Source organism: Callospermophilus lateralis, chromosome 7 (assembly GCF_048772815.1).
Source record: "Callospermophilus lateralis isolate mCalLat2 chromosome 7, mCalLat2.hap1, whole genome shotgun sequence".
Classification (NCBI taxonomy): domain Eukaryota; kingdom Metazoa; phylum Chordata; class Mammalia; order Rodentia; family Sciuridae; genus Callospermophilus; species Callospermophilus lateralis.
Window position 1 is genome coordinate 124,474,480 of NC_135311.1, and position 144,179 is coordinate 124,618,658.

At 39.8% G+C, this 144,179-nt stretch overlaps 3 protein-coding genes, 2 non-coding genes and 1 pseudogene across 8 annotated transcripts in view; 2 read left to right on the forward strand and 4 right to left on the reverse strand.

Moving 5' to 3' along the window:
• The window catches only part of Ppp1r8 (protein phosphatase 1 regulatory subunit 8), a 21,145-nt gene extending 71 nt beyond the window's left edge, over positions 1-21,074 (reverse strand). Inside the window, exons 1-7 of the mRNA XM_076863135.1 lie at positions 20,996-21,074; positions 19,085-19,145; positions 12,202-12,355; positions 9,989-10,209; positions 7,850-7,994; positions 2,730-2,794; positions 1-293 (exon numbers count right to left, since the gene is read on the reverse strand). The exon at positions 1-293 is cut by the window's left edge and continues 71 nt beyond it. Of these exons, the coding sequence (XP_076719250.1) occupies positions 1-293; positions 2,730-2,794; positions 7,850-7,994; positions 9,989-10,209; positions 12,202-12,355; positions 19,085-19,145; positions 20,996-21,051 (995 nt within the window). The 5' untranslated portion in view covers positions 21,052-21,074. The remainder of the gene's footprint in view (positions 294-2,729; positions 2,795-7,849; positions 7,995-9,988; positions 10,210-12,201; positions 12,356-19,084; positions 19,146-20,995) is intronic.
• On the forward strand, positions 2,349-2,421 carry Trnav-uac (transfer RNA valine (anticodon UAC)). Its single transcript has one exon. It is a non-coding gene; the product is annotated as a tRNA-Val (tRNA).
• Positions 17,074-17,238, reverse strand: LOC143405361 (small Cajal body-specific RNA 1). Its single transcript, XR_013092065.1, has one exon.
• A 5,146-nt stretch (positions 21,075-26,220) lies between the features above and the next one.
• Positions 26,221-65,889, reverse strand: Stx12 (syntaxin 12). The gene is made up of 9 exons (XM_076860948.2): positions 65,653-65,889; positions 52,684-52,753; positions 50,060-50,159; positions 42,216-42,353; positions 36,996-37,039; positions 33,830-33,935; positions 30,240-30,312; positions 29,336-29,418; positions 26,221-28,167 (listed from the first exon to the last, which is right to left on the reverse strand). Exons 1-9 carry the CDS (start codon positions 65,768-65,770, stop codon positions 28,075-28,077), a joined length of 825 nt encoding a protein of 274 aa, XP_076717063.1. The 5' UTR covers positions 65,771-65,889; the 3' UTR covers positions 26,221-28,074.
• On the forward strand, positions 44,209-44,526 carry LOC143405188 (mitotic-spindle organizing protein 1 pseudogene; annotated as a pseudogene).
• An 8,335-nt stretch (positions 65,890-74,224) lies between the features above and the next one.
• Positions 74,225-101,190, reverse strand: Fam76a (family with sequence similarity 76 member A). Of its 4 annotated transcripts, XM_076863145.2 has the most exons (10): positions 101,020-101,190; positions 99,757-99,821; positions 96,331-96,385; positions 94,980-95,132; positions 88,683-88,840; positions 85,624-85,710; positions 84,956-85,087; positions 80,507-80,642; positions 77,046-77,147; positions 74,225-76,503 (listed from the first exon to the last, which is right to left on the reverse strand). In XM_076863145.2, the coding sequence occupies exons 1-10, from the start codon at positions 101,098-101,100 to the stop codon at positions 76,417-76,419; spliced, it is 1,056 nt and encodes a 351-aa protein (XP_076719260.1). In that variant the 5' UTR covers positions 101,101-101,190; the 3' UTR covers positions 74,225-76,416. The 4 variants fall into 4 exon arrangements, with proteins under 4 accessions (XP_076719260.1, XP_076719263.1, XP_076719262.1 ...); XM_076863148.2 differs by lacking the exon at positions 94,980-95,132; XM_076863147.2 differs by lacking the exon at positions 84,956-85,087.
• Between the last annotated feature and the right edge of the window lie 42,989 nt (positions 101,191-144,179).

Consider the following 144,179-nt stretch of genomic DNA (forward strand, 5'->3'; position numbering starts at 1 on the left):
TTCTTGGGTTCATTAACAGCTTCAGGGTTATAGACTGCAGGATTTGGTGTGGGGTTCATGTTCACTGCTGATGGTACGACGGGAGTCAAGTCCACATCAGGGGCGAGGTTCGGGTATGGCATGGGCAAGCCACCGATGAGTGCTGTCCCATGAATGCCATGCGGCTGGGAGCCTGCTTCACTGTGTGTGGGGGGCAGGCCCCCGTAGAGTCCTCCACTGAAGGCAAAGTTCTGCATGCGCCTGCTCCCTGATTCCTCCAGGCCCAGGGAGCCAGGGCCCTCCACCCGCTTCTTCTGTGGTTTGCCATGAAGAGAGGGAAAGAACAGAGAGGAGACAACAGGTGAAACAGATTGTAACTTTTTCTCCCATTCCAGCCTTTGGGAAAAGTTCCTAACTTCCAGCCTATTTTATTTCCCAGACAACCTATTCCATGGTCCTGAAATCTTACAGTTTTAAGAGACCTCACAGCTGTCATGTAATACAATGGCTCCCAATGTTGCCCTACAGTAAAGTTTTCACTATTCTATGTAATCAGAAAAATGAGAATAGTGTTATGAGTTTTACAGGAAGTAAAACTTATTCAATTTAAATGACTACTCTCTATTTTAGAGTCAACCCTTTCTCTCTTATTAATGTAAAAACACCCCATTAGGATATGGAGGTGATAATTCAACTATTTTCTTTGGAAGGGGGTAATATAAAGGTAGCATTTCCATACTGGGTGCCTAATTCTTTATTCAGTTTATTTTTTAATAAGAGACAAGGTCTTACTATGTTCACAGGCAGGATTGCAGTGACTATTTATAGGCATGATTCTATTACTAATCAGCACAGGAGTTCTGACCTCTGACCAAGCCAATCTATTCCCTCTCAGGCAACCAAGCCATATCTCTATCTATCTATCTATCTATCTATCCATCCATCTATCCATCCATCTATGGTATTTATTTATTTATTTATTTAGAGTCAGGGTCTCAATAAGTTTGCTGAGGCTGGCTTTAAATTGGCAATTCTCCTGCCTCAGCCTCCCGAGCCACTAAGATCACGGGTGTGCACCAGACTGATTGCCACTTTTTAAACATTAATCTGAAAGCAAAACAAATCTGCAGTGGAGAAAGTAGTCTACTGGTGGCCTGGGGTTGAGTAGGAGGGGAATGGTTACAAAGGGACAAGAAGATGCTGGGCACAATGGTGTACACCTATAATCCCAGCTACCTCAGGAAGCTGAGGCAGGAGGATTGGGAAGTTCAAGGCCAGCCTAGGAAACTTACTGAGATCCTGTATCAAAAATAAGATAAAAGCTGGGTGTAGTGGCTCATTTTACAATCCCAGCAACTCGGGAGGCTGAGGCAGGAGGACATGAGGACAGCCTCAGCAACCTAGTGAGAAACTGTATCAAAATAAAAAATAAAAAGTGCTGGGAATGTGGCTCAGTGGTTAAGCGCCCTTGGGTTCAATCCCCAGTATTAATCTCTGCCCCCAAACAAACAAAAAAGTAAGATTACAAAGGGCTGAGGATATAGCTCAGGGGTTAAGCACCCCTGGATTCAATGCCCATACAGTAGAGATAAAAGAAGTACATGAAGGATTTTTTTTTGGTACTGGGAACCCAGAGGTTCCCTACCACAGAACCACATCCTCAGGGTTTTTTTTTTGTTGTTGTTGTTGTTATTGTTGTTTGTTTGTTTTGGTGCTGGGGATTGAACTCAGGGCCTTGTGCGTGTGAGCTTAGCTTTTTTTTTTTTTAATATTTATTTTTTAGTTGTAGTTGGACACAATACCTTTATTTTATTTGTTTATTTTTAGGTGGTGATGAGGGTCGAACCCAGGGCCTCACACATGCTAGGTGAGCGCTCCACCACTAAGCCCCAGCCCAAGCCCAGTTCTTTTTTTATTTATTCTGAGACAGGGTCTAAGTTGCTAAGGTTGGCCTTAAACTTGTAATCCTCCTGATTCAGCCTCCTGAGTGGCTGGAATTATAGGTATGTGCCATCATAACTTTCACTTCTTAGTTTTTCAAAATATCTAATCTTTAAACCTATTCCAGACTGAACTAACCTTCCTATCTGTGCCATTCCTGTGCACACAATAATGGCATGGCAAAAAACACAGGTGCCATGCAGTACTGCAATAATGTTTTTCCCTCACATAAAAGCTTACTTTGAGTCAGAAGGGAATGGCCACAGGAAGATGGGTCTCTCTGCACCCTTCTAAAAGTTTGATTTATAGATTCATATTAGCACATAATTTATATGTTTCACATCAAACTGGCTGGTCACCTGTATCCCTTCTGTGGTGTTCCAGGATTCCCTACACATAAACAGGGGTAAAAGTACTTCCACAGGGTTGGAGATATAGCTCAGTTGGTAGAGTGCTTGCCTTACATGCACGAGGCCCTGGGTTCAATCCCCAGCACCCCCACCCCCACACAAAGTACTTCCACAGAATGAAAAATATGAGAGGAACACAGAATGTGTTTTAAAGTTACTCACTAGGGTTAGGGATAGAGGCTCTCAATGGTACAACACTTGTATGTATAAGGCCCTGGGTTCAATCCCCAGTATAGAGGAGGAAAAAACAAACAAAAAATAATGCATATAGTATTGGGGTTCAAACCCAGGGCCTCATACCTGCAAAACACACATGCTAGCTACACTTCCACCCTCTAGAATGGGTTTTTGACTCCAGATCACATGTGATTTCAAACACTGTTAAAATGTGCTTCCTACCTTTACTGGGACTACTGCAGTTTGCACCATGTTCCGGAAGCGACCAACTGAGGGATCCACATCCTCTGCAAAAAGAGATGAGGGCAGGGTTGGGTTGGTACTCTGCTGGAAGGAATAAAGGTACAGGGCTGACTGCACACTAAACCATAATTCAAACAAACGGTCAAATTCAGCCAACACTGGAAGTGTTCACTGTGCACTGAACACTGTGATAAATCCTCCCACAACCCATGAGGTAGGCACTCCTGCAATCAGCATTAGGTAGATGAGAAAACAGACTGAGGCTGAGAGGAGTAAAGGGACTGGCCCAGTTTCTCCACTGGAGGAGAGAAGCTGGAACTTCAGTCCAGGCAACCAGAAACACATCTATGCTCTACACCACAATGCTGCATTGCCTTCCCCAAGATCTTTCCCATTCCATGCATTTCCCTCTTTTAAGGGGAGAAAAAGAATAGATATTATCAATCTCACATTAGTGTTAAAACAATGACAAGAGGTCACATCCGACAGATCTTGCCAATACCTGCTCATTAGTGAAGAACAGATTTAGGACCCAGACTCAGAGCTTCAAAAATTTACCCTGGATTTTTGACTTGAATAACTTGAACTTTATAAAATCAGTACACATGTATGCATATCAATATACATGTATGTATCTGAAGCCTCCTGTCCAGATAAGATGGGAAAATGGCTCCCTTTGAATTGCTTATACATATTTCACTGTGCCCTACAAACCTTCTGGATTTATTCACTCTGCAGGGAGAAGGCACTAGACTCAGGTTGTTGCTCTTCAGTCACTTACTCTCTCAAGTCTCATGTACTGATCACCAGGTATGGAAATAAAGAGCAAGACTGAGGAGTGCACAATAACAGAACCAGAGAGGTTACAACACAACAGAGATGCTTCCAAAGAAGTGCAAAACAGGGCTGGGATTGTGGCTCAGTGGCAGAGCGCTCGCCTAGCACGTGCGAGGCCCTGGGTTTGATCCTCAGCACCACATAAAAAAAGACTGAGCATGTGGAAAAGAGCAGGCACGGACCCATCACTACTACTGAAAACTATTCCAAACCCCTTTTAGCCTATTATTGTGGCAGAGAAGGAATTCTTTCCCTAACAGATGTTGCACATCTTATTTTTCTTTTCTTTTCAGTACTGGCGATTAAAATCAGGGTGCTTTATACATTCCCAGCCCCATTTTGTATTTCTAATTTAGAGACAGGGTCTCACTGAGTTGCTTGATGCCTCACTGTTGCTGAGGCTGGTTTAAATTCACAATTCTCCTGTCTCAGCCTACCAAGCTGCTTGGATTATAGGTATACACTACCGGGACCAGCCCTTTTTGTATTTTATTTTGAGACAGGGTTTCACTAAGTTGGTTAGGGCCTTGATAAGTTGCTGAGGCTTGATTTGAGCTCATGATTTTCCTGTCTCAGCCTCACAGGCATGAGCTACCACGTCCAGCTGTACATTTTTTTTTAATTTATTTTTAGGGCTGGGGAAGTGGCTCAAGTGGTAGCGCGCTCGCCCAGGTTCGATCCTCAGCACCACATACAAAGAAAGATGTTGTGCCCGCCGAAAACTAAAAAATAAATTTTAAAATTCTCTCTTAAAAAAAAAAAAAGTCCTCTTTAGGTGTGAGATGGGAAGCCGCCCAAAATCACTTAGAAAGGTTATGTTTGATTCATTCTACTATCTTTCCTATTCCTATATATGTCTATTTTAAATGCACCGAAGTTGTCTGCTATTGAAAAAACATTCCTATGAATCCTGATGGAAAAAAACAGAATTCTGAATTTAATTTGAATAATTTGCTTCTGATTTATTTAAGTGTAGTTTTTCACATATTAGAATGCTCTAAGAATAGAACCTAGTATCACATTCACAACCAATCTTTGTTCAATGAATGGCTCCTACTTCGAAGAAAAGAAAGGAAAAGATCTAGGGTCATTAGGAAAGAGACAAAGTCCTTCCAAAGGTGCTCTAACTTTTCTCTTTTTGCTATAGGAGTGCTATTCCAATCATCTTTTAAGCAAGGAGGGCTAAATGAAGCACAAGAGCAACAGGAAGCCAGATGCAGTGGTACACAACTGGAATCCCAGCTACCCTGGAGGCTGAGGAAGGGATATTTTAAGTGCAAGGCCAGCCTTGGCAACTCAGAGAGCTCCTACCTCAAGGATTAAAAAATAAATAAAAAAGCAATTAGTGGAGTTCTGCCCTCCACACATCCCCGTTTTGTGCTGGCCAAAGGTGCTCAGGGTTTTACCCTCTGCTCCTTTTTTTCCAGCCATTCTAGTTCTAGAAAGGATACACTGTTCCAGTATATCTGTGCTTCTGAAGACCTACACACAAAACTCCTTGCTAACTTTACCTCTGGCATAGGAAAGGTGGCATGGGTGAAAGACAGATGATGATGGTGATACCAGTTAGCATTTTTGAGAATTTTATACCAAGTATCCTTAAGTATTTTTTAATGTATATATTTTTAGTTGTACGTGGACACAATACCTTGATTTTATTTTTATGTGTTACTGAGGATCGAACTCAATGCTTCCTGCATGCTAGGCAAGTGCTCTACCACTGAGCCACAACCCCAGCCCCAAATATTTTTCAATATACTAATTTAATCTTCCTGATAATCCTGTGAGGTCATTAGCCTGTTAAATCACTCGGCCAGGTTACACGTTACTAAGTGGAAAGGTGGATTTCAGACTCAGGTCCCCTGATTTCAAAGCTCTGCTCTTAACCACATTATATTAATAAAGCTCCAGGGTGCTAATTTTCAAGGAGAAAACAGCAGCACATGCCATGACTACCAAGAGACTTGAGATGATCTAAATATTTTTCAAACTGCTGGCTGTTTATTAGTATAAACACAAAGTGTTTTTTGTTTGTTTGTTTGTTTTGTTGTTGGGGAAAGAACCCAAGGTGCTCTACCACTGAGCTACATCCCCATCCCTTTTTTGAGACAGGATTTTGCTAAGTTTCGAAAGCTGGCCTTGAACTCAGGATCCTCCTGCCTCAGCCTCCCAAAATTCTGGGATTAAAGGGATAAGCCACAGTGCCTAGCCAGAGGTTAGCTTAAAAACAAAATTCTAGGGGGTTAGAAGCATAGCTCAGTGGTAGAGTACTTGCCTAGCATATGCAAGGTCTTGGGTTCAATCCTTAGCATAGAAAAAAAGAATCTAGGTCTAGCCCATGGAAACTCTTATTCAATAGGTCTGGGGCCCAGAAATTGGCTTTTCAGATTGGTCTAGTCCCTGTCTGAAACTTCTCTTGCACACTTACTCCTTTGAGAAGGAATCTACTCCACTTCATACACCATCAGAAAGTGAATTTGTAGTCACTAGAAAGAGTGCCCTCACCTTTTTTTCCCTAATGAACCCATATTTTTTTTTTTTAAAGAAAGAGTGAGAGAGAGTAAGAGGGAGAGAGAATTTTAATATTTATTTTTTAGTATTTGGCGGACACAACATCTTTGTCTGTATGTGGTGCTGAGGATCGAACCCAGGTCACATGCATGCCAGGCGAGCGCGCTACCGCTTGAGCCACATCCCAAGCCCTGAACCCATATTTTTTAAATATTAGAGCATTATAATTATATACAGTAGTTGGGTTCCTTCTGACAAAATTATACAAACAAGGAATTTGATTTCAATCCCCACTCCCCCCTCTCTTTTTATTCCCTCCTCTACTTAACAGATATTCCTTTCACTTCTTTATTTTAAAAAACTTTTTTCTTAAGTTGTAGACAGATACAATACCTTTATTTTATTTATTTATTTTTATGTGGTGCTGAGGATCAAAGCTAGTGCCTCAAATGACTAGGTAAACACTCTATCATGAGTTACAACTCCAGCCCTTTATTTATTTTTGATTGATTGGTACTTTCTATATATAATAAAGGAGAAATTCCCTTTGGTACATTTATATATGCCCTGATCTCTTTCATGTGAATCTTTAATTCTTCTAAATATAAGTCGGGAATTTGCTGTTTTCCCCTTTTCCTTATGCTGCACCAAATACTTGGTATCCACTAGTTCTGAATTTGTCCCATTCCTTTCTGATCATTCCATGCTCCCATCTGAATAACTTAAAACTTAATTGCAGAACCTGAAAGTTATTCTCATAGCATTTCAATCTGGGAAGTAAAAGCAACTTGTTAGGCTGTATTTTTCATTTGTATCCATTAATTTTATTCCAAATAAGGTTTAAAAAAGAAAACAAAAAACCCAGGCCTATCACCATTATATTAACTCTATATACTCCTACCCCTATGTCAGCCACCTGCCAGAGCACCTGAATGATATAATAAATTGGAAATTTTATTGTGGCCATCCCTACAAACTGAAGCTTGAACCCTGTTCAATTACCTGTAAGTGACTTCCTTAGAGACAAGCAAGACTTCAATGTGATTAATGATGGCAGAAGGTATTCCAACCTTGGAGCTACCAATCCTACTCAGAACGTCATAAAGACAATAACATTTTATTGTAAGGTAAAGATAAATACCCATATTTTAGTTAAACTTCCACTATGATAGGGAAATGCTGGGTCAGCAAAGAATAATTATAGCCTTATTATTTAATATCCAAGACCCTTTTTTTTTAAATGGTCAATGGAAGACTTTTTTTTTTTTTTGAGAGAGAATTTTAATATTTATTTATTTAAGTTTTCGGCGGACACAATATCTTTGTTTGTATGTGGTGCTAAGGATCGAACCCAGGCCACACGCATGCCTGGCGAGCACACTACCGCTTGAGCCATATCCCCAGCCCCCAAGACCCTTTTAATCTTTTCTTTTTTTAAAAAAATTTTTTAGTTATACATGGGCACAGTATCTTTATTTATTTATTTTTTTAATTTTTATGTGGTGCTGAGGACCAAACCCGGGTCTCACACATGCTAGGCCAGCGCTCTACCACTGAGCCACAACTCCAGCCCCCTTTTAATTCTTTCTTTGTCACTGTACCTGGATAATTCTTGGATGTTTAGGGTATTCCACCTATGTTGTCTCTAATCCTAATCTTTGTTGAGAAACTTTCCAATTGACCTGTCGGTTGTACACACTACTCTCTGAGATCATAACATTTCAACAGAAGAAACCAGGAAAAGATCTCACCTGGGTTGATGATCTCATCATCTTCGCTGAAAGTCACCCGTGAGTTCTTCCTCTTCCTCTTTGGTCTCTGAATGTCCAGATTTCCTTCCTCAATGGTGAGGGTAGAAATCCGTTTGTTGTGGGCAGTGTTGAATTCTGTCAGATTCTAGGCCAGGATTCACACAGAAAAGACAAGAGTCAGTACAGGGACTTTGATGGAAAAACAATAATAAAGGGCAGAAAGGCAGTAGGGGCTTAATCAGACCTCCAAGACTCTCTTCAGCATTTATGGAAGATTCATACTATCCTTAGACTGCTAATACTAACAAGTCTCATTTGAAAGAAAGTGAACATCCACATTGACTAGTGTGGGAATACTATTCAAAAAAGGACATAAAGAACACTGAGAATAGGTCATCATTTGTATGAATACGAATACCCTTCAGTTGAGGGTTTTTTTTTTTTTCTTTAAAAGGAAGGCTATCATATTTTCATGCTGAGAATTAAAATGCGTCTGGGAGGACTCCAAGAACTGTTTTAAAGTAACTAAACAGATGAAAAAGGACAACTGACTGTTCTTTTCAATCTCTCGCCTTCAAAATTCTTAAGGACATTATCAGTGCACTTAATTTTTGGCATTAATATTTTGTCACCCTCCTTCTTACGTCTGGCCCCACTTATATTCGTAAGCATCCATCCACTAATCTTGATGATTAACCTGGCCTTAGCACTATTGCCTGCCTCCTTCTCAGTCCACTGGACTTATTCCAATCTGCAATGCAGTTTGATATATTAGAATGAAGACCTAGAGAAGACCTAAAATACTGAACTAAAATATAGGCACACAAGCTGGGGATGTAGGTAAGTGGTAGACGATCTTTCTAGATTATGTGAGGCTCTGGGTTCAATCCCCTGGTATTATAAGGCACAAAACAAGAACAAGAACAAGAACAAAAAAACCAGAGGAAAGCAGCCTGTAGGGAAAAAGAGCAAGCATAACCATTGCAATAGCCTTACAATGACTTCTAAATTATAAGATTTCTATTGTATTTTTCTTCCTAAAGACTAGGAAACTGCCTTGGTGTATAGGAAGAGTAAATGCTTGTGGGTAGTTAAGGACATGCTTTCATTTGGTCTAACTGAACAGACAAGTTACATCAGTGCAGTGACACACGTGAAGGCTACTAGTGTCAGCCTCTAGAAAAGGAAAACTTGGGCTGGGAATATAGCTCAGTAGTATAGTGCATGCTTAGCATGTACAAGGCTCTGGGTTCAATCCCAGTGCCAAAACAATGACAAAAAACTTCCAGCATTTTAAATTTTGTAAAAATTCCTGGCCTTCAGGGCATCCAGGCCCATAAGAACAAAAGCAGTCTAATTCTAGTCAGAAGACTCCTGGGCTGTTCAGATACTATCAAAAAAAGCTACGTAAATGAATGAAAGTGTCAGTCCTGCTAAGTTAATGCTGTCAACCTTTTTGCAGTGATGGAAAGAATTACCTTTAGGTATCTGAAGAAGACTGGTTCCAGGACTCCCTTCCCCATGGATATCAAAATCTACAGACACTCTGGTCCCTCAAAAAAACAAATTCATATAACCTATGCACATCTTCCTATGTATTTCAAATCATTCTGGATCACGAATAATACCTAATACAACATAAATGCTCTCTAAAGTTATTATTCTGTATTTTTTAGGAAATAATGAAAAGAAAAGTCTGTACATGTTCTATATAGAAGCAATTTCCCTCAGTGAACAACTTATCTGCTGTTGGTTGAATCAAAAAATGCAGAACCTGCTGATATGAAGGGTTGACTCTATTTGCACTATCCAATTATGGTATACACTAGTTATATGTGATTTCTGATTATTTGAAATGTGGTTAAGTAACTACTGCTTTGAACAACATAGCTCTAAGCAGTCCAAGAGATAGAAAAATATAATTCACAGTCTTGGCTTCTAATAGCCAGTGAAGGAGCACAAGACCCCTAAGAGGAGGTCTAGTGGCAGGAGATGCATACAACACTGCCAAAACTCATTATTTGGCTCAAGAAAACCTCCTGCTGCTAAGCCACTGGCATTAAAAGCGACAGAGAACAGCTATATACTCCAAAAACCAGTGTCCCAAAAGACAAAACAATGACATAAATATGGAATTACATCAAGCTCAGTTTCTTCCTCTGGAAGCCCCAATAGGCCCTTGAGTTCATCATCCTCTCCACTCATCTTTTCATCTCCTTTCACAGCTGATGGCAACGTCTGAGGCTTCTCGCGCAGAGTGTATGCCCTTGTGGAAGCGCCAAATGAGACTGTGGAATCGATGGGAATTTGTTGTGGCTTGTGAGGTTCCAACCGAATGTGACCTAAGAAAGTGCCATGTGCTGGGAATAACCAAATCAGAAATGTAAGAGGAGAAACCAAAAAAAGCCTGAGTTTAGAAGGGAGAGCATCATCTTTGACTCGTATCAAATCAGCTTCTCCCAGAACATCAGTTTTGCTTTCTTCGTTTATTAAAAAGAAAAAAAAAAAATAATGCCCACATTCAAGATTATGGTCAGAGAACAAGTCTTTTAAAGTGAAAATGGTACTGGATCTACTGCATCCTCTGATATGTCTTATATTGAGAAGGAAAACTTCTTCACTAAGCCTTCAATCTCTTCAATAGATTTATTTTTCTGAGATGGGGTGTCACTAAGTTGTTGAGGCTGGCCTCAAACTTATTATTTTCCTGCTTTACCATCCAAGTGACTGGGACTACAGGCATGCACCAGTATGTCCAGTTTCTTCAGTGGATTTCTTACACATCTTCAGTTCTATTGTTCACCCACATAATAAATACTATTGCCTGTTCTCTGCTTTCAGACAGGCTTGGCTCCTTTGGGTCCAGTAGGAATGGCTCCAACCCAACAGAAGCCACCAAGGCATGAGATAGGCATTGCTGTGATCTATATCCTCTCCAGCTTCAAGCATAAGGAACACAAAAATTGCTGGCCTTGCAATTCCCCATAAGACCAGAAAGGGGCCTGGCCAAAATAGGTGCACTGTCAATGCCAAGGCAAGCCAAAATCCTACTAGAGATTCTAAATAATTTTCCATGTCACCATTCTGCATGTGATGAAATGCAGAGAAATGTTCTTGTGAGACAAGGTGACCAAGTACCTTGCATAAGATATGTGTCTATGTGGTTTAGGAGTCAGGGAAGAGGAGTCAAACACAATGATGAGCCTTACAGGAAGCAGCAGGACCATTACACTTCATATCATATTCATATACAGGCAAAATGAACAAACTTCAGGGTCCCACACAGTGAAGCCTTATTTGTACTTCTATGGCTTATCTTAGTAAAGTTTTAAAGTCTTACTAGTTGAAATTAAAACTGATGTAATCACAGTCAAAGCAAAAAGTAGCTGGTTGTGGTGGTACATGCCCAGGTACTCAAGAGGTAGAAATAGAAGGATCAAAGTTTTGAGTTCAGCCTGAGCAACTTAGTAGACCCTGTCTCAATATTGTAAGAATGAATGAATAAATGAATGCATGAATAAATAAATAAATCTGGAGATGTATATCAGTGGTAGAGTACCCCTGGGTTCGATCCCCAGAACGGGGAGAAAAAAAACAAACTAACAAACCCAAAATGTACTTGGGATAAAGAACCTAATATAAATAACTAAATTTGCTCAAGTTTTTTTATTTGTTTGTTGGTGGTACTGAAGATTGAACCCAGGGGTGCTCTACTACTGAGTAACATCTGCAGCCCTTTTAAAAGTTTCTGAGACAGGGTCTCACTAAGTTCTTGATGCTGGCCTCAAACTTGTGATCCTCCTGAGCCACTGCATTTTTTTTTAAAAGCCTTCTTTCTTTTTTCTTTTTTTAAAGCCTTCTTTCTTTTAAAAATACCTTTGTTTTATTTATTTATTTTTATGTGGTGCCAAGGATCGAACCCAGGGCCTCGCACATGCTAGGTGAGCGCTCTACCACTGAGCCATTACCCCAGCCCCTGAGTCACTGTATTTTTTAAATGTCTTATATATTGTTGCTTTCCTACATTAATGCAGTTAATCATGGTTTCTGCTTAAACTGAACTTCAATTTATCATGGACTTATAATACTCAAATATCAATACTCCCTAATTCCTTGGTGCCATTTTTGTTTGCTATGTATACATTGTAACTTCCTTAGGACAATTCTATAAAAGTCCTCTTCTCTCCCTAGTCATTGCTTCAGGAAAACAGAACCACTGAAATAGAGAAGGATTTAAAAATCAAATAAACTTTTTCCTCGATGAACAATAAAACATGTTTTCCTAACTAAAAACCCCCAAAAGCATTTTTACACTGCCCACAGAGAATATGTAAAGTGGGAGAGATACTCACTACTGTTGAGATCTATCAGGAAAACTCTCTTCAGATGCTTGTGGTAGACCAATGCAGCATGGACCCGAGAGCAAGATTGATGGTCAATGGTAAAGTCACACAAATCAGGGTTTCTCCCAAATAAGTAATACTTCTTCTCATCAATAATGAGTTTCTAAATAAATATTAAATTAAATATTACTTAAATGTTGTTACAACAAGGTTTACTAAAAACTTCAAATCAAGTAAATAAGGATTTTTGAGTTGATACAATTTCTTGCTAAGGAGAAAAAAAAAATTCCCATTGCTTGTTTATTTTTTTGGTACTGGGGATTTAACTAGGGCGCAATTACCACTGAGCCACATTTCTAGCCCTTTTTATTTTTTACTTTGAGACAGGGTCTCACTAAGTTGCTTAGGGCCTTGCTAAATTGATGGTTGGCCTTGAACCTGCAATCCTGACTCAGCATCCCAAGCTAACAGACTTATGCCACAGTGCCCTGCTTTTTTTTTTTTTTAAAACTCTAGAGCACAATAAAATCAGTTCACTCCACACCCCCACCCAATGAGATCCCCCACAGTCTTTCCCACAGTGTTCTCCTAAGCAATCATCAAGGTCTAATCTGTCACATAAGGTACTGAATGGGGATGATCCTTCACATTCATTACATTAGTTCCTAAATGATCAATATCCAGTATCTTCGCCTCTGGGCAAGAGAAAAAGTATTTTGATACATTATTTCACCTACTGGCTCCTGGAAGACTTACTACTATTATAAAAATGTGTCATCAATATCTTAAATGATTTTTTCCTAGGGCACTGGATTTATCCAAATTCAGCAGAAACTCTTTTGTGGCGAAATTGTTGGGAGAACTGAGGTCAGGGGGTTACTGAATGGGAAAATATGTCTTTGTCCATTCCATAAGCATGTCATTGACCATTTTTTCCAAGCCAGAGGGTGTAGATGACCAAGAATGCTTCACCCATAGACTGCTGCACCTTGGTATGCCCATTATTCCTTAACATAAAGAATAATTTACTAAGACATTATGGAATGGAGGAATGTTAATTAACCTACCCAAATGCAGTGTTTAATTGTCCTGTGTTGGGATGAAAATAGCTTTTCCTAATTCTCCTAGAGGCAATAAGTCTGTCTCCAAGAGATAAAAAATTCTTCTGCCTATTGGAAATTTTCTTGGTTATTAACTTTAGTTCAAATAGGAAATAAGAAGTACAAAATACGTCCATGAAGTAATAAGACTGCTCTTCAACTGGATGCAATGGCACACGCCTATAATCCCAGAGGCTTGGGAGGCTGAGGTAGGAGGATCACATCACGAGTTCAGAGGCGCTGAGCAACTCAAGTGAGATTCTGTCTCTAATAAAATACAAAATTGGGCTGGGGAATGTGGCTCAGTGGTGAGTGTCCCTGAGTTCAATCCCTGGTACATCCCCCCCAAAAAATAGATTGCTCTTCAGAAAGTATACATTCAAATGAAGATCATCACTTGATTGGAAAAGGAATGGGGTATATTTTAATCATGCAGCCATATCCCCAAAGAATTTCTGGAACTTTCTTTAGATACTGGAATTACATTAGACATCACTGTATGAATGCCCAAATCCAACTTACCTTCTCATTTTACTCTGACCACAAAAAAGTATTATATAGAGTCAATTCTAATGAGTATTTACTATGTCTAAATGTGAACTTCCTTAAGTAGCAAAGATTTTCCAACTTTGGGGGAAGACAGTATGAGAATTAATATTTACTGAAGGACTATTACTGCTAGGCATTTTAAACACTATCTCATCTAATCCTTAACTCTGTGAAGCAACTATCACTTTTTTTTTTTTTTTTTTTGTGGTGCGGGGAATTGAATCCAGGGCCTTGTACATGCAAGGAAAGAACCCTACCAACTGAGCTATATCCCCAGCCTGCAACTATCACCTTTATTATTAATGATGAGAGAACAGAGTCAGAGATGAAGTCATCCAATGCGGTTGGGTAAGTATGCAGCAAAGGTGGGACTTAAACCCAGGTATGACTGATTTGTAATACTAATATCCTAAACAATGTGCCATGGGTCTGGAGCAATTCTGAGAAGAACCCTATAATGTTTCAGCTGCTATAATATAACAGCAGAAAGCAGAATTTCATGGACTAGCAAGCTATTATTAAAAAACTGGGGCAATGGGTTTGATTCCCAGTACAAAAAGAAAGAAAAACTGGGGAAAATGCTGACATGTTTATTTTTTATTTTGTCAAATAAGGGTGCGTGTGTGTGTGTGGGGGGGTGGGTGGAAGGAGGTGCTGGGGACTGAAACCAGGGGCTTGGGAATGCTAGGCAAGTACTCTACCACTAAGCTACACCTCCATAGCATTTAACTGTCATGGCCCAGTATCATTATCATTTTATATAAGAAGGGTCACTTTATCAGAAGATAAGAAGGAAGGGCAAGGATGAAGGATCATTCTTTGAGCTGAATTTAACTTCATAAAAAACTCACCCCACTTCCATTTTTATATTTCTTTTAATCCTGATCAATAAATCCTTTGCCACAGATTGGTGTAAACCAAATTATAACAGAGGAAGGGTTCCAGGGTGAATTTTTACTAGCACTTTTTCCAATTCTAGCAGTCCAGAACATTGCTAGTGGTCCAGTAATCTAGTCTGACCACTGAAGAACATCCCTCATTCATATATGCTGTATTTTATTTATTTTTGGTACTGGGGAATAAACCCAGGGATACTCTACCACTGAGCTACATTTCCAGCCTTTTTTTTTTTTTTTGAATTTTTAAAAAAATATTTATTTTTTAGTTTTTCGGCGGACACAACACCTTTGTTTGTATGTGGTGCTGACGATCGAACCTGGGCCGCATGCATGCCAGGTGAGCGCACTACCGCTTGAGCCGCATCCCCAGCCCCTCCAGCCTTTTTTTTATTGAGACACTGTCTTGCTAAATTGCTGAGAATGACCTCAAACTTGAGATCCTCCTGCCTCAGTATCCCAAGTCTCTGGGCTTACAGACATATGCCTGGCACCTTTTTCCTCTAAATACAAAGTAAAGCTCTAGTTTACATTTCACATTAACTCTTTCTATAATCTCTTGAGAAAAGACAGCACAAAGCTGAGTTAGTACTAGACTAGGAATCAAGAAGTTATATTTATTCCTAGCTAATTTCTTGAAGTCAGTGAGTTACTGTTCTCCCCTATGCCTTTAGTGTCACTGTACCTCATGCAAAGAGACTCTCAGCACTGATAACAGTAATAACTGCTGAACATTTATGTGTCACATGCTGCTTTATAAAAGTTTTACGTTGTCATTTTAGGTGAGGACAGCATCTTACAAGGTGAGCTTCCTATTTTTATAGATAAAAAAACTGAAACATAAATTAACATACTCAACTTCATGCAGCTAAATATTTGTGGGGTGGGTTAAAACTTGAGACCTTAGTGTCTAGGTTCTTTTTTTTCTTTCAATTTTTTATTTGTAGTTATACATGAACAGCATGTCTTTATTTATTTTTATGTGATGCTAAGGTTTGAACCCAGTATCTCACACGTGCTAGGCAAGTGCTTTGCCACTTACTTACAGCTACAGCCCCAGCCCCGGTGTCTAGACTCTTTTAACCATATTAATATTTTCCTCATTCCTAACATCAAAAGATGTACCATATATCAAGGAATATTTTCAGGAGTTAATAAGTACTGTGGGTCACATTATTTTTCTTTAAATAACCACTTACCCAGTTTATTTCAAGCTTTAGCTTGAAGTTTCAATGAGTTCAAGCTAGCTTGGATATGTGAGTCACCTCTAGGAAATCCATTTCCAACAGTGTCCATCTACTGCTGGTAGCACTCATTCCAGGGCCATACTACTACAGAGCACCAGGACTTAACAATTCAATTAGATAGTCACCCTTGTGTCTGCTTTGGCCTAAGTTTTAAGATTTGGTTAAAAATAAAATATTGCAGGGCTGGAGTTGTAGCTCAGTGGTAGAGTGCTTACCTAGCATGTGTGAGGCACTGGGTTTGACCCAATAAAAATTGTGAAAAAAATTCTTAATAAGATATTGCTTTAGGGCTGGGGATGTGGCTCAAGCTGTAGTGTGCTCGCCTGGCATGCATGCGGCCCGGGTTCGATCCTCAGCACCACATACAAACAAAGATGTTGTGTCCGCTGAAAACTAAAAAAATAAATAAATAAATATTAAAAATTGTTTTTTAAAAAGGATATTGCTTTAGAATTAAGAAAGCCCTGAGCTGGGGTTATGGCTCAGCGGTAGAGCGCTTGCCTCGCGTGTGCAAGGCCCTGGGCTCGATTCTCAGCACCACATAAAAATAAATAAAATAAAGTTATTAAAGAGAGAGAGAGAGAGAAATAAAGGCTAATAAATTCTTAAAAAAAAAAAAAAAAGAATTAAGAAAGCCCTGAAATTTCAACATCTTTTTTCTAGGTAATATTTATTCAGTCTGAACCTTAATACATTTTTCATTCATTTCAATATGCACACAGATTTTGTTCTCATAAGTTTAAAAATGCCCACAATGTTCTCAGTGGGTCATAAGGAATATATAAGACCACCAACTCTTGGATTCTGGAATAACAATGTCCAAATTTTGTATTTGTAGGGTGCCATAGGCATACCAGAGATTAAGAGATCTGTTTGAAGCAAAAAGAAGAGGCCCTTAAATTAAATGTATATATTCACTACCAGAGGCATCCCAATTGCAGAAATGTTCAAATGTATGGAACTTTAGAGGAAAACAGTATTTCTTACAATCAAGAAAATATGTTAAAAGGTGAATGAAATAATAAATTAGTTTTTCCATACTCATTAAGTCCATAACTCCTTGACCAGCTATGACCAACGTCACTATTCAGTTGTGCCTTTGAGTTATAACTCAGAGTGTATCTTTACACACTGGGCTTAAAAGACTCATGGCTTTATTTTAATATTGCACTTCTTCAACCCAGCTACCACAGCATATCACAAGCCTTTGATACAAGGCTAGGATATAGACAGCTCGGTTAGTATCAAGTGCTGATGAAAATCTAAATCCTTAAACACCTCTGGGCTAGGGATGTAGCTCAGTGGTAGAGAACTTGCCTAGCATGAATGAGGCCCTGGGTTTGTTTCCCAGCACTGCAAAACACATTTCTTAGGTCTATTTCTACCAAGAACAATACAGAGATGTCTAAGGATTGCAACTTGATAATTGTGTGGCAACTCAGTATACCTAAGAGCACTGAAAGAGAACATTATCAGCAAATGGAAACCAGTAATCATAGGGGTAGTGGATAAATTACAGTGCTTTGAAAATATAAATTATTTCACAAAAGAATATGATGTTATCATTAAGGCTAGGCCTCTTTGTTCCTATTGCAAACAGGCAGAAAAAAAGATTTACTAAATTCTTGTAACAAAATAGATTTTTATATACCTTCAAGCTTCAAGTTATCCTACTTAGCAACAGATATATTTTCTATCTGTGGAACCACCTATAGTAAAAGAGATTTTACAGCTATTTTAGTTAAATTATTTTCTTGAGTAATCTTGACATTTAATCAAAGGGATCTATGTGTCTGGCTGAGAGCTAGAAGAATTAATAATAGGAGAATTCACTGTAACCCATAGATGCTTTCATATTTTGCAAAGTATCTAGTTATTGCCACAACATCTTGAAAGTGACAATACATTTGCAGAGCATCCTTCAGAAGACCATTAGCTTTTCAAGCTATCAACCATGGAATTACAATGTTTTTATTCTATACATTGAAGAAAAACTTCATGGGGCTGGCTTATGGCTCAGCAGTGGAGTGCTCGCCTTCACACGTGAACCTCACACGTGGGTTCAATCCTCAGCACCACATAAAAATAAATAAATAAAATAAAGGTATTGTGTCCAACTACAACTAAAAAATAGATATTTTTTAAAAAGGAAGAAAGAAAAACGGCTGGGGATTTAGCTCAGTTGGTAGAGTACTTGCCTTGCATGCACAAGGCCCTGGGTTCAATTCCCAGCACCACCAAAAAAAAAAAAAAAAAAAAAAGAAAAAAAGAAAAACAACCGCATTCAGCATTAGGGCCTTGAACCTAAATTATAGCTGAATAACCAGTATGCTTAATCTCCACTTCTTAGTAAATAACACAATACGGATTTTAAAAAAATTTACACAGTCTAACAGCTAACTTGTGTTTTCTTGAAAATCTATGTGGTATTCACTCTAGAGACTTGTATAAAGCTGAAATTCAGCTCAACTTTTTCTTTATTGTACTTATTTCAATTATAATTATGCAATTTTTACGTGATTCTCTCTAAAGGGTACTTAGAGGACAAAAACTTTTGTTCTGTCCTCTTTTGTAGTCTCTTCTGCTAACTCAGTGACACACACATAGTAAACACCCAATAAATGTTTTGAATGAATGAATTTTACTGTCATCCTATGTTGAGAAAGTGGCTTAGTTTACTATACTTCTTTGAACGTGTTGGGCCTGAATCTCATAGAAGCAACTCAAAAGTTAAACTCAGTCTATACGATTCATTTTCTTCTTCGGTTATTGCATACCTTGTGCCTTCCACACAATTCCATGTACTCAGAGAGAAGGAATTCACCAAGAAGGCTTCCAGTTTGATTGGGGCCTACAGGCCCATGACCTATTAAAACTCTTCATTTGGAAGGTGAGAGAAGTCACAAAAAACTGAGTGTCTGTGGGAGATATGAGCTTTGAATGTGTAATATCGTCATAAGCTTTTAATAGAAAAAAATTTCAGGATGAACGAAAGTAGCATTGCTGGAAAACAAAGCACAGGAGAGGGGGTGGAATAGTGAGTCACTGGCAAAAATCTTTAGAATGGGGGGGGGGGGCAGGGAGACATACATTTTCATACCTCAATTAGTTTGTCTCCTTTGACTACATCCAGATGTAAACCAGGTGGGGGTTTACCTGCCCTGAAAAAAAGATGTAAAAATAATTTTCAGGATGAGTTCATAAATGTTATTTACAATTATTGTTCCATTCAATATTGCAGCTTCCTTACCAGCCTATAATTAGTTCATGTTCGGCAAAATGTCATCTACTTAACTGTTACAGCTCCTTTCTACATTTAACACTTATTTCCCAAGAGATTCAATTGCTCTAAAACAGATTTTAGTGGCTCTGTATTTAGAGCAGCACTAAAGAAACCTATATTTTAACATTGGATAGTCACTTCAAAGAGAAAGCACCAAAGAGGCCGGAAGTACTACACCTGGGATAGTCTGGTCACCCAGAGTTTGAATCTTAAGACTTGTTACTACACTAATATACAAAAGTAGAATAATTAGTTGTTGCTTGGTGCTGGTCAAGATTAGTCTCATCATAGAATAAGCAGAAGATATTGTTCTGAGCTCTAAGAACAAATCAGAGATGCATCATTAGGGAACTAGGGCAATTCAGAATCATGCCCACAAAACCAGGTACCAAAACAGGAGGTGTGTTACTCTTGAACAAGTCTTTCTACAACGACATGACAATGCAAAGTTCTACACTTCACCATACCATTCAAGGGGGACATACATGTCAAAGTACTTAATACAATGCCTGGTACGTAACAGATCCTGATAAAATGGTAGGTGATCTAAAAGAATCTCTTCTAACTATGTTTGCATTTGAAATCAATGCAGCCATAGATCAAAATGGACACATAATTTGTAGACTGAAAGCAACTGGATGTTACGAAAGTGTAAAGGAATCCATAAAATATCCACACATTCATTTGCTTCTTGGATTTAATCATTTGATGTTTAAAGAACAATCTTACCAGAGGCCCTACATTTGAACATGAAAAATGTAACCTATCTAAAACTGAAGATGCAACATAATCATCTCATAGTCCTATCCCAACTTCTCTATGGCAATAATTAAAAGAACAATGCACTGAACAAAAGCCCATTTTGACCAGAAAACAGGGAAAGGAATGTTAAATCCAAAACATACTTTCTTAAGTCCTACTATGTGTCTGACTCATGTTTAGGAGCTGAGAATACAAAGACCCATCAGTCTCTGCCCTTGAAGATCTCACTATAACAGGAGACAGAGGGATAAGACGTTAATAATACACTGTGATGAGCTACAGGAGAGAAAGCTCTAACTGGGAAGCGTCTCCTGGCAAAGCAATTATTCATTCATCTTGTACCCTACCCAAAGGCTTAATTATCCCATTATTCTCCAAAACTTTCCATGGGATGAAAAGCATTCATTTCCACAATTACTGATGCTTTTTGTACCAGGCTTCATGAGGACCACTGAGAACAAGGGGATTGGTCAGCGCCATCCCTGCCCTCAGGAAGCTCCCAGTCTATGGAAGACATTAGAGTTTTGCACACAGGATGCAGCAAGGACAGAAGAATATAGGGCTCTGAGGCTGGGTTGGGGTCGGGAAGCTGGCTCGTGCGCGCTCCGGACGTACAGGAGGGGGATCAGGTACAGCGCTCCACAAGAGCACCAGGCACTCAGTCAGGAGTTAGGGGTAAGTTCGGGGCCAAGGCCCCAAACCTCACAGGCGAGCGGCTCAACACCCAAAGGACTGCCTAAGTGAGCTCCTTTGAGTCCCCAATCCTAGGTTTCCTCAGTTCTTGGGCCCGAGCTTCAGGTTCCCGATTCCTCCACACGTCGCCCGGCCCCTCACAGCGGACAGTTTTCTCTTAACCATTCCAGGGGTTTTGAGCCTTTCGGTTCGCAGCCAAAGAAAACCGACCTCCCTTCCTGCCCAGTATTGCTGGGGCCAGGACACTCCGGCCCCGGCAGTCCCGCCACTCACCAGGTCGGACAGTCGAACAGCGGGAGGCTGGAGCCGGAGTTCGCGGCTGCCGCCATCTTGCGTCTCCCCCTCCCATTTGGCGGGCCCGAAGCACGCCGGGAAACTGGAAGACCGGGAGGGAAGAGGCGGCTTCCCAGCAGCCTGCGCGCACGCACGCGCGCGCACACACGCACGCACGCACGCGAGGCGGCGCCTCTAGTGGGTACTAAGCTGATTTTGAGATCTTTTCAGAGTTGACCTCTGGGCTTCTATACGGGTAGGCTGGGTTGTCAGTGGAAAACGGGCTTAAGGGTGGAGAGTCAGTCTCTGTCTACATCCTCCTGCAGATGCTCACGAGCTCTATAAATCTGGCGACTGCGTGGTCCCCTAGGGCTTGCCCTCAATTTAGAGAAATAGGGGGCAATATTCAGAGAGCAGAGTGCTAATTCATTCTGTTTCTCCTCTTCCGGAAAGCTGCATCCTACCCACTTGCCCTACGTGTGGGCCTTGAGGGCTTCTGTAGATTATCTGGGAATTTGTATTAGTATGTTTATGAAAACTGGACAAGCTGGAGCAGATCCAATCAGAAGGCAGGCGTCTGTATCTTGACTGTACATGACTCAAATGGTTAATCAAGTTGTAACCCATTGGAATTTTTTTCTTTTGGTCATAATGCTCATACTGTGCAAGAAAGAATTAGAATTGCAGTCTTGCCGTAGGCCACCAGCTGACTGAAGGAGATCAACTACAGGGCCTTTGTAATAGCTATGTGTATTGAGTAACTAAGTACTTACCTGGGCCAAGGGCCAAGTACGTATTTTATATGAATCTTTCATTTAAGCTTCATAACACTCTTTTTTTTGGTACTGGGGTTGAACCCAGAGGTGGTGCTTTACCCCTGAGCTACATCCCCATCCCTATTTTTTGAAATTTTTAAGACAGGGTCTCCCTAAGTTGCTTAGGGCTTTGCTAAATTGCTGAGGCTGGCCTTGCAACCACCTCCTGCCTCAGCCTCCTGAGTTGCTGGGATTATAAGCATTTCTAACTGGCCCTGGCAACACAACACTCTTTGAGATAAGGATTATTATGATCCCTGAGTCTACTTAATGCCAAATGCTCATTAATAACTACCATCTCTCATACTTTTATTTTGTTATATATTTATTGGTATGCAACAGATGGCCCATTTTTTACTTTTGCGGGAAGTCAGAGAATTATCAAACCTGCAGTTTTTATTTTAAAGAAATGAATTGCATCATTATCATTACCCAGAAACAGGTGTTGCTCAACAAAATGTGGAATCATCTTTGTATGATGGAAGTTTCCTTTATTGATTCCCTTCTGCTGGTACTGTATAGATCATATGTAGAAAATCAGCCTATTCAGAAGATTTTGCCTGTAGTGAAGTCTCTGGTACTCAAGATTTAACTGCAATATTGACTTGAAATTTAAAATGATAAACTCTTGGTAGGTTAAAGAATCACTTTTAACTCTGGTCTTCAAAGCACAATAAACTCATCCAGATAATCAGATCACTTATCAAATGGCCTGTAAACCTATTTTGTCCCATTGTTCCAGATGTAGAACACCTATAAAAACTTGGGCAACAAATATGCCACTTATGGTAACTTTGAAATAATTATGTTATTGGAGATATTTTCTTTTGAGAAAAGTAATAGGTGAATGGTTAGTGTTTGAAAAAATATATATGAAAAAATATGTAAAGGACATACAAGCTCTAGATTATGATTTCTAACCTATGGGAAACTGATGCATCTGTTGTTAATTTTGTTGAAATACATAATTAAGAATTTGGTAATTAATGGATTCATATCCCCCTTTTCAGTCTGGTGATTCCAAATTAAGACTAGGCAGATAGGAAAAATCCTATTCCTAAACTTAATTTCAAGGAAAGAAGTAATTCTAGGGCTGGGGATATAGCTCAGTTGGTAGAGTGCTTACCTTACATGCACAGGGCCCTGGGTTCAATCCCCAGCACCAAACAAAACAAGTAATCCTATGGCTCCCTCCTTTAAGCACAAGGATACGATTCTTTAGAAAGAAGGAAATAGTCTCAAACATGTTGTGATTTGTAACAGAAAATAATAACATACTTTTTATCTACAGTGATTATATGGGCCTTTGAGGTTCATGCCCCTTTTAGGGATGAGGTGATGTTGAAGCCATTTCTAGCTATCAAAGACCTGACAAAATCTTATGTCAACTTTGCCTTTCAATTTCTCAGCTTCTTCACATGGTCCTTCCAGTATAATCCATACAGCCAAGAAACCTAAAAGTTATAATCTTACCCTTATAATTCTTTACTCCTTGGCCATGTTCCCCATTTCCAGCTCAGCTGATATTCACACTGGCCTCTGATGTAATGGGACCTTACATTTACCCAGGTCCTTATAAAGCAAAATGCTCTTTGTTTGGGCGCCAATGATGTCAGTACAGACCAGCAAACTGGAGGACAGTAATGCAGGCCTTTCACCTTTTAAAATGGAGACTGTTGAACTAGCTGCCTTTGGATTTTGGTATCTCAAAAAAGAGTGGACTAGAATCTAAAGACATTAGGAACATATCAGTGTCAAAAAACTTTAAAGCATCTTTGATATGACTTATGAATGATCAAATGGAGTATAATCCATTTGAAAAATTGTGTGTGTAGACAATATAAGCTGGAAGCTTCATTTAATAGGGTGGTAAATGAAAAGAAGTGCACAAAGTGCTGACAGAAGAAAGAATGTTCATGAAAAGTTGGGTAGAAATGATCATTTCCTCAGATTTTTAGGGACTTACAAGCATGGTGGTGCATGCCTATAATCCCAGCAATTCAGAAGGCTGAGGCAAGTTCAAAGACAGATTCAGCAATTTAACAAGGCCCTAAGCAATTAGTAAGACCCTATCTCAAAAGTAAAAAATAAAAAGGGATGGGAATATGGCTTAGTGGTTAAACCTGCTGGGTTCAATCCCCATTCCCCTTCCTGTAACAACAACAACAACAACAACAACAACAACAAAAAAACCCAGAATTTTAGGGAAAGCTTCATGGAAGAGATGGCAAGCAGGACATCAAAAGATCTATTTATTAGTGTTGCATGGAGACAGTATACAGTGTCTAAAGGTGTGGTTTTGAAGCCTGAGTACTTCATTAAATCCTGGCTCTGTCATTTGTAAGCTGTATGACCATGGGCAAATAACTTTACCTCAGCTTTCTGAGCTATTAAAAAGGGAATCCTCACATAGCTTTATAAGTTAATAAATATAAAACATTTAGCATAGTATCTTGCCATTAGGGTTAAAATATTCCACAAATGACCATTCACATACTGAGCATCCTCTCAAGACTTTCAATTCCTTATTAGACTGCTATTCCTGCCTCAGGCCTTTCACTGTAAAATAATGAGGCTAGTCTACATGGATAATTCAGGACTTTAGAGATGGCATGGACCAGACAATATAATGTAATAAAGGGTAGCATTTTTTTATTTTGCCAATTAGATTTTAAAAAATAAAGTCTGCCACTTAATAATATCACCAACATTTTACCTAAGTAGTATTAAAACACTCTGTGTGTGTATGTATGTTGCTGGGGATTGAAACTGGGGCCTTGCACATATTGAGCTTTACCAATTTACCCCCAGCCTTTTTAAAAAGTTGGAAGACGATAGGGATGTTAGCGTAGTGGTAGAGACTTATCTAGCATGTGTGAGGACCCAGATTGGATCCCCAGAAACTTGGAGGGGGGCGGGTAAGGCCACCACTTCATTTTTCTCGTTTTTCCATGGACTGTTATAAACTTGATCATTGATCATAAACCAACACTAAAGACTGTATTATTGCAAATTTATTTTTTAAACTTTAGATTAGGGATATAGCTCAGTGATAGAGTTCTTGCCTAGTGTGCAGGAGACCCTAGGTTCAATACCCCCCCCACACACAAAAAAAATTAGTGCTATATTGTGAATCAAATTTCAGTTAGATGAGGTATTCAAATGAGCAACTCAGTTGGTCCAAAAGTAGATCATGGGCTAAGAATCAAAATCTTTCAACCATATCTTGGTTAAATGGAGATTCTAAAGTAATTCTATTTTGTGATACTGAAAAGTAAAACTGAAAAAATCCTTTGAAGCTTAAGGATACATTCAGTATGCTTGGAAAAGCAGAGAAGAAGCAGGTGATTCCTAGCTTATGGAACAGGATACTAGACTGAGACATAAGTGAGGCTCTGCTCTGCACTTAGTGATCAAAAGCAAAAGTTGCATTTCCATAACTGTGGTCATTTTATTTTACCTAGATTCAATTAGTTTTTCACAATCATGACTAAGTCTCTGAATAGAAAGAAAAACTGAATGCAAGAGGCTGAGTGTTTTGCTTTGCACAGACAGAATAAACTCATTTAATGTTTTTGCCCAATGATGCAAGACAGTAAAAGTTTGGTTTGAGAGCTAGATTGTGCATTGCAATGGGTGAACACTCCCATTTCCAGCCCTTACATAAATCACACACAAACACACACACACACCCTCTGGAAGCACCAGTCTTACCATTTAGCGAGTTCTTGTTCTAAAACATCCCCAGATGAAGTGGCCAGAATGACATTTCTACTTTACCCTATACAAGTTTTAATTCATTTAAAGAGAGGATGCTCCTAGAACATTTCAATAAAGGAAGGTAGAATAGGCTATGAGAAAAGAAAAGGGGAGTACAAAGGCAAACATACAATTTGTATGTTCATACTAAACCCATCATCTTTCTAGTCAGTTTTATAGCTGGAAAGAACTATTGAGAAATTTGGGGCCTGTGGGTTAGGTGATCTGTCCAAGTAGCCTCAGTAAGTTAATGGCAGAGCTAAAATTCTACAGGTCTTTTGTAATCCAGTCTACTTTTTGACCTCCAAGCCAATGGTCCTCACCATGACCACACATAAGAATTACCCGGAGCTTTACAAAATTCCCATGCCCAAACCATTGTCCAGACTAATGGAATTAGAATCTTGGGGTGGGGAGGCTAAGGTATAAGTATTTTTTAAAGTTTTAATTAAAAGTCATAGTTAAGAACCACTGTCCCAGATCATAGTGGTTCCAAAGAGAAGAAAGGCAGAGGGAAGGAGGACTCTGTGAATAAGTTTATTAGGCCCATCTAGCAAGTCCTTTGGCACCTGCCACAAATCCTAGGCCAAGTTCATATTTGCTCACTGTGACCATCATTACAACCACCACTGATCACACAGTACTATAGAATAGAACTATGGTCACTTTATTTTACCTAGATTCAACTAGTTTTTCACAATCAAAACTTTTCCTTTTCTGGAATGTTTACAAATGATAATGTTTACAAGTCCAACTGTAATTTGGAGTAGAAAGGCAGTGAACCAGAACTGTGCCACTGTGCCCCTCCAACAGCTCTATCCTCTTTCAACTTACATTCCACCGCTGCTGGACCTTCATCAGGTCCCCAGTCTTGCAAGTCTCAATTTTTCTCATGACAGCATGTTTCTTTAGTACTTATCTCATTAGGATGTTAACTCATAAAAACTTATTACAAGTCTGGGGTTGTGGCTCAGTGGTAGAGCACTTGCCTAGCACATGCGAGGCACTGGGTTTGATCCTCAGCACCACATAAAAATAAATAAATATAAAATAAAGGTATTGTATACAACTACAACTAAAAAAAATCTTTAAAAACTTACTACAAAAGCTTTTCAAATGTTTATTTGTATTAAATAGGTAGAATGGTGCAAAAGTGCAAAAAAACTTATGCATTTGAGCTCTTGTTTCCCTGCTTTTCACGTTAATTTAGTACAAGAAAATTAATTAACATTAAGGGCAACTGAAAGAAATGAACATAAATATATGTTAAGTAGCCAAATCTTTAAATTCACTAAAGGATGAACTAAAATTGTTGGCCCTGTTCACATTTATGTACCTAGGCCTGTGAAAAAGGGAAGTGGACAACATTTATATTACAGGACAGCAATCTTTTATTGAATCTTTTTTGTCTAAAACTATGCATGGAGTTTTATTTATTCATAAATTAGAATGAGTCTAACATCACTATACCAAACCAGTATTATTTACAAAAATGAACCTTTGCTTTATCACCAGGTTCACAGGACTAAGTTTTAAATCCACTTCAGTTTAACTTTTAAAATCTCCCTGCCATCAAATGCCCAGAAACCCTTACAGGGTAGGGGCAGCCTTCTGACAGCAAATTCATCATTCACCAGGAATGTAAAACCACAAGTGAACAACAACAAAGAAAGATTAAATCATTCCATACAATTCCTATTTGCTTTCCAAAAGCATGCTATGTCTAATTCTCCCTTTCTTTGCAGACAGGTGGGAGAAGGACCCATAGAGTATATTAATATTGATTAAATTAACCTCTTTGAAAAGGGAGCAAGATGGCTTAGTGTATATGAGGATGAACTGCTGTGGATGACACTAGCAGATAAAGTAGATAAAGTAAACTTCAAACTCGATTAAAACACATACCCAGCAACCAGCCAGTTCAAATAGATACTTTTCATCTTTTTTCTCATTCAATTTAAATCACAGGTATTCTCCAGTTAAATATAGTGCCAAAATTTTGCAAAACAGGTAATAAACTTCTTATAAATTCAAATTAGAATGTTAAATAATAAAAATTGCTGGCATATTGTACAGTTTCTGAGAGACTCCAATATGCTGGGTCCCAGAAAGTAATTCATCTCAGTTGCTAGTAAAAAGGTAAATTTTATATATACATAAAAAGTCAATATAATGAGACTGTAGTGTCATCTGTCAAAAAGAATATGTAGAATGGAATTTTCAGTAAACACCTGGAATGAAGGGCAATCAGAAAACAAGAGAAAGCAGAATTCATAAGTTAATTCCTAGTTTGAGAAATCAATAAACTGTATACATAAATTGATAAATACTGTCTCCATAGGTCACTAATTCCAAGGACTAGTTAGTAGTTAGTTTCTAACTAAATTATTACAGGACATTCTGGTGTATGCTCTCTTCTTGTGATCAGTTTGTTCTCGCAAGACTCCAACAAGCACTTGCTTTTGAAAGCAACTCAGCAGGAGAAGGCTCTGAGGCAGTCACACTTCATTTAGAAACTTGCCAGATAATAACTATCAAGACTCCAATAATCACTGACAGGACAAGTACCAGGATACACATCTTCTTGCGAGATTTTTTCTGAGGAAAGAAATGAAGACACTCATGAAACAAGTAAAATTTTCTATATCTAATTAGACTCCAAGAGTGCTTCATAAATTTGCCTCCTTATAATTCAAAATCAACTCTACCCATGCACAAATATGAAGAGACTTCCCTAAAATCTCTAAGTTACCACCAGTAGGCAGTAGTACAGATTTTAATTGTTCCCAGATAGTTTTGCATATACCTATGCTGTTAGGCATTATTTGCAGTAAGTGATTTGTACATGTGTTTTAGTAACAGTTTTATACCTATTATAAAATTTTATGTTCATTGTATTTAAAAAAAAAAAGCAAAAAGAGAAAATCACCCACTGATAAAACCACTGACTGCATTCTTATCTCTTACGTATGCATACTGTTGTCCAACAAAATTGGGATCATACTGTATGATTTTGATATTTTTCTCAATGTTTATCATCAACATTTTTGTTATTATAAACTCTTCATAAACATCTCTTAATTTAAACATCATACAACATCAAGTGGATATATATGTAATGGACACTAAAGCCATCACCTAGTTTTTATAGAGCATTCCCAGATAAAATATACCCTAGGAACCTGGAAAGTGACTGAAATGCTATTTATTTATTAAAAAAAAAAAAAAAAATGCAACTTAAATTGAAGGGAAATAAGAAGGACTTATTTACAATATTTGTACATTGAAATAAAGACCAAAAATTCATAAAACCAGAGTCTCAACTAATAAGTGGAAGAATTTCACTTTATAGGCATAGCTTAATAATAATTAAGCCTTATTTATTCACATATAAGTAGCTATTATAGTTGATTCTATGCCCATCTTCTATAGCCAGTATCTACGAAACCCCACTTTACTTGTACCTCTTACTATCCTAACTCAAATACATTTCAGCTGCTTAGGATATAAGATTATTCTTATACTAGGTTCAGCTATTATGGCTAGCTTATGGGGTTAGCTTTGCAGCTAAGAGGGTTTTGTATAAATTTATTCAAGATTCGATCAGGTAAAGGAAAATACTAAAACAGAACCAGCAAAACAATTATGACTACTTGCCTCCAACTTAAGCCTAAAGAAGAGGCTGCAGCTGTTTAATGTGTCAATGTACCCTGATGGCCTATAAAGTGTGCAGTACAGAATGACCTTCTTTGGTATCTACTTTTACCTGATAGTAAGCAGCTCGCTGTAACTGATCAGTGGCTCTTTCAACATGCACCTCTGAGCTTTCCACATTGGCTTCTATGCTATCTGCAAAAAGGACAGGGGAAATTTTAGCACACTTGGATATTATGGGTCCTGGATTTGCTATCACCAGTCATGAAATCAAGTTACTACCTCAGTAAGAGAATAACCCTATTCTTTGGAAATAAACACTGAAGTATTTAGGGATAAGGATTTAAGAACTATGTGACTAAATGGTTCAGAAAAAAAAAAATACATAAAAACATTCTGTGTGTGTGTGTGTGTGAAAATACAATATCCTGTTTGGACATATACACACAGAGACACATACATGTACACACACAGAGTGAGAGTACAAACAAAGTCAATGGGGCAGAATGATAACAAGATGTAAATTTGAGTAAAGGGTATAAAGGAGTTCCTTGTTTTTTGGGGGTTTTTCTTTTGGTGGTGCCGGGGATTGAACCCATGGCTTTGTGCATGCAAGGCAAACACTCTACCAACTGAGCTATATCCCCAGCCCAAGTTCCCTGTATTTTTAAAAACTTTTTATAAAATTAAGATTAATTTCACATAAAAAGTTTTTAAAAAGTCACTAATCCCATAATTGTGCAAGTATCTAGAGAGAAAAGCTGGGAAGCTGATAGCTATTTGTTTAAGCAAAGACTTCCCAAGAAGTTATGGCAAGTGAATAGGGCTAATTATTCACAAAGGCCTCTCTTTACCTTCCACATTTGACAATATATGAATATTACTAAGAAAATGAATTTAGTAATTTTAAAATTATAATCCCAAACTTTAATTCTATATTTGACACATCTTACTAACTTCTTGGCACACAAATACTTTCAACTCACCTTGATATTAAAGGTATCAATAATACATACCAATCAGATCACCTTGGTCATGGATCATCATGGCCAAATCTTTAAATATCTGATTGACATCCAAAATGTCAGCCTAAGGGAGACAAAAAAACAACTAACATTAAGCAACATGTTAGATGATTCCTTTCCTCTAGTTACCTAAAGTTTTAGCTTTTTTGTTGTTTGTTTATTTTGTCTTGTTTTTGTCTGCTTTGTTTTATTTATAGTGGATTGAACCCAGTGCCTCATTCATGCTAGGCAAGTGCTCCACCACTGATCTATACTCCCAGTCCCACATGTGGTTTTTTGGTACTGGGTATTGATCCCAGGGCACTTTATCACTGAGCTACATGCCCAGTCCTTTTTTACTTTGAAAGTCTTGCAATACTGCTGATGTTGGCCTTGAATTTGTGATATTCCTGCCTCAGTCTCCCAAGTTACTGGGATTACAGGTGTGTATCACTGTGTCTGGCTTCCCAAATATGTTTTTAAAACTCTATAAAACATGATTTCTCTATAACAGAAAATAATCTATCACTATTTACCTAATAGCATAAAATGGAAGGCATGTAAACCCATCTGTCAAGCAATATTAGTTGAATGTGCTATATGGGAACCAGTATGATCACCCAAGCCAAAAGGTTATAGAATAGAAGCTGGATTGCTGGGATGGATAAATTCTTGGTGTGATAGCTCTAGATGGAGCCTAAATGGGGCCTTATGGCAAAAGCTTGTGAGTGCCAACAAACAACAATGAGTACTGTGACTTTGGATTAGAAAATTTAAATGTATTTATATGGGATCTTGCTACCTGGTAACTGCAAGGAGGAGGGGATACTCACAGGAAGGAAGCCTCTTTTCTCCCAGGACTGATTCTTTTGTTTTCTACTGCCATTTGGGCAGTGCCCTAGTGCCACTGGGGAAATAAGTACACGATAAGATAAATAAAAAGGGTGATATAGAGGAAATGACTAATGAGTGGTACAGAAAGGAGTGCAAAAGAGGAAGACTGCAAAAGAGACAGGCCTTAAGTTGTGCCTTAAAGCAAAGAAAAGGCCATATAAACAGAAAGGAAGTGAGTTAAAGAGCATATAGTCATGGCCAAACCACCCTGAATGTGCCTGATCTCATATAACCTTGGAAGCAAATAGACTCATTTGGCTATAACATTAGGTTTGTATGTTAAGATAAGAAATGACTGACTAGGCTGGTTGGCACACACCTGTAATCCCAGCGGTTTGGGAGGCTAAGGCAGGAAAATCACGAGTTCAAAGCCAACCTCAGCAAAAGCAATGTGCTAAGCAACTCAGTGAGACCCTGTCTCTAAATTAAAAATAAAAGAGGGCTGGGGATGTGCTCAGTGGTCGAGTACCCTTAAGTTCAATCCCTGATCCCCCCAAAAAAGAAATGACTGGATATGAAAATTGATCCCAAGGGACTCTGTCAAATGTGAAGTGATCCCCATTCCTGACATTCATTACATTACATTCCTTTCCTTAACTCCATATGTCTCCCTCTGCTCCCTGTTCACATTTCTAATGTTAGAGAACCAAGTCAATGATTAGCAAGTGAAAAAGAGTAAAGGAGGGGTTGGGGTTGTGGCTCAGTGGTACAGCTCAGTGGTAGTGCAAGTGTGAGGCACTAGGTTGGATCCTCATCACCACATAATAAACAAAATAAAGGTATTACGTCCATCTACTACTAAAAAAAATATTAAAAGAATATTTTTTAAAAAAGTAAAAGGAAAGATACAACATATTTTTGTTTGTATGTTTGCTTTTTATTAGTTCTTTTTAGTTATATATAATGTTAGGATTCATTTTGACATAATTATAAAAGAGATGTGACAGGGCTGGGGTTGTGGCTCAGTGGTAGAGCGCTCACCTAATATGTGCGAGGGCCTGGGTTCAATCCTCAGCACCACATAAAAATAAATAAGATAAAGGTTTGTGTCCAACTACAACTAAAAAATAAATATTAAAAAAAATGACACATTTGAAGAAAATAAAGTAGGTATAACTTGAGGATAAACTGTCTCATCTAAAACAGACATTGGCCAGGCATGGTGGTACACACCTGAAATCTCAGCAGCTTGAGAGACTGAGACAGGAGGATTTCAAGTTTGAGACCTACCATAGCAACTTAGCAAGGCCCTAAGCAACTTAGCGAGACCCTGTCTCAAAAAAAAAAAAAAAAAAAAAAATGGCTGGAGATGTAGGGCTGGGATACATGTAGTAAGTGGTAAAGCATCTCTGGGTTCAATCCCAAGTACCCACCCCTGCCTAAATAAATAAATAAAATAAAACAGACACTGATGGCCCCCTAAGCAGTGGGTCTCAATTTTGGCTACATGTTATAACCATCTGGGAATTATAAAATATCCAGGGCCTCATCACTAGTAATTATAATTTAGCTGGAAATGTGGCTCAAGCGGTAGGGCGCTCGCCTGGCATGCGTGTGGCCCGGGTTCGATCCCCAGCACCCTATAGAAACAGATGTTGTGTCCACTGAAAACTAAAAAATAAATATTAAAAAATTCTCTCTCTCTCTCTCTAAAAAAAAGAAAGAAATTAAAAAACATAGGCATCACTAGTAATTATGATTTATTAGGCTGAGCCATATAAAAATGTGGATATTTGCCCATTTTTAACCTAAAAAAGGAATTTCACGTAATTGATGGTTCAGGAGGAGAACTCAGGCATTTAAAAAAAAAAAAAAATTCCCCAGGTGAATCTAATATGCATAAACTGGGTTCAAAACCACTGCTATAGATGAAGATCAAGGAGGCACTCCAAGTTTCTCCACTATTGTCCCCACCCCAGAGATGGCAGTCATCTACCTCCATGGAGAAGAAAAATCAACTTATTTAAAGATATATTACTGTTTACTATGCAAAGTTCAAGATGGAGCTCAGTTATTTAAGAAAGGTCTACAGACCCCCAACACTCCAAACCACTACTTCATAAACTATTTCCATTTCTCTGACCAGTGAAATAATAATATCTACAACTTGGATTTGGACTCTAGAATTAACACAAAAATGGAATAAGACTTTTGGCTTGCTTATATACTGGGCTAATCAAACTAACAAAGGGGCTCTCCATAGAGTCATGCCCAGTCTAGAGGTGGCTATTGAGATTTAGGGGTAAAGTCCTAATAAAAAATAAATATTCGTTTGTCTTGCTCTGTTCTCTGTGTATTTTTCAAGGAGACCAGGTAAGATGTGGTATTAGAGAAAAGGATTTGGGGACTGCTAAATGCCAAGGCCAATACCATCACAGCAACTTAGTAGCAGTAGTTAAAATCCACCATGAGGGCTGAGGTTGTGGCTCAGCGGTAGAGCACTTGCCTAGCACGTGCAAGGCCCTGAGTTCGATCCTCAGCACCACATAAAAACAAATAAATAAAGATATTGTGTCCAACTACAATTAAAAAATAAATATTAAAAAAAATATTTAAAAAAATCCACCATGACTAAATTGTGACAGATAATGTGCAAACCACATGACTCATTTTATGCTTTTTCATAACAACTGAGAAACTTCAGGCTTAAAATCTCAAATACCTGCAGATACACTGAGTCAAACAAAAAAACATGACCTAGCTCTCACCTCCAGCTGCCGAATAGCCGTTTCCCTCTCTTTAATGAGTTCCAGATCCTGCTCAGTGATGGCTGCCTCATCCTCCTGGCTCTGCATCTGGTTCCACTCTTCATGGCTACAGGGAGACAAGCACTCTAGATGAATCCTCCTTCTTTAGGTGTGATGAGACATACCTACAATTCCTCTGTTGCCAGCAGAACCTATGTAAAGAATAACTGGGGCACCAACTCCTCTGTTATCACTACAAAGTCCCTAAGGACCACAAGCTTCATACCAGAGGAAAAGAGCTGGTAATACCAAGAAAACAGTCTCAGCCTCTGGGCAAAACTGAGATGAAGCAAAATTATTGGGGATGAGATTCCTTGATTTTTTCATTTAGGGGTATACTCTGTAATCTTGTTAGGACTTGGTAGACAAGGAAAGTAACCCAAGATCTGAACTCAATGAATTTCTCTGACTCATCCTCTCCCAGGGCACTCTCTAAGTGCAAGCTGTATTGGTACTTTGGGTGGAGGAGAGCAGGCTAAGTAACCCACCAGTGCTTCACCAATTCATTTAACAGAATCAAACCGCCTGGTTTTCAAAAATTTCCCTAAGGTTATGTTTTTGTGTTATATACCTCGTAACAGAAAACCAATTTCATAATGAAATATTATAAATTCTGAAAGTATTTAGAAGAAATTATTATACTAGATACAGAACACTTTGAAAATGCAGTGATATGCATTTTAAAACAGTACGTATGAATCATACTTCATTTCCACATATTTAAAGAATGTCCTCCATGACTTGGAGATACAAACTGAATAAGTGAAGAGTCCTCCATGCCTTTACGATGTTCATAGTGTAGTAGGGGAAATGGATACAGGATAAAAATTTTTAAATTCCAAACTAATGCCATGAATACATATCCGAGATTAGCTTAGAGAAGAGACATCTTTCAGATATAAACTATCTGCTTTTTCTCTTCATGTTCCTAAAAGGATGAGTTGCCTCCATTTCAGAGGTGAGTAAACAGAGACCTAATAACACTGGCAAACTTAAATCTGAATTAGAGATAAGATGACTGAGACCTCCTAATCTGTAGATTTGTGGGTTCATATTTATTCCCATGAGTCAAGCTTCATCCCCACAAAAGGGTATCAGGGGTTTCTTGAAATTTTTTATTCACCTTGAAATTATTCCTCCTTTAATTCAAAGATCTTAGAAAAGTCCATGTCTTCCCTTTATTTTGTACTTTTTTCTTATTATTTTGTTTTTGTTTCATTTTTGTTTGGTGGCAATGAAGATTTAACCCAGAGGCATTCCACCACTGAGCTACAACCCCCAGATCCCAGACCCACTTTTTAAAAAGTATCTTTTTAGTTATCATGAACACAATATCTGTATTTTTATTTATTTACTTTATGTGATGCTGAGGATCGAACCCAGGGCCTCACTCTAGCACTGAGCCACAACCAAGGAGTGATCCCCTTTTTAAAAAAAAAAAATTCTGAGACAAGGTATTACTAAGCTGAGGCTGTCTTTAAATGTGTAATCTTCCTTCCTCAGTTTCCTGAGTTGCTGGGATTATAGGCATGTGCCACCACACATGGCTTCTCATTCTTTTTTTTTTTCTCTTTTTTTTTCTCATTCACTTTTTTTTTAAATTTTTTAAATATTTATTTACTGGCGGACACAACATCTTTGTTTGTATGTGGTGCTGAGGATCGAACCCGGGCCACACGCATGCCAGGCGAGCTCGCTACCACTTGAGCCACATCCCCAGCATCTCATTCACTTTTTTTTTTTTTTTTTTTTTAAGAGAGAGTGGGAGGGAGAGAGAGAGAGAGAGAGAATTTTTTAACATTTATTTTTTAGTTCTCGGTGGACACAACATCTTTGTTTGTATGTGGTGCTGAGGATCGAACCCGGGCCACACGCACACCAGGCGAGCGTGCTACCACTTGAGCCACATCCCCAGCCCTCATTCACTTTTTAAAATTTATTTTTATTTTTGTAATTGTAGATGAACAGAATGCCTTTATTTTTATGCAATGCTAAGGATCAAACCCAGTGCTTCACATGCTAAGCAAGTACTCTGCCACTGAGCTATAGTTGTAGCCCTTCTTCTTTTTTTTTAATCTTTATTTTTTTTTTTAGTTTTAGGTGGACATAATATCTTTATTTTACATTTATGTGGTTCTGAGGATCGAACCAGTGCCCCATGCATGCTAGGCAAACACTCTACCACTGAGCCACAACCCCAGTCCCTCTCATTCATTTAAAAAAAATTTTTAGTTGTAGATGGACACAATGTTTTTTTATTGTATTTATTTATTTTTTTATGTGGTGCTGAGAATGGAACTCAGTGCCTCACACATACTAGGCAAGTGCTCTATCACTGGGCTACTACCCAGTCCCCATTTTTTTGTTTGTTTTAGGTGGACACAATATTTTATCTTTATGTGGTATTGAGGATCAAACCCAGTGCCTCACGCATGCCAGGCGAGTGTGCTACCACTTGAGCCACATCCCCACCCTGTTTGTTTTTTGCTGGAAAATGTGGATTATTTTTAAAAAGTTTTTAATTTGTTTTAATTAGTTATACATAACAATAGAATGCATTTATGCACTTTGATATATCATACAAAGATGGGATATAATTTCTCATTTTCCCAGCCCTCATTTTTTTATATTAAAAATAAATACAGCTGGGCATAGTGGCATACACCTTTAATCCCAGCAGCTCAGGAGGCTGAGACTGGAGGATCTCGAATTCAAAGCCAGCCTCAGCAATGGTGAGGCACTAGCAACTCAGTGAGATCCTGTCTTTAAATAAAACATAAAATAGGACTGGGGATGGCTCAATGGTCGAGTGCCCCTGAGTTCAATCCCGGTACCCAAAAAATAAGTAAATAAATACAGACAGACAGGAACAGTGGCATATGCCTGTAATCCCAGCTACTCAGGAAGCTGAGACAGGACGATGTCAAATTGCGAGGCCTCAGAAACTTAGTGAGTCCCTGTCTCAAAACCAAAAATAACAAGGGCTGGGGATGTAACTCAGTAGTAGACCACCCTGGGGTTCAATTCCCTAGTAGCACAGAAAGAATTTAATAGATAGACATACAGACAGATTAGATAAATAGGGACTCCCATTAACTATACATCAGGTTGGATAAATAATTTTTACCTGTCAAATGAAACAAGCTGCTCCTCTCTTTGTCTCTCTTCTGCCTAGAAAGCAGATGGCATTATTATTGCTGTCATCCAGAAACATGTCATAGACACATAAAACAAGGGTTTGCTTAGTTATAGTATAAAGAATTAACATCCCTGGCTCCAACGGGATCTGTAAGATGACAAGAGGATGCTGGCAATCTGTCTCAACTAAGAAATGAGTGTGAAGTAGCTAAAAGCAAATCAGCATTTCAGCTGGGGCCCAGAACAGAAACCATACTAAAGAGGACCAGAAGAACATGGGTAAGAGAGAGGGATTATTCTCCTCTTCTTCATCACCACCACCACGACCACAACCACTTTGAAAAACATTTTAGCTGTATCCTCTACTGCTGAAGGACATCTGGTTGTTTTTCATTCTTTTTGTGGTGCTGGGGATTGAACGCAGGGCCTCATCCACACTAGGCTCAGCATTCTGCCACTGTGCTTTACCCCCAGCCTCAATGTTTACAGTTTTTGACTACTACAAATAATGCTGCTCTGAACATTCTTGAATATACATCCTGGTATATGTATGCAGGTTCCTCTACAGTAGAACTGCTGAGTCATAAGGTATGTATATGTTCTGAAGAAGGAGCTAAAATGTTTTCCAAAATGTTTGCTCCGGGGCCAGATAGGAGAGTTCCTGCTCCATCATATCTAACAGCCACCCGCAGTGTTCACAGAATTTAAAATGTCTGCCCTTCTGGTAGATCTGAAATAGTATTTCATTGTTGTTTTAATCAGAAAATCCATGACTAACTAAAGAGACTAAGTACTCCTTCATTTGTTGGATCATTATTCAAAATAATACCAACATATTTGTTTGCCTTTTTCAATGTGTTGACATTTATACTCGTGAAGTAAAAGCAATGGTGGATAAAATGGCAGTGGCACCAAATACTGTCTTCATCATCAGGCACTTTTTTTTTTTTTTTTAAAAACAGTTTATCTTGATAAAGCCATACAAATTATTAATTAAATCTCTACCCCTTGATATACAACTTTTTAATACCCTGTAGGACAAAAATGGTAAGTATATATAACATACTTATGTTGCATACTGAAACACGATATTTATCTCCAAGAAAAGCATTGGCATGGTTCAGTTGCAGGCTGAATTAGGGAACGACACATTTTTATTTATTCAATTTTTTTTTTTTTTGTAGGGAGTAGGGGTAGTGGGATACTGGACATTGAACCCAAGAGTGCTTTATCACCAAGTTACATCCCAGCCCTTTTTTAAGTTTTTTTAAAAATTTGAGACAGGGTCTCACTACTTTGCTGAAGCTGGCCTGGAACTTGTGATCCTCCTGCCTCAGCCACCTGAGTCTCTTGAGGTTAGGGGTATGTGCCACTGTGCCTAGCTTCAATATCATTTTATAATAATATATTTAAAAGTTTATAAAACTTTTTAAAAAATATTTTTTAGTTGTAGATGGACACAATATCTTTGTTTATTAATTTATTTTTATGTGGTGCTGAGGATCAAACCCAGTGTCTCACACATGTGAGGAAAGCACTCTACCACTGAGCTAGAGTCCCAGCCCTTTATAAAACTTTTTATAAACACACACACACATAACTCAGTGGTAAAATGCCCCTGGGTTCACTATTAAAAAAAAAAAAAAAAACAGGAACTGGGGTGGTGGCTCAGTGGTAGAGTGCCTGCCTAGCATGTGCAAGGCACTGGGTTCGATTCTCAACACCACATATAAATAAATAAAATAAAGTCCATTAAAAACTAAAATATATTTAAAAAAAAAAAAAAGTGTATGGGGTCCTGAGATCAAAAGTTTGAGAACTCTCAGGACTGGTGGTACAAGCCTATAATCCTAGCCATTTGGGAGGCAGAAGCAAGAGGTCTATCTAGGCAATTTGGTGAGACCCTGTCTCAAAATATAAAATAAAATTGATGGGGATGTAGCTCAGTGGTAGAGGACCCCTGGGTGCAATCTCCAGTACCAAAAAAAAGAAAAAAGAAATGTTGTTCTATTGGTTGTACTTTTTTTCCACATTGACTGGTGGGGAATTCTTTATACAAAATATTCAAATTCTACTCCTTTGTTCACATATAATAACACCTTCTTTCTGTTTGTGGCTTATCTTTCCACATATTTACTACTTTCTTTGCTCTTCATTCCTTTTTGCTCTTCAGACTTTTCTTTGGGGATCAGGTTCCTTGAGAATTTCCTTAAATAAAGTGTGTTAAGAAACTTTCTTTGTGCTAGCGAATGAACCCAAGGTCACTCTACCACTGAGCTACATCCTCAGCTCTTTTTTACTTTTGAGACAGGGTCTTGCTAAATTGCTGAGGCTGGCCTCAAATTTGCAATCCTCCTGCCTCAGCCTCCCATATAGCTAGGATTATAGGCTTTCATCACCATGCCTGGCAGGAACTGAAAATGTCTTTAATTAGACCTCACTGTGGATATATATTTTTACTGGGTTTAAAGTACTATGTAGGCAGTTACTCTCCCTCATTAACATTCAAGATAGCATTCTAGCAGGGTGTGGTGGCACACGCCTATAATCCCAGCAGCTCCAGAAGCTGAGGCAGAAGAATCACAAGTTCAAAGCAGCCTCAACAATTTATTGAGGCCATAAGTTCCCTGTCTGTATCTAAATAAAATATAAAAAAGTGACTGGGGATGTAGCTCAGTGGTTAAGGGGCCTTGGGTTCAATTCCTGGTACCCTTGCTCCCCGCAAAATGGATAGCATTCTAATGGTTTCCATTGTTACTACTAAGAAGTTAACTGTCAATCCAACTATTGTGTCTTAAGGTATTCTACTGTTTCTCCAGTGATTTTAGCAATTTTCTTTGTCTTTTAAATTTTTTTTTTTTTTTTAATTTATCTTATTGGAATTTGTTAGGCTTCTAGAAACCATAAATTAGAACTGGGCGTGGTGGCACATGCTTGTCAAGCAGCTCAGGGGCTAAGACAGGAGGATCTTGAGTTCAAAGTCAGCCTCAGCAACTTAGCAAGGCAATAAGCAACTCAGTGAGACTGTCTCTAAATAAAATACAAAATAGGGCTGGGGATGTGGCTCAGTGGTTTAGTACCCCTGAGTTCAATTCCCGGAAGGGAGGGAAAGGGAAGGGAGGGGGAAGGGAGGGGGAAGGGAGGGGAAAGGAAGGGAGGGAGGAAGGGAGAGAGGAAGGGAGGAAGGGAGGGAGGGAGGAAGGGAGGGAGGGAGGAAGGGAGGAAGGGAGGAAGGGAGGAAGGGAGGAAGGAAGGAAGGAAGGAAGGAAGGATGGATTAGTGTCATTATATCATTTCTAAAACATTATCTCTTCAAATATTAATTCTGTTCTATATTTGCTCTGCTTTCATTCTGTAACTCACAAAACCAGGGGTGTTTAACCACTGAGCCACATCCCCAGCCCTTTTCTTTTATGTTTTATTTTGAGACAGAGTCCCACTATCCCACTAAGTTGCTTTTAGATCCTCACTAAAGTTAATGAGGCTGGTTATGAACTTGCAATCCTTCTGCTTCAGCCTCCGGAGCCACTTAGATTATAGGTGTACACCACCACACCTGGCCATTTCTCGTAATCTTTCTTCCATATTTAGCTTCTTAACCCCCTCTGCTACATGCTGGGGAAAAAAAAAAAAAAATCTAACCAATTTTCTAGTCAAACCACCTACCTATTAAGTTTTTTATTTCCTTATATTTTCCAATTTTAGAATTTTTTTTTTGAATCTTTTTCAAAACTTTTTGTAGTTTTCTGATTCCTGTAGATGTTTTTAAGTTTTTCATTTATTTCTTTCAACACAGTAAATATAGCTATCTTATAATTCCAATATAGTCTTTACAGATATGTTTCATTTTACTGTTGTTTCTAGTAGTTCTTATATAGGATAACTTGTTTCTTTGTGTGCTTGGTTATTTTTAACCTAGTGCTTGAAATGTATTTGAGGATATTGTTTGTTTGTTTTTTTATTTATCTCTTAGTTTTATGTGGATACAATATCTTTATTTTAATCTATGTGGCGCTGAGGATTGAACCCAGTGCCTTGTGCATGCAAGGTGAGCACTATACCACTGAACCACAACCCCAGCCTGAGGATATTCTTTCTAGGCTAGGATAAAGGTGTCTCCACAAAGTGGATTTGGATTTGCGCCAAGTAGAAGCCAGTCCAGAGCCAGTCCAGAACCACTTGCAGCTTGAAGCTTTGGAACATAGAGATAGTATAAATTTGGGCAGTAAATGTGCCTGAAGATTTCTTTGTAACAGAACTTAATGTCTGGATCTTCTCTCCTCTTACCCCTCTCTACCATCTGCTTAGTTCAATGCTTTTGAAGGAAGGCTTATTTTGGCTTTCTCAAATCCTAAGAATAGTTTTTTAGGGTCCTGTTTAATATTAAGAACACCTTTTATATTCTCTACTATGCATGGACCCTGAGCTTTGACTTTTATCCTCTTTATGCCATGAGGACATCAAAACTGAAGTTTGCCTTCAGTAAATGTACTCAGTGCAAAAAGCATTTTCAATGCTCTGCTTACCTCTCTTAGATTTTGACTCGATATTTATTTTCATGGCTATTTGCTACTTTTGAGAAGTTGAGTTTTTAAATCTCAGTGTTTGAAAATCCTTTTCAAAATGAGATAGTCCAAACAACCTAGCCTGCTGTATTCTAGAAAACAAGACTTATCCTTTGTTTTTAACATAGATTAATATAACAAAGTGAAAATTATACATAATTCTACTTTTTCTTAACCTTTATGCACATTCCATTTTAGTCTTTGCCAACAAGCATACACTTTTTTTTTTTTTTTTTAACCTAGGCTATACCAATCTGACTTTTTTGGTTTTTTTGGTACCAGGGATTAAACCCAGGGGTGCTTAACCACTGAGACACATCCCCAGCCCTTTTTTATATTTTATTTTGAGACAGGGTATCCCCAAGTTGCTTAGTGCCTCACTAAATTTCTGAGGCTGGCTTTGAACTTGGAAATCTTCCTACTTCAGCCTCTTGAGCTGCTGGGTTTACAGGCATGAGCCACTGGAATTATAGGCATGTGCCACTACACCTGGCCAATCTGACATTTTTATAACAGCTGATGTATATGTTTATTATTTGGAGTGATAACAAACAAAGGCTGATGGTCAAGGAGAAAAGAAAGGAAAAAAAATTTTAGGAAAGAACATCCTGAAATTGAAAATTTGCTTTTAAGAATCAACTTACAGAAAGACGAGATCCAGCTCTTGCTCTGGCAATACTCTCCTTTTCCTTTTCAGATACCCTTCTCTGAACAGCCTGGAAATTATTTAAGGCTGCAGAGAAGTCATTCATGAGGCGTTCTTTCTGAAGTTTCTGCTGGCGCTAAGGAAATTAAAGAAAGAATTTGAGATTTTATATTAACCCAGAATCATTTAGCTTTAATTCCTATTACAGATAAAACTATATCTCTTGGAGATTTCCAACAAGGAATATTATTACAAAATAGAATCTTCTTTAAATTAATTAATTCACTCCTTGCTAGCTCAAATTCCCAGTTAATACTATATAGATCAAATCAGAATTTTCTCTTTCATTCTGACAAGCCTGAGAACTGGATATCATTTATCTTGTAATATCAGAAGAAAATGCAATTCAGAATCTTTAAAATTTTTTTATTTTTTGAAATTCAGAATTTTTGTTCCCTGGAGAATCTAAAAGAATAATACTATCTTTAGACTCAGATTGGACCCAAACAGAGATTGATTTTTACAAAAATGTTGAAACTATATTCATGTATATTAAGTTCGCAGTTTCCCAGAAAATCATTTTCATCTATAGGCTTTATTTTAAAAGTAAGGTTTTGTGTGAAATATGATATATCAAGACCTATGTAATGTTTTGAACAACCAACAATAAAAATTAAAAAAAAAAAAAAAAAAAAAAAAAAGTAAGGTTTATGGACTGGGGATGCGGCTCAAGCGGTAGCGAGCTTGCCTGGCATGCGTGCGGCCCGGGTTCAATCCTCAGCACCACATACAAACAAAGATGTTGTGTCCGCCGAAAAACTAAAAAATAAATATTAAAATTCTCTCTCTCTATCTTAAAAAAATAAAAGTAAGGTTTACAACCTTTAAGAACTTGATAACTATTTCGTTTATCTACAGGCTATCCCTATTAGGCTTGCTACTTCTACATCTCAAAAAATACATTCCAAGCACCCTGTACTAAGCACACAGAAATAATCTCAAATAGCTCAGCATCTATTTAGAGATAAAGAATATGTACACACAAGTGACAAAGTCATAAAAATTGGCTATATCCATCTTGTACTATAGAAGTTCAGACACAGGACAATCAGTAAGAACTTAGGTGGTCAAGAAAGGGCTCAAGAGAATGTGGACAGTAAAGAAATAGTGAACAGAAAAGCAGGAAGACAGAGTAGAACAAATCCAACCAAGAGAACAGTGTAAGCAGAAGCTGGTGGAAAAAAACTGGATCTATAAGGAGATGGTCTGGCTGAAACCAAGATTTATTCATAAGAGAAGCTAAAAGATAAAAGTGGGTTTTAAATGTCAAGCTAATAACTCTGGGACTTAACTCCTAATGAACAAAGAGCAATGAAGATATTTTCATCTGGGAATATGACAGAGACAAAGGAGTAACTTAGAAAAATCAGCTGTGATGACATGCCAAGTGAAATGGAAAGAAGAAACAAGTAAAAAAAAAAAAAAAAATCTGCAACAGTGCAGAGGACATAGCTCTGTACCAGAGCACTTGTCTAGCATGCACAAGGGCCTGGGTTTGAACCCCAGAAACTCATAAAGAAATGTTTTTATGAGTTTTTACCATTGCAGTAGTTTAAGTTTAGGAGGACACAGTATCAGTAATTGGCTCACAAAGAAATAAATTTAAAAAACACTGACTTAGTGACTGAAGGTAGAAGAAGGGAGATAAAGTAAAGAATGACCCAAACTTCAAATATTGAAAGCAAATTTAGGTGAGAACATTGTTTTCCCCTTTCTGGGATCTTTATTTTTGCATAAACAATATTATAGCAATAATGGGGAAATTACTCCCCAACTTACCATCCAAAAATACTACCTTCTATTCTTTTCTTCTTCTTTTTTTTTTTTTTTTTTTTTTTTTTTGGTGGTAGGAGAGAACCCAAGGGGCTTTGCACATTCCAAAAAAAAAAAAGTGGGTTTTAAGTAAGCACTCTAGTCCCTCAGCCTCCGCCATGGCGAGTGGCAGCGGAGCCGAGTCATCGGCGACCGCGGCGGCGAATCTGAATGCAGTGAGGGAGACCATGGATGTTCTGCTTGAGATTTCAAGAATTTTGAATACAGGCTTAGATATGGAAACACTGTCTATTTGTGTACGGCTTTGTGAACAAGGAATTAACCCAGAAGCTTTATCATCTGTTATTAAGGAACTCTGCAAGGCTACTGAAGCACTAAAGGCTGCTGAAAATATGACAAGCTGACTTTCTGGAGAGATCCTGATGAGATATGTCAAATTCCTCAAGAGAATTTGAAGATTGCATTTTAGTCAAGAATGTACAGTGAAATTACTGCACGCAGCAGTGTAGAAAAATTTTCCTTTTAAAAAGAATTATAAAACCATAGCTTTATAAATCAGTGGAAAGTGGCTTACAGAGAGAACTATCAAATGTGTTTGCATTGCATCTTTTTTTTTTAATGGCCCTAATGTTTTGGCATTTCTATGTTTATATTTATGTATTCCTTATTTATAGCTTTGATAGCTTTAATTTTCTAAGCAATCTATCAGATGTGCACATCTGCTGTGCCTGGTGGAAGTATAGTGGAACCCATCAGTATTGATGTGTCGTAGTTATGACTTGTTGACATTTCCATTATAAACTTTAATTTTGAATTGTTTATGCATAATAACTGTTGATTTATGTTGTATCAGGCTGAAAGTTGACAAGATTTTAGCCACCATGTAAGAATTTGTATTTAAATTCCCCATGTATACCAGAATCTTGTTTTTTAAAATGAGAACATAGAAAACATTTCTTGTAATCTTCTCTTTAACAAAGAATATTTAGTTTTTTAAGCAGGTTTTGGGCAGTTAATAGTGTGAACTAGATCATTTTGTATTTACTGAAAAATAAAACTTCTAGAAACTTAGATTTTAAAAGTAATAACAGGGGGCTGGGGATGTGGCTCAAGTGGTAGCGCGCTCGCCTGGCATGCGTGCGGCCCGGGTTCGATCCTCAGCACCACATACAAACAAAGATGTTGTGTCCGCTGATAACTAAAAAATAAAATATTAAAATTCTCTCTCTCTCTCTCTCCTCTCTATCTTTAAAAAAAAAAAAAGTAATAACAGTGCTTAGCTTAGTATTGTTTGTAGTTTGAGTCATTTACATCAAATAAGAATATTAGTTGAATGTTTTTCTAAGTTTTATATCCTATAAAGGCCTAAAAATAATGTATAAAGTGAAACATAGCCAACATGCAAAATTCCTTTTTACTTTTATTACATAAAAGTAATTAGAATTCTTATCTAATAAATATGATGTAGATATATAATAAATCACTAGATAAGTGGTGTGTTTCAATGAATATGTAATATTTTCTGAAGAAAGTCATTATTTACCCTTAAAGTTTTAACTCAACAAAATGATAATTCAAAAATAAATTTTAGAAAATTTAGGATGTTATTGGTTCTGTTTCTATAACAGAATCTCAGTGGAATTTTTCTACAAGGCTAATATGGATTTAATTTCATTGTTGACTAAATTTTGGATTTTTGTTAGATACCTTTTAAATGAATGGTATTCATTCTTCACTAATGTTTTTTGTTGTTCATACAAGCTGAAGTGGTTTTTATAAGATTTAGTGATATTTAGGTAGCCACTTTCTGTGCTTTTTTTTTTTTTTATATTTATTTGACCATTATGACTTTTAATTCATGGCATCTTTACCAGTAAACTGAAAAGGTCTATTAGCAGAACAAGTTGGGAGACAATAAGAATTTGTGATAAGCATTTGAATGAAACTAAACACTACAAATACTGCATGTTATTTATAAGTCAAAGAGAACATTTATTTTCAACTCCAAAATGTGTATGCAGTTCTAAGCCATAAGAGTTGATAATATAGATTAAGTTATTTACGTATGAAGCAAAATAGGAAAAAATATTGAGAAAGGATTCTGTTTACAGAGGCCTTCTTATGTGTCATATTTCTTAAATGTTTTTTGGTGATACTGGGGATTGAACCCTGATGCATTCCACTAAATCACATCCCCAACCCTTTTTATTTATATATATTTATTTGAGACTGGGTCTGGTGACATTGTTCAGGCTGACTTTGAACTTGTGATCTTCTTGCCTCAGCCTCCCAGATAGTTGGGATTAGGTGTGTGTCACTGCTGCTGGCTTTAAATGTATTAGTATCTTTTTAATGCATACTTCAGTAATATTTAAGAAATAAAATAAAATGATACAATTCCAATGCTGTACATGTTGACAATGACAAAAATAAAACTATATTGGTAGTATTGGCATGTACTTTTGATTTAATACATCTTTCTATGAATTCAATTGTATTTCTTTAGGTGTCTTTTATAAATGTTAAGATGCTTATCATGTGTGATTGAAGGCTACTTAAAGACAGGTTATGTAATTTACAGCTTAAATTAGGCTTGAAGTATAAATGGAATACTCTTCCCCTGGTAGTGAGAGGAGATAGCTATATTAACGTTGCCTCAGGCTTTAAAACAAAGTTGGCAATTCAAATAAGTGAAAAATGATATTTTTCTATACTCAAATAAGAACTTTTTTACAAAGTGGATTATTATCATTGTGAAATGTATAAACATGTTCCAAATACGCATGTTTTACAATAATTGAGTCAAATACCAGTTTTTAAATATTTAATTAAAATTAAAAATTAAAAAAAAAAAAAAAAAAACAAGTAAGTACTCTATCACTAAGCTATACCTCCAGCCCTCAAATGCTATCTTTTCGATATATCATAAACATTTTCCATGGTACCATAATATTCACAATTATAATCTTAAAAAAAAATGATAATCTTTGTTTCAGATATCCCATCAAGCTAATCTAGTAAATTTTATGTAAATATTCCTTCTAGATTGTTCTCAGTTTTTAACTATTAAAAATAAAGCTCAAGTGAGCCCCACTGTAACAGCTAATATTTATATTTAGCTTGTGAGTACTTATACTTATTTCCCTTCAGAATATTTTTCGTTAGGACAAATCTGTATGAGTGGGAATATTAGGTTAAAAGGCACAAACTTTTTTAATATATATTTTTTAGTTGTTGATGGACCTTTATTTTATTCATTTATTTTTATGTGGTGCTGAGAATTGAACCCAGTGCCTCACACAAGCTAGGCAAACACTCTACCACTGAGCCACAACCCAGCCCTATTTGAAGAGTCTGAATGAGGAATTCCATATAATATACCACATTGAATTTTAAAAATGTATATATTTTTAGTTGTAGATGGGCACAATACCTTTATTTTATTTATTTATATGTGGTGCTGAGGATGGAACTCAGTTACCCACACATGCCAGGCAGGCACTTCTCCACTGAGCTACAACCCCAGCCCAATACCCCACTAAATTTTTTATGCAGGTAGTATATTTCAAGAGGAGATGTGAGAACAGAACTGGCAATATGGGCCAAGTATGGAAGGCTAAAGGGCTAGGGTTGGAAAAATATTTGGGAGTCGTTGATCCTAAAGGTTACAGGGAGGTCATAAACATAAATAAGACTCCTGAGGGAGAAAGTATTGAGTGAAAAACTAGAGGGTCAATGGCAGAGCCTTGGGGCATGACTACTTCTAGGACGATATATTATCAAGGAAAGAGACTGAAAGTCAACCAGAGTTGGGGGAAAGAATGAAAGAGAATCGTGGAAAAAAAAGAAAGTTCAGTGGCAAAACAAAACAAAACAAAAGGACCAAAGAAAACAAGAGACGAAAAGTGAATAAAAACTCAAAAGAGGCCACTGGATTTGTCCAGTTGGCAACTAGAAGACCACTGATAAAAGTATATAGTTATCCCCATACCTATAGAATGTATGGGGAAACTGAAAATAGAATGTCTGTTTTATGCCCAGGGTATCAGTGAAAAGATGGGCAATAGGGCTAAGATTAAATAAGGCAAGAGCAGAAAAGCAAAAAGGTAATCATCACAATAAGAGAAAGAGAATCAAGGAGTTATATTTCATCAGAGAGAATATGTTTGTAGATCTATTTCATGTTCTTAATAATCCAAGCTAATGGAAGTAAACAATAGCATGCATAATCCAAAAATAACTTCTGTTTGGTTTTTGAATACATTAGATGATTCTGGGGGTAGCAGATTTAGCTTTCTATTTATATTTTGCTTAGACTTTACTATTTAAACCTTAAGTACATGCAATACTCTGTCTGCATCAAATCCTTAGACTCCTTTATTATTGCATGAAAGCTATCTACAAATGTATATTCCCTAAGTGCATAGCTGGGAGGAAGAAACAGATAATTTGGGAACAAGCTGGAGATATTTTGGATGGTAAGGGGGCACTGTCCCATAACAGAAACGTCAACATGAGTAACAACTAAAACAACTCATATATGGATAATCTTACTGTTTATCAAAAGTATTTTGTAGCAGGAAGACAAAGCTTCTAGTCTTGAATCCTCTTTTGTGCAAAGAGCTCCAAAACTCTGGACTGAACATTGCTACATTAAACAGCTTGCCAGGTTAAACTGGTGCTTTTCAAGTTTTTGGAGACCCACAGTATGAATTTGACCTCATGACCCAGTACTGTTCACACATATATGTATCAAACTAAAGTTTTATATAATGATATTTACTCTTTTTACACAGTACGAACTTTGATATTTCTACTCTAGTTTGGTTTTTGAAAATGCGATTGGCATTTTCAACAACACACTTAACAGTTTTATTTGCTGTTGTTATCAACAGCAAGTCACAGTTCTTTTTTGTGTATATGGTGCCAGGGATTGATCCCAGGGCCTTGTACATGAGAGGCAAGCACTCTACCATCTGAGCTATATCCCCAGACCCACAAGTCACCGTTTTATTTGTTGTTATCTTTCAGTACTGGGGATTGAACCCAAGAGCACTCTACAACTGAGCTACATTCCCAGCCTCTTTTATTCTGGGACAGGATATCAATAAGTTTCCCAGGCTGGCTTTGAACTTGTGATCCTCCTGCCTCAACCCCCTGAGTTGCTAGGATTACAGGTGTGGACCATAGCCCAGCAAGCCACAAATTTAAAAACAACCCAGGATAGGGAAGTTGAAGGCTTTGTCTTCAGAGCTATCTGAGATAGGATATCATAATTTTTAAAGTTCAATAATAAAAAGTCATATAAGTCAAGTGCCCCATGGAATAGAAGCTAAAACAAAATAGAATCACAATAGGCTAAGGCAGATGGAGAAGTTTTTCCCTTAAGGTAGACCATGGATAAGAGATAAAAGAGTTAAACCATGATGAAGGAGGGGACACATCTGGCTTCCAGGATGAAAGAAGACATTTAGGGAACAATGAATCCAAGTAAAAAGATATGTCAAAGGACATTTAAATTCATTTAAAGAATTAAATGTCCTTTGAGTAAAATGACTTAGGAAAAAAAAATCTTCCCTGAATATTTCCTTAACCTGGGACCTATGAATAACCCTTGATGGGACACAAAATATGAAAGAAAAATGTTCAATGGAAATTTGTAGATAGTGGATCCCATACAAACTAGGTCTAAGCCTGCCAACATGTGGCTGCTAGCCAAATCCTAAAGAGATGCAAACACTGAAATTCTAATTCAGCAAAATCCATTTTATTAACATATTAATAATAGCACTACCCCATATTGAATACCTACTGAATGTCAAGCACTTTGCTACATCTGGTGCGTACGTTCTAATGCCACAATAGTCACATACCCCACTTTACATATAAGGAAACTAAGGTTCAGAGAAAGTCTATCTAGCATCAAAGACCAATTTTTGTTCCACCACACTGCCTTTCTACTAAAACAAAGTGCTTTCTTAGTAATAAAGCAAAACAGAAAATACCAACCTGTTCTGAAGTAGATAAGGGAAGGGGTAAGGACCCTAATTCCTTCAGCAATTCATTTGTTTCCTTGGCAAGCTGATTTGTGGAGTGCTGCAACTGCTGCCTAAGAGAAAAAAGATATATTTCAAGATGCTGTCACTTCTTGAGAGCTATCATACTGAGTATTACTTTGTTCTCAGAATGTCTCACAACGCAGGGAATGAAGGACTATTTGAAGAAAACGGGCACCTCAACGCCCATGTTCACAAAAAAAATGTCATTGCTATTACCCAGGCAAACCCACTTCAAGACATCTTCACATTATTGAAGCATTCACATTAAGCAAAAAGAACCTGCCTCAAGACACCTGCTGAAGGAAGCACAATCAGGAATTTTAACTCTTTGGGGAGAAAAGCACATCAGCAATTCTGATAGAAACAAGAGAAAGAGTAATTACTGCCCACACCTAAATCTCTTGGTTTTAACACCCTGAACTTCCTCATAAAATTCTCATATTGAATTACCCAGGAGTTCTGCATGGTCAGTATCTGTCACAGTCCACCGACTAGAGTCCAGGTATAGGTGGTTGAATGAGATATGCATTAAAAGCATAGCTTTGCACCTACCCTAGGGAACAACCTTCAAAGATCTATTCTCTCATTCTTGCTTAAAGGCTGATTCTTTTTCAGATTTATCTTCGGATGCCTTCCTGCTCTTTATGCTTGACTTTATTTCTCCCTTCAAAACAAAGAAGCCCTGTACTATTTAAAAATATATAAGTAAGGGGTTAGGAGCATAACCCAGTGGTATATATGAAGCTGGGGGAAGGATACTGGCCAAATTATATTATTATATTGTGTGCATGATATGTAAAAACAAATCCCACCATTATGTACAACTATAATGCACCAATAAAAGAAGGTGGGGGTTGGGGGAAGCTGGGTGGTGGACGTGGTGGACATGCCTATAGTCCCAGCTACTCAAGAGGCTGAGGCAGTAGGATCACAAGCCTGGGAGTTCTAGGCCAGCCTGGGCAACATAGTGAACCCTGTCTCAAAAAACAACCCCCCAAAAATAAAAGGAGTAGGAAGAAAGGACATTAAAGAGGCAAAAATATATATTAAGTGAGATTCGAAAGTAGTGGATAAATTAAAAAAAGTTCCTTTGATTTGTGGTTTCCTCTACTATCTGGTCATTTCTGCAAAGGTTTTAGGGAGGACAGAGAAAGCACATGCTATGGCCTGAATGTATGCGCCCCCCAAACTCATATGTTGAAATCCTAACCCTGCAAGGTGATAATATTAGGAAATCGTACTGGGAGGTGATTAGATCATGAAAGTGGCTTAGTCATGAAAGGTTAGTCCCTTAAAAAAGAGGCCCTAGAGAACTGCTTTGCCTCTTTCACTAAGTGAAAATACAAGTGAGAAGGCATCACCTGAAAAGGCAGTCCCCCCCGACAGACACTGTATCTGCCACGTCTGGATCTTGAACTTCCCAGTCTCCAGAACTATGAGAAATAAATTTCTGTTGTTTATAAACTAACTGGTTTATAGTGTTTTGTTATAGCAGCCTGAATGGACTAAGACAGCATACTACTATTAATGTTTTTTTCACTGCAAATGGGTCTCCAGGATTAAAAAACACAGGAATGAAAAACAAAAGAGAGTCAAACAGGAGTGAGAACATCCCAGACAGCACTAAGATACAGAGATTTCATCTCTCCCTGGAAAAAGCTCATAGTAATAATAGTCATGTTCACTTCAGAATGTTTAGGACAGGAAACAGGAATACTGCTTAATATATTTTAAAGATAAAGAACTAAACTCTAAAAGCAGGAATGGATGGGCTGGGGGTGTAGCTCAGTGGCAGAGCATCAGCCTCACACGTGTGGGGCACTGGGTTCAATCCTCAGCACCACATAAAAATAAATAAATATATTGTTCATCCACAATTAAAAAAATATTTTAGGGGCTGGGGATGTAGCTCAAGCGGTAGCGCGCTCGCCTGGCATGCGTGCGGCCCGGGTTCCATCCTCAGCACCACATACAAACAAAGATGTTGTGTCTGCCGAAAACTAAAATATATATATATAAAAAAAAATTCTTCTCTCTCTCTCTTTAAAAAAAATAAAATAAAATAAAATAAAAATATTTTTAAAATAAATAAATAAAAGCCGGAATGGAGTCAAAAAGAATATGATTAAAAAAAGAAGATCAGAAGTTCCACTATTCTCTCCTTCAAGCTCCCCTTGGGTCATTCTGAATAAATTTTTCTAATATCATATATAGTTGAAAATCCAACTAGACTAGAACATTAGGAGTACTGTGCCAGCAAAGTGGCTCATTAGGCAGAGTTGGGAGCAGAATACAGTTTAAGAGAGAGATAGGAGTTCCCGTCTCTATGTGCCTAAATTGTCCTATTATACTGACCAAAGGAAGAAAGTAAGTAGTTCAAGGCCTTTGAGAAGCAGTGGAAATCTGGATTCATTAATATACTTTGTTGCCCCTTTCTAAATCCAGCTATTACCTCCTGATCCATTGCTTCTCATTCTGACTTCACAGACCTGAAACCTAAGCTGCCACGCAGCAAAGACACTAATGTCCTCAAAGTGCCCTCACAAATCACAACCTTGTTAGGAAGCTACTCACAGATTTTCCTGTAGCTTGCTTGAGTCCTGCTTAGTTCCTAGTTGGCTCATCAAATTCTTTATCTGAGCAGCTGGGGAAAGGGAGGGAAAAAGATTTACTTAAAAGAAAAATACATTCATCATGAGCACCCTACTTCTCAGATCAAGATTATGATCAAAACCTTACCATATACATTCCTCCAAAAACCAATTACCTTTTACCTATAGAGTAAATATGTCACTAAGCAGTATGTGGTGGCTTTATTTATCATCCTCAAAGAAATAAGTAATTTTTCCAGATATCCCATGACATTGATTAAAAATTTAATCACCTTTAGGAGTGAGGAGGAAGCTCAGTGATAGAGCAGGTGCTAAACATACCCAAAGCCCCTGCTTTGCATCCCTAGTACTAGGCAAACAAACAACAACAAAACCCACACACAAAATCTTTTGAAGGGTCTTAATAACCAAATATCAATCCCCAACAATAAAACATTAAATCCAACCAGGTACAGTGGTGCATACCTATAATCTCAGTTACTCCAGAGGCTGGGGCAGAGAAACCACAAATTCAAGCCCAGCCTGAGCAATTTAGCTAACCCCTATATTAAAATTAAGGAGGGGAGGAAAGGGTGGGGAGGTAGGATGATTAGAGCTCAGTGATAGAAAAACCAACACTTGCCTAACATTTATGAGGCCCTGGGTTCAACTCCCAGTAGAGGGAAAAAAAAAAATAAAGCCACTAATATATACAAATTTTTCTATAGCCAACATTTTGGAAAGATGGTGTACACATTTATTATTATTAATAGGTTACTAATGATTGAGCACTTCAATGTGTTTTGTATGCATTATCTTATTAATTTTCACAGATAGTCTGAAGTAGGTATACTTTCATTTTGTGGACAGGAAAATATATTTAGAGGGGTTAAGTATTTTATATAAGCATACATAATCAGTTGCAGGGCAAAACTTCAACCATAGGCATATGGAGTATTCTTTCAACTATACTATCTATGCCATGACATGGTCAATCATATGCTTTTGTTCAATCCTTTTTACTTTTTCCTAGATGTTCTGCTAAGATTTAGAATGGTCATGTTTGAATCCTGGACATCTAACCCCTTATCCTAGACCAGGAAAGTAGAGGTCCAGGGAACTGACCATTTATAAATAAGAAGGAATACTCTTAATTCCAGTCTGCCTAGGAATGTGACCACCCCTGTCTATCACTGATCTCTGCAACAGGAATACAGTCCATGATTTCTTGTGTGTCTTGCTTTCCATTTTCTTTGTCTGATTGCTGAGGATGGTGGAGGAAATTTATTTATTCAGAGAGGATGTTAGTTGTATGATTAGCTTTTTTTAAAATTTTTTTTATCACTGGGGATTGAACCAGGGCCTTGCATGGTGGGCAAGTGCTGTACCATGAGTTATATCTTCAGTACCCCCCAACACACACCCAACAGTGCTTTTTTTTTTTTTTTTTTTTTTTTAATCTGAGATAGGGTGTCACTAAGTTGCCCATGCTGGACTCAAACTCATAATCCTTCTGCCTCAGCCTCCACAGAAGCTGGGACTACAGGGTGGGTAGTAGCACTTGCCTGTTTTTTTTTTTGTTGTTGTTGTTGTTATTGTCCTGGGGATTGAACCTAGGGGCACTGCACCACTGATCCACATCCCTAGCCTTATTATTTATTTTTTTTCTTTTTTTGAGACAGGATCTCACTAAGTTGTTTAGAACCTTGCTAAGTTGTTGAGGCTGGCTTTGAAGGTTCGATCCTCCTGTCTCAGCCTCTCACTGTGCCCTGCTTGCCTTTTTGTCGTTTTAGATACATGACAGCAGAGTGCTACCTGCTTTTTAAGAGCATTCATTGTCTTCTATTACAAGTAGATGAAGAACAAAACAGATTAATCAAGTACTCTTTGCTCAGGAACATATTTATCTTTAAGTTTCAACAGAACTTCAAGAGATAACAAAATAGCTATAAAGCTCCTTTATGGGTGTTTCTCCTATCCTTTCTAGATTAATGTCAAAGTTTTGCTTGTGCAATACCAGACTGCTAAATAATAGACTTAGAAGAAGAAAATGAGAAAAACAATGTGTATTGTATAATCTCTGAAGGTTATAGGGATAAGGTATGTACAAATCTTCCATGTCCAAAAAGAAAAAATGCTCTTATTAGAATTTTGAAGTTTAAGAATAATTGTTCCTTGGGGCTGGGGATGTGGCTCAAGCGGTAACGCGGTCGCCTGGCCTGTGCAGGACACTGGGTTCGATCCTCACCACCATATAAAAATAAAATAAAGATGTTGTGTCCACAGAAAACTGAAAAACAAACATTAAAAAATTCTCTCTCTCTCTAAAAAAAAAAAAAAGAATAATTGTTCCAAATTCACTTTATGTTAATGGTGCTCTTTTTTTAATATATATTTTTTTTTAGTTTTCAGTGGACACAACATCTTTATTTTATTTTTAAGTGGTGCTGAGGATCGAATCTAGGGCCCCGCGCATGCCAGGCAAGCGCCTACCGCTTGAGCCACATCCCCAGCCCCAATGGTGCTATTTAAAATACAAAATGTTGGGGTCATAGTTATAATCTTGTTCCTAATTAACAAAGCAACAACAACAACAACAACAACAACAAAAAACCCTAAAGTTTATTAAGTGCCAGTACCTTTACAATAGCACTGACATGTGCTGAGAGCCATGGCTGAGTCTGTATGGCCCCTGGCATGGCAGTGGCAGTGGACTGGGCCGTGGCAAAATGCCAGGGGCCATATAGACTCGGCCATGGCTCTCAGCAGACATGTTAATCAGTCCATAAGTCTGATAAGCAATGATTAAACAAAAATCTTCTAATTCTTTGCTGAGTGACCACACTAGTGAACAGAAATGGAATAATCCAGTCCTTAGTTGTATGTACAAGTTATTTCTCCCTAGCCAAAATCATTACATCATGGGTATTGCAAAGCAAAAATTTCCAGAGTGAAGAATATACAGGTTTGTAGCACTTCAGATAATGATTTTCTTATTTTGATACCATGTTTTCCTAGCAAAAGTATACTTTCAACTTAGTGAGACCCTGTCTCAAAATAAAAAATAAGGCTGGGGGTGTGGCTCCGTGGTTAAGTACCCCTGGGTTCAATCCCCTGTACAAAAAAAATATATATATATATCCAATTTCATAATGGAACATACAACTCATTTGATTAAAAAAATTGCCTTTTGACAAAACTTCCCTAAAATATAACTGTTCCATTAAATGGAGTTACTTATAGATGTTCCATAGGAAAATGTAAGCACAATTCCAATTACTTCATTCTGCTAAGACAGCATGAAATATAAATAACCATTTTTCTTCATCACTTTCATGTAGATTTCTTCTTCCCTAAGTTTAATGGGAACAAGGATACCACATTAAAGCTATTAATTTGAAAGCCACAAAAATAATTTATTATTAGGCATTAGCATTTACTGACCATTTACTTTGTACCAGATACTGGGCTAGGTACTTGATAAATATTATCTTATTTGACCCCAACAATGCTTTAAGTAAGCATCAGTATCCCAATGTTGCATATGGATGGTCACAATGAGGCTCATGAGACTTACAGAACTCATTTGTTCATATACAGTAAGTACTCTACTCTGTATACACTTGCCTTCAAGAAGCTTACATTCTCAAAAATAGGTAATAAATACACATCAGCTGGTGGTGAGTGCTACACAGAAATATAAACTCAGGTGAAGGCTGGAATAACAGAGGGAGGCAAAGAGTACTAGTTTATATATGGTGGTCAGAGAAACCTTTCTGATAAGGTAACACCTAGCAGAGATCTAAAGGAAATGTAGGATCATGCCACAGCTATCTGGGGGAAAAGCATTTCAGACAAACAGAGTAATCAGTACAAAGTTCCCAATGCAAGAGAGCATGGTATAGGAATAGCTAGAGAGCCAGGGTGGCTAGAGCAGAATGAGAAAGAGAGAGAAAAGAAGTGCTCAAAGAGAAAATGGGGAGTCAGATTTTATAGGTCTTTGTTAACAATTATAAGGACTTGAAATTTTAATTAAATGGCAAGCAACTGATAGGTTTTGAGCAGTGTCATAAAAACCAGAATTCAAACTCAAGGCTAATTCCAGTGGCTACATTCTTTATGTCATACTATGTTCTTTCAAAGGGCTGACTCTTAAAGGAAACAGAATGTAGTCACACAAGGCAGGCTTGGACTTCCCAGTGTTCCATTTCACCCCACCCTTCTTATCTTATACCACCCTAATTTAATAGCTCTCTGCTCAACATCAGACAGGACGTCCTTGCTCTTACCTGTTGCCTTTCCCAACTCCCTCCTACCTAATGGCAATATTCCTCTGTACTCACCTGAGTCCAGCAGAGTGACAGGCACCTTGTACAATGTAAATAAAACAGGACGTCCTTACTCTTACCTGTTGCCTTTCCCAACTCCCTCCCACCTAATGGGAATATTCCTCTGTACTCACCAGAGTCCAGCAGAGTGACAGGCACCCAGGACAATGTAAATAATTACTAAGTAATTGAGTTAGCCTCCCCACTTTGACATTTTAGCAATCTCTCCAAGGCAGAAGATGTGAATTAAGGTATATTAGGAATAAAAAGATCTGAAACCTAAGCCAGACTTGAACATTAACTAAACGTACGGCACCAGGAAAGTCATTTCATTTTGCTGGGTCTCTTTTTCATCAATTGTAGATTATATTCAGTATTAACTCACATTTATTAAATACTTAGTATCTGTGGGGAGGGGTATTTTCTCTCATGAAATCTTTACAATTATGTGAGGACTAAGTGATCTCTAAATAGTCCCACACTATTCAATTCTAAATTCTATAATAAGGAAATAGCTTGGGCTAAGGATGTAGCCCAGAGGCAGGGTGCTTCCCTAGCATGTATGAGGTCCTGGGTTCAATCCTCAATACTAAAAAGGGGAGGGGGGAGTTATGCGACTAAATTTTTTTACCCTCCAAAAGCTTGGCTTTGACAACCCTATTAATGAGAAAATTCCTTTTCCGAGTATTTTAGTCAATGAAAAAAAGTTTAAATTTATATATTTAGATCAACATATTATAACATGTTGGATGAAATTGGGTATTTCCAATGAACTGCAACATAATCCTAGAAAACCAGATGACTAGGCCAAATGTAAAGGCAAGTCCTTTAGTTTTATGTAAGCAATTTTGTTATTTTTAAAACTAGGCCTCAATTTCTCCTATTACTGACCTCTCACTTTTAAAGTTATGTCCTCAATAAAACATTCAAGAGGATAAAGCAAATCAATTTATTGTACATTACAGCTAATGTCAACACTAATCTAAATTGAATACTCCTTTTGTGCTTTTTAGCAGATAACAGCAGAATCTGAATCTCCAAATGAACCTTAATCCAAATCAAAGTCTACTCATATTGAAAGTAACTACCATTTCAAAATTTCTCTTCATTCAATAAAATCTAATGCTGTACAGTATATTAAAAACAGAAAAACAGGGCTGGGGTTGTAGCTCAGTGGTAGAGTGCTCATCTCGCACGTGGAGGGCACTGGGTTCAATTTTTAGCACCACATAAAAATAAAATAAAGGTACTGTGTCCATTTACAATTAAAAAAAATTAAAAACAAACAAAGGAACAAAAAAAACAACCTCAGCTGGGTATGGTGGTACACACATGTAATCTTAGCTACCCAGGAGGCTGAGGCAGGAGGATCACAATTTTGAGACCCACCCTAGACAACTTATAAAGACTCTGTCTCAAAAAAGTGCCTTTGGATTCAATCCCTAAAACTGGGGGGTTGGGGGATCAATGGGGGAAAAAAAAAAAAAACATTACTTACACTAAAACAAAAAACAAAACATTACTTACACCAAGAGAAAATGATAGCCAACAGCCCATTGGGTGATTATGACAATGAAGGCATCCCAGTGTTTTACTCTGAAAATTAGGCTTACATTCTATTTCTATATAGCCACAATAAAAAATACCAAACTTCTGAAAAAGAACCACTGTACTACAATAGTAAAGCTCTAAACTAAGTTGAAAATATCAAAGATATAATCTTCCATTTCACATACCAGTGACAGAATATGCAGTGGTTAAGAGCACAGGCTCCAAATTAAGACTGCCTATGTTTGATTCCTGGTTCCACCACTTCCTAGCTGAGTGATCTTTTTTTTTTTTTTTAACTTTAATATTTATTTATTTATTTTTAGTTTTTTCCGCGGACACAACATCTTTGTGTTTGTATGTGGTGCTGAGGATCGAACCTGGGCCACACGCATGCCAGGGGAGCGCACTACCGCTTGAGCCACATCCCCAGCCCACTGAGTGATCTTGAGCAAAAGGGAACTTGCCTCTGTGTCTATTTCCTCACCTAAGAAATGGGAATAACAAGAGAACCTTCACATGGTTGTTGTGAGGATGAAATGAGATAATATGAGGCTAAATATAGAACAATGCCTGGCATATAAAAGCTCAATCAAGGATAGCTATTATTATCAAACTCAAGACCAAAAAAAAAATGTACTCAGCAATGATAAAATCAATTAAGTATACACTGAACACAAACTACTGATCCACTGCTGTGTCAGGCACCACAGCTAAAGAGAAATGTATAATGCATGATCTAACTCACAAAACTAATAGTGATTGCTCCAGTTGCAGAAACAAGGTCAAAAATTGAAGAACACAGGGGCTGGGATTGTGGCTCAGTGGTAGAGCGCTTGCCTAGCATGTGTGAGGCACTGGGTTCAATCCTCAATACCATATTAAAAAAAAAAAATAAATGTATTGTGTTCACCTACAACTAAAAAATAAATGTTAAAAAAAAAGACAGAATATAAGTAAATGCTAAACTATAAAAGAAAATTGCTTGCACATTCACAGAAAAAAAAAAAAAAAAAAAACCTAAATCGGTAGTTAACATTTCTTAAGCACTTACTACATAGTGGCACTTTTTTTTTTTTTATTGGTTGTTCAAAATCTTACAAAGCTCTTGACATATCATATTTCATACATTAGCTTCAAGTGAGTTATGAACTCCCATTTTTACCCCAAATACAGATTGCAGAATCACATCGGTTACACATCCACATTTTTACCTAATGCCATACTAGTAACTGTTGTATTCTGCTACCTTTCCTATCCTCTATTATCCCCCCTCCCCTCCCCTCCCATCTTCTCTCTCTATCCCATCTACTGTAATTCATTTCTCTCCTTGTTTATTTTCCCATTCCCCTCACAACCTCTTATATGTAATTTTGTAAAATCAATGAGGGTCTCCCTCCATTTCCATGCAATTCCCCTTTTCTCTCCCTTTCCCTCCCACCTCATGTCTCTGTTTAATGTTAATCTTTTCTTCCTGCTCTTCCTCCCTGCTCTATTCTTAGTTGCTCTCATTATATCAAAGAAGACATTTGGTATTTGTTTTTTAGGGACTGGCTAGCTTCACTAAGCATAATCTGCTCTAGTGCCATCCATTTCCCTGTGAATTCCATGATTTTGTCATTTTTTAGTGCTGCGTAATACTCCATGGTGTATAGATGCCACATTTTTTTAATCTTTATTTTATGTGGTGCTGAGGATTGAACCCAGGGCCTCATATGTGCGAGGCAAGTGCTCTCCAACTGAGCTAAAACCGCAGCCCATAGGCACTGGTTTTTTTTTTTTTTTTTTTTTTAAAGAGAGAGGGAGAGAGAATTTTTTTTAAATATTTATTTTTTAGTTATCGGTGGACACAACATCTTTGTATGTGGTGCTGAGGCTCGAACCCGGGCTGCACGCATGCCAGGTACCGCTTGAGCCACATCCCCAGCCCCAGGCACTGTTTTAATGCTTTACATAATTCTCTCATTTGGTCCTCAAAAACTGTATAAAGTAGGTATTATTAGCTCCAGTTTATAGATGAGAAACCTTAATAAAAGAAGTGAATCAACGTGTTTATACAGCTAGTAAGAAGCATATGAACAACTCAAGTCCAAGGCAGTATAACCCTGGGCTTACCTAACTACTATAGTGGGGAGAGGGGACTCAAAAAAAAATTAACAGTATAGGGCTGGGGTTATAGCTCAGCGGTAGAGCACTTGCCTGGCATGGGGGAGGCTCTGGGTTCGATCCTCAGCACCACATAAAAATAAGTAAATAAAATAAAGGCATTGTGTCCAACTACAACTAAAAAATAAATACTTTAAAAAAATTAACAGTATAAAGAAAGAGGGGCTCATTTACAGATATGCCGATGATCTTTCTGACCTCACTTTATCTTTGAAAAGCAATGGGAGGCTTAATTATAAGGAGCAGGATTTAAGTACAACTCAAACGATTTATATCATTAAATGGTCAGCAACACAGGGAGAACAAAGATATTAAAGAAAGGAGGAATGAAATGAGCAAAAACTTGGAGAAAAAAAATTCAGGGGCTGTGGCTCAGAGTAGAGTGCTCGCCTAGCGCGAGCATGGAGCTGAGTTCAATCCTCAGCACTATATAAAATAAATAAATGAATAAAATAAAGACATTGTGACCAACTACAACTAAAAATATATTTTTAAAAAAATTCAGGATGTTAAGAAAAATAGACTGCTTGTAGCATAGAGTGAAGAGGAGTAGAAAATATGGCTGATTTGGGTTGAGACCACAGAGAATGAAAACAAGATGGAATGTCAAGATCTAAGAAGTAGATAACAGAGAGCCACCAAGGTTCTTGAGGAAGTGAGGAGTACCATGAAGAGAAGATTTTAGACATACTGATAATAGCATCACCAGAATGAATCAGAACGGGCTGAGACTACAATCAGACACACCAAATATGCTTCTGGAGTACAAATGTTGACAATATGAAGACTTAAGAAGGCCATGAAATAAAAAGGGAGAAATAATATGAAAATAACTTTGAAAGAACCTACAGAATTTCATGAACTTTTAAATTTCATTTAAAAGTTCAATTATTTATCAGTAAACAAAATAGAACAATAATTAGAAATGCTGTCTGATTTCAGAGTTAACTTTGAGGCTACTGGGGTTTTTTCCCCCCTCATATCTGCCTCAACAACACCTGCCCTTCATTCCACAGTTAGCAGTCAAGTATTCTTCCTCTGTACCCCACACATACTGATAACAACTGTTTGTACCAGGCAGCCAACCTTAGCTGTACCTGTAACAACCCACGCAGTAGGCTACCCTATGTCAGGACGATGCGCTCAACAATTCCAAACCCACACAGTGGTTGAACAGTTTGGAAAAAATAGCTATTCTCTCAAATTTTCAATGGGTACAGGTCCTTGCAGGGCTGATGGGTATGTGTCTGCATACTTACATTTTTCATGAATTATGCTGGCCATGTCTGGAAGGTTTGGAAGATAGGCACCAGCCTTTCTGGGCATACCCAATGTCATCCAGCCAATTTAAATTCCCAGTCCCTCACCAGATAATCCCAAGGGAAGAATTTCGACTCAAACTGCCTAGGGTACTTGGGATATCATAGATACCACATAGTACAAGGGAAAAGAGGCAGGAAGAGTTCTGAAATAGTAGAAAAACCTCATTAATTCAAATCAATTAAATATAAGTTTTAAGCTTCAAGACCCTATGATCTGATCCCTGGCTACCTCTCTGGCCAATTTCCTATTTCACTCTCCTCTCTATCTGTAGTCCAGCCATACTAGCTTCCTTGCTATTCTTTGAACACACCGAAGCCTTTACCCTTGTCGTCCACCTGGAACGCCTTTCCCTACTACTCATAAAGCTCCTTTCCTCATTTCATTGGGATATGAACTCCTTTCCCTACTACTCATAAAGCTCCTTTCCTCATTTCATTGGGATATCTACTAACTAATGTACCATCTCCTGAGAGAGGCCTTCCTTGACCAACTTACCTAAAATAGCATACCCATCCTTCCTCTCCCTTCATTCTCTATTCTACCCTGCTTTATTTTTCTTCATAGCACTTACTATTACTTGATACTATTTATATGTGTAAGAGTATATATGTGTGTGTGTACATATATCTACACACATGATATCAAGGCAGTGAATTTATCACTTGTTCATTGCTCTATCCCCAAGACACAGCAGGGGCTTAGAGAAGATCTGTTGCTTCCAGCTACTCAGGAGACTTAAGGAAGAGGGTGGCCAGCCTGAGCAACTTAGTGAGACCCTGTCTGAAGATGTAGCTCAGTGGAAGAGAGCTTCCCTAGCATGTATAAAGGCCCTGGGTTCAATCCTCAGTACAATATATATATATGTGTGTGTGTGTGTGTGTGTGTGTGTGTGTGTGTACACACACACACAGTAAATATAGTTAAAATATTATATATTATATGTTGTATATTGAATGAGTGAATATCACATACTTGGGAATGTAATAAGTACTAGAAATATAAAGTTGAATGAGTCATGTCCCTGACTCAAAAGAGAGAACAATCTAGCAGAGGAGAGGGGCGTATCACAAGAAAATACAGCACCCCAACTTCAGGTATTCCCTTGCAGAGTGTCCTCTGGAGAACTGAAAAGCAAGTCACTTGTATACTTAAAGAGATAACTGCTATAGAACTGTAATAGTCTTTAGAAATTATAAAAAGGTAAATTGTTAGCGGGGCTCATGCCTGTGATCCCAGCATCTCAGGAGGCTGAGGCAGGAGGATCACAAGTTCCAGGCCAGGCTCAGAAATTAGGGAAGCCCTGATGAAACCTTGTGTCAATTTAAAAAATTAAGTATGGGGAAGTAGCTCAGTGGTTTTAAAACAAAAAACAAAAAACAAACCTTGATTCAACTCCCAATAACAAACAAACAAACAAACAAAAAAGGTAAACTGCTAGTCACCGGAGACTGACCTGGTTTCAAATTAAGGTAATGTCTTAATTTGAATTTCAATTAAATTTGAATTGTTGGTTGTGAAATTATTTAACCCTCTCAATTTGGTTCCTAATCCATAATACCAAAATAATGTTGGTAACTGTTTCACAGAATTGTTATAAAATTAAGTAAGATACTACCCAAAAAGCACCTTTCATACTGCCTAGCAAATAGAATGTACTTAAAAGGTAGCTATTTAATATTATCAATGGTTGATCAATAATCCCCCAAGCCCACAGCCAAATCAAAGCTAAATCTTACCCATTTTATAACCAAGGAAACCTCTATCTTTTCCTTCCTTTTCATTTTCATTGTCCCTAATTGATATCCCTGATTTCAGTCTCACTTCCAATTTAGTTTACACATTCCTAAAGAATTAAATCCAAGTCCCAAATGTCCTTTTTGTTTGTGCCCCAACTTACCTTTCCAATCTACTTTCCACTTCTTTCTGGAGTTCATCACTCTAGCTAAATTACTCTGCTTTTCTATATATACCTTATGCTTTTCCTACTGTCTGTTCATGTTATTGATTCCTGAAATATTATTCTTCTCTTTACCTTCAAAGGTTTAAATTCTTTCTACCATCCCCCAGACCTGGTTCAAAAGGTCTCTCTCTCTCTCTCTCTCTCTCTCTCTCTCTCTCTCTCTCTCTCTCTCTCTCTCTCCCCCCTGAATACCTACATGTTATTGTTATTTAAAACCTTTCTATAGCATCCTTATTTTGATTGTTAATGTTCTCAACAGATTCCCATAGCTTGATATTCAAAAACTACAGAATATTACACAAATAGACATTAAAAAAAGATTTAGTCCAACAAAAAAATTTCAGCCTTGAACTAGAATTTTCTGAGCTAACCTGTATTACAGCTCCTTCACAAAAAGAAATTGGAACACAAAGTACTATACCTTCTAACCAGCAGTCATTTTTTTTTTAAGTTTCTGGACTTAACAGGCCACACATTCTTCCCATTTCCAAATCATCCAGTTCAATCCCTTCCCATCAGAAACTTTCCACCTCTCAAATTCTACAACGTACATGTAAATCTAAAATCAAAGTGGTAGATCATTCTTTAAAATATAGAAAATAATTGTAATTGAGGACCAACTAGTTCTATTAACAGAGTATAGCCAAGATCAAAAAGCACAATAATAAACAAGGTTGATGATCATTATTCTTTCCAAGTAAAGTTTCTGTGGCAGACCTCCTCTTTTTAAAGCTCTGAGATAATTTTCAAACACAAGAAATAGCCTATATATGACTCTTATGCTACAGTCTCACTCAAGATCTTAATGGTGAGGAGAGTATTTTTAAATAAGTGATGACATTCTTAATTCCATCAACAACCAAACCATTTCTTACTTGCTGTGTGGTTGTGGCTAAGTCCCTGAGCTTCTGTGTGTATCAAATTTGTTCAAAAGAGTAAATCTGCAGGGTTACTCTTTTCATCTATTTGAAACCCAAATACACAAATTCTTTATGACAAAAGAGAAAATAACATAAATTGAAAGAAATGTTTCCAGTGAATTCTCTTTATTAAAATAGAAGTCACCCACCACCCAACTACCAGTCATTGTGTCTGACTTCCAAATTCATTACAGGAAAGACTGTATATTGTCACCCAAACACATGCACTCTCCACTTCCCTTAATTGAAAGTTGCTGATTTCCGAGGAGCCAGTGGCTCATCCTAAAGCTTCAATCAGTAAACAATCCCTGATTCAAACAGGCCAAAGAGAAAAGCGAGGTGGGGGGGGGGGGGGGAATGACAGGAAAAACTTGGCTGACCACTGCGCCAAGTCAAGGCACTCATTGCCCTCGCGGTGGCACACACCCCACTTCCCAACCTCAGGCTGTTAGGTCTGTTGTGTTGATTCCAACACTGAGAGGGTAGAACTCCTGAAAAGAAACTAGAGCTTCATCTTGGGCTAGGGATCCTCGGGGGACTCGGGCCAGATAGACGCCGGGATGACAGTCCGCCGCCCCCAGAGGGGAAGCTCGAGACCATCTCAGATGTGACCTTAGTCGCGGCCCCAGCCGGGCTCCGGGTCGCGGCAACCTCACCCAGGCCTGTCCCCAGGACGCCCCCCGCCCCCAGCTGGGTCCCTGGCTCACTGGCTTGGCTGATCCGCTGGATGTTGCCGCTGCATGTCTGGATGATGCTGTTGAAGTCCCGGAGCTGGGGCCCCGAGGGCCCCGGGTTTCGGTACATGTCTAAGGGACCGTAGGACATGACGAGGAATTGAAACCAGCTCGCCTTGCACCGCGTTCCTACCGGAAGCAGCTACCAGAAGGTACCCGCAGTCTGAGAGGGAAACCGGGAAGAGAAAGGGCGGGGAAGGGGCTGAGGCTGCGTGCGCACTAGCCCCGCCCACACGCAGCGCGCACGCGTTCGCTCCGCCCCTCTTCGCAGTGCGCAAGCGCTGCTGGAACCAGCGCTAGAGTGCTCTAGGCGTGGCGATGTGGGGCGGAACGTTGACATCAGATAGTCGGGGCTCGGATTGGAGGAGCTTGTGTGGCGGTGTTATTTCTCGCCTGGGCGTAGTGACAGGAGGCATAAAATTGTACAAGATGATCTCAGCCCTTACATCCTATTCTGTTCTATTCTGAGAATTCAGGCCCAAATATGGGAGAATTAAACAACTTTGAGACAGATCCGTAACCAAACCGTAACCCGAAATTTTCCTCATTTTACTTTCATCCTTTACGACTTTGGTAGTATTTGCAGAGCACTTTTATGGTTCTCAAACCACTTTGATTTCTCCTGTCCTTCCCTCTTCTAATCTAAACAATAAAATAATAATTATATTTGTTGAGCACGTACTGTGTGTGAAAACTCACTGAGATTCACTTGTTGATAAGCACTTTCATAGCAAGGGACAATGTTCTGTCTGTATTTATCTTTAAAATAGATAATGGACAGTCGGTTTTTAAAATGTTGCCGTAAAGTAACTCCAAAAACTAAACATTATTTTCTTTTACAGGTGAAAAAATTAAAACCAGAGAGGTTGATCGCTTTATTGAAGTTTGACTCTAAAACCCAAACAAACATTAAACTGACTTGTTATCTCATTAATTCCCTAAAACTCATTCCCTTATTTCCAAATCCATTTTCTATCTAAATTTCTTCCAAATAGCCTGTTCATCTGTATCCAAAGCAAGGATTTCTTGAAGAATTGGACTCCTAAAATTTAAAAATTATTTCCTTACTTTGGAGTGTAAAAGCACAATGTTTCCATAGAAGACTGCATTTTGTGAACGTATGGTAAAAGGAAAATCACGGATAGGATTTTGCTTTGGGAGTATCCAGATGATGAGAAGTGAAGGGGAACTGGCGGTTTCCTGTGTTCTCCACCCAACCGCACTGGAGCCTGCTTTGTAATCTCTGAAAAATGCATGGAGGAAGCAGCTTGCTTGTGTGGGAGGGGCCCAAAATGTGTGAGTGAGTCCATGCTCAGCCTTACAGCTTTTTTTCCTTGGAGTGCATTTTTTTTTTCCTCCACAGAGAGGGACAGATGACATTTGGGGCTCTTGTTCTGTTATTAAAACCCTACTAATTCTATAGAGTCCATAGTTTTGTTTTTTTTTCAAATCCTATAGAAAATCATGTAAATTGTACTTTTTTTCCCCTGTAAAATAATCTTGAAATTTTTAAAATTTACATATGACGCTTCTTTTATGTGTGTGCTGGTGATTGAACTTAGGACCCCATGCATGCTAAGCAAGCACTATGCCACTGAGCTACAAGTGAAGTTCAGTAAAGGTATTTTTCTCCTGAGAATTGAAGATATAATTGTTGTTTTCTTTCTCCATATTAAAAAAAAAAAAAAGTGATTTCACATCTCTCATAGCAGTAAATCTGTGCTTTGCAAATGTGGATTTCAAAAAAATATTAATTAAATTAATACATTAATAATATGAATAATTTGACCATTTCTAGTAGGTACCAGATGGTGTGAACATATTTTGTATACATTATCAAAAGTTCCCAAGATAAAGTTCATCTGATAAAGACCACCTGTTGCCTGACAAAGTTAAGTTTATTAACTTACTGCTATAAACTGCACACTAGAGGAATCATGGGGGCATGTCACCAAACACAGGAAGAAGGAGAATTATTTTAGGATTTGGAAGAAAGATGGACTGGAGGTAAAATTTAAAAGCAGGAGAATTTTTTTGTTTGTCGGTTTCGGTCTTTGCAATACTGGGGGTCAAACCTGGGGCCTTAGGCATTCTAGGCAAGCACTATACCACCGAGCTATATCCCAAGGCCAGAAGCAGTGTTTTGGCAGCCTCAGAGCACACCAGGCTATGTGTAAAAGGATTATCATCAGGCCTGAGCTAGCAACAGGACTCGGGATCCTGTTTCCTTGGAAACTAAACATGAAGATAAATGTGGAAAGCTGTATTTGAAAGCCTCTCATCTGAAGTTCTGAACCTGGGTTAGAAATTGAGTCTACTACCAGGCACAGTAGACCTGTAATCCCAGGGACTTGGGAGGCTGAGGCAGAAGGATCACAAGTTTGAAACCAGTCTCAGCAACTCTAAGAGATTCTAAGTTATTTAAAGAGAACCTGTCTCAAAATAAAAAATGGGGGGATGGGGATAGGGATGTATCACAGTGGTTAAGCACCAAAAAAAAAAAAAAAAAAAAATTGAGGCTGCCTCTCTGCATCAAAGTAACCTCAGATTCTCCTAGTAAGAATAGAATATTCTGTTTTGTTTGTTTCTTTGGTTTTCGGTGTTGTTTTTGTTTGTGTGTGTATATGTGTGTGTGTGTATGTTTACCAAGGATTAAAACCAGGGGCTCTGAACCACCAGGCCACATCCCCAGCCCCTTTTTATTTTTTATTTTAAGACAAGGTCTTGCAGAGTTGCTTAGGGCTTAGCTAAATTGCTAAGGCTGGCTTTGAGCAATCCTCCTGCCTCAGCCTCCGGAGCCAATGCTATTACAGGCGTGCACTAATAGTATTCCGTTTTTACTAATATATCAAAGAGAAATTTTTTTCTGAAAATCTAAAATTTTAGAGAATAAGATCCTTCAGCACTAAGTCCTTTTGTCAATTAACAAAAATAGCTTTCCAGGGTTGAGGCTGTAGCTCAGTGGTAAAGTGCTTGTCTCCCATTTGTGAGGCACTGGGTTCAATCCTCAGCCCCACATAAAAATAAATAAAGATAATGTGGGTTCATCTACAACTAAATAAATATTTTTTTAAAAATAGCCTTCCCAGGTTTGCCTTCATCAAGGTGAGATTAGCTCCTTGGTACAGATAAGGAAACTAGAGATTATGGGTACTTGTCCAATGTCATATAGCTGTTAAGAGGCAGAGTCCAGCAGGCAAGGTGGCACAGGTCTGTAATCCCACAGGCATGGGAGGCTGAGACAGAAGGATCACAGGTTCAAAAGGGTCCCAGCAACTGCTAGGTGCTAAGCAACTCAGTGAGACCCTGTCTCTAAATAAAATATAAAATAGGGCTGGGGATATGATTCAGTGGTCGAGTGCCCCTGAGTTCAATCCCTGGTACGAAAAAAAAAAAAAGAGGCAGAATCCATATTCGTCTGTACCCTGTGGTCCTAAACTATATATTCAATAGATTTGCATACACATGTTCCAAAACCCAGGAATAGTTTATAGCAGCATCTTTAGGACTAAGCAGTATTTATCAATGCTTAATTTTTATTAAATTATAGCTGATATGCAACAGAATGTAGATATGAAGTGTTTAGTTCAATGAATTTTGACACCTGTGTACACTCATGTTAAGTACCAGTCAAATTAAGATAGAGAACATTTTCATCACCATCCAGAAAATGTCTTCAATTGATGCTCCTTTCTAGTCAATTATCCTCATCTCCAGACATTACTTTCTGATATTTTCTATCACTACCAATTACTTTTGCCTATTCTTGGGTTTTGTACCTTCTGTAGTTTGTAGTGTTTGGCCTATTTCAATTAATAGAATGTTCTTGAGATTTATACATAATGTTATATGTATAAAGTTTGGTGTTTTTTTATTGATGAGAAAAATCTCAGCATGTAAGTGTGCTACAGTTTAATTATCTATCCTTTTATTAATGGACATTTGGATTGCTTTCAGTTTGTGGCTATTATGAAAGAGTCCATAGAAACATTTATTTTTACTAAGTCCAGGCTAGAAACAACTAGAATGTCCATCAACAGTACGATGAATAAATTGTAGTATTATTGAGTATAAAAATAAATGCCCTAGTGCAGGTAAACAACCTGAGTGAACTTTCCCAAACAACATTTAGCTAAAGAAGGCAAAGTATAATCTGTCTCATTCCATTTTTTTTTTATTAATTTCAAAACTGGAAAAATGAAGCTGTTATTTAAAAACCAGAATAATACAGCCTGGCCTGGTAGCACACACCTGTAATTCCAGCTACTCCAGAAGTAGAGACAGGAGAACCACAAGTTCAAGGCCAACCTCTGCAGCTTAGCAAAAATCTCAAAACTTGGGAAAAAATAAAGAAGATAAATAAATAATAAGAAGGGCTGAGGATGTAGCTTAGTGGTAAAGCATCCTTGAGTTTAATCCCTAACACAAGGAAAAAGTCAGAAAAATACAGTTTTGAGGAAGAAGAGAGAGCGATTAGGAATGGGTACATAGGGTGAACCTATAGGATATATCTTTTTTTTAATATTTATTTTTTAGTTTTAGGTGAACACAATATCTTTATTTTACATTTATGTGGTTCTGAGGATTGAATCCCGTGCTTTATGCATGCTAGGCGAGCACTCTACCACTGAGCCACAATCCCAGCCCCTCTTTTTCCTTTTTCTTTCTTTTTTTTTGAGACTGTTTTCTTTGAGAGTTGGGGTTGTGATTCAGTGATGGAGCACTTGCCTAGCACATGTGAGGCACTGGGTTCGATTCTCAGCACCGCATATAAATAAATAAAATAAAGGTCCATTGACAACTAAAAAAAATTTTTTTAAAGAATGTTTTCTTTTTCTACATTTATCTTGTGCATTTATTTATGTGGTGCAGGGGAGCAAACCCAGTGTTTCACATGTGCTAGGCAAGTGCTCTACCACTGAGCTGCAACCCCAGCCCAGGATAATATTTCTTATTCAGGGTAGTGATTATACTGGTGTGAAAATTCATCAAGTCCTATATTTGTGATGTGTGCCCCCTTCTGTATGTGTGTAAAAAATTTCATATTTTAAAGATGAAGTGTCATTATCACCAATATGGTAAGCTTCTTGGAGAATGGTAGGGAAGGGTCAATGAGGAAATTAATTTAGGTTGCAAATAAGACTGCATAGAAATTAGTACTTATTGTACAATGCTTATAGTATGCAAAAAGGTCCAGTCACTTGGGAAAGCAGGTTGACAGCCTCTTTTTAAGCTCAATATACATTTACCAGACAACCCAGCAATCCCACTCCTAGTTATTTACCCAGGAAGAATGAAAACATGTGTCTCCAAAAAACCTGTATGCAAATGTTGAAGGTAGGTTTACTCATAATAATGCAAAACTAGAAACAGATTGAGTGTCCATCAGCTGCTGAATAAACAAGTTGTGGTACATTTGCATGGTGAAAACTATTCAACTATAAAAATAAACTATTAAAACATGCAATAAATTACTGTGGCATGCAACAATATGAACTACAAGCATATACTAAGTGAATGAAGTCAGATACAAAAGGCTACATACGGTATGATTCCATATATATAACATCCTGGGAAAGGAAAAGCTATAGGAATAGAAATTAGACTAACAGTTGCCAGGGACTGGAGTGAGAAGAAAATTGATTACCAAGGGGCACAAGGGAACAATTGGGGATGGCAGAATGTTCTATATTTTGATTGTGGTGATGATTATACAATCATCAAAAACTCAATTATCTGTTCCTAAAATGGATACATTTATATCCCAGGTTTGGTTTGGTTTTGTGGTGCTTGGATTGAACCCGGGGCCTCAGCATGGTTATGCAAGTGCTCTACCACTAAGCCACATTCCCAACCCCAGTATGCCGGTTTATATTAATAAACTAAAAAAAATAGCACTCTAGGAATCAGTACAATAAAGTGACATGCATGAGATGGGTAATATGGAGTTGTAAAAGAGGCATAAAACTTGTGTTGTGTGAATGTTCTGGTGGCCTAAAAGCAATCTTGGAATAAAATAACCTTGTAAAGCAAAAAAACAAATGAACACACGTTCATTCTAATCTATCCCTCTATCACCTCCCATCTCAAGAAACAGAAAATGTTGCTTCTATAGAAGTCACAGATAACAATAGTTTACAAAATCGAGTGCCTACTATGTGCCAAGCATTATCCTAAAAGCCTCTACATGTGTTATTTAATCCTTAAAACAACCCTAAGAGTAAATGGGGACAGGATTTCAATGCTGGGCAATCTGATTTTAGGGAACACGCAATCTCACTTTTCAAGCACGGTTGATACTGCATTGCAGAGAGATTCCCATTCATTGTGGGCAGAGTAGTCACTATTCCAGTAATTGTTACGGAATGTGAATTACTTTCCTCAAAAAGGTGATTTCATTGCTGCCTTCAAAATCCAGGTGTTAGGGCTGGATGTAGTTCAGGTGGTAGAGTGCTTGCCTTGCATGCAGAAGGCCTTGGGTTCAATCCCCAGCACCACCAAAAAAAAAAAAAAAAAAAAAAAAAAAAACAAAGGTCAATGTGGCAGCCCAGCCACAGATGCATATCAATGATTCTTGCCTCCTTGAATGAACACATCTAAGTGATCCCTTCCCACATTGAATAGTATTAGTAATTTTACCTCTAAAACCAATAAAATTTTTGCAGAAATGATAGAAGGTGATGTCTGAAGATAGGACATAAAAGACATTACAGCTTCTGTCTTGCTTTCTTGGATCTGATTTTGTTCCAAAAGCTACTCCCTGGGATGCAGATTGTTTTTGATAAGAGGGTAACAATAGCTTCCATCCCACTACTACTTTGTTACCCTGACATCAAGAGAAAGGATCTTTGTGTCCTCTCCTTAAGTCTAGGTGGGCTTCTCACTGCTTCAACCAACAGAGTATAGTGGAAGTGAGATTATGTGATCCTTGAGGACAGGTCAGATTTAATGCAGCTTCAACTTTGTTCACTGGGACCCTTGTGCTTGGGCATGAACTTATTGGCAACACCTAAGAGGTCTGATTACCTTGGTGGGAAAGGCTAAACTATATGGAGAGGTCACATAAGTGCTCTCTAGTCAGCACCAGACTTTCACTCATCCCAAGCACTAAACTGTTTCAAAAGTAAACAAGCCTTCAGGGAGAATTCTAGCCCTTTTCATGTGTCCCTCAGCTTTTGGTGCCAGGGATTGAAGACAGGGTCTCACTAAGTTGCTTAGGGCTTGTTAAGTTGCTGATGCTGCCTTTGAACTTGCCACCCTCCTGCCTCAGCCACTGGAATTATAGGCCTGCACCACTTGCCTGTGTCCCTCATTTCTTAATTTTCCAAGCTCAGAACCCAATTTTGTGGAATAGATAAGATCCCCACAGTGCCCTGACCAGTTTTTTTGACTAAACAGGGTTTGTAGGCATGTTAAGATTGTTGTTCGAAGTCATTATTGGGGATAATCTGTTCTGCCGTGATATTAACCAGCACAGTCTGTGACTCCTAACAGTTCTTGCCTTCCAGACAATGGTCTCTCCTCCAAGGCACTTGAGCAGGCCATCAGATGAAAATGCATAGACTACAGGTAACATATGGTCGTCTTTGTTTTTAAATGGTGCTGGAGGTCAAATCCGGGGCTTTGTGCATGCTAGGTAAGTACTCTACCTGAGCCACATCCTCAGCCCATGACATATGATCTTAAACTGAAGAGGATTAAGTCAAATTACTGCTAAATTACTCTTAAGGGTTTAGAGTGGTTGAAGGCCTTTCCAAAGGACTAGATGATATCTTGTTTATTATGCCATATTCTTCACCTTCAGTAGTTTTTAAGACTTAGTAAATGGTTAAATTATTTCACATAAAATGATTTTCAATCTATTTAGAGAAAACAAATTATACATTTGTAGAGATAACCAAAGTGTGACAGTGACAATGCCTGAAAGGTGCTTCTAATATAAAGACATATTAACACTATAGCTTCAAACTGATACATTCTTTTGAGATGGCAACTCAAAAAGCTTTGACTTGTGCCTTATGAAAATTTATCCTGAGCTATATTTTGGATAATAATGATAAATGTTAAAATCAAGGAACAATGGTGTGATGTTGTCCAATTTTCCACTTGAGTAAAATCCCTGAGGACAATAACTTCATTAGTTTTGCTACTGCTACTCTTGTTGCCTTGCACAGCGTAATGCAAGCACTTAAGCTATATAAATGAAATCACAGAAGAGAATGATTTTATCCTCTGATGGATATTAAATTCCCTATTAGTCTATAAGCAAGACACTCTGTTTTCAGGGTTGAAGGGGATAATGGGATATGTCTACTGGTGAACTGGCAAAAAATAAACTCAAGGGCCAGGGATTAAAAAAAGAGGAGGAGGAGAAAGAAGAAAAAAAAAGGAGAAAAGGGAAGAAAAAGGGGAGGAGGAATAGAAGAGGAGAAGGAGGAAGGAGAAGAAAAAGGGGAAGAAGATGAGAGGAAGAGAAACAAAAACTAATAATTGTACTTGAGTCAATATGAATTTTTATTAACACACATTTGTCAAAGTCTGTACAAACCAAAACATTCCTGTGTTTTAAAATGTCCATTATTACAAACATACAAAGAAACAAAAGGTGTTACCAAAAGTTAGCTACTCAATTTCATGGCAAAACAGTGTCATGATTTTTAAAAATTAAAATTTCAAGACTAAGGATTCTTCTTTCCCTTTTAAGAACTTATGGAAAGTTAGAAAATGTGTGGGTTTGCTTTATATTAAATGCCAAGACCTTAAAAAAAGATTTAGTATAAAACTAAATGTTTTTATATTATCATACTTCAGATAACAGAGTTTCTCAGTCTTTAAAATTTAAAAAAAACCATGACTGTCATTTTTCTCAATCTTTTCCCCATAGCCAATGCAAATGCATCTAAAAAATATTATCTGACAGTTTACCTAAAAGCTTCTCATTCAAAAAGTTACAAAACTATTTAGCACTGCTGTTCCCCTTGCTTAAAAGGGAAAATTACATCCCCTACCAGGGTGATATCTAAGCCACATGGTCCACTGTATCTCTTAGCAGAAGGAAGCCACCCTTTCCACATCTCTGTCCAATTATGTGCATGGCTCCACTTGTGAGAATGATATCACAGATTATAGAACATCTGCTTTTAACAAGCTAAATTTACTGCTACAATTTTGGTAGACTGAGACTACAAATGTCATCTGCCCTTACCATTACCTTTAACTCTAGTACCCCCCTGCATTAATAATTTCAGGGTAGTTGATTTTGTTACTTCACAGCACATACTACACACATCCCCAACTTCTTTAAAAAGACCACACAGAGTACCTGAGAGTACAGCTAGAAATACATGTCTATCCCTTTCCTGGAAAAGTAAATCCATGTGCCTATTGGGATAAGAAGGGAAGACAGGCCACACATATCTCTGGCTGATGCCAAACTGCTTCTGAGAAGCACATGTATTCAATACCTTTCCATTAAAAGCAGGGAGTATACAGGCTGGGGTGGGTGAAGAGAAATAGGAAGAAAGTACAATGATATTATTTCTCCCATTTGGGCTAATAGTCCATACTTGAGCAGTTTGTACTGATCCCAGAATGTCCTATAGTTGAACCATTTTGAATCTGCTCCTGTTTAAAAAAAAAAATGTTTTCTGACAATAATAGCCCAGTGTAACAACTTATATAGGTAAAGGGTATTTTTTTTTTAAAAAAAAGAAGTGGCAGTATGAGAATTTAAAATCAATTACCTAAAAGAATAAAGGAAGTGGGGGAGGAAAATGTCCAGTACAACCTGGACAACCTTTCTTTCTGCCCTTACTTAAAAAGACAGACTGTTCAAAATCTTTGCAACCTCCCTTAAGTATCTCCTTAAATGATCTTCCAAAAAATCCTCTAAAAGGCACTTAACTCCATACGTATACACTGAAATTATTTTACCTTAGTAATCGGTTTTTAAGACTCTAAAGGTAATAAGAAAGAAAAGATCTAATGCATTTTCTAAAAGCTAGAGAATAGGACTTTTTTTTTTTCCCCCAAGAGGCATCACTTTTACAAGAACAACTAGCTCGGCTACCATTATTCTTTTATCAAGAAAAAGTTTCTTTTTTTAAAAAATAAATAAAACTCTGGCTATACATAGTACAAAGTTCATACATAATATACCTGGAAAAAAACCCAAGAGTATACCCTGAAGCAAAAGATTTATTGGAGAGAGAAAGCCTCTCTCATTGTACCAAGTCTTAAGGTGGCAGTTTTTAAAGTTAGAGGGTGGCAGTGATATACAATTAATGCCAAACTATTTGCTCATGGGTATGGCAGGATGCAAGGATGGACATAAAAAATCATTCTGCACATAACACTGAGCAGTGACCACCACAAAAGAACAAAGAGTAGAACCAAAATACATAGAGAAAGAGGAAAGGGAAGAAAGGGATAGAAGGAAGAAAAGGGAAGGGAGAGAAGAAAAGAGGAAGAGATGGTAGAAGAGGAAGAAAAGCATAGAAGGAGTAGTGTGAGAGAAAGAGAAGGAGATTGAACCTGAAATCTCAAACACTCAAGCATGCAGTCATAACAGCACAAACTAGATGTTTCCATTCAGCTCACTGCAATCACACAAAGAAGGATAACTGTAATAAAATAGAGATTCTTAAGAAAGTTTGCAATTCCCAGAGAACAGCCAGGTCTCCAACCCTAACCCAGGATGACCCCATCTGCTGCTGCTGAAGAGCCTCCTGCAGTCTGTCATGGAGAGGTAATAGCTCCTGACTTTTCGGACTTCTTGCTCTTGGACAAGGCAGCTGCCTGCTTCAGGAGTTCTCGATTTTTGGCCTATAAGTTAAATAAACAAATAAATCAGTGTGAGAGGATGTTTTCCCAGGAAAGAATATGTTTTCCATGCAGAGTAAGTTTAATAAACAATAATAATTAATAATGGGATAAGTTTTCCAAGCAGATGTGAAGGCAGATAATGTAGAGGATCAGGAAGAGATGAACCATTCTAGAGGTAAAAACAAATAAAACTCTAGGGCTTGAGATTTGGTTTAAGGAAAAAAGCATTTGCTAATCTCTTGGCATCCACTATTATAAAAGGATGCTCCATGTAATACAAACTATGCAATGCCTTAATGAGCAAGTTAAACAGAATCCATAATTCAGACACCTGGAATCACATCTGGCACATTCCAAAATCAAGGAACCATTTACAAATTTTCTGAGAGGAAAAGATCAGAACATATCCAAGAGTAAAACAAAAAGATATCCAAAAGGGAGACTAATGTAATATGTCAATACTTAAGAAAAAAAAATCTAAGAGAAAATGAATTAAAATACACTCAGCCAAGTATTCTAGTTACCACATAATAAGCAGTCACCTGCAATTGTTCTGTGACTTCTTTGTGTGTTTTCTCCATTTGGTTCATTTTTGCCCTCATCTGAGATTCCTGGTACTGAAAATCAGCCTTCAACTCGGTAATCTGAAGGAAAAAAGGCAGAATGACCATAAGAAATTTCTATGTAATGAGAACTGTTTTGGTATCAGACAGCTAAATGGTCCAACAAATTAACAAATCCAGGGCTGTCCTGCGGATCCATACCTATGTCAAAGCCAGGGAGTGTCCTACTTTTTTCTAAAACTTCCCTGAAAATTATAAAAAATCCTGAACTAACATTTATTTTCTTTCTTTTTTAAGAGACAGATTTCTCACTGTTCCTCAGAATGTCCCTTAAGTGAGATGAAATGATCTTCCTGCCTCAGTCTCCTGAATGCTGCGACTATAGGTATGTCACCGTGCCCTGCTTTGAATTAGTATTTCTGTTAATTAACCACTAGCAGGTTTTTAAGATTTCATGTTTTGCCCCCCTCTGCTGGGGAATGAACCCAGGGCTCCATGCATGCTAGACAGTGCTATATCACTGAGCTACATCCCCAGCCCTTTTTATTTTGAAATGTTATTCAAGGAGCACAAAGAAGGGACATGTAAGTCAGAAAGATTATTTTGAGTTTGAGAGGCATAGGAGCAACAGGCACATAAATTAAGAATGATATCTAAGCAAAGGCAATGGTGTGGACATAGGCAGAGAGATGTGAGATAATTGAGAGATTATTTGAATGAATGATAACTTGGAGAGTGGCAGGAGAGGAGGCTAAAGAAAGGCAGGCAGGCCAGGCATGGTGGTGCTTGCCCATAATCCCATGGACTTAGAGGCTAAGGCAGGAAGACTGCAAGTTAAGGCCAGCCTCAGCAACTCAGAAAGACCCTCTGCCAAATAAAAAATAAAAAGGGCTGGGGATGTGACTCAGTGGTTAAATGCCCCTGGGCTTAATCCCCGACCAATAAAAAGGCAGACATGATACAGAATAGCTTGTCCCAAGCCAGGGAATGTGTCCTTAATCCTGAAATCTATATGAAACAGTCTATTTGTTTTTGCTCCTTTCAAAACTCCAGTTCTGTAAAGCAGTAAAAACAAGTGTTTATTTTGTCTGTTTTGCAAATGTTCTGTTATGTGCCATTCTGATCTGGTCCATGAAGAGAATATACTTGGGTCTACTTTCATCTGTCAGTCACATTGTAAAGTTGAAAGAATATGGGTGTCCCCCCATGAATCCACCTGGAAGAATGGTGCCTTCTCTCCTGGCAGGATATAGCCCAACACAGTAGAAAGTACAAGAGAGTCAGAATGGGTAATAAATTTATAACCTTGTTCTGCCATTTACTAGCTGTGTGATGACACACTATTTACCCTCTTTAGGTCTGTCTCCTCATCTATAAAATGAGACAGAAATCAGATGAAAATAATGCATGCAGTGGTGCATGCCTGTAGTTTTAGTACTTGGGAGGCAGGAGAATTGCTTAAGCCCAGGAATTCAAGGCCAGTCTGGGCAACAAAGACAGACTTCATCTCAAAAAAAAAAAAAAAAAAAAAAAAAAAAAAAAGGAAAAGCAAAAGATAATTTAACATTGTAAATGTCTGTGAGTCACTTAGAATGAATCACAGCATTCTGAATGTGGTATAAGACAACATATAGCCATGGAGGGAGGAACAGACATAAGGGAGGTAACTGGAGCCCTAAAAGAAAAACAGCAGAAATATTCTTCACCTATAAAATTATGATAATAGGAGCTGAGGTTGTGGCTCAGTGGTAGAGCACTTGCTTTGCACACGTGAGGCACTGGGTTCAATCCTCAGCACTACATAAAAATAAATGAACAAAATAAAGGTACTGTGTCCATCTACAACTAATATATATATATATATAATATATATATGAAATTATGATAATAATTTTTGCCTCAAAAACTTGTTATATGGGTAGTTAATACATAAAGGCATTTAGAGTAGAACTAGGCACAAAGTCAGCAATAAAAGTTTTTGTTATGAAGGCAAAAATGAGATACTCTTAGCCAGGTGCAAAGGCACATGCCTATAATCCCTGCAACTCAGAAAGCCGAGGCAGGAGAAATGCAAGTTCAAGGTCAGCCTGGGCAACTTATGGAGACCATGTCTCAAAATAATATAAAAAGGGCTGGGTATGTAGTTCTGTGGTAGAGCTCTTGCCTATTATGCATTCGGCCCTGGTTTGATTCCTTAGTACTCCTGCCCCAACCTCACAAAATCAGATACTAAGAACCCAGAAATAAAATAATAATAAACAACAAATTAGAACAAGAACGTCAAAAGCTCCCCTCCATCTAAGAGAGAGGGAGATGGTGCACGCATGTAATCCGGTGACTCAGGAGGCTGAGGCAAAAGAATTGCAAGTTCAAGATCAGCCTCAGCAACTTAGCAAGACCCTGTCTCAAAATAAAAAATATAAGGGCTCAAAATGTAGCTCAGTGTAAAGTACCCCTGGGTTCAATCTCCAGTATCAAGGGGGGTGGGGGGAAGAAGCAGATGACTCTTAGACCAAAATAAAACTGGTCTCATTCTAAAGATATTAACGTAAATATACTAGAAATATAAGAATATAGAAAATATTCTAATGTGCAGACAGAATGTTAACACTTAAAATATTAATAAGGTATTTATGTATTTATAGTGGGTCACTTAGTAAAGGAGCTGCAGCAATGACACAAAGCAAGTGATGCAAGAGTCATGGAGAGGGGCTCACCTGAACACTGTCCAGGGAGTGGGGAGCCTTGGCCTCATACTCTGAGTATTACTGGACCATGGATACAGCCATCCCCATAACAGAAATGGAGACAACAGATTCTTTTAGCCTGACAATATTAAACATTCCAATTACATAAACACTATTTCTTATTCCAACTCCATGCTTATTCAGCATCTTCTGACTACAATCGTCCAAGGTAGTTCATGCTGAGAATAGTAGTATGCTATTATATGTCACACTGTGAATTAAGAAGTAGACACTGTGGTTTTATACATCATCTCTCTTACCTTGGTTAACAAATGTCCTGCCTAAAAAGTAGAACTCCCTTTTTTCTTTAAAATATATTTAAAAAATATTTTGTTTTAGTTGTAGTTGGGCACAATACCTTTATTTTTATGTGGTTCTGAGAATTGAACCCAGGGCTTCACACATGCTACTCTACCACTGAGCCACAACCCCAGCCATGGAACTCCCTTCTTAATGCTAAGAAAAATCAGCTTTTTGAACCCACTGGGCTAAGGTTATTGACCTAGGTAATGTCATCCCATGAGTAGTACTGGCAAATGGTTAGCCTCTCCCTAGGACATCCCACCTTGCCATGGGATCTCTCTAAAAGCATTCAATAGTAATTACTCAATAAATTTCAAATAGAGTTATCATCATGTCCCATATACCTTACCCTTGCATCATTCTGGTCTGAAAAGTGTTAACTAACCATACCTTTTTTTCTTTCTCTAAGATCATTTGATCCTTTTGATGCAACATCTTCTTCAGAGTAGCTACCTCTTCTTTCAGCTGAGCAATGATGACAAAGTGGTCAGTGCCTGGTGAATCCAGAGCCAGGTCTGGGGAAAAGCTGAATAGAAAAATGGAGGGGGAAAAATCATAACTTGGATGGATATATACTTTTCTCTACCTCAGGATGCATCCTAGGCCACTTGACTATGAACTCCTCAAGGGCAGGAGTCACTATTTGAATTTCTAGTATTGAGGACATTGCTTCATACACACCAGACTCAACAGCATTTGCTGAACTGGAACTACACAGGTTAGGTGATCATCAGAATGACACCAACCCAAAACATAACCCAGTGGCATCCTTAGCATTTTCTCTTAAATTCAGGATTAAAGTAAATGTCATATTCTAAGAGCCTCAGATACTACTTCAGGTTCACTAAAGGAAAGAGCTATAACATCTGTGATTAGAAAACATCTCTAGAATTCTAGATAGACGATAGATTATAAGTGCATATATTATGAGGAGATGTGGCTTCTGAGAAGATGCTGCATTTCATACCAGTTCTTTTTGTGAAAAACTAATAGGAAGGGGTTGGACATGGTATTACATGGCTATAATCCCAAAACTGGGGAGACTGAGGCAGGAGAATTACAAATTTAATACAAGCCTCAGCAACTTAATGAGTCCCTAAGCAACTTAGAGAGTTCTTGTCTCAAAATAAAAAATACAAAGGGTTGGGGATGTGGCTCCATGGTAAAGCAACCCTTGGTTCAAACCACAGTACCAAATAAATAAATAATACCTTAAAAAATAAAGTAAAACAAATCAACTTGCTATGACAATAGAGTAAGAATTTGTAGTTCTCTTTGTGGTTGGTTCTTCCTGTTTTTTTGTTTTGTTTTGTTTTCAGTGCTGGGGTTCAAACACAGGGAAGGCCTCATGCATGCTAAGCAAGTGCTCTTCCACTGAGCTACATCTTCATCTCTTTTTTAAAATTTTATTTTGAGACAGGATCTCACTAAGTTGCCCAGGCTAGCCTTGAACTCTTGAGATCCTCCGCTTCAGTTTACTGAATAGCCAGGACTACAGGCATGCACTACTGTACCTAGCTCCTTCTTATATCTTAAACCACATCCCATCTTCTCTACATGGGAAGAAACTCCAAATAGCAAGCTTGACCACAGCATATACTTCCTCACAGTCACCAAGTCAAACATTTCTATGGTTAGAATTGGAAGACACATTTCATTGATGAGAACATTGTTCCCCACTCTAGTCTACATGAAGCATATAAGAAGAATGTCGGAGGAAGAATGAACAGATTACTTTCACAAACTGATTCTTGTACAGAATTATTGGATAACAAAAAGTAAATGCAGAAGACATAAGACAATCTCTACCAGTTTCAGATGTGAAGTACCCTTATATCTGCAGCTTTACATGTATTTCAGTACTGCCAAGGACCTGTCTTTTCTCAACCAACATTCTATATAAACACACAAATACAGAAATGAATGAAACAGAGTAATGACCTAGTAGTATAAGTAACTCATCATTGTCCTCAAGGGTCCTAATGCTCTCCCCTGTTTCTTGAGAGAAGATTCCTCGCCTACCAATAAATTGTGACAAAACCAGTTCTGTCTATCCTGTGTTAGGGGCTTATCTCTCTGACTTTCTAACTCTTTGTCCAATAAGAACCGCTGGAAATGAAAAAAGAGGATTAGGTTAGCAAGACAGAAAAGCCAGTCTTTTTTCAAATACCTTCAATGACAGGAAGCTCATTACTTCTCTATGAAACTTGTCTCTCCCAAAAGCTGTTAATATAATAATCTTCCTTAAGTTAACCCAAACCTGCCTCCCTATAACCCTGCACATTGGTCCTCAAATGCCACACAGAAGTCCTATCTTTCAGGAGGGAGAATAAAATGAAATTACAAGGAAAAGAAGGATCTTAAGAAACAATAAGCTGGGGCTGGGGATGTGGCTCAAGCGGTAGTGTGCTTGCCTGGCATGCGTGCGGCCCGGGTTCGACCCTCAGCACCACATACAAAACAAAGATGTTATGTCCGCCGATAACTAAAAAATAAATATTAAAAAATTCTCTCTCTCTCTCTTTAAAAAAAAAAAAAAGAAACAATAAGCCACAAGGCCTGCCTCGATGCCACTCACTACCCAAAACTGCTTTTTAAAAATTTCCTATGGAATAATAAATAAATATGATCAAAAAGTAGCAGGTACATTTTCTCAAGGAAGGAATGAATGATAACCATTATCTCAAATTTTCCTTAAATTAAAAAGTTTTGTTACAACTTTAACAAATTAAAAATAGTGAGGCTGTAATTTCTGAAAAACAGAAAAGGCCAAGTCTTATGATTATGAAACTATTATAGAAAGTTAAGATAATGTGTTCTGTCTGTACAATATAAGAGACTAATGGATAAAGAATAAGAAAAAAATATGCCTTGGTACTAAATAAATAGGAGAGGAGAATGTGGCAGTATAGAAAGATCATTGAAAAGTTAAGGAGCAAACTTGCAGAAGGCATAAAGAATAAATATTAAAGAGTAAGAGCATAAATTTAAAAGTATATGAATATTTTAAAGGTGGGGACAGGAAAGTGGTTTGTGATTAATTAAAAAGTGAGAGGAAGGTATAAATAATAGACATTTTGACTGATAATACTTGGTACATAGGTATGCATTTAAAATTTTTTAGTCTGTGTGACTTAAAAAAGTCTTAAAAAAACAAAGGACTGTTGGAATGCTTCAGGTTTGTTTGTTTGTTTGTGTACTGAGGATTGAAACCAGAGGCATTCTACCACTGAGTTATATCCCTACCTCTTCTTATCTTTTGAAACAGGGTTAAAGTTGGCCTCAAACTTGAGATCCTCCTGCCTCATTCTACTGAGTTACAGGAATGTACCACTGCACCCAGCTCATAATGCTTTTTTTTTTTTTTAATTTTTTTAGTTGTTGAAGGACCTTTATTTTATTTATTTATATGCAGTGCTGAGAATCAAACCCAGTGCCTCACACTTGCAAGGCAAGTGCTCTACCACTGAGCCACAATCCCAGTCTCTAAGAATTTATTTTAAAAATAAATTAAAAGCATGATAAAACCCACAAACAGTAAACAGGATAGCAAAATGTAATTTATCCTGTGTTATGAATGTTTTTTTAAAAATACAAATAAGGGGGCTAGGGCTATAGCTCAGTGGCAGAGTGCTTGCCTAGCACTGGATTCAGTTCTTAGCACCACATAAAAAATTATAGGTAAAATAAAAAGGCATTCTGACCATCTACAACTACAAAAAAATTTTTTTAAATACAAATAAGGGGAATAAAATGTCAAGACTTGTAATATAGGATATTCAAATAGAACTTACATATGTATAAAAATTTTCCTGCTGCCACAAAAATTTTTCCAGATTTCCAATTTTGAGATTAAATTATATTTTAAACAATCAGTATGTTCATCTAAGGAGAAAATGATCTTTTAGTATCTTGTATGGAGATAAAAGACCTCAAGAATCAGCATCCTACATGAGGAATACAGTCATTGCTGGTGACTGAACTCTGAGATGCAATAAAATAGTCTGAACAGAGAGATGGAGTTTTTAGTTTCATGTATCCATGGCAATGGACAGCAAAAACAGTGCAATATCTCAAGAACAGAATAAGCTACTAAATGATAAACTTAAAGACTACTTGGTTAAACTAGAGGACATGAAAGAGCTTTATCAAGATCATTCAATCCAACCTGGGTTATAAATGAGCACAAACAGAAATGAAAACTCTAAAGGTATAGGTCTTTAAAAAGAGAAAAGAAAAAAAAAACCTAGAAAAAGAAAAAATAAATAAATAAATAAATACAGGTATAGGTCTTGGCTTGAATGCCCTGCTTCTATATAGAGAGGTGAGAGGATCATTTGGGCCTGGGCAATGTAGTGAGACCCTGTGTCTTAAAAAACAAAGAAAACTTCATTCCTTTAAGTAGTTTTTGAAGGGTCATGCACAATGACAGAGATGATAGACTATCTGCCTCACACGCTTTCAGAATGGCCAGGCTGACTGCTCAGAGAATAGAAAATCGATCACAAAGATGGTCCTCATGGTTCCTTCCCTCATGTAATCTGAACATTTAGTTACATGTTTCCAGAAGGTTTAATTCAAGAAGTTTAACATCAATTAAACTAGTTGTAAAAAGACACTACTTTGGTAGGGTCTGAAATAAATTTAATGAAAAAGACAGTGGGAAAGAGTAAATTTCACAGATGTTTTATACTCTGATGAATAAATTCAGCCCTGGTAAGTCTATCTGAGGGTCTGTTCACGTATCCACCACTGAATGGGAGGGAGAACTGTGAATGGGAGACATTTTCAGACTGGAGATGATTCCAAGGACTTAGGGACTGTATCAGGTGATCTCACTTCAAGATGCCCGGGCCTGGAGGAACAGGAAAATGGTTGGCCCCAAGACTCTGTTGGGAAGTGGCCCACTGCACCAACACGGACGGGGCACTCTGGATATTAGGACAAAGCAGCTCGTAAGAGGAAGCATCGCTGAGAAGGAGAGAGGAAAGTGAGGAATAAAATTATGCATTTAGACAGGCTGGAAATAAAACAAAAATATTTAAATGCATCTCATTCTCTTCTGATCCAGTATCTGCACTGGGCTGGTTTTCTGAATGCTATGAAAGTATGGAATACCCCTCACACAACACTGTGTTAACCCACCTGTCTCTGCTCTACCTCTGAAAACCAACTCCTACCCTGCCTAGAGGAGGCTACAGGCACAGACCACAATGAAAAACATTCAGTGTTTATCAGTGTAGGACAGTTAGTTAGTGAACTGCAGAATTCAACTGCTATTAAATCCAGTTACAAGTTACACATTCTTATGCTTAAATAAGATTTGACTGATATCAGTACTACTGTTTATAAGTACTGTTAAATATATCAGCTATCAAGTAGCTAATCCCTCAATGGTTCATTGACAGCTGTAGACTAGCTCCAAGATACAACCTAAAACATATTCTAGTTTTAGGAACTGTGTATGCATTTCAATTGTGTGCGCACACATACTCCAACTGGCTCACCTGTCTCCATTTGTTGTGATTGAATCAAACTTGGATTTTTTCTTTGGGATTTCATTTTGAATTGAAGATGTAGAAAGTGTTTTCTGGCTTTTAATGGCAAAAATAGAGAAATACATGTTAGAAATCAAAGATTAATAAGATATCACAATGAAAGTCTGTCTATTGAACCAATATAAGATAGTAGCTTTTCTGTGCAAGACCTTATTTTCTTTTTCTTTCTTTCCTTTTTTTTTTTTTCTTTCTTTCTGGGATTGAACCAAAGGCCTCATATATGCTGGGCAAGTACTCTATCACTAAGCTACAACCCTGATCCTTTTTTTATTTTGAAACAGTCTCCTAGTTGGCCCAATGGTGCACACCTGTAGTCTCAGCACCTCAGGAAGCTGAGGCAGGAGGATCACAAGTTTAAGCCAAGCCTCAGCAACCAAATGAGCCAAGTGAGACCCTAACCAACTGAACAAGACTCTCAAAAAAAGAAAAAAAAAAGGGGGGGGGGGTGCTGGGGATGTGGTTCAGTAAGCACTCCTGGGTTCAATCCCCTAGTACTAAAAACAAAAACAAAAGAAAAGAAACAAGGTCTCCCTAAGATTCCCAGGCTGTCTTTGAACTTGCAATTCTGCTTCATCCTCTAGAGTAACTGGGATTGCAGGCATGTGCCAACATGGCTCAGTTAAGGTTCTTATCTGAACTTCTCTTATCTGAACTCTAACAAAAAAGCTTTTTTGTTGTTGTTTTTCTTGCAATTTATTTGTCTGATAAAAACAAACAAGTTATTTTTGTACAGTTGTTACCCCACCTCATTAACAGTAGAAACATTATAAGACCTCTAGTGAATGCCTAAAACCACAGACAGCACCAAACCCCAAATATACTATTTTTTCTCATATATACATATATATATATAGATAGATAGATAGATAGAAGATATTAAAGTTTATTTGCAAGTTAGGTGAAGTGAGATTAACAACAATAATAGAATAATAAATGATAATAAAATAATTATAATATGAAATAATGATAGTTATGTGAAAGCATCCTCTTTGAATATTTTATTATATTTTACCAACGTTGGTATATGATTTTTTTATTTCCTTATTAAGAAATTTCACCTTGGGGCTGGGGTTGTGGCACAGTGATAGAGCACTCACCTCGCATGTGCGAGGTCCTGGGTTCCATCCTCAGCACCACATAAAAATAAATAAATTAAGGTATTTTGTCCAACTGCCACTAAAAAATAAACATTTTTTTTTTTAAAAGAAATTTCACCTTTTCAATTAAAGGAATCTCTTTACAGCTTCTCTTTGGCATATCCAAATTTCCAGCACCATGATTCTTGTGCTTGGGAATCAATATTACACAAACACTGTAACACTCTGACACTGTGACGGTTGATCTGATAACCAAGGTGGCTCCTAAGTTACTAATGGGCGGGTAGCTCACATCACGTGCACACTGGACAAAGGGACAAGATGACTCACAGGGGCAGCCTGACAAAAAAGCTTCTTAAGTAGACCTTTTTACTTCTGATGCTTCTCTACAAATCAAAGTTGTTTTTAATGCAAATTTTAGTCTCTCCCATGCACAGATCCCTTCAGTGGCTTCCTACTAACCCAACTTCACACTCCTTTATCAGGTCTGCATGATCCTTTTTCCTTCCATTCCCCAGCTCGCAATCACAAGCTCCAGCAGAGTAAAAGGATTCAAATTCTTTGCAAATGCTATTCCTTTAGCCTAGGATGCCACTGCCCAGTCTTATCTGATGATCCAGCTCATCCTGAGATCCAGTTACCTAACAGCTCTTCTCCAAGCTTGCCATGCCTTGTTTCCTGAGATGGTTAATTATTACTGCCTCCCATACTTGTATCTTGATATGTTCCCACTGTGGTGCCCTTCACATTAGGCTGCAATGATTTGATTACAAGTCTGTCTTCTCTACCAGACTGCATACTCTTGGAGAGCAGCATGACTCTTTTGTTCACCTCTATATGCCCAGCAGAACCCCTGGTCCATTAGAGTACTTAATGTCTGCTGAATAAACAAAGTCATGATGGTAATAATAAAAAAATAACTGAAATATATTGAATACTTCCTATGTGCCAGTTATAAAACTAATCACTGTGCATGCACTATATAATTTATCTTTACAACAACCCCATGAGGTAATACTATTATTTCTTGTATTTTACAGATGAGAAAACTTGCCCAAGATACCCATAGAAAACTTGGCAGAGTCAGGATTCAATCCAGAGCCACAGATCTTAACACTACTACAGATATTCTGACAGGAAGGTTAAGGCATCAATGGAAGAACATTTTTTGACTGGATTTCACTCTAACAAATCTAGAATATCTATCATTCTCCTGACCAAATACATATTTTAAAAGCTGTGTCCCTCAGGAAGTGAAATGTCTTTTAAAGAAAAAAACAAAACAAAACATCGAAAGGATGACGAGAACACTACACATGGAGTAAGTTCCACAAAACTTTAAGACACAATACAAAGTCAGAAAATTCTGACACCTTAAAGTGCACCAAATGCAGTGGGACACACCTGTAATCTTAGCTACTCAGGAGGCTGAAGCAAGAGGACTGCAGGTTTTAAGGCCAACCTGGATAACTCAGCGAGATCCTGTCTTAAACAATAAATATATAAAAAGGGCTGGAGATGTAACTCAGTGGTAGAGAACCTCTGTGTTCAATCCCTAGTTTTTTGTTTTTTTTAAGAGAGAGAGAGAGAATTTTTAATATTTATTTTTTAGTTTTCGGCGGACATTGTTTGTATGTGGTGTTGAGGATCGAGCGCGCTACCGCTCGAGCCACATCCCCAGCCCGTGTTTTTTGTTTAAAAAAAAAAAAAAGAAAAGAAAAGAAAGAAAGAAATCGATCTCCCTGGCTCTTGGAAGATACAGGAATTACAAAATATGACAAATGGGATTCTTCCTATAGGCTTGTCACCAAAGAGAAAATGGGAAAACTTATACAAGACAGTATCTTCTCTGACTGCCCAACATCTCACCTACCTAGCACTTTTAGTCCTATCTCATGCACCTGGGGTTACCTGTTATAATGGCTACCACCACTCAGGCGGCTGTACTGTTCCTTCTCCTGGTGGCCTGCACGAGAAGAGCTGCTCAGGTGCTTCCTTTGCTCTTTGGTCTTCTGGAGAACACGTTTGTATGAAAGTGTGCACAGCCAGCAGAGCAATTTCCCATCTACCTGAAAGACAAGGAGACAAAGATAAAGAACAGGAAATGTAGTTCAGTGACTGAGAATATGGGCACTAGGAATTAGAACTCCTGGGTTAAGTTCCAGCTCTCCCACTTGTCAGCTGTGTAACTTTGGGCAAGTCACAGAGGGCTGCTACAAGGATTTAGTAACATAATGTACATAAAACACTTAGCATGGTGCCAACATAAAAGTTGTTTAGTAAAAATAGCCTCTATTTTATTTGTGCTTATTTTGTTTTTCTTCATCTTAGCAAACACAGACCAGAGCAAAGGTCCCACAAGAATTTCAAAAGACAGATGTTTCCATGGTGCTCATTATGGAAAACTCAGCAGGGGGAAGGTAGAAGATGAAACAAAGTTTATACTTCACTTTTTAAATGGACAAATAAAAATTGTATGTATTTTCATGTATAACATGTAGTGTTTTTTTTTGTTTGTTTGTTTGTTTTGTGATGTTGGGGATCGAAGCAAGGCCTTGTGCATGCAAGGCAAGCACTCTACCAATTGAGCTATATCCCTAGCCCCAACGTATAGTCTTGAAATGTACAGAAATTGTGAAATGGCTACATCAAACTAATTAACAGGCCTTACCTTATTTATTTATTTTTTTTGGTGTGTGGGGGGGATACCAGGTATTGAACTGAGCCACACCCCATCCCAATTTTGTATTTTATTAGAGACAGGGTCTCATTGAATTGCTTAGCGCCTCACTTTTACTGAGGCTGGCTTTGAACTCTAGATCCTCCTGTCTCAACCTCCCAACCTGCTGGAATTACAGATATAAACCACTGCTCCCAGCTACCTTACATTTGTGTGTGTGTGTGTGTGTGTGTGTGTGTGTGTGTGCGTGTGTGAGAGAGAAAGAGAGAGAACACTTACATCTAGCAGGACATGGTAGTGCATGCCTATAATCCTAATGAGTTGGAAGACTGAGGCAAGAGGATTGAAAGTTCAAGTCTAGCCTCAGATACTTAGCATGGCCCTTAGCAACTTAATGAGACCCTGTTTCAGAAAATAAAAAGGGCTAGGATTGTATCTCAGTGGTAAAGTACCCCTGGTTTCAATCTCCAGTACCAAAGACAAACACAAACAAAACCTAAAAAAATCTCTTAGCAATCTTCAAGAATACAACTCATTATTAACTATACTCACCATATTGTACAATACATCTCTTAAACTTATTCTCCCTAAATGAAATTTTATAACCTTAGATTATCGTGTACCCAAACTCTCCCTTACTTCAGTTTTAATACATTATATAATGGCTCACAAAATGGCATACTGGATACCTTCTCTGAGATGGAAATAATTTCCCCAGAGAAAGACGAATGGATGTGTAGCTTCCAGACACCAGTCCCTGGTGGCAGCCTTCCATTGCACAGTCTAAACTAGATAATGTTGATTCCTTTAAACAGAAGCAGCTGTATACCAGAGAGCCAGCCACAAACTAGGAAAGCAGAATGACTTCCACAACCCTCTGAAGCTGGGGTGCCTTTGTGGAGCATTTGGAATGCAAAACCCTTTGTGTAGAGCTGGGTGTAATTACTCAGATTGCTGATATTTTATAGAATTTTATAGCCTGCATTTACAATTGCTAAAATTAGATCATATGCACCATCTCGAACAAGGGTTTGTTACATCACTGTTCTCTAACTCATCAGCAAGTTCATCAGTCTGAAACTATCCTCTTCCTTCTAACTCCACTACTTTCATTTTACACCATTCTCATCTGTCACTACTTCAAGAGCCATCCAAAGGACCACCCTACTTCTCATTTCTGGGGCCTTGTGAACTATTCCTTCATAGCAGCCGATGACGGCTTCATAAATGTAAATGTAATTGCATACTCTTTCCTTAAAATCCAAGATTTTCTCATCTATTATAAAATCCAAACTTTACCATGGTTAATGTGATTTAAATGCAGCCTCTACCTAGTCTATAATAACTTCATTTTCTTTCTCTTCCCCTTATTCACTCTGTCTTCTGTTCTCCCCATGTGCCAAATTCATTTTTGCTTTAAGGTCTTTGCACAGTTGGTGTATCTTCCAGGAACCTTTGCCCTCCAGAGCATCGAGAGTGCCTACTGTCTTCTCATCATTTTAGTTTCAACTCAAATGTCATCTCCTGATTGCCCAATTTAGGTGGAAACCTCACTGACTTTCTACCAGGTACTCTAAAATTTGTGTTTATTTATGTCCTTCTTTGTCTTCATCCATCTCTCTCTGATACACAAGAATATAAAGTCTGTGGCTCAGAAGTGGAGTGCTTGCCTAGCATGCATGAAGCACTGGCTTTGATCCTCAGCATTGCATAAAAATAAAATAAAGGTATTGTGTCCACCTATATCTAAAATAAATAAATAAACTTAAAAAAAAAAAGAATATAAAGTCTGTGAGAATAAGGTCTTATTTATTTAGTTCATTAATATTTCCAATACCTAGAATTGAGTCTGGTAGATGATGGGTATTTAATTATTTGTTTATAAATATACAAATGCACTTTGAAAAAAACTTTGATCTAGTTTATGCCATAGTTATGGGACATGATCTGAAGGCCTGATTTTAAAACACAATAGAAGACTCTGGCCAGGAAAGAATTTAACAAAGGATTATTTTTTAAGTTTTTATTTTAGTTGTAGATGGACACAATATCTTTATTTATTTTTATGTAGTACTGAGGATCGAACCTAGTGCCTCACACAAGCAAGGCAAACGCTCTACCACTGAGCCACGACCCTACCCCCTCAACAAAGGATTAAAAAAAAAAAAGATGCAATTCCACTGAAAGAAAATAAGTATTGAACAAGAAATTGCACAGAGAACCAAAGATAAATCTTTCCTTTAAAAATAAACTTAGGGGCTGGGGATGTGGCTCAAGCGGTAGCATGCTCGCCTGGCATGCGTGCAGCCCGGGTTCGATCCTCAGCACCACATACAAACAAAGATGTTGTGTCCACCAAATACTAAAAAATAAATACTAAAATTCTCTCTCTCTCTCACTCTGTCTCTAAAAAAAAAATTTTTTTAAATAAATAAAAATAAAAATAAACTTAAAGCCAGGCATGGTGATGCATGCCTGTAATCCCAGCAGCTCAAGAGGTTGAGACAGGAGGATTGAGAGTTCAAAGCCAGCCTCAGCAACAGCAAGGCGCTAAGCAACTCACTGAGATCCTGTCTCTAAATAAAATACAAAATAGGGCTGGGGATGTGGCTCGGTGGCCAAGTGCTCCTGAGTTCAAGCCCTGGAATCCCCAAAATAAATAAGTAAATAAACTAAACTTTAAACATAAAAGATAATCTTGAGAATTAAAATATCAAAAACAAATTATTATCAGGTGTGGTGGTGCATGCCTGTAATCCCAGCTACTTGGGAGGTTGAGATAGAAGGATTACAAGTTTGAAGACAGCCTAGGAAACTTAGCCAGACTTTGTCTCAAAATAAAAAAATGAAAAGGGCTGTGGATGTAGTTCAGTGAGCACTGACTTAGCATATGCTAGGTCCTGGGGTCAATTCCCAGCACCTAAATATACATATATAAAACACTGATTGAGCACTTAATTCTGTATCAGATTCCATTAAGGGACTTAGACATAATAATGCATCCTTTCTAACACCACTGAGGTCTGATCATCTGCATTTACAGATAAGAAAACTGGAGCACAAATAGATTAAGCTGTCCAATTTCATACAACTAATTGTGAGACCCTGTCTCTAAATAAATACAAAATGCATTCTGAGTCTGAATGATCCATTCTGTGGTTGTATGTGTATGTGTTGCTGAGGACCAAACCCACAGCCTTTCCTTGTGCATGCTAGGCAAGTACTCTATCAATAGATTACATCCCCAGCCACAAAGCACCCTCTCTTAATCTCTATTTTTTTTTTTTTTTTTTTGAGATAGGATCTCACTATGTTTCCCAGGCTGTTCTTAAGCTTGTGATTTTCCAGTCTTAGTCTCCATCTTAGGCCATGCCATGATGCCCAGTAGATGTCTCAAAAGTTTATGAGTATGTCTAAAAATATCCCAAACGCTTAGGATTGTAACAAGTAGAAACTTAAGGAACTCTAGTATAAACAGATTTTTAAAATTAGCTATACTGATTAATATTAATACAGGTACCATTTATTGAGTTATATTACGTGTCAGCTCAAAATTATTTTATATAACTATCTCATTAAATATCTCCATGCCCCTGGTAAAGTATCTACTTTTATTCCTGTTGAGAAAAATAAAGAAATTGATGCATAATTAGAATAAATTTCCCAGGTTCATTTAGCTAGCTCCAGGAGTAAGAAGGGACTCAGATGTGGGGGACTGCAAAGCTTGCATTATTGCCTAGACCTGGGCAGCATACAATTATAAGCTACCTCTTGATTACTAATTCAGCTTCTCCAGTATCTTGACTCAGAGAAAGGTACACTAGTTGGCAGGAGTACTCTGGTCACTGAAAGTTATATCCTTTCATAATAAATGAACATGTTTGGTTAGCAATAGTCAGCTCTTGAAAGCTTAAGCATCTCTGAAAATTACCTTTGGCCACTGAAAAAGAATTTCTATACTATATTCTTCTAGTCAACAAATATTATTTTATTACATACCATATGCCAGGCCTTTGGAAATATATAGTAGGAACAATAATTTTTAGAAGGAATGGACAAATACTTATTTATAAGCAAGATCATTTTTTACAATATTACATGCTATGAAGACAATAATAGAAAGTAATTGGATATAAGGAGTAATTGTGGGAGTGTAGTAAAAGAAGGTCTCTGTGAGGAGGTAGCATCTGGGTTGAAACACTGTGGAGAGGGCACATCGGGCAAAAGAACAGCCAGCTTAATTAAAGGTGGCAATGTTGAGGAAATGAGACTAACATGTCTGAAAGACTGAAAGGCAGCCAGTAGGAATGGAAGAAGGGAAGAGACTAGAAGCATGACGGAAGATGAGACTAACTGCTGGGTACAGGACTTGCAAGTAAGGAAGGAGTTTGAGTTTTAGTTCAAGCATAACCAAAAACCATGGGAAATTTTTAAACAGGACACTAAATAACTATGTTCTTGTGATTTTTTTGGTGGGGGAGAAGGGGTTATCAGGGTTTGAACTTAAGGGCACTCAATCACTGAGCCACATTCCCAGCCCTATTTTGTATTTTTTATTGAGACAGGTTTTCACTGAGTTGCTTAGCATCATGACATTGCTGAGGCTGGCTTTGAACTTTTTGATCCTCCTGCCTCAGCCTCCTGAGCTGCTGGAATTATACACATGTGCCACCGTATCCAGCTTCTTGTGATTTTTTTTTTTAATATCTTTTTTTTTTAGTTGTAGTTGGACACAACACCTCCATTTTATTTATTTATTTTTATGTGATGCTGAGAATTGAACCCAGGGCCTCACACATGCTAGACGAGCACTCCACTGCTGAGCCACAAACTCAGCCCTGCTTCTTGTGATTTTTAACTTCAACATACAAAAACATTTAAAGAGCTGGGCTCGGTGATCCATGCCTGTAATCCCAGCAGCTCAGGAGGCCGAGGCAGAAGGATTGCGAGTTCAAAGCCAGCCTCAGCAACAGCAAGGTGCTAAGCAACTCAGTGAGACCCTGTCTCTAAATAAAATACAAAACAGGGACGGGGATGTGACTCAGTGGTCAAGTACCCTTGAGTCTAATCCCCAATACCAAAAAAAAAAAAAAAAAATTTAAAGAACCAGATATCAGATATTAATACTAGTAATAGCACTATTTTAAGTCACAACCTCTTCTTACAGAATTTACTATAGACTTCTGCCAATTACTACCTAGAATACAACATTTCCAATTACAGGGATATTGATCCCTGTAATTTGGATTCTTGTAAAATGTTGGAATATAATGGCTTACATTTGATAAATTAAACAGTCTAATTATCTTCTTCAAGGCTAAGAGGAGAACCAAGAAAGGAACTCTCTGTTATATGTCTTTTTTAAAGTTTTTTTTATTATTTATTTATTTTAATATGTTATACATAATGGCAGAATGCAATTCATTTCACATTACACATATAGAGCACCGTTATATGTCTTTTTAATATAATTGGCCCACTTTAATTTCTCTGAAAGAAAAAAAAAATCAAGAAAAATACATATTTACCTTCTTTCTATCATCTTTCCTGTCAAACGCACACTGCTGCTTGCACTGCTCACAAGAATATGGTGGTCCATACTTCTTCTCTGAATTTGTGCAACGCTGGCATTTATTGCCAATAAATGCTGCAATTATGTTGCAATACTGACAAGGTTTGGGCTTAAAGAGGGGGAAAAAATGCATCAAATAAACATGTGATAAAATACCAGTACATTTGTGTAAAGCAATAATTCCTACAGAGTAAATAAAAATATATTCACAACTTTATAAATTTGCTTTTAAGTTGATCAAATGAAGCTCATTTGCGGGGGAGGTATTGGGAATTGAACTCAGGGGCACTAGACCACTGAGCCACATCCTCAGCCCTATTTTGTATTTAATTAGAGACAGAGTCTCACTGAGTTGCTTAGCGCCTCGCTTTTGCTGAGGCTGACTTTGAACTCATGGTGCTCTTTTTTTTTTTTTTTTTTAAGATGTTGATGGACCTTTATTTTATTCATTTATATATATGTCGTGCTGAGAATCAAACCCAGAGCCTCATACATTCCAGGCAAGCGCTCTACCACTGAGCTACAACCCCAGTCCCCAAAGCTCATTCTTAATACAAACATTTTTCTTCACAAGACTATTTCTTAAATAAATGAACAAATGACAAAAACCCATTAGTACGTATGATGAGATTTCTATGAGAAATGCAACAGAACCAGCTCTCTGGAGAAACCAGCAAGTGCTTCCAAATTTCTGAAAAGGCCACTTTACCATCATCAGTGTATAAACATATCAGGAGAATGCCTGCACAGATAATGTTCTTTTTTTTGTAGGGGTGGGGAGGTTACTGCAGATTGAACCCAGGGGCACTTTACCACTTAGCAACACCCCTAGCCCTTTTTAATTTTTTATTTTGAGACAGAGTCTCACTAAGTTTCTCAAGCTGGCCTGGAATTTGCCAACTTCCTGCCTTAAGACTCCTGAGTCTCTGGAATTACAGGCATGAGCCACTATACCTAGCTTAGAAATAGTATTCTGAACACTAACATTAAGAAGAAAAAAAAAAAGATAATTCTTCAAAATAGTCAACTATTAACAAAGAAGTCAAGACACAGGATTTATCTTTCACCTCATCTTTTCATACTGATCACTAACGCCACTCAAGGAAAATTATAATCAAGCCTGACAGAGTAACTATAAACAAAGAAGTCCATTATAGTAAGTATTAAATAGATTAAAAAATGACATACTAGATATATTAATATAACTAGTTCTAATAAAAATGTTATAATGACATTAATAGTCTACAAAAGAAAAATTTCCAAAAGAACCAGGTACTCACTGTTAGGAACAGAGAAATCTTACTTACCGTTCCATACAACTGCACATTCTGAGCACATTTCTTGCAAATTGTATTGGTTTTGCTATTAAAGAAAAAAGAAGACAAGTTTTTCTTAGATGATCTTAGATGATCCTTAAGTCGAAGGAACTTGCTCATTGCCCAAGGGCAAGGTAAAATACGGTCTGGACACTTAATTAACTGACTTTCGAGTATTTATCTGGCCAATAGCTCTTGAATTATTATGTGGTTATTAATTTTGCCATCTCAAATAAAATAAGTCTTCACTTAATATGAACAGTGAGTTGTTTCTGATTATGACATTTTTAAGTACCATATAAATAAAACTATCGGATATGGAAAAGACCTTCAAAATATGTTAGATCTGGGTGCAATGGCACATGCCTGTAATCCTAGGAATTCAGGAGGCTGAGGCAGGAGGATAGCAAGTTTGAAGCAAGCCTCAGCACTTAGCAAGACCTTCAACAACTCAGCAAGACCTTGTCTCAAAATAAAAAAAAAATCGGGGATGTAGCTCAGTGGTTATTAAGCACCCCTGGGTTTAATCCCCAATATAAAAAAAAAATTATGTTAGAGTAAAATGGACTAGCAGAAAATAAATTAATTCTCTTTAATTCAGATGAATAACTGACAAATTTAAGATAAGGAATAAAGTATTTGGATTTAGAAAATAAACTCAGAGTGCTGGGAATATAGCTTAGTGATTGGGTGTTTGCTATTCAATGGTGACCTAAGACAGCCTAAGGTCCTCTGTAAGTAAAAGCATACGAAAATCCCAGAGGTGGGGAAATAGACTCTAAAACCAAATATTTCATCAAAATTTCTGATTTCTCATCAAGCACACTAGCACACACCTATAATATCAGTGACTTGGGAGGCTGAGGCAGGAAGATTGAAAATTCAAGGCCAGGGGCTGGGGTTGTGGCTCAGTGGTAGAGCACTCACCTAGCACATGCGAGGCCCTGGGTTCAATCCTCAGCACCACATAAAAATAAATAAATAAAGATATTGTGTCCAGCTAAAAAATAAATATTAAAAAAAAAAGAAAAAGAAAATCCAAGGCCAGCCTCAGCAACTTAGCAAAGTCCTAAGCAACTTAGCAAGATTCTGTTTCAAAATTGAGTTCAATCCCAGTACTAAAAAAAAATAATAATCTGATTTCTCTGAGATAAGCATTGACAAAAATAAAAATAAATAAATAAATAAGATACTCAAACAAAATACTTTCCAGGGCAGGGCAAATTTCTGCTACTTAAAGAAGGCAGTTCAAGCTGAGTGTTGTGGTACACACATATAATCCCAGTTAATTAAGAGGCTGAGACCAGCTTAGAAAACTTAGACCCTGTCTCAAAATAAAAATAAAAAAGGTTGGGGATGTAACTCAGTGGTAAAGTACTTTCCTCGCATGCACAAGGCTTGATCCCTAGTATCACCACCAAAAAAAAAAAAGAAGAAAGAAAAACAGTAAAGAACTGAAGTGCAGGTGCTGGGGATGTAGTTCAGTGGTAGAGTATTTGCTTAGCATTAGTGAAGCAGCACAATGCATGGGTGTGGTGCCACATATCTACAATCCCAGCAGCAGGAAGATTACAAGTTCAAAATCAGCCTCAGCAACTTAGAGAGGCACTGAGCAACTCAGTGAGACCCTGTCTCCAGATAAAATGTAAAAAAGGGCTGGGGATGTAGTTCAGTGGTTAAGGATCCTTGGGTTCAATCCCTAGTACCAAAACACACACACACACACACACACACACACACACACAGAAAAATGACCTTAGGCTAGGGTTGTGGTTCAGTGGTAGAGAGCTTGCCTAGCCTGTGTGAGGCACTGGCTCTCTATTCTCAGTACCACATATAAGTAAATAAATAAATAAATAAAGGTTTATCAATAACTAATAAAAAATATTTTTAAAAAAAGAAAAATGTCTTTTCATGATCTTGGATTAATTTTTGTGTATAGTGTAAATTAAGGATCAAAGCTCATATCTCACCAATACACAAAAATTAATTCACGATGAATTATTGGCCTAAATGAGAAAGGTAAAACACAGCTCTAAGTATGATCCGTATGATCCATTAATAAGAAGTTCAATAGGAAAAGTTAATTGATCATAGAAATGGAAATCAACAGAATAGTGGTTGCCCACGGAAAACAAGGAGTGTTGAGGATTGACTAGGAGGAGGCATGACAGGACTGAAAGGAATGGGGGTAACATTCTGTAGGTTTAGGGGTTACTATTTGTAAAATTCATTGAATGAAGTACTTAAGATTTGAGCATTTTGCCAGGTGTGGTGATACAAGCCAGTAATCTTAGCAACTCAGGAGGAAAAGGTAGGAGGATCACAAGTTCAAGTTCAAGGCCAGCCTCAACAATTTAGTGAGGTCCTCAGTAATTTAGCAAGAGAGCAAAATCTGTCTCAAAAAAATTAAAAGGGCTGGGGGGTTTAAGGTTAGGGCTCAATCCTAGTACCAAAAGGAGAGCGCAGGCAGAGATTAATTCATGTCAGGAAAGTGTAAAATGAGTTTCAAATGTGGCTAGGGCTAACAAACCTTTAAACCTTTTATCAGGATTGTCATATTTCTAAAAGTATCTTCTTTGACCTTATAAATTTTTCATCCTCTGTACATATACATACTGGAACTTGAAGCTCATGTTTTACTGCTATGGGGTTGGTTTCTTTAGGGCTGGAAGATCATAACCCCTATATAAAATGATCAAGGACCTGAAAACTAAGTAACTTTAAAAATGTAAGCAATCAGGGATGTAGCTCAGTGGTAGAGTGCTTGCCTAGCATGTATGTGGTTCTGGGTTTGATCCTCAACACTACAAAAAATAAATAATAAAAATTAAAAATTAAAGGAATGGCCAGGCAGGGTGGTACATACCTATAATCCCAGCTATTTGGGAGGCAGAAACAGGAGATCTGTATATTGAGGATAGCCTGTGCAACTTAGTGAGACTTCCATCTTAGAATAAAAATTAAATTGGGGGGCTGGGGTTGTGGCTCAGCCCTATAGTGCTTGCCTAGCACACGTGTGAGGCCCTGGGTTCTATCTTTAGTACCACATAAAATAAATAAAATAAAGATATTGTGTTCAACTACAACTAAAAAATAAATATATATTTAAAAAAATTAAATTGAATTAAAGAGGGGTGGGGATGTAGCTTAGTGGTACAGCACTGCCTAGCATGTTCAAGGGTTCAATTCCTAGTACAGAAAAAAAAAAAAAAATCAAAGGATAAAATTTAGGATATAATATATGAATTATACACTCTTCAATGTATCAGGAAACTGTTGAATCTGTAAATAATGTAATTCACTACTGATCTGTATATTACAATGAAATTAATTACAGATCTGCACATGAAATACAAACAGTTTTTTAAGAGGGAAGAGCCTAATAACATCTTTCATGGTCAACCAAAACTCTACCTCTCCTGCTGGTACTCAGTCCTGCAGTAGGTGCACTTCACAACTGGGTGTGCAATCCGACATTCCTGAAATGAAATGAGGATATAATTTTAAAAGGCACTCACAAATGGAAACAGCCTTCAGTAGGAAGAAGACCTGGGTACTATTCCTAGAACAGCCACTATGCTTGAGTGAGTCACTTAACTTTCTGGGCCTTATTTTCCTCCTCTGTAATATTTGCATCACTGTTGTGCTGTTGATGTGGGAGTAAGAATTTGTATGGTACTGGTCATAAATTGCAAAACAAACATATATGAATAAGACCCAGAGTGAGAATCTGAAATCCTAGATTCTAGTTCTGATTCTTGTGATACTGCATGATTTTGAGCAGGTTTACTTGTGAAATGAAGGTGCTAGATTAAAATCTTATTTATGTATTTAAAACTTCCTTAAATCATATGTAATTTTTAGGCTAAAAAGGGCACTCAAGCGCTTGCCTTCTCTCAGATCTGGTAAACATGGGCATCTGAGGCAATCTTGACATACAACTGTGACTTACTCCAGAGTCACAAACTCTGGCTTATCTAAGGATATCTCAACATCACTCTTCAGTGGGCTTGGTAACTTTTATTGTTGCTCTGCAGCACTTCTATTCATTGACATAGGCACAGTGAATGAAGCAAACTTAGAGACGCTGTGACTTTAGGAGTAAAAACTGGTTAAAGCGAGGACCGAAGGCCACCAACTAGATGTTTAAAAGTCATCCTGATTCGTGCGCTTCATTGGGGACTTTTTTCTTTTTTAAATAGAGCCTTGCCACCTTCGACTCAGACCAGATGAAGAGTGCCCGTGAGGTATCCGAGTTCTAGACACTCCTCCCTGGCAGCACCCAACTCTCAAGTTTAACCCAGGCGGAGCAGGGGGTCCCTAAGTAGGCAACCAGGGCCACCGCGTTGGCGGGGAAGGCAGCCCAAAGGAATCCCCGGAGTGGCTGGTCAGGGGCAAGTAGGGGATCCGCCGTCCCCCTCCCTCGACCTCGCGGGTTCGGAAAACAATCCCCCGCGGTTGCTAAGCACCCGGACACGCCAGCCGCTGGGGGCCTGGACTGGGCCTGGGACTCCCCCACGTGCCCGGCCGGCCCCCAGAGGGGAGGGAGCGTCTCCTCAGCTAGGCGGGCCTGCCACACCCAGCCTGAGGGACCCCGCCGGGCGTCCCGCACAACCGGGAGTTCCGGGCCGCGCCTGCTGCGTCCCCAGTTCCCGGCCGCCGCCCCAGCCCGCGCACCTTGCACAGCTGCTGCCCCTGAGACAGCGCCTCGAAGGGGAAGCGCTGGTGGCACTTGGTGCAGGCGTAGAGCGCCGCCATGTCCGGCCCGGGCCGTGCTCACCGCCCCGCGGGCCCGGCCCGCCGCTTTATCTGACAGTCTGAGGCACAACCTGGCGGTGGCGGCAGGCTGCTAGCTGCGGCAGGAGGGCGGGTTGGCGCGGGCCGGCGCGGGCGGGCCTGGGCGAACCGGGGCGGGCACCACGGCACTGAACGCCCGTTCACTGGTTCACTTCGACGTCGATCAAGCAGGAGGGGGCGAAACGCGAAGCTTTACACCACTCTGATTCGATCTGAACTGGAGTACGCCACTGTGACGCGCGAGGCCGCGATTATGTAAAGCGCAGTCACGCGGGGGCGCTGCCTAGGGAGAGACAATCTCGCGACCAGGACCTCGGAAGCACTCTGGCTCCTCCCGCTTCACTCAGCGTTCCCGCCCTCGCTCCGCCTCTTCTGGGCCGCGGGCGCAACCGCGCTTCTCGCGATACTTTCGTGAAGTTGTGATGTTTTAGTTTCCATGGAGCTGCCCTCTGGCAACACCTGGGGCGGAATTGGGCTGAGCGCTGGGCATTGTTGATTAGAACTCGGCTACTAACTACCCTGGTCAGAAAAAAAAGTAGAGAGCTTGCGAAAGAAGCCTTCTCATCGGAGCAGGATGGGCCCGCCCAGCCCTCTCAAAGGAGAAGAGGAAACTGAATATAACTCAGAAAAGTGCCTCATATCTGAGATCGCTAGAGAGGGGCGGGAAGCGAGAGGAGCCCTAGAAAGAGCGTCCCTGTGTTGCGGGAGAGGGATACTAGAGATGACAGCTCCTCCAAGAAGTATAAGACAGATACCAAGGAGTTCCCTTGTCCTGGAGGCCCCCCTCAGAGTGGGATGCTGTTGACTCAGATCTCCTTCCTCCTCTTTTCTGGGATCTATACACCCTGGCAACTCACCTGGGGTTTCCGGGGAGGGCCTGACCCCATGAAGGCAAAGACACGCCCACCTAGCTGTGCCTCTTCTGACTCACAGACTGAAGCCTATTGAAGCTGCTCAAAGAGTGACAGACTTGTTCTTGAGGTGTTTGCAACTTCCTGCAGTGCTGACATTTCTAATTCCTGACCTGTAACTGCTCTAGGGCTTGCATTACTTTTGGCTCTGCCAATCGCCTGTACAGTCCTAATTGCAATTTTACCTCAACACTTGAGGGCGCTTTTTACACTTGAGGGCGCACTTAGTTCTAGGTCCCTGCCCCAATAGAAATTTAGCCCCACTCCCTGTGGTTTCTTCCAAAAGTGTAGGCACTGGAGTCAGAATCACTTATCCATATCTACTAGCAGTGTGACCTTGGAACTATCACTAAACTCTTACCTCTTTTTTTCAATCATACAGTTGGGTTATTGTGAAGATCAAAAAGTGCATGGAGAAGAGAAGGGGGAAATTGCTTAAGGGGTAGGAGTTTTGCTTTGGAGTTGATGGAAATATTTTGGAACTAGATAGAGGTGATGGTTGCACAATATTGATGTGCTAACTGCTGCTGAATTGTTCAATTTAGAATGGCTAACTTTGGATGAACTGGGGTTATAGCTCAGTTGGTAGAGCACTTGCCTAGTACGTGTGAGGCATTGGGTTTGATTCTCAGCACCAGATAAAAATAAAATAAAGGTATTGTGTTCATCTACTATAAAAATATTAAAAATAAGGGATGAGGTTGTGGCTCAGTGGTGATTCACAGCACTACATAAAAATAAGTAAATAGACATATTGTGACCATCTACATCTAAAAATATTTTTATAAAAAATAAAATGGCTAATTTTTATCTGGGGGTAGCTTAGTGGTAAAGCACTTGCCTAGCTTTCAGTAGGGACTGAGTTTATTCTCTGGTACGGCAAACACACACACCTGATAAAACGGTTAATTTTGTGTTATGTGTCTTTCACCTCAAATTATTTTTAAAAGAGTGCAGGCTCAGCCTGGTGTGGTATCACACAGCTATAATCCCAGTGGCTGGAAGGCTGAGGCAGGAGGATTGCAAGTTCAAAGCCAGCCACAGCAAGTTAGCAAAGTCTTGTCCCTAAATAAAGTATAAAAAGGGGATGGGGATGTGGCTAAGTGGTTAAGTGCCCCTAGGTTCAATCCTTCCTACCCAAAAAATAAGTTCCGGCTCTGAAGGAAGATTGCCTGATTTTGGATCTCAGCTTTACCACTTATAGAAACTATATGACTTTGGGCACATTAAAAACAAAATGATGGTTGGGGGTATAGCCCAGTGCTAAAGCACTTACCTAGCATGCATAAGGACCTTAGATCCATCTCCCAACTACCACAAAAAAAAAAAAAAAAAAAGCCCAGTGTGGTGGTGCACACCTGTAAATTCAGCTACTTGGGAAGCCCACAAATTCAAGACTAGCCTGAGCAACTTATATAACAAGACCTCATCTTAAAAAAATATATATGTATGTATACACACACACACACACACACACACACACAAATGGATCTTGAATTTGATGTACTAATAAATGTTAGTTATTAGAAGAAACTACATTTCTTCTAGGAAGATTCTGGTGTCCTGGGTCATGTAAATATATCCTCTCTTCTAAATGGGTCACTTCTGTATCCCTTTTACCTAGTACAAGGCTAATTAATCCATTTACTCAGTAAATATTTAGTATTTACTCTGTGCCAGACTTTGGTTTAGGTGCTGGTTGTACACTGGAGTACAACAGACAGTCTGATCCCAGCAATTAAAAGATATGGTCTAGGCTGGGCAAGGTGGAAAACACCTGTAATCCTAGCAACTCCAGAGGCTGAGGTAGAGGATTGCAAGTTCAAGGCCAGCCTAGGGCAGACTTTGCCAGACTTTGCCTCAAATTTTTTTTAAAAAAAATTTTCTTTATTATTTTTATGTTTTTGGTGGGGGTTGGGATCGAATTCAGGGACATTTAACCACTGAGCCACATCCTCAGCCTTTTTTTATTTTTTGTATTTTATTTAGTGAGTTACTTAGGGCCTCACTGAGTTCCTAAGGCTGGCTTTGAACTCATGATTTTCCTGTCTCAGCCTCCTGAGACACTGGGATTACAGGAGTGCACCACCTTTCCCCGCCACTCAAATTAAAATCTTAAAAGGGCTAGGGAAGTGGTTAATGGTATAACACTTGCAAGCCTGGGTTCAACTTTAGCACACACAAAAAAGACACACTACAAGGATAGACAACAATGTGGACGGGAGAAGGTAGAGGGAGTCAGAGTCACTTAGGTAGAAAGATAAAAACACTTTGAGACAGTGCCAAAACCTGAAGGTCAAGAAGGACTTAGCCATGTGATACAACCAAGAACATTCTGGGTAGAGGGAAAGGGGAAGAACTTCAGGTGCTGTGGAGTTTGGAATGGTCAAGAAACAGAGAGAAACCCAGCATGGTGGCATACACCTGCTATCCTAGCATCTTGAGAGGCTGAAGCAAAAGGATTGCAAGTTCAAGGCCAACTTGGGCAATTTAGACCCCATCTCAGAATAAAAAATCAAAAGGATTGGGGGATGTGACCAAGTTGTAGAGTGTCCCTGGGCTTAATCTCCAGTATGAAAGAGAGAGAGAGAGGAGAGAGAGAAAGACAGAGAATCCAGTTTAGCTGGCTGGGCCAGAAGGCAAGTAGAATTGTCGGCAGGAATGGCAGGGACCAGATTTGCCTAACCTGTAAACCCTGATATGGATATGGATTTTTAAAATATTTTTTTAGTTGTAGATGGACACAATATATTTATTTTATGTGGTGCTGAGGATCAAACTCAGTGCCTCACATGTGCCAGGCAAGCACTCTACCACTAAGCTATGGCCCCAGCCCTGGATATGGATTTTTTTCAAAGTGAAATGGAAAAGAAACCACAGGCAGTTTTTAAGCAGGCAAGTAACATGATTAGATTATATATGTTTTAAAGATTGGCTGTCTGCTAGGAGAAGAATAGACTGCCCATGACCAGAGAAAATGCAGAGGGATCACTCAGGAGGGTATTACAGTCATCTACATGAGAGGTGGTGCTTAAAAGGTTGCAGTGGAGAGAAGTGGACAGATGCAAAATATATTTTGGAGGTGGAATCAACAGGATGTAGGGATGAATTAGATTTGGGAGGTGGTAAGGGGAAAGAAGAAAGCTTGTACATGGTGGCATATCCAGCAAAAGGGAAGAATAGTAGGATAGGTTTCAGAGACAAAACTTAGAGTTCTATTTGACATGTTAAGTTCCAGACACCCCTGGGACATCCTGAGGGACACACATCATTTAGGTAACTCCATATCTCTTAGAGATCTGGGTTGAAGCTAGAGTTTGGCTTTTGAGTTTTTAAAACTATTTTTTTTTCCAGAGATGAGATCTTGCTATGTTGTCCAGGCTGGGCTCAAACTCCTGGGCTCAAACAATCCTCCTGCTTTCAAGTGGCTGGGACCACAGGTATGCACCACTGTACCCAGCAAAGATAGAGTTTAATCTATCAGCATATATCAGCAGGGGTTTATCAACATATATGTGAATTTTAATGCCCTGAGTCTGGATAATGTTATCTTGAAGGCCTAGAGAAGAGAGGGCAATATTCTTCCTGAAGCAAGAGAAACTCAGAATTTAGAGGTCCAGCGGAGGGTCTACCTGCAGAGAAGCTATGAGCAAGACAATGCAGAGGAAAGGGTCCACCTGCAGAGAAGCTATGAGCAAGAGAATGCAGAGGAAAGAGTGGTTTCAGAGAGTCCAAGAATAAAGCAAGAAATATTAGATATGTAGCTCAATGGAAGACCATTTGCCTAGCACATTCAAGGCCCTGGGTTTGATCCTCAGTACCACACACAAAAGTCATCAGCTATGGAGAACTAAAGCGAGGACACTGTTTATTTCCTGAACTGACCTGAACTTATTCCTGTGTTTGCTGCATGTGTACCCTGTCAAAACTTGTCCTTCCTTTCTAGTGTCTTTAGCAGTTGCAGTTGGACATACTCCTGAGGGAACAGTGAGAAAAGAGTATTTCTAAAGCAATTTTATTCATAGTAGCACAAGAAAATGTTAAAAAAAAAAAAAAAGAAATAACTGTCCATTGAGAGAATAATGGACAAATAAATTGTGCTGTGTAGAGTATCATGAAAGTTCAGAGTGGGACCCTTAGCTTCGATAGGGTTACCTCTTTCAAAGTGTCATTTCTTTCCTTCCTTGTTTATAGTCTCCAGAAAAATCATCACATTAAGGAAGACAGCACAGGTTCAAAGTGAAGAAGAGGGAGTTGATAGAAATTATAACTGGCTTCTGGGTTGGGGTTTTAGCTCAGTGGCAGAGAGCCTACCTAGCACATGTGAGGTACTGGGTTTAATCCTCAACACCACATAAAAATAAAATAAAGATATTGTGTCCACCTACAACTAAAATGTGTATATATAAAATTTTAACTGGCTTCTGCTGCAAATAGGTATTCTCAGTCCACAAATTCAAAAATAAAAATTTTTTTAAACTGAATTTAGACTGGGCACAGTGGCACATGCCTGTAATCCCAGTGACTCACGAGGCTCAGGTAGGAGGATTGCCAAGGTCAAGGCCAGCCTCAGCAACTTACTGAGGCCCTAAACAGCTTAGCAAGATCCTGTCTCAAAATAAAAAATATAAAGGGCTGAGGATGTAGCTTAGTGGTTAAGTACCCTGGGTTCAATCCCCAGTACAAAGAAATAAGAAAATAGAATACAATTTTGAAAACCTGAATTTAGTTTCCAAGCATGCACTAAGCTAGGTGCAGTAGTGCATGCCTTTAACCCTAGCTACTCAAGAGGCTGAGGCAGGAGAATTGCAAGTTCAAGTCCAGCCTGGGCATCCTAGTGAAACTGTGTCCCAAAATAAAACAAGTTGGGGATGTAGTTCAGTGATAAAGCACCCCAGCACTGAAAAAAAAAAAAAAAAGTTAACCATCTAGTAAGTATCAGGTACATTACTAGGCCCTCTAAGTACGGCAAGTTCTTGTGACCAAGACCCTGCCATGCAGCTTCCATTCTAGGAATGGGAGAGAAAAATGATACCTGTGAAAACCAATGTATGATACAATAAGGTAATGTAAAATGCTCAGTCAAAAAATAAAGCAAGGCTGGGAGCAATGGCACACACCTGTAATCCCAGCAGCTCCGGAGGCTGAGGCAGGAGGATCACAAGTTCAAAGCCAGCCTCAGCAAAAGTGAGATGCTAAGCAACTCAGTGAGACCCTGTCTCTAAATAAAATACAGAATAGGGCTGGGGATGTGGCTCAGTGGTTGAGTGCCCCTGAGTTCAATCCTCAGTACCCAATAAATAAGTAAATAATAAAGCAAGGAAAAGGAATGGAGACTGATGGGAGAGATTCTATTTCAGATAGAATGTTCAGGGAAGACTTCCCTGAGAAGGTGGCACATGAATGAAGTGAAGGAGTCAATCACATGATATGGGGAAGAATATTCCAGTTGGAGGGAATAGTAAGTACAAATGGCCTGAGACTGGCAGAGATAGGCATTTTAGTAACAAGAGCAGTGTAGGTAGCCTAGAGCAGTGAATGGACCAGTGGTAGGAGACAGGTCAGAGAAGCCAGAAGACAAATCCTCAAGAGCTTTATGGACCATGGTAAGTTAGGATTTTGTTCTGAGGGTGATAGGAAGTAATTGGAGGGTAGTGAAGAAATAGGTGAGAAGAGAAGCAGGAAGACCATTTACATAGCCAGATGTGATGGTGGGTGAAACTTGGGAGAAAGTAGAGATGGTGAACATGGTCAGATTTGAGAGAAGGTCTTTTTTTTTTTTTTTTTTAAGAGAGGGGGAGAGAGAGAGAGAATTTTTTTAATATTTATTTTTTAGTTATCGGCGGACACAACATCTTTGTTTTGTATGTGGTGCTGAGGATCGAACCTGGGCCGCACGCATGGCAGGCGAACGCGCTACCGCTTGAGCCACATCCCCAACCCGAGAGAAGTTCTTTTTTTTCCTCCCCTTTCATTTTTTTCCTTCTTTCTTTTTAAAATTATAACTGGCTTCTGGGTTGTAGGTGTACACAATAATCTTTATTTTATTTTATTTTTTTAAAGAGAGAGAGAATTTTTTAATATTTATTTTTAGTTTTCGGTGGACACAACATCTTTATTTTATTTTTATGTTGTGCCGAGGATCAAACCCAGAGCCTCACATGTGCTAGGCAAGCGCTTTACCATTGAGCCACAATCCCAGCCCCTCATTTCTTTTATTTATTTATTTATTTTTAATTTTTTTAGTTGTAGATGGACACAATACCTTGATTTTATTTATTGATTTTTATGTGGTGCTGAGGATCAAACCCAGTACCTCTCACTTGCTTGGCAAGCGCTCTGCCACTGAGCCACAACCCCAGCGCCCCCCCCCCGCTCATTCCTTTTACTGTAATAAAATATGTATAATTTGTCACTTTAGCTATTGTTGGGCTAAACGTTAATTAGTGCCTAGGAAAGCTTGTAGGGAGATAAAAAGGGCTCTAAAGAATAATAACAAAGGAAATGCAGAGGGGAAACTGGCCACTTCCCTTATCTCTCATCTTTAGGTGAAATTCAAAACAGAGTGAACTTGACTGTAAAGTAAAAGACTATACTCATAAAACATTTGGAGAAATCCACCTGTGCAGTGGGCATGAAACCTGTCCACATATTCCCCCCGCATGCTTGTAGGCATGCTGTGGCCTTTCATTGTCTCCTGGTCTGCACCACCAAGGCATGTATGAGAGACAAAATGTCCAAAATCTCCCCTCTGTTGAGTCCTCAAAGTTCTTTCTTTGGGATCAGTAAACATTTACTTTCAGTCCTTGGAATTGAATACTAATTTTAAATTATTATTTAATTAAATTAATTATTATTATAATTCAGTGCATTAACTATATTCATGATGTTGTGAAACCATTATCACTATTTCCAGATTGTTTTCATCATCCCAAACAGAAACTCTGTACCCATTTAGCAATAACTCCACATTGCCTCTCTTCCCCTGATAATTTTTTAACATTTATTTTTTTTAGTACTTGGCGGACACAACATCTTTGTTTGTACGTAGTGCTGAAGATCGAACCCGGGCCGCACGCATGCCAGGCGAGCGCACTACCACTTGAGCCACATCCCCAGCCTCTGATAATCTTTTTTATTTTTATTTTTTGGTACTGGGAATTGAACCCAGGGGCACTCAACCACCAAGCCACATCCCCAGCCCTATTTTGTATTTTATTTAGAGACAGAGTCTCACTGAGTTGCTTAGCACCTTGCTATTGCTGAGGCTGGCTTTGAACTTGCGATTCTCCTGCCTCATCCTCCCTAGCCATTGGGATTACAGGTGTGCGCCACTGCACTGAGCTCCCCTGATAATCTTTATCTTATTTTCCGTCTCTATGAATTTGCCTGTTCTAGATAGCTCAAACAAAAGGCACTAATATTTGTCCTTTTGTGTCTCCTTATTTTACTAAACATTATGTTTTCAAAGTTCACCCATGTAGCATGAACCAGACCTTCATTACTTTTTATGTTGGAATAATATTCCATTGTATGTATATACCATATTTTCTTTATCCATTTATCTGTTAATGTCTATTTGGATTGTTTCTACCTGTTTTCATCCATTTTGTGCTGCTATAAAAAATACCTGAGACTGAGTCATTTATAAAGAAAAAATATTTATTTCTCACAGTTTTGGAGGCTGAGAAGTCTGAAATCAAGACACTGGCAGGTTTGGATGTCTAGTGAGGGCTGTTCTCTGCTTCCAAGATGGCATCTTGATGCTAATCCTTTGGTGGGGAAGAATACTGTGTCCTTACATGGAGGAAAGCTAAAGAGCAAGAGAGAGCTGAAGACTCTTTTATAAGGGTCTTGATTTCCATCAAGAGAAATGAGCTAGGGGCTGGAGATGTAACTCAGTGAGAGAGTGCTTGCCTAGCATGTGGAAGCCCCGGGTTCTATCCCGAACAGAAAAAAAAAAGGGGGGGGGATAATATTGAACTTGGGGGCACTCAATTACTGAACCACATCCCCAGCCCTATTTTATATTTTATTTAGAATCAGGGTCTCACTGAATTGCTTAGCACCTCGCTTTTGCTAAGGCTGGCTTTGAACTTGTAATCCTTCTGCCTCTGGGATTACAGGTATGCTACCACACCTGGCCTAATTGCCTCTTAATACTATCACATTGACCAATAAGCTTAAACACCTGAGTGTTGGAGGGAACACATTCAAACTATAATACCCTCTTTTGGCTATTGTGAACAATGCCACTTGTTCTAAGGCTCAAGAGATCTTGCTTCTGCCTCCTGGACTACAGGCTCCATGCCTGGCTTACTTTCAATTCTTTTTGATATATGCCTAGGAATAGAATTGCTGGGTCATATGGTGATTCTACGTTTGCCTTCTTCTTCTTCTTTTTTAAATTACCTTCATTTGTTTATTTTTTTTATGTGGTGCTGGGTATCAAACCCAGTGTCTCTCACACACGAGGCAAGTGCTCTACCGCTGTGCCCCAGCCCCAGACCCATCTACGTTTGCCTTCTTGAGAAACTGGCAGACTGTTTTCCACAGTAACTGTTGTGCTGCCATCAGAGTACATGAGGGTTCTAAGTTCTTCACATCCTGTCCAGCATTTATTTTTCATTTTTGTTGATGTTTTGTTTTGCTCTATAATAGTCATTCTAGTGTATAGTAGTATATCATTGTGGTTTTTATTTACAATTCCCTAATGATAATGATGGGTATTTTTTTGTGGGGGCTTATTGGTCATTTGTATATCTTCTTTGGAAAAAATGTTTATTCAAGTTCTACACATACACACACACACACACCTTTTTTTTTTTTAACTGAACCTGGGGCACTTTATCACTAAACTACATCCACAGCCTATTATTATTATTATTATTATTATTATATATTTATATTTAATTTTGAGACAAAGTCTATCTAAGTTGCCAAGGCTGACCTTGAACTTTTGATTGCCCTGCTTCAGCCTCCTGAGTAGCTGGGATTACAGGTGTCTGCCACTGCACCTGGCTCTTTGCCCATTTTTAAAAGTACACTATTTGAGTTTTGTTGTTGAGTTGCATTAGTTATTTATATATTCTGGATATTAATCCACTATCAGATAGATGATTTGCAGATATTTTCTCCTAGGCTGTAAATTGTCTTTTCATTCTTTCAATACACAAAATTTTATATTTTTATGGAGTCCTGTTTATTTTATTTTATTGCCTGTGCTTTGGGTGTCTTTTCTTTTTTAATTTTGCTACTGGAATTGAACCCAGGGGCACTCTAGCAGTGAGCCACATCCCTAGCTTTTTTTATATTTTATTTTGAGACAGAGTCTCACTAAGTTGCTGAGACTGGCCTTGAATTTGTGATCCTCCTGCCTCAATCTCCCAAATTGCTGGGATTCCAGGTGTGTACCACCATGTCTAGCATTGTTTTTTGTGTGTAATGTTTAAGAAACCATTTCCAAATCCAAGATCATGAAGATGGACAAAATTTTGAGACTAGAATTTACATGACTGGCTGAGGGATGAGCAACTGAGAGGAATCAAGGAAGCATCCTAGGTTTTTGGCATAGCGGCTAGGTGAACGGTGATGGGGTTTACTGACATGTGAAGAGTAGTAAAGCTGATTTGGAAGGGAACACAAGGGTTCTGTTTTGACCATGATAAATTTTTGATGATTATGAGCTAGTAGGCAGTTAGAGATATAAGCCTGGGATACAGAAAAGCAGCCAGAGTTGGAAGTATAGTTTAGAAGTCATGAATGAATAGATGTATTTAAAAACCTTGAGATTACCTGGAGGGTGAGTGCAGAAAGAGTTCCAAGTTGGGCGTGGTAGAGTGCATGCAGGAAGCTGAGATGGGAGGATTGCTTGAGTCCATTAGATTGAGATTAGCTAGGGCAACATAGACCCTATCTCATAAAAGAAAGGGAGGAAGGAAAGGAGGAGAAGGAAAAGAAACAGAGGGAAGGATGGATAACAAAAGGTGGGGGAGAGAGAAAAGGAGAAGAGTTTTAAAGACATAGCTGGAACTCCCAACACTAAGAGGTTGGGGAATGAGGATAGGGTGGCAGAGGGAGGGGCAGTAATCTAGCATATGAGACTAAGAAGGTATAGTCAGTGAGAGAGGAAAAAACTAGGAGAGTTTGGGATCTGAGAAGCCAAGAGAAGGAAGGGGTTCAAGAAAGAAATTATTGGCTGTGTTAAAGGCTGTTTAGAGCTTTGGCAGGATAGATGTGTTTGGTGACCTTGATAAGAGTGGTTTCACTGGGTTGGCAGGAGGAAAAGCCTAATTGGAATAGGTTTTAATTCTAATTTAATTCTACTTAGATAGGAGAGGGGAAAAAAAGAAAGATAATAGAAAGTATGGAAGTAGAGCCAGTGAGTATAGAGGATTTAGAGTATTTTTTTCTAATAATGGGACAACAGTTGAAGGAGTGTGAGGGTCAGGAGAAGGTTTGTTTTTCTTTTTTCTTTCTTTCTTTTTTTTTTTTTTAATGAAGGTTGTCACAGTAAGGGAGTTTTTTGTTTTTTGTTTTTTGTTTTTTTTTTGAGGAAAATTTTATGTTGGGTCACAGTTTCAGAGGTTCAGCCCATGGTTGGCCTACTCCAGTGCTCTGGGCTCAAGATGAGAAAGAACATCATGATAAAAGGAAATGGTGGAGGAAAGTAGATCAGGTCATAGCAATGGAAAGCAGAAATAAAGGGAGAAATTGATGAAGCAAGATAAAGAGGAGAAATTTCACTGGAGAAAAGTCTTTCAGTAGTTGGGTAAAGATGGAACCCAGTGTACAAATGGAAGGTTGGTCTTGAACAGGAGGAGCAGGGATAATTTTTTTTTATATTTATTTTTTAGTTTTAAGTGGACACAATATCTTTATTTTACATTTATGTGGTGCTGAGGTTCGAACCTAGGGCCTCGTACATGCTAGGTGAGCACTCTACCACTGAGCCACAATCCCAGCTCCGAAATTTATATATATATATATATACATTTTGGTACCAGGGATTGAATTCAGGGGCACCCAACCACTGAGTTATATCTCCAGTCCTGTTTTGAATTTTATTTGGAGACAGGGTCTCACTGAGTTGCTTAGCCCCTCACTTCTGCTGAAACTGACTTTGAACTTGTAATCCTCCTGCCTCAGCCTCCCAAGCCACCGGGATTACAGGCATGCACCCCTGCGCCTGGCTGAGCTGGGATAATTTAGGGGGGGGTCCCCTGACACTCTTAATGTCGTGCTTCAGTTCTGAGAGTCTTAGACTAAAAGCAGGTGGAATGGAGCAGGGTGTGGAGTATTTGGTCTTTATCATCTGTCCATATTGACATTTTTTTTTCTCCATCTATTGTCAATCATCAATCAGGTGGCCTGCTGCTGGGTCCTCCTCATCTGGACAAGGTCTCTTCCTGTTTGCCATATCTGCTTTGCTGAAGCCATTTCAGAAAACAATTCCACATTTTCCCCTGTGTCCCCCTCAAACATAAGGAATCCCACTCTACAACCGTTCCATCTCTTCTCTTCCTGGACACTGTTGGGAATGAACTTCCACGAGTTTTGCCACCTGGGGTAAGACTAGACTCCTATAACAAAGAGAATGAACAACCACTCAGTGGCTTCAACAGTACAATTTTACTTTTTGTCTTGTAGAATGGCCTAAGGGCCAGTGTTTCAGTCAGCTGGTAGCTGTACTCCATGTAAGCATGCTGGCAACCAGGAGCCTTCCATTGATTTGTTCACAGTCTGAATGTTTGAGGCTTGTTCCTGTGGGCTCCAGTTGGGAGAAAAAGTAGAAAGCTCTTGGACTTCTCTCTCTCTCCTCATCCTAGATGATCTCACTTAGTTCTTAGTTTTCAACCACTGATAATTTTGAACTCTTCTCTTGAACTCGACATCTCTATTTGGATGTCAAGAAACTCTCTTAACCTTGACATGTCCAGCCAGGTACACGGTATGAGTACCTGTAATCCCAGCCACTCAGGAGGCTGAGATAGGAGGATTGCAAGTTCTGGGCCAGCCTGGGCAATTTAGCAAGACTCTGTGTCAAAATTAAAAGGGCTGAGGGTGTAGCTCTATGGTAGAGTACCCCTACTCCTGCCTCAATCCCGGTACTGCAAAAAAAAATAAAATAATAAATAAAAAATCTTGATAAGTCCAAAAATGCCCAGCTCTTCTGTAGTCCTCTCTCCTTCAGTAATGACAATTCTGATCATTTTTCCAGATGATCATGCAGAAAGCTTGGTATCATCATTGACTTCTCTTTTTTTCCCTTCATATCCCACATCTAGTCTGTCAGTAAGTGCTATTGGTTCTATTAGCAAAAGACCAGGTATCCCTCACTAGTTTTCTTTTTCAGTTTAGTTGGACACAATACCTTTATTTTATTTATTTATTTATATATGTGGTACTTAGGATTGAACCCAGCACCCCACACACACCAGTGCTCTACTGCTGAGCCACAACCCCAGCCTTCCCTCAATATTTCAAATTATTTATTTATTTATTATTATTATTATTGGTACTGGGGATTGAACTCAGGGGTACTCGACCACTGAGCCACATCCTCAGCCCTATTTTGAATTTTATTTAGAAACAGGGTCTCACTGAGTTGCTTAGTGCCTCACTTTTTGTTGAGGCTGGCTTTGAACTTGTGATTCTCCTGCCTCAGCCTCCCAAACCACCGAGATTACGGGTGGTAATACTTTTTAAATTGTCGATGAACCTTTATTTTATTTAATAATTTATTTATATGTAGGGTGAGAATAGAACCCAGCGCTAGGCAAGCGCTCTATCACTGAGCCACCATCCCAGCCCCACAGCCCACACTATTTGAACTCTTTTCTTCCAAAGTCAGAAACAAAGCAATGCAGATAAAAATTTTGAAATATCTCTCAGTATTTAGGCTCTGTGTTAGAGGACTCTACATATCACAAACACAACACGTACCAAAAATAAATAAATAAATTATGAAAGTGCTTCCGTTGCTAAGAACCTGCAGCCCGCTATGGTCTAGGACAACCAGGAATCAGAAACATCCACCCTAGGACCAGGACCATTCAGGCTCCAGGGAATGCTTCTAAAATTTCTTGCCCTGTGTCCTGGAAACAATAGTGGACTGTGCCAGTGGCTTATAAAGGTTTACAGATTTTGTCGCTGCCAACATCAGAGACAGACACTGCTTTGGAGACTGGGGAAGACTGAGGCGAGACAGCTTAGGTAAGAGAAAAAGACAAATTAATTGGCTTGCCAAGTCCTCCTTTTCTGATAGCACACATGAAAGTATTTCTTATATAACAAAAATATCATTTCCAAGTAGTGCCCAGGGTCCATTTTCTTGCTTCTCTTCCAGTTTCATTAGTATTCCAAACTAGAGGTATTCACAGATTACCTTGGCATTTACAACAGGTCCACATGGCTGCTGAGAGATGTTTTCCAACTGAACAAGTCTTATTACTCATCCGTGTATGTACAAATCTAGAAGTAAAGCACATGGAGCGTGGCACCAACTCTTTCTATTGGCATTTAGATGGATATTGAACACTAAAATGTCAGAAAGTTTTGTTTTAAAAATAGGATTTTATTAAATTTAAAAAACAAAGCAAGGGCTGGGGTGGCTCAGTGGTAGAGTGCTTGCCTAACAGGTGTGAGGCCCTGGGTTCGATCCTCAGTACCACATATAAAATAAATATAAAACGTATTGTGTCCAACTACAACTAAAAAAAAAAAAAAAAAAAAAAAAAAGCAAAACAAACTATGTCAGTTTTAAGAACTTTTATTTTTGGTCCTAGAGTTGAACCCTGGCCCTTTCATATACTGAGTACGTGTTCTACCCCTGAGGTCCCCCTAGCCCTTTTTGATTTTTATTTTGAGACAGGGTCGCACTAAGCTGTCCAGATTGGTCTTTAACTTGTATTCTTCTTGCCTCAGACTCCCAGATTGCTGGGATTACAGGCATGCTCTATTGTGCCTGGTCTAGCTTGCTTTGTTTTTTATTTTTTTTTAACTTTATTTAATTTAATTATATTCTATGTGGTGTTGAGGATTAAACCCAGTGACTCACATGTGCTAGGCAAGCGCTATACCACTGAGCCACAACCCCAGCCCCTTACTTTATTTTTAATAGATAATCTCACATAGTTTGGAGTAATTTTTTAAAATATTTAACATTCTAGCTGGACATGATGACACACACCTGTAATCCCAGTGGCTCAGGAGGTTGAGACAGGAGGATTCTGAGTTCAAAGTCAGCCTTAGCAAAAGGCCAGGTGCTAAGCAACCCAGTGAGACCCTGTCTCTATAAAATAAGGCTGGGGATGTGGCTCAGTGGTCAAGTGCCTCTGAGTTCAATCTCTGATACTTAAAAAAAAAAAAAAAAAATTAAAATCTTAGTTAGGTTCAGTGCCATACACCTGAAATCCCAGCAACTAAGGAGGTTGAGGCAGGAGGATCAAAAGTTGCAGGCCAGCCTCAGCAACTTACCAAGACTCTGTCTCAAAATAAAAGATTAAAAAAAGACTGGGGATGCAACTTAGTGATAGAGCACCCCTAGGTTCAATTCCTAGTACCCCCCACCCAAAATTAACATTTTAAGTTTTTATTTTTAACCAAAATATATTTTGTCTACTTTGAAAACAATTACACTTTCATGTTTTTGTTTTATTTTTTCCTCTTTGGTGCTGGGAATCCAACTGGGCTTCATACATGCTAATTATGTTGCTCTACCACTGAGCTATACCCCGAAACCCCACCCAGCCTCTTAGTGCTTTCTTTTTTTTTGCTGGTACTGGGGATAGAACCTAGGGTCTGTTGCATGCTAAACAAGTGCTCTGTTATTGGTCTACATCCCCAGCCCTATTTATTAATTAATTTATTTATGTGTCACTGGGGACTTAGTGTCTCACTAAGTTGCTGAGGCTGGCCTCAAACTTGCAAACTTCCTGCCTCAGTCTCCCAGATATCTGTGATTATAGGTGTGCACCACCATGCCCAACTTGGGAGTTTATTCTTTTGCCAGGGATTGGCAAACTTTTCTTTTCTTTTTGGTACTGGGGTTTAAACCCAGGGGTGCTCTACCACTAAGCCACATCATCAGCCCTTTCAATTTCTTAGTTTTGAGACAGAGTCTCGCTACATTACTGAGACTAGTCTCCAACTTGTGATCCTCCTGTCTTAGACTCCAGAGTCTCTGAGATTACAGGCATGAGCCATTTTATGCCCAATTGACAAATTTTTTTCTGTAAAGGATCAGATAATAAATATTTTAGGTTTTGCAGTCTGTTTTGTTTTTTGTGGCAACTGTTTCCCATTGCAGGTCAAAGGCAGCCATAGGAATATATAAAAGAATGAGTGTGGCTATGTTCCAATAAAACTTTATTTACAAAACAGGCAGCCATTCTGATTTGGCCCAGGGCTATAGTTTGTCAACAGATGCTTTAGTTGTTACTGTCAAAACAACAACAACAACAAAAACCCCACCACAAATGGTGCAAAATTTCAGTTATAATGATATATCAGTGATTTTGCTGAAATCTGTCAAGAAAAATACATTATTGGTTCAATGCTCTATAGCCAAAGACTGCCAGAAAAACACCTGGATTTAACAAGTTGGATTTATTATGCATTTTCCTGAGGGAGAATACACATAGGATATCACAGAGGGTCTCAGAATAAACCTGTTAGCATGTGGGGTTAGGTAGAGTGATTTGGGAAAAAGTCAGAGAATACACAGGATCACTCTAGATTTAATGGCAGAAGGCAGGGGCAGTTCTGTGTCTGAGTATCTCAATAAATCTTACCCTTAGGGAGAGGAGACTCATGAGGGTAAAGTGTATGTAGCAGTCATTTATTTGAGCTCAGGGAGTGGGTGTGTTTGATATTTTGTGGGTGGCAAATTGGCCTTGTTTGTGCTTAGACAAAATATAAAGTGGCCCTTGTCTCATTTTTCATGGTCTCAGGGTGAGTTTTTCTGAGATTGGTGTTCTCTAAGATCATTTATGATCAGTAGTGTGCCCTACCTGTGAGTGCCTTTCAAAGTCAGGGTTGCTTTTCTTTTCTTTTCTTTTTTCCTTATAGGAGCATATATAATAATTTATTATTTATGTACATACTTTATTTCTCATTTAAATATTTCTGGCCTACCCACAAAACATTTAGCTATGTACAATGATCATTAAAGTGAATCATTCTGCTAGACTTTCATTGTCATAGTCCATTCAGGCTGCTATACCAAAAACACTCTAACCAGGCACAGTGGCATACACCTGTAATCCCAGTGGCTCAGGAGGCTGAGGAGGAGGATTGTGAGTTCAAAGCCAGCCTCAGCAACTTCGAGGCACTAAGCAACTCAGTAAGGCCCTGTCTCTAGGGCTGGGGATGTGGCTCAAGTGGTAGCGCGCTCGCCTGGCATGCATGCAGCCCAGGTTCGATCCTCAGCACCCCATACAAACAAAGATGTTGTGTCCGCTAAAAAATAAAATATTAAAAAAAAAAAAGAACCTATAGAGTGAAATTGCATTGAGTAATTTGAGTGAATAAAGCATTGAAGGGGGCGGGGGAAGACCCTGTCTCTAAATAAAATACAAAATAGGGCTGGGGGGTGTGGCTCAATGGTTGAGTGTCCCTGAGTTCAATCCCTGGTACCTACCGCCCCTGGCCCCAAACTACTATAAATTGGGTAGCTTGTAAACAATAAAAATTTATCTGTCACAATTTTGGAATATAGCAAGTCCAACCTTAAGGTACAAGCAGATATGGTTTTGGTGAGGGCCCACTTCCTCACAGATAGCAGCTTTTCACTGTAACCTCTCAGGGGACTGGGTGAGGCTATTCTGAGATTGCTTTTATAAGAGCATTTAGTCTTGATCATGAAGCTCCTCACTCATAACCTAACCACCTCCCAAGTTTCCGCCACTTTTTCTTTTTTGTTACTGGGGGATTGAATTCACTGAACTACATCCCCAGCCCTATTTATTTATTTATTTATTTATTTATCTATCTATCTATTTATTGAGACAGGTTCTTACTAAGTTGCCCAGGCTGGCCTTGAACTTGTGGTTCTCCTGCTTCAGCCTCCTGAGTAGCTGGTATTATAGGCAAGAGCCACTGTGTGCAGCTGGCCCCACTTCTTAATATATCCCACTGGGGATTAGGTTTTGCTATAAACTTGTTAAATATAGTTGCCACATTGGCATCCATTTTTAGACTTGATATAAGTTGCTTAAAACCCAGTTGTCCACCATCACCTTTGGCCTACTTAAAATTTGCCCTTCATGTGGGGTTATTTATGATATAGCTCACTTGTTCCTCATTCCACTAATTCAAAATTTGACATATTTGCTGATTACAATAAAACCTACTGACTAAACCAGGTGTGGTGGTACACCCCTGTAATCCCAGCTACTTGGGAGGCTGAGGCAGGAGGATGACAAGTTTGAGGTTGGACTAAACAACTTAATGAGACCCTCTCTCACACATACACACAAAAAAAGGCTGTGGTAGAGCACTTGCTTAGCTGTTCTAGGTCCTGGCTTTAATCCCTAATACCACAGGAAGAGAAAAACAAAAATTAAAACAAACAAACAAACAAAAAAAAAACTTCACCGTCCAAACCCCAGGGACAAAATAGATTCAGATAGTGAGTGATATTTAAGATACCTCCAGAATTAAAGTATTTTTCACACCCCCTTTGCCAATACTCTTGTCCAAGTCATCTTAATTTCTCACCTGGTATGGGATGCTTGATGTTGTGTCAACTTAATTAAGCTAGAACCTTCTTTCCCAAAATTTCCTTTCCTGTGTATTTTGGGGAGATAATTTTTCAGAGGAGATTCAGCAGGATTTAGAAGGTAGAAGTGAGGCTATAGGCTTGTTTACACTTGGAAGGCCAGCACAGGGTCAGGAACAGCTGCCCCTCATGCATGTTTTCACTGATCACTGGCTTCCCTTGCTGCTGTGAGGCAGCAGTTGGGCCCACAGTCATCCCAGCACCCTCTGGAATGGCTGTGGTCCCAACTCTGCCTCAGCCTCTCAAATTCCTGTCAAATTCCTGGGCTAGGGACATGTTGATGAAGCAGGTCATCATCAAAAATGAAACTTGGAGGACTGGGGATGCAGCTTATCTTGCTGCTAGGATATGCCCAAGCAGCAGGGCCCATGGTCAGTATGTGCAAAGCTCTGGATTCAATCCCCAGCACTGCGGATAAATGAATAAATATAATAAATTGGAGGCTTGGAGTTGGGGAGAGACTCTTGGGAGATCTAGTTTGTTCTGGTGGATTCCACTTCATCATCATTTGCTCCATTTTGACCTTGGCCTCCCCCTCTACACAGCCCTTGTTCCTTTCCAGTTGCTTGTCCTGTTTTCTTTCAGCTCTGGCACCAGATGCACAAAAAACAGCTGTTCATAAACAGTTTAACCAGCATCCATAACTGCATTAGGTCAAATCTCTATAATAATCCCTTATTCTATATGACTTCTAGTGCTCCTGCTTCTTTGATAGAACCCTGATCAATACATCTGGGTCATGGCAATGGACTCCTAACTGTTCTGCTGGCCAGATAGAGCAATCCTGTTAAAATTCGCCAGACATGTCTTCCCTCTGCTCAAATCCCTCCAGTAGCTTCCCATATCATTCTAAGTAAATGCCAAAGTCCTCACTCAGACTGTGCCAGACTCAGTATAGATGCTTCCCAGTGGAAGGGCCCAGCATCCAACATAACCTCATCAAGCATTATTGGCTGCCTCAGCCTCACTGGGAGGCAAGTGCTAGTCTTTGACAGGAACTCTATTAAGCCTGTGATAGTGGGGACTGCAGCAGCTTCAGTACTCTAGTTTGACCCAGCTGGACCTATGAGGCTCTGGTTTCCCCAGCAACAGCTCAGTGGAATGAGTTAACACAATCCCAAAGTGCAGACTTTTGCTACCTTAGGATTGCAACTCCCAAGAAAGCATTAGCATCCAACCTTTCATTCAGCCTGTACTTCCTAGGGAACACAGGCTGACATTTCATATCAAAAGCAATCTTCAGGGTATAATTTGGGAGTTGAATTTCTCACCTAAGTGAAGGCAACAGGGACCCCATTGCTGATGGTAAGCAGCATGATAATAGCCCTGGCCTTCAATGAGCACCACAATTGTTAAATGTTTTACTTGTGGTGAAGGAAAGACTCTGTGGAAAATCAAATCCAGTATTGGGTTACAAGGAGCAGAGTTGAAGAGGACTCTAAAAACACAGCATCAGTAGATCTCCTATTCCAAATCAAAGCCCTGTTAGGATCCCAAGAACAGGGACATTGATTGGGGAAACAAACCTAGAAACATCAGGGGAGACAATCATAAGAATCTTTATCTTACAAATTCTCCTGGGTTTTCCTAGATGGCAGAAGCAACTGTTCTCCTCCTGTCAAGGAAGAACAGTTTCCTCTTTCCTTGAGACTATGAAATCCTGAGAAAGAAATGCTTCATAATATGGCATTTGTCCTCCTTCAGACCTGTTTCCACCACTCCCTCAAGAAACTGGGATCAGTTCCTTGTAAATCCTGAAGGGGGGAATTTGAGTCCGGACCTGGGAATAATACACTATACTTCAAAGGAATGAAAGACCTGGCTGATATAAGTGGGAGTAATCTGGGGGATTTTAGACATGGCAGGGAAGGGCAGGGGAGCTGTCAGGGCAGAAGATAAAACTAGCTAAGGGAGACTGCATTGACAACAGACCATTCTTCAGTGACTCAGGCTTTGATATTCTTGCAAGGATGCCTGGAGCTAGTGACTGGTAGATAGCTTCCAAAGATGGTCATAATCAAGTCCTTCTCTTTATGTACATGTCACTCCTCACATCAAAAGATGGAGTCTAGCCAAGCACAGTGGTCCACGCCTGTAATCCCAGCTATTTGAGAGGCTGAGACAGAAGGATCACAAGTTTGAGGCCACCCTGGGCAGCTTAACAAGACCTCGTCTCAAAATAAAAAAATAAAAAGTCTCAGTGGTAGAGTGCCCTCGGGTTCAATCCCCAGTATCGAAAGAAGGAGAAGGAGGAGGAGGAGGAGGAGGAGGAGGAGGAGGAGGAGGAGAAGAAGGAGAAGGAGAAAAGAGAGAGAGAGAGATTGATTCTATTTCCTCCTGTCCTTAATTAATTTTGCACTGGACTGTGACTTGCCCTAACCAACAGAATGTGGGAGAAGCCATTCTGTCCCAATTCCAGACTAGCCTTTAAGAAGACTGGCAGCTTCCATTTCCTCCCTCTTGGACGTTAGCCACCATGGAAGAAATCCAATCACACTGAGACACCATACTGAGAGGAAGTGGGAGCTATCCATGTGGAGACACCATGTTGGGAAAGAGAGATGCATGAGCGGCCCCCAGGTGTTGCTTCCATCCCAGCTGAGCTGCCATTTATGGAAGCGAGAAAGACATCTTGGACATTTCAGCTGTTGCAAACACCCAACTGAGCCTCGCCCAAATTGCAGAATTGTGAGAAATAAAAGGCTGTTGTTATAAGTCTGTAAGTTTGGGCCATTGTTTATTCAGCAATAGATTATTAAAATATGGTCTGATATTTGCAAGGATGGTTTCTTTTTCTTTTCTTTCTTTTTTCTTTTTTCTTGGTACCGGCGATTGAACTCAGAGGCACTCAACCACTTAGTCACATCCCCAGCCCTATTTTGTATTTTATTTAGAGACAGGGTCTCACTGAGTTGCTTAGCCCTTCACTTTTGCTGAGGCTGGCTTTGAACTTGTGATCCTCCTACCTCAGCCTCCTGAGCCACAGAACTAGGCCCAAGGATGGTTTCTTAAAGCCTGGGCAGGATTATGGCCTACAATAAATGAGGTCAAATGCTAGAACTTACATAACAGGGTATTTAAAGTGAAGTAAGAAAGACCAGAGAGGAGGGAATGTGAGACCCAAGAACCTAGCACCTATGTTCTGTCAGAGAGCCCAGAAGTTTCTCTCTACTAGGGCAATAAGGAGTTCACAGATAAAGAGGACACCAATATCTTTGCATAGTCGATGATGTCTGTCTGCAACAGGCTGGGATTAAGAAAAAGAGATGCTGCCATGGAATTGGGGATCTGTAAAATCAAAGTGTTGGGATTCCAGAATGGCCAAGGTGGCCTTCAAGGCCAGGTTAATGTAATTATTGTCATACCCACCAAGGCCAGAGAGACCATGAGGGTGGTTTGGTCAGTGATAAATCTGTGGCAGATTCATTATAAGAATGGGACGGATGGACAGCTGATTAGATGATCTTTGATTTTTTCTATTTTAAAAAGTCAAGAGCTGGAAAGCAGAAGACTGACATAAGCTACCATAGTGGGAAATCACACTTCCCCATCCAGATCATAGATCTAAATTCAGAGAACTTAACCTCTTAACTACAGCATAAACCACGCCCCCTTATGGAAACAACTATGCAATGACAACACAATTATATATAATAAATATTCCTCTCTCCAATCCCTCCCCAAAGGGATGATCTGCTGCTGTGTGCCAGGGTAACTGTGCATTGGAAAAGAAGAATATTCAGAATTTTCAAAGGCTGTTAAAATGTTGGAGTCTGAGCTGATATGGAAACTAGGAGACAAAGGACCTTCATAGTTTCCTAGTTAGAACAGGAGATAAAGGAGGCTAGGAGACAGATGGTATGTAGCCTAAGTCCAGTGGGTCTCGTAGAAGCTGAGAGAATTTCTATTGACTTCATGACTTGTGAAGGAAAGACTCTTATGATAGGAAGAACCAAGCAAGGGTTTCTGAAACTGCCTGTATTGGTTTCTCCAAAGAAACAGAACTGATAGAATGTATATGTATGCATGTACACACACACACACACACACACACACACACACACGCACATATGTATAGAAAGAAAAAAAGAGAAAGGTTTATTTTAAGGAATTGGCTCATGCGATTGTGGAGGCTGGCAAGTCCAAAATTTGCAGCATAGGTTGGCAGGCTGGGGACACAGGGAAGAGTTGATGTTGCAGCTTGAGTCCAAAGGCCGTCTGCTGGCAGAATTCCCTCTTCCTGGGGGAGTCTTTTTTCTTTTAAGGCCTTCAACTGATTGGATGAGGCCCACTCACATTATGGAGGATAACCTCATTTACTCAGAGCCTACTGACTTAAATGTTAATGTCATCTAAAAACAATCTTCAGGGCTGGGGGTGTAGCACAGTGGAAGAATGCTTGCCTAGCATATGTAAGGCCCTGGGTTCCATTCCTAACACTGCAATAAATAAGTTAATAATTTACAGCAACATCTAGACTGGTATTGGATCAAATATCTGGGTACTGTGGCCTAGTTAAGTTAACACATGAAATCAACCAGCACACTACCCTACCAACTTATTTTTTATAGTTTCTTTTTTTTTTTTGTAGCAGGGATTGAACCCAGGGACACTTAACACTGAGCCACATCCCCAGCCCTTTTTATTTTATTTTATTTTTATTTTGAGACAAGTTCTTGCTAAGTTTCTTAGTGCCTTGCTAAGTTGCTGAGGCTGGCTTTGAACTTATGATCCTCCTGAGCACTGGAATTATAGGCATGCGCCACTGTGCCTGGCTGCAGTGCTATTTCTAACATAATATTTTGGCTGTGGTTGTATTCCCCAACATATACCCATTTAATTCACTGTCCTCTGAATCATGGTGGATCATGGTGAATGATGGATGGGAAACTGTAAATTTATCCATGTGGGAGCCCGAATCATCAAAGCTGCTTTACTAGATGTGGTATCTTCACTGGGACATATCACATGCACTCAAGTGCTGGGTGTCAGTATTGGTTTGGTGAAGACTTTCTGTTCAATATGTTTAAGAAGAGATGACCAGCTGGGTGCACATATAACCCCAGCAGCTTGGGAAGCTGAGGTAGGAGGATCACAAGTTCAAAGCTAGCCTCAGCAACTTAGCAAGGCCCTAAGCACCTTAGTGAGACCCTGTCTGAAATAAAAAATAAAATGGCCAGGGATGTGGCTCAGTGGTTTAGCGCTCCTGGATTCAATCACTCCCCTCAAAAAAAGAGATGACCAAAGGCAGTTTGCTTTTTTATATCACACTATTGCAACAATAGCACCTTCACTCTCTCCTCTCAAGGCATTGCTAACTTTCTCTGTTACAATGTGGTCTTCAGAGACTTGATCTCCTTGACATTCTACAGGATAACATGTTGATCCACTATATTGATGACATCATGCTGTCTGCACAAACACAGGAAATGGTAAGCACAATGTTTGCCAGAGAGTGGAAGATAAATTACATAAAGATTCATGGTCCTTCTGAGCGTGGTGGTGCATGCCTATAATCCCAGCAGCTTGGAAGGCTGAGACAAGAGAATCGTGAGTTCAAAGCCAGCCTCAACAAAAAATGAGGCGCTAAGCAACTCAGTGAGACCCTGTCTCTAAATAAAATACAAAATAGGGGGCTGGGGATGTGGCTCAAGCGGTAGCGCGCTCGCCTGGCATGCGTGCGGCCCGGGTTCGATCCTCAGCACCACATACAAACAAAGATGTTGATTCCGCCGATAACTAAAAAGTAAATATTAAAAAAAAATACAAAATAGGGCTGGAGATGTGGCTCAGTGGTTGAGTGCCCCTGAGTTCAATCCCTGGTATCATTAAAAAAAAAAAAAAAAAAAAAAAAAAATCATGGTCCTGACACATTGGTAACATTTTTAGGAGTTCAGTGGTTTAGGGCATGCCAACTACATGTTCTCTTACCTCATATATCCTCCATTTAGAAAGGTCACAGTGTTTGGTGAGTCTCTTTAGCAATTCTATTTATTAATTTTTCAGGATTTTTTTTGGCCTCACTATGCAATGCAAATGCTCTACCACTCAGCTATATCCCTAGCAGCGGGTCTCTTTAAATCTTAGAGGCAGAATTTATACATGTAGAAATATTTCTTCAGTTCTTTTTTTTTTTTTTTGGTACTGGGGTTTGACCCAGAAGCATCTTGCCACTGAGCTACATCTTCAGTTCTTTTTATTTTGAGACAGTGTCTCATTAAGTTGCCAATGCCAGCTTCAAACTCGCAATGCCCCTGCTTTAACTTCCAAAATGGCTGGGATCACAGGCATGTGCCACTGCACCTGGCTTTCTCCAATCCTTTATTGGGTGGCCTGGGAGGCTGCCAATTTTAAGTAGTGCCCAGAGCAAGAGAAGGCTGTTCAGCAGGTTCAGGCCACAAAACAAGTTATGCTGTCACTTGGGATCATAGGATCCTGCTGCGAAGGGTATCTGTGAGAAGTAAAGTCTCTGAAAGTCCAAAGAGGAGGTTTGCAATGAAGACTCCTAGGATTCTGGAGTTAGGCTATGCTCACTGTGATCCAAAAGGTCCTGCTGTATCACTGGGCCCCAGTAGTGACTAAACATCTGACTATCGGATGCCAAGTGGCTGGTTATGTATATTAAGCTAGATTGTGTGTTTGTGTGTGCATGCACACTCCTGCTGTGGGTGGAATCAAACCCAGAACCTTGCACATACTAGGCCAGCACTCTACCACTGAGGTATACCCCCGACCCTTAAGCTAGATATTATTAGAAGGGTATAACAATCGCAATCCAATACACAATGGAAGTGGTACATTTATGGTTGGACCAAAGAGATCCAAAAAGGCATGAGTAAATCAAGTGAACAGGGGTCTTAGACTCCTATAGCACCTGTTGATCTGACACCACACCTTTGACAAAGGAGGTAAGGAGCTGAACCCAATTCACAGATAAATCAATATAATATTTTGACACCAGCTGGAAATGGACTACTCTATTACAGCCCCAGTGGGGCTGAAGGACAGTGGCAAATCCTCCTGGGGTAGAACTATGAGCAGTATACACTGTCATCCCCTTTATATGCAGAGAGAGATGGACTGAGTACAGACATACACAAATACATAATAAGTGGCAAATGGCTTGGCTAGATGGTCAAGGACATGGCAATAGCAAGATTGGAAGATCAGAGAGACACAGGTCTGAGTAGGGGACATATGGATAGACCTATAGGAATGGGCACAAGGCCTGTAGATCTCTGTGTCTCACACTGATACTGACCCAGAGATCATCTGCAGAGGAGGTTCTGTAGCCAGATGGTCAGGCTGTCCCAACCTGTAGATGTCAGCCAGCATCTAAACTTCGCTCCCCTATTGCTTTGCAATAGACCTAATAAAGAGTATCCATGGTGGCAGCAACAGGGGCTATGAACGGGCCCAATGACCTGGGCTCCCTCTCATCAAGGCTGATCTAGCAAGTGCCAACAAATAGCCAACCTGCCAGGAGGAGGCAGCAATAGGCTCAGAGAGAGCAGCCAGCCCCCTGGTGGCAGGTCAATTCCATCAGACCCCTTCATCCCTACTAGAACTGCTGTTTTCCAAATAACAGTTGCATTGCTTACCCATGGTGCTTCTACAAGTATCACCATCCAAAGGCTTTTAAAAATGCTCCATCTATTACCCAGGGCCAGGGGACCCACTTTAAGTCCAAAAAAAAAAAAAAAGTCTGATGACGGCCACATGAATATGGGCTTCCCTGTTCTTACCATATGCCCATCACCCAGAAGCAAGCAGCCAGTCTGAGAGAACAATGGAATGGAAGGACTTCGTTTCCAAAGCTTTATGGGGATTATAAACAGTATACAGTACATCACAAGACCACTGTGGGATTGGAAAGAGCTCATGTACAAAGGGCATGTTGCAGGCCCTGGCATTCAGCACGTGCTCAATCAATGGTACGTATCAGTATAAATTGGATTGGATTGTAAAAGGCCTCTCTACCCCAAGGGAAACTGGTGGCCAAGTTCACTAAGCCCAGGAGGGCCGTGGCTCCCACCGTGGCATGACATGCTTTGAATCGTCTTGGCTGTTCTGAAAGTCTCTGGCTTGAATTACAGTTTTCTGCCAGCAGGCAGTGCGCAGATGCTGCCACTGAGCAGAGCTGGAAGACAGGAGACCAGAAAACTCTGCAGAGTGCAGGAAATGGAAACTCTGACATGGATTGGCTGCCTGGGGCGGGGTGGAGGCGATCCAAATGTGATTATAAAAAACCAGCCTTAAGCCAGAGAGCGGCTTCCTCACTGCTGTGCCCCTCTATCAGCGGGCTCCAGGCAGGAAGATGGCTTCTCATCTCTCCTCCAAGGTAAACCCAGCAGCTATGAAGTGTGGGTGCTGAGATAACACCCTCAGCCACGCTGCCTGCCTGTGAGCCCCATCCCCTATGAGCCAGGATGACCACTAGTGAGGCAGCACCCTTGGGTCCCTTTAGTTCCCTGAGCTGGAACTAAAGGGATGGGTAGAGGCTTTTAGGGAGATGGAATACAAAACTCCAAGAGGCATGAGACTTAGCTCATAGGTGTCACAACGGTTCTCTGTGGCCTCAATCCTGTCACTTCTCTTCATCTCAGTTACTTCCTCTGTAAAACAGAGATTAAACCACTTACATCCCAAAAGGTCTGGATGATTTCTGAAGCTCCTTTATTGTCGGATCTAATTGGATAGTGAGTTTATCTCTGAAGATAGATGAAACCGTCTGGAAGGGTTGCTGAAAGTGTGGTCATGCATATCAGTCAATTGTGGGTTTAAATCCTGACTCTACCATTTTCTGTCTGTACAGCCTTGAGAATATTATTTAGTCTCTCAGAATCTCAGCTTCCCCATATATAATATATGGTTTATAACAATGGTACCTATTTTATGGGGTTGTTATGAGTATAAGTGACCTTGTGCCATAAAATGCTAAATGCTTCATATGTGGAAGGTTTTATTTGTTTGTTGTTTGGGGGGTATGGGGGATTGAACTCAGGGGCACCTGACCACTGAGCTACATCCCCAGCCCTTTTTTGTATTTTATTTAGAGACAAGGTCTCATTGAGTTGCTTAGTGCCTCGTCATTGCTGAGGCTGGTTTTGAACTCGTGATCCTCCTAACTCCTATCCTCCCAACCTGCTGGGATTACAGGCTTGTTTGTTTTTAATTCAAAGAATTAACAACATTGAGCTGACAAAGATCACATTTGAGGTGAGTTGGGCGACATATGTACTTTCCTATTTTGTGGCATAAGGGAAAGAGTTCCGTTTTTAGTGTTTTTTTTAATTTTTTGTAGTTGTAGATGAGTGCCTTTATTTTTATTTTTTTTAAAGAGAGAGAGAGAGAGAGAGAGAGAGAGAGAGAGAGAGAGAGAGAGAGAGAATTTTTAACATTTATTTTTTAGTTCTTGGCGGACACAACATCTTTGTTTGTATGTGGTGCTGAGGATCGAACCCGGGCCGCACGCATGCCAGGCAAGCACGCTACCACTTGAGCCACATCCCCAGCCCCGGGTGCCTTTATTTTATTTGTTTATTTTTTTATGTGGTGCTGAGGATCGAACCCAGTGCCTCACATATGCTAGGCAAGCACTCTGCCACTGAGCTACAGCCCCAGCTGTTTTTAGGTTTTTAATTGGTGTGTGTGTGTGTGTGAGAGAGAGAGAGAGAGACAGAGAGAGAGAGAGAGAGAGAGATATCCTGGGGATTATACTCAGGGCCTTTGCAAGCACTCTACTGAGTTACATTTCCAGCTCAGGTTTTGAATTCTCATAGGCTTGAATATGTATCTAGGCTACCCGATTTGCTGTGTGACCTTGGGCAAGCTCCTTTAACCTTCTGTTCTTGCTTTCTGAAAAACGAAATTGATGTGAGGCCAATATGTGGTTCCTGTAGATATTCAAAGCATTGTAAGAATAAGTTTATTTGGGCTGGGGGTGTAGCTTGGTGGTAGAACATGTGCTTATAATACTCCAGGTCCCAGGTTCGATGATCAGCTTCAAAAAAATAAATAATTGTATTTTTAAAAAATATATTGTAAAGCAGATTCTATGTGTCAGACATTGTTCTAACTGGTAAGGATGCAGCATCCAACAGTTTCTAAATTCATAGCCAACTTCTGAAATAGGCTCTATTAATATCCCAATTTTGGGGGAAACTTAATTGAGTCCCAGAGAAGAAAAGTATTTCATTATCCTGCCCAAGGTCCCTTAGCCAGTGATCACAAGAGTAAGAAAAACACGGTAATGACACTAACCGAAATTAATGGAGCGCTGTCATCATGTGCCAGGCACCAGTACCACTTAAGTCTCACAACCACCAGGTGGAGCAGAATACCACTGCCATGGGTGCCGAGAGGACACGGAATTACTGGGACTCCTGATAGGGGTTCTGGCCTCAGCCCACCGCACCTCGCTTTTTTTTTTTTTTTTTTTTCACTGACTCATTCTAAATCTGAAAGGGAGACAACCCAGATGTTGTGGCTCCAAAAAGGCCCTGGGGAGGCTCCTTCTCTCCATCCCGGGGTTCCGCGACAGAGTTTGCGCACGGCGCGCCACCGTGCGGCAGAAGGCGGTATCGCTCTTGTGATACCTGGTACTCCACCTGCTTGACGTGGAGGCAGGAAAGGATCCTAGGGGATAAAGAAGAGTTCAGGATCCTTGCTTTAGAGACCCAGACCCGCTTCTGCACTAGTGGAGATATAACAACAGGCAGCGCAGGGTTGCTATAGCCAGGGTCTAGGATTCAAATCCCTGCTCTTGGCAATTCCTCCATGCTACTGAAATTTATTCAATGCCTATTTTGTGCCAGGAACTTTTGCCTGTGAAAAGTTCCTTCCCCTCTGTGAGACTCTGAGAAAAAAAATGAGAGGGGGTGCCCCCCACCGGGAGTGTTCCTGATATCAGACATAAAGTAGGGAACCCCTCACACACTCGGCCTTCTCTCCTGTGCCACAGGAAGGAGAAAACTCAGAGATGGTTTTCAGGGTTCTGGAGTGTCAGGCCTGCATGGAGGAAGTGGTCTGCAGGGTAGAGAGCTTTAGCAGGTGAAGGGGGTCCCTAGTATGGGTTCTCCCTCAGCACTGTCCCTTCAACAGGGCTCATGAGTAGGATTCTCAGGCAGGAACATCATAGCCAGCTCTGTGACTGCCTGTGCTGAATGGGGGCATCTACACACTTGTGGCCATCCTTTATTTGTGGATAAGAATGATCACCCTCAGCGCAACATTGTTTGAATCTGTGCGATGTCAGAAAATGACAGTGGAAAACAAATGTGAGCACCCCAAAGCAATCCTACACCAACACTGGTCTTCTTTGTACCACAAAGCACCACAAAGGGGGTAGATACAGAGCTCAAAGTGACTCATCTAAAAAATTTTTTTTTCTCTCTCTTTCCTCCAAAATTCTGGAGAAAACCCACACTTAACAAACTTCCCCTTCTGCCCCTCCTCTCTGTTTTTGTTTATTTGTTTTTGAGACAGGGTTTTGCTGTGTTATAAGAATGCTGGTCCCCCCTTCCTGCCTCAGCCTCCTGAATAGCTGTGACTACAGGAGCACAGCATCCTGCACAGAGCATTTGACCTTTTTGATCCCTCTCTCCTCTCTTGATTCTGGACAGCAAAAATCCAAATAATCAGCCCCAAAGAAAGAGTTCTTCAGAGCTGGGGTTGTGGCTCAGTGGTAGAGTCCTTGCTTAACATGTGTGAGGAACTGGGGTCCAACCTCAGCACCACATAAATATAAATAAATAAGATTATGGTGTCCATCTACAACTAAAACATAAAAATACATACATAAGTAAATACATAGATAGGTAAGGTTCTTCTCAGAGGGAGCAGGCGGGCAGACAGAGAAGGGCCATGCCCCTACAGTGGGAGGTGAAATGTCCAGACATTTCAAGGCTAGGGACATTCCTGTTCTATAAGATGGTGTCCTTTCCCATATTATAGGGCTGTGACAGGTTGAAATGATGCCTCACTGTGAACCCCCAGTCCACACAGGGAGGTCTCCACAGAGTTGGCTGTTGTTAGCATTATTAATAACATGGCATTTTTATTGCAAGACATAAAGAGAGGGAACCATTATTTTTGTCTTCTTTGACACACATCTTTGACTTGGGATGGTAACACAGGGAAATAGGATTCACTTTGCAAAGTCCCATCCCCTCTCAGGGCCTCTGCTTCTCCATCTGGAACTCAGAGGGCTGGGCTCGACCAATGATTTCCAGACATTTGTATTCCCTGGCCTGGTGCTTGGGCCCCAGTGACTTTGTTTTATAGGGCTGGTGGCAGCCTTGTCCTCAAGGACTACTCCATCTGCATGCACCTTGAAACCAACGGGGAAGAGGCCAGGATGAGGACTAGCCAAAGTTCCCAGGAATTCCCTCCTTCCTCCTTGCCCTCCCTCTTCCAGTTGGAATCCAGAACTTCCTCTGTCACTCTCCCCAATGACCTACATGAGAAAACAGAATAACTTCTCCCAGAAAACACTTTGTCCTGTGAATCACCCTTGCAATGAGAAGCCCAATAAGACCTGGCTCTGGCCTGCCTCATCCGCACCCGCCACCCCCACCCTCATTTTCCCAAGTCAACCACAGCTCGCGGAACAAAACCAGTTGATTTTGTTTCAGTAGCACAGGATGTTCTCTGCCTGGAATGTCTCTCTGAAGCTCACCTGCCTGAAAAACTCCCTTTTGTCCTTCTGAACCCAGCTCAGACATCCCCTCCCCTAAGGCTCCTTCCCAGCAGAGCCTCCTCCTGTCAGAGCAAGGAATGCCCAGGCTTGACTTCAGGAGCGCTGGGGGCCGGGGGGGCCGGGAGAGCTCAGGTTGTTCTCTCTGGTTAGGCAAATATGGAGAAGCCAGGACTCTACTCTGTGAGGAAGCACGGGAGTTACTCCCTCAGGTGGAGCCTTGCCCTGGGGAAAGGGTGTAAAGTGGCTTTTTTGAGGGGTTGACAAAGGACTCTCTTTCATCTTTGAACTCTAAGGAATGGATGGATAGTGTGCATATGAAGCCCCTGACAATCCAAGCTCTGCTGGGGAGATTTAAAGCTTGGGAGGCCTGTTCAGGGGAACCCCTGTGCCTAGACCAAGGCAGGAGAAGGGCAAAGAGGCCTGGGAGATCAAGATGGCAACAAAGGTGGCACCGGTTTCAGCACTAAGGAGAATCATGGTTCTTCCTGGTCTGTGAGTGGGCGTACCAGGCTCACTGCAAGTCTGGTCTGCTCAGGAGACAGACCTGCACTCCAGGGAGGTGGCTGTCCTTGAATCAAAGAGGCTGGTCACAAAAGAGCTATAAGAGGCCTGGAATACCTCAGTGAGGAGGAACTCAAGCCAGGTGCCCTCAGGCCTCCCCTAACTCAGTCCATTCTTCATCCCACTCTGCTTGCTCCTGTCCCCTGTTCCAATGCCGCCTCTGCAGATGGCAATTGTTTGCCTCAGCTGGTTTGCCCCAGGCCCCTAGAGAAGCATTGTTTGTGGCAGACATGCAGAGACATAGAAGCACCGCATGGAAAGGGCTTAGCATGGTGCCTGGCACGTAGCAAGCACTTATTAAATGTCAGTTATCATTGTGATTAAGGACTTGCATAAAACAAAGACCAAATAGCCAAAGGACAACCAGGAATTAGACAATCTAACTTGGAAGCCACGGTTTGCTCTCTGGAGCTCACAATCTTTGTTCTTCCTTTCTCCTGAAGGTGACTACCAAATTAGGGCTCCATCCTCCAGGATTTTCTCTTCCCGTTTATTCTCTTGGACAACATCCAGGCCAGAGTGAGACGGACAACTCTTCCCCCCAGCATTCTAGATGCCAGGCCTCAGCAGTCCTCTGGCTAAATGACACTGAAAATGACCAGCCCTTTAAGGGGAGACTCCACCCACCCCCAGGATCCCTCGGGGCCTGTGCAGAGTAACTCTTTGCCTTCATTCCACAGGCATTTACTGGACACCCAATCTGTGCCAGGCACTGTGCCAGCTGCGAAGGACACCACAGTGAAAGAGACCCAATCTCTATCTGCTTGAAGTTCAAAGCCCATCCATGACTCCTCTTCTCCCTCCAGTCACCACCTCTCACCCTCAACTCTTTTTATCTGTGCTCTCCCTTGTCAGCCTTTGTGGGCCACAGCCATTCCATCCACAAACCATGAGGCAGCATGGGGAACACACACCACAACTGAGTAACACAGCAGGTCAAAATATGCTCAGCACAGCCGGGCGCGGTGCTGCACACTTGTAATCCCAGAGCTCGGGAGGCTGAGGCAGGAGGATTGCGAGTTCAAAGCCAGCCTCAGCAACAGCAAGGTGCTAAGCAACTCAGTGAGACCCTGTCTCTAAATAAAACACAAAACAGGGCTGGGGATGTGACTCAGTGGTCAAATGCCCCTGAGTTCAATCTCTGATCCAAAAAAAAAAAAAAAAAAAAAAGATGCTGAGCACACTTATAGACTCCTGCTTGGCAACAGCCCTAGAGAGAGACACAGTGAGCCCTGGCCCAGCTGCAGGGTTGCCTTAGTCAAGTTACTTGCTCGCTTGAATCCTGGCTCCCTTGTCTTTAAAGCCAGGGGGTAGAATACCATCATCTCCAGCTTCCTGCTCTGAAAACATCTATTGAGCCTGAAGCACGCACTTCTGCATTGCCTCAGCCCTCTCGGTTCCTGGCCCTCTCAGCGTGGGTTTTATTTTTGGAAGCAGCCAAAAGCCACCTTGTAATGCCAACTTTGGTGACTAAAGTGGGTGATGGTGCTGAGAGATGCCATGTTTGGTCACAAATGGCAGTGACTAGAAACTAGCAGAGGAGCTCCTCCCTCTGGGACCATACCTGAAGATGAATCCAAAAACAGACCCTAGAGCCTGGGGTGCAGCGCAGTGGTAGAGTACATGCTTCCCATGTGTGGCACTGAGTTTGATCCCCAGTGCCAAATAAAATAGACCCCATTTTTGATTGCCTTGCTGTATGACAATATTGAGGTCCTCTGCACTCACTGATCTCTCTGAATCTGTCTCTTGGTCTGTAAAATGCAGGACAGAAGGAGATTTTCTCTCATCTAGAATGTCTTTCTCAAATTCTTAGTTTAGAGATATATCTTTCTTTTCTTTCTTTTTTATTTGGGGTTGGGATTGGGTGTGGGATCTTGTTATGTTCCCAGGCCGGAACTGAAGTCTCAATCTTGCTGCCTCTACCTCTTGAATAGTTAGGACTGTAGGCAGACACCTCCTTGCCTGGCTTAAAGGTGTCTAGATCTTTAATAAAATCTTTTTTATCCAGCACTCACCTGTGATCCCAGAAACTCAGGAAGCTGAGGCAGGAGGATTGCAAGTTCAAGGCCAGTCTCAGCATCTCAGCAAGGCCCTAAGCCACTTAGTGAGACCCTCTCTCAAAAAAAAAAGAAAGAAAGAAAGAAAATTAAAATAACTGGCGATGCAGCTCAATGATAAAGCACCCCTGGATTCAGTTCCCAATACAAAAACAAATTATTTATCTAGAGAGTTTCCTTATCTTTTAAAGGCCTTCCCGGCCCCCATACCCTTGAAAGTCTGCTCTCTTCAAGGGTTCCCACAGTTTCACAGTGCTGTGTGTTTGTATCACCGCCAGGTGGCAGTCCAGCCCCAGGCTGGAATCTTCACCCCTCATTATCCTTGAGCAGCTCCACATTTACCAACAGCCCTCCCTGGGGCAGCCTCCACCTGGGTCTGAAATGAATAGCCTGGGCCCCTGCTCTGCAGCAGGAGATCCTGAAGCTCAGGAGCAATCCATCCCCAGGATCCCTGCAGAGCCTGCCCTTCCTCTCCCTTCCAGGCCCTGAGTCCTACAATTCAGGAATCGCCAAACTCCTGAGCATGGCATTTAGGATTCTCTATAGTCAGGTCTCATTTCCAGGCCCCACAGCCTGTGCTCCAAGACTGAGTCAGAAGAATTTAAAGGAAATGACAGGAGCACTCCACACACATATTTCTTCTTGGCTGGGCAGCAGAGGGTGATGCTAGGAACAGGGTGTCCCTAGGCCCAGCCTAGAAAGAGGCCTGGGCCAGCAGAGGACCTGGGCCAGCAGCAGCTGGAGGTTGCTGAAGCAGAGGAGGCCTGCGATTTCCTGTGAAGAACTGAGGAGCCACTTCCTTTAAGCAGATGGCTGGGGGGGAGGGGTGGAAGATTAGGGGGAGAGAAAGGGGGTGCCAGGAAGGCCCCATGAAGAGATGCAGAAAGAGAAGCTTTCTCTTTCCTTTCCCCTCTGACATCTCCACAGAGCAGACAATGAAGACAGGCAGGGTCAAGCACGTGAAGCCATGTGCTATGAAACCACAAAAGCAACAGGTTCAGCTGTACAGATCAGTAAAGAAAGGGAGCCTTGTCTACTCCAAAAGCGAGGCGCAAGGGCTGGGGTATAGCTCAATGGTAGAGCTCTTGCCTAGCATGGAGGAGGCCCTGGGTTCAGCCCCCAGAAATGGAAGGGGGGAAAAAAATACCAAGCCATGCACCTATCCATAAATACCCCCCCCCTTTAAAAACCAAGCTCCCAAACCCAACCCCCAGTTTTGAGCTCCCAGTGGAGGATCTAGTGCCCAGTCAGAGGTTGGCAGGGGCCCAGTGGTTCTTTATCTGTGTGAGCAAATGGCCCCATAGGACAGCTTGTCCCCAATCATTCTCCCAGCATGTATTTACCGGACTGACTCTTTCCCTGTAGCCAACACCAAGGGAAATGCCAGGCCAGACATGCAAATAAACACAAAACCCAAACCGGGGTAATTTTTACTGTTTTTAGTCTAACCATACACAATTGCTTGTCCAGGTTGGTGTCCAGCCTCCACAGACCCATGTCCCATACAGTGGAGAACCACATCTCCCCGGTAGGGTCAGAAGTAGGAGGATCAGAGACAGTGAAGCATTCTGAAACCAGCCCCAGAGAAGCAGGAGCTTGCTGTGGGGCCTGTTACCCCTTAGCGTTGCTACTCGACTCTAAGCAAGTCTGTCACTGTCTGGCTAGTGGTCAGCCCTTGCCTGCCTCTCTCAAGGGGCAGGTGTGAGGAGGAGGAGGAAGTCTTAGTGGTGGGCAAGAATACCTGCCAGAGCCACTCAGTTATAGGTCACAGCAGGATGGGGCAAGTGGCAGTGGTGGTGATGTCTTGATGGACATGAGGACATAGCCACTGGTACTCCAAGTGGTGACCGTGAATTGTATTGTTTTGTTTGGGTACTGGGGATTGAACCTACTGGGCTACATCCCAGCTTTATTATTTATTTGTTTGTTTATTTATTTATAAACACATTCTCATTAAGAGACCCGGGCTGGCCTTGAAGTTGAGATCCTCTTGCCTCAGCCTCCCAAATTGTTGGGAGTATGGATGTGATCATGAATTTTTTTTTTTTTTTTTGTACTGGGGATATTGAACCCAAGGGTGCTTAACCATGGAGCCACATTCAGCTCTTTTTATTTTTTTTATTTTTTTTTATTTTGAGACAGAGTCTCACTAGGTTGCTTACGGTCTTGCTAAATTGCTGAGGCCGGCTTCAAACATATGATCCTCTTACCTTAGCCTCCTGAGCTGCTGGGATTACAGACATGAGCCACCATGCCCAGCTGTGATCATGAATTCTTTTTTTTAATTTTTATTTATTTTTTAGTTGTCAATGGACCTTTATTTATTTATTTCTATTTATTTTACATGGTGCTGAGAATTGAGCCCAGTGCCTCACACATGCTAGGCAAGTGCTCTTCCACTGAGCCCCAGCCCCAGCCCTGTGGTCATGAATTTTTTTTTAATTATTTTTTTTATTTATATGTGATGCTGAGAATCTAACTCAGTGCCTCGCACCTGCTACGCAAGTGCTCTACCACTGCACTACAACTCCAGCCCATATGATCATGAATTCTTAACGAACAGTATAGTTCACCTCCCAGCACCCATTGCTCCCAGGAGTGTCGCATGGTTCAGCTGCCTCAGGTGCCAGCCTACAGATGGGACAGAGGGTCTCCCCTCAGTCATGATCATGCACTCAAGGTCTTGGAAACTACAAACCCAAGCCTTTTCCTTTCTCAATCTTCCCCATTTAAAACAAAGTTTCCTTCAGGTATGCAGGGGCCCAGGCTAAATGCCTTCCCAAAGGCTCCCCCCAGGATTTTCTTTTTCTTTTTTCTTTTTTTTGGTACCAGGGACTGGCTCATTCGACCACTGAGCCACATCTCCAGCCCTATTTTGTATTTTATTAGAGACAGGGTCTCACTGAATTGCTTAGTGCCTCATCTTTGGTGAGGCTGGCTTTGAACTTGCAATCCTCCTGCCTCAGCCTCCTGAACCACTGGAATTACAGGCATGTACACTGTGCCCGGCTCCCCCAGGATTTCCAAATGATGGCTCTTTCTTCACTCTTTGGTTCCCATTCAAATGTCACTGCCTCAGAGAAGTCCTCCCTGACCACCTACTTTAAAGCAGGCTCCTTATTTCTCACTACATAGTGTTTCCCAAACATCTGCACATGGAATCACATCACCTGGGGGTTTCAAAAAATACTGATACCTGTGACTGCCCATAAAGATTATGACCTATGCAAGTTCAAGGCTAGTCTCAACAACTTAGTGAGGCCCTAAGCAACTTTAGTGAGACCCTGTTTCAAAATAAAAGGGCTGCGGATGTGGCTCAGTGGTAAACCACCCTGGGCTCAATCCCCCTCCCCACTCCCCCCAAAAAGAAAAAAACAATTGTGATCTAATTGTTCTTAGGTGCAGCCCCAGCTTTGAAAATAAATTTAAATTTAAAAAGCTTCAGGTGATTTTAATGTGCAGACAGTTGTAGAAACCACTGCTTTGGCATATCACCCTGTTTTAGTATTAGGGTAGAAAAGAAATGGTATCCCTTGTTAGAGTCTGTCTCTTTGCAAATTCAATACGAATAATGGTCAAGCAACAAGTGAAGGTTTTATGGAGAGATGCTTCTAATGTGTGTACTTCTAATTTGTCACTGGAACATTCTATTTGGATCATTATCTGATTTCTCTATTAGGCTACAATGGAGAACTTGCTCATTTAAAGAGCACTATGTAAATATCTACTAAGTGCATTTTCATACACAAGTTTGAAAGAAAGTGGGGCTATGTTCTAGTATTTTATTATATATGAATAAAGTGTTTCTCTACAAGAAAGAGACAGCGAGTCTGGGTGCAGTAGTAATCCCAGTGGCTCAGGAGGCTGAGACAGGAGAATCCTGAGTTCAAAAAGCCAGCTTTCACAACAGACAAGGTACTAAACAACTTAGTGAGACCTGTCTCTAAATAAAATATAAAATAGGGCTGGGGATGTGGTTTAGTGGTTGAGTGCCCCTGAGTTCAATCCCCAGTACCAAAAGAAAGAAAAAAGAAAAAAAAAAAGATAAAGAGAGAAGAAAGAGGGGCTGGGGATGTGGCTCAAGCAGTAGCGCGCTGGCCTGGCATGCGTGCGGCCCGGGTTCTATCCTCAGCACCACATACAAAAAACAAAGATGTTGTGTCCGCTGAAAACTAAAAAATAAATATTAAAAAATACTCTCTCTATCTTTAAAAAGAGAGAGACAGAGAGAGAGAGAGACAGAGAGAGAGAGAGAGAGAGAGAGAGAGAGAGAGAAGAAAGAATGGAAGCCTTGGATACTCCAAGAAGAAGACCTAAGCACTGAGCCTAAGTACCCAAGTTCAAATCCCCATCCTCAGAATCCAGCTCCCAGCGCCCAGATGCAAGATTTTACATATATTAACTCATTTAACCCTTACAACTTCCCTCTTGGGCATTCTTTTTTTTTGTTGTTTTGTTTTTAAATGAGAGAGAGAGAGAGAGAGAAGTTTTTAATATTTATTTTTAATTTTCGGTGGACACAACATCTTTGTTTGTATGTGGTGCTGAGGATCGAACCCGGGCCGCATGCATGCCAGGCAAGCGTGCTACCGCTTGAGCCACATCCCCAGCCCCTCTTGGGCATTCTTAGGATCCCCATTTTACAGATAAAGAAGTCAAGGGACACAGAAGTTACATAACATCCTTAAGGCAAACCTCTAGCCAGTGACAGGGCCAAGATCTGATCCCAGAGGGTCTGCTTCTTTAGCACAGTGCCTAGCAACAACAGCAGACTCTATAAATAATTGTCCAATGAATGGATGGCTTAATATTAACTTCCCTATACCTCACCCACCTGGCTCATTCAATCCATCAACCAGCCAGCCTGTAGATTGTAGCCTCTAATTACTTCTTGTATCTGTTCAAATCTCTCCACCCATGTGGTCCCCCTCTCCTCTAGCTCACTACCCTCAGGCCTGGAGGGCAACTACAAGGTCTTCCTAATAGGTCTCCCAGTGTTCACTCTTGCTCCCCTGTCTCATTCTTATCTATTTTCCAGAGCTAGGAAGATCTTAAAACACAAAGTACCCAGTGGCTGCCCATCAAACAGAATAAAATCCTACGTCCTTAGTATGACCTTCAAGATTTTGAGTGATCTCTCCTAAACCTGCAGAGCTTCATCTCACCTTGGTTCCTTTTCCTTAACTCTTTTATTGCCTCTTTTTCCTTCCCAGAGCCCTCCCTCTGAGTGCCTGCCTACCTCAATGCCTATGCACAAGCTCTTCCTTATGCATGGAACAGTTGATGCTTCAGGAAATCAGTTCAATGTAACTTCTCCAGGGACCTGAGCCCCAGTCTAAATTATACACCCCATTATTGCAGCAGTCTGTACCTTACTTTTCTAGAATCGATCATGAGAGTGACTTTTAAAAAAAAATTGGTGTCAGGCTTCTTGGCAGACTATGAGCACCCTGAAGAACACAAGACTCCTATTTATCTCTAGCACTTAGTACAGCTCACAGGAGCACACACTTCCTCCTGCCGCCAATAACTTTGAGTGAATGGACAGATACATGGATGAATGATTAGATGAGAAGTAATATACATATATATCTATATGTATATATATATTTATACAAATATAGACTTATATAGAGATATGTAAATTTTTTTTGTACTGGTGATTGAACCTGGAGGTGCTTTACCACTGAATTAAATCCCCAGCCCTTTTAATTTTTTTTTTTTTTTTTTTTTAAATTTTCAGTAGAGTCTCGCTCAGTTGCTTAGGGCCTCACTAAGTTGTTTAAACTGACTTCAACTTTGGCAATTCTGCCTCAGCTTCCCGAGTTGCTGGGATTACAGGACTGCGCCACCACACCCAGCTGAATAATACATTTTTTAAAATTAGGAGCCTATTTGCCAGGCGCAGGAGCGCACGCCTGTAACCTCATTGACTCAGAAAGCTGGGGTAGGAGGATGGAAAGCGACACCAGCCTGAGCAACTTTGTGAGACCATCCCCCCAAATAAAAAAGAACTGGGTATATAGCTCGGTGGTAAAGGACCCCTGGGTTCACTTCCCGGTACCACACACACGCAAAGGAGCCGATTTTCCCTGCCTGTATTTCTTAGGACAGCTACAATGTGAGCGATTTACTTGAGAGTTATTTTCACCCTCGGAAAATTCGCACCAGGGCCAGCATCTCTTTTCCCAGGCAAGGCCACTGGGCGGGGCTTCCGGGACTGGCTTATGACGTCAGAGATGGGCGTGCCCAGAACCAGCCTCTGCTTCCTGATTGGCGGGCACCGACCCTCTCACCGCTGCGGCGGTCCAAGCGGTGCGGTGGAAGCGAAGGAGTGCGGCGAGGCGTCAGCACCGAGGCACTAGGTGGTGCAGCGGAAGCGCGCCCAGCGCGTTGGTGTTACTCCCGGGCACGATCAAGTAGCCCGAGAGGCGGAGAGTGAGGGCCGAAGGGTTCGAGAGGCTCACCGCGTTCTGGGAGAAAATAGGACAGAGGAGGCGACTGGCGATGCGGCTGGACCGCTCCTCGCTACGGGCGGGGCGGCGAGTGTGATCAGTCCTCCGGGCGCTCACCGCAGCCCGCTATTTCAGGGACTCTGACCTCAACCAGGAAAGTCCCAGAAACACAGCCCCACCCTCCCCATCTCTGACGCGCACCGCCTCTCCTCCCACCCAGAACTCCGTCCCAAAAGAGCAGGGTAGCAGGCGTCTGTAGACCTTTTCTCAGCGCTAATTGTGTGTGACCCTGAACAAGAGGCACACCTTCTGGACCTCAGCCTGTCATAGTACAATGAATGAAGCAACACCTTATTAATGGATGTCATTTACAAAGCACCCCGCACTGGCCTTGCACATACTAAATGCTCAGTAGATAATAGTTTTTCTTCCTGATCCTGTTGCCTGTGACTTAGTGCAATTTCACTTTGTGGGGGACTCGCTTCTCCCATTCTAGAATGGGAGAATGGTCCTTCCAATTCCTAGGTCCTGGAAGCTAAGACCTCTGGAGTCATTGTGGGTGAGTTGAAAGTAGCTGGCCTCCTTGTGGCGGGGCTGCGTGTTTTCTCCTATCATGAACCCTCACCCTTGCCCACACTACAACCCCTAGTCTTTTTTTTTTTTTTTTTTTTTTTTTTTTAGTTGTAAACAGGTACAGTACCTTTTATTTATTTGAGGTGCTGAGGATAGAATCCAGTGCCTCACCCTTGCCAGGCAAGCGTTCTATCACTGAGCCCCAACCCCAGCCCCCAACCCCTAGTCTTGTCACTTGAGTTCTTTGAGGTTCCTCTTACTAATAAGTTTCCTCATCCTTCCTGAGATGACTCTAACGAGATTGTGTGAAAGAGGGTTGGGCTCCCCAAGGTTCTTGGAGATCTTAGGGTCTGCAGGGACCTCAACGCAGACCACCGCATCTTTTCTCTTTGTTTCTTCTGAGGTTGGATCACGTTCTCCTGTGGCTCCCTATTGTGCCCTTAGGCCACTCAGCAAGACCAACTAGGCCAGCCTAGTTCTCCACTCTCAGCCAAGCCCCTCCTCTCTCTCTTGCTTTCCCAGTCAGGCTGTGACCAGACAGAGCTGCTTTCAGCTTTTTTTCTCTCTTCTAGGTATTTGCACACACGTTTCCCTCTGCAGGGATCATCCCTTCACCTTTCACCTGCCTCCTCCTTGACCATCAGGTGACAGGGTGACCCCCTAAGGGCCCCTGTTCCCTGGAGAACTGGTGAATAATTCCTGTCCTCACCCAGTGCAGCCTCTCCTCTTCTTGCTCCTCCCCTCTGGCCTTGCTGATCTTCCAGCTCCCTGAAAAATACCTGACTCTCTCTTGTCTCTGGGCTTTTCCCCCTGCGGTTCTCTCAAACCTAAATAATCTTCCCTATTTAATTTGTACTTGCCCTTCAAAACTTAGTTTAAAAATCACTTCCACTAGTGAGGCATAAGCCTGTAATCCCAGCAGCTGAGGAAGCTGAAGCAGGAAGATCACAAGTTCAAAGTCAGCTTCAGCAATTTAGGAAGGCCCTAAGCAACTTAGCAAGAAACCCTGTCTCAAAATAAAAAATAAAAAAGGGTCTGGGGTAGTGGCAGAGAGCTTGCCTGGCATATATGAGGCATGGGGTTCGATTCCCAGCACCACATATAAATTTAAAAAAAGGTTCATTGACACCTAAAAAAATTAAAATAAATAAATAAAAATAAAAATGACTGGAGATGTGGCTCAGTGGTTAACAGTCCCTGGGTTCAATTCCTGGTACCAAAAAAAAAAAAAAAAAAAGAAAAAGAAAAATCACTTCCCTTGGGGATGGGAGGGAGGGGCTCCATGTCCAGCCTCTACCACTTATCCAGCATACACTTTTGTGTATGTGTGAGTGTGTGTGGGGGTGCTAGGGATTGAATCCAGGGCCTTGTGCATACAAGGCAAGCACTCTAGAACGGAGCTATGTCCCCAGCCCCAGAATACACTATTTTGACAATATTTCATGCTTTTCTCCCCTATTAGAATTTAACTTACAAGAAGGTAACTTATTTGTGACTGTATCCCCCAATTTCAATGATGTACACAGGGTTTGTAAAAATGTGCACAGGCCAAGTAAATTCTCAATAGATGCTTATTGAATGAAAGAGTGAGTCTCTATTGTGTTTTTCTAGTTTCAGTTTACATACCTCCAGAGGCAAGAAAACTTTTTTTTTTTAATTGGGATTAAATTCAGAGGTGTTTTACCTCTGAGCTACATCCCCAGTCTTTTTTATTTTTATTTTGAGACAGAGTTTCACAAAGTGGCCCAGGCTACCTTTGAATTTGTGATCCTTCTGTCTCAGCCTCCCAAGTAGCTGGAATTACAGGCCCACACAACCATGCCTGGAGGAGCTCACTATTTTTGAAGCAGCCCACTCCACTTGCTTGTTAGAAGGCCTCCAGTTCCTCCTCACCCCACCCAAAGCCCAAAAAGATTACTTGGAGCTAAGGCATGCCAAGGAATACCTCTAGTCTGGGGTATGTGGTATAGAACCAAGGTCTACTTACTAGTCCTGAGG

Coding starts and splice junctions, on each gene's coding strand:
- Stx12 (XM_076860948.2), bottom strand. CDS start 65,770: ATGTCCTACGGTCCCTTAGACATGTACCGAAACCCGGGGCCCTCGGGG. Junction 50,160..52,683: donor AGCAAGCTACAGGAAAATCT/GTGAGTAGCTTC, acceptor TTTTTCTCTTAG/GCAGCAGTTGCAGCACTCCA. Junction 37,040..42,215: donor GAGCTGGATCTCGTCTTTCT/GTAAGTTGATTC, acceptor TCTGCTTTCTAG/GCAGAAGAGAGACAAAGAGA.
- Fam76a (XM_076863145.2), bottom strand. CDS start 101,100: ATGGCGGCGCTCTACGCCTGCACCAAGTGCCACCAGCGCTTCCCCTTC. Junction 99,822..101,019: donor AGGGGCAGCAGCTGTGCAAG/GTGCGCGGGCTG, acceptor ATTTCATTTCAG/GAATGTCGGATTGCACACCC. Junction 85,088..85,623: donor ATCACAACAAATGGAGACAG/GTGAGCCAGTTG, acceptor TCTCCTTCTCAG/CGATGCTTCCTCTTACGAGC.